The following is a 144179-nucleotide window of genomic DNA, read 5'->3' as shown; positions in this document are numbered from 1 at the left end:
GGACCTTGTGTACTGTGAAGCCCAAAGAAGGTTACGACCTCGGGCTCATGGTAAATGGTGTCCCGGAGGCACTGCAAGCAGTCGTGCAGGCAATCCTCATAGCGTTTGCCACCCATAAACATGACTGCGGGAGGATCACAGGGTTTGAGGTTAAAATAGACGGGGACCCCATGGCCCGACCACAGAAGCAGTACAATTTCCCCAAGGAGGCAGAACCCGACATGGAGGCAGCCATCACCTCCTTAGTTAAACAGGGAGTGTTGAGGCCCATAGCCACGCATGTTAATTCTCCACTTTGGCCGGTTAGGAAACCGGACAATTCATGGAGAGCCACGGTGGATTATCGGGTGCTTAACAGCAATATCCCCGCGTGTGCCCCCACAGTTGAAGCAGTGGCTAATCTTATTAGCAGTATTCCAGCATCCGCGAACACATTCACGGTGCTGGACATTTCAAATGGGTTCTGGTCCATCCCTTTAAAATGGGAGGACCAATATAAGTTTGCCTTCACCTTTAAGGGACAGCAGTATACCTGGACCTGTCTGCTACAGGGTTTCTACAACAGCCCCAGCATCTTCCACCAATGCATGAAGGATAGTTTAAAAGAGTTCAGTCAGCCCACTCAGTTACTGCAGTATGTGGATGACCTGCTCTTATTTACCGACTCGGTCGAGGAGCATGGCCCACTGCTGGCTGAGCTGCTGGAGCTGCTGCAGAGAAAGGGGTTTAAAGTCAACCCCAAGAAGGCGCAGATTTGTCAGCAAGAGGTTAAATTCCTGGGTCTGACTGTCTGCACAGGAGAGAGGGCCATAGATAAGGCAAGGAGGGAAGCGGTCCAGGAGTTATCGATTCCCAATTCAGTAATTTATGGGCAGGCAGCAGACAGCATGGGGAAGCAGCATCGGAATAATCGGCTGCTGCTCGAGCCTAGCAGGAGCCACCAGTGGGAGATAGGAGACCTAGTGATGGTAAGAAACTATGCCCGGGTGGGAAGTTTAGAGCCACTCTACATGGGACCCTATAGTATAGTTGATAGGGCCAGCCCCATGGTCTATGCAGTAAAACTACCCCGGTGCACAAAGTGGTTCCACGCCAACCAATGTAAATTGTACAAATCTGACCATACAAGTTCAAGTTCACAGGCTGTAAAGACAGGCACTGTGGCTTGTTTCAAGGGAAAAGTTGTCTAGCCCACCAATTGGGACACTTCCCCGCCCCAGTGGGACCTAAGTTTTGGCCAAAGTTTAAATTTGAACCAGTTATCTAGTTCAGAAACAGAGAAACAGCCGCCTGAGAGTAGAAATCTGCAGGCTGCTGCGAGTTCATTCACAGGCCCAGAAATTAGGTTCGGGGGCTTGCCACGCGTGCAAGCCCCTGATGTGCAGTTACCCGGCGCGCTGACATTTCAATCCTGGCCCGCATTGCATTTCCTGTCACTGGCCTGCTTCAGGTCCTGCCGTGCTGTGCGTGCGTGACCCAGTGGCGTACTTAGTGCGATGAGCCGGCTGGGTTCACGTGAGCACTGGGCAACCAATGGGAGGTTGCAAAAGTTCATTCATGAGTTTGATAGTAAGAACTGTCAAACTCATGAAAACTCCTGGCCCCAAAACACTACTTAAACTTGAAAGAAATTTTTTTTTAAATCGCACTACTTAAATGAACTATAAATAACTGTAAAAAACGATTTTAAACAATAATTTTAAATTTTGAAAAAAATTATTATGTAAAAAATCAGGGCTAAAAATACACTTACCTTACTGTAAAGTCTTCAAAAATAATGAACCTGTGGAAAAATTTTCTAATTTTACTTAATAGACCACTTACCTGTTAAAAGTAAGTACTTACGGCTGCTTTTTTCACGCGTAAAAACCGGAGTCTTTTCCCCACGGGCAACTCTTCAAAAAAAAAGGAAGTTCAGCGCGCACGCGCTACCTGAAACCTCGCATGCGTTCCGCCTCTTAACCCCTTGGGTCAGAGGAGAGGAAATGCCGGTTTTCCCCGCATGCGCTGTGCATGCTGAAAACCGGCAATTCCTCCGGGCCCACGCGTGAGTACCCCGTCCGTACTCACGCGTTGGGACAGGAATTACTGGCCCACAGAAGAGACTGCCCGCGCATGCGTAGTCGCTGGTCTGGAGACAGGAATTCCCCAGTCTTTTGAACAGGAGGTTCACGCAGGCGCAGTCACGCACCTGAGGGGGGAGGTTTCCCAACACCAGGTTCACGCAGGCGCAGTCACGCGCCTGAGGGGAGAGGTTTCCCAACACCAGGTCCACGCAGGCGCAGTTGCGCGCCTGAGGGGAGAGGTTTCCCAACACTGGGTTCGCGCAGGCGCAGTCCCCCAGCCTGTGACCCCAGCGGCTCCTCCTCAGTTTTCCTGTGCAGGCGCAGACGCCTGGTTGAAGACAGGGGTTTCACAGCCTCTGCCATGGGACTCCGGGAGGAGGTTCACGCAGGCGCAGTTCCACAGCCTGTGACCCCAGCAGCTCCTCCTCAGTTTTCCCGTGCAGGCGCAGTAACCTGGTTGAAGACAGAGGTTTCACAGCCTCTGCCGTGGGACTCCAGGGAGGAGGTTCACGCAGTTGCAGTCCCCCAGCCTGCGACCCCAGCGGCTTCTCTTCAGTTTTCCCGCGCAGGCGCAGATGCCTGGTTAAAGACAGAGGTTTCACAGCCTCTGCCGTGGGACTCCGGGGAGGAGGTTCGCGCAGGCGCAGTTCCCCAGCCTGTGACCCCAGCGGCTCCTCTTCAGTTTTCCTGTGCAGGCGTAGTCGCCTGTTTGAAGACAGAGGTTTCACAGCCTCTGCAGGGGGACTCTGGGGAGGAGGTTCGCGCAGGCGCAGTCGCCTGCTTAAAGGGACAAGCTTCCCAGCCCGCTTCTAGAGCGGTTCCCCCTATGGTGTGGGACTCTGGGGAGGAAGGGATAGCAATTCCTCTTGCAGGGGACAAATGGGAGGAGCTGGTACCAGGTTTTGGACCTGGAGAGGAAGATTTTTAGCTACCAGCAGCGGGTGGTGAGGGGATACCTGCCCCCAGTACAGGAGTGGGTAGGGAAAAGGAGACAAACCCAGAGTACCGGCAGGCTGCCAGGTATATTAAACAGTGTGGGCTGTTTGCATCAGGGGGAGAAGGTTCCCAGCTGGGACCCAGGCTCAGGGTCCGTCAGCCAAAGTTTCCCCCACAAAGAAGCCCCTCAGAAGGTCTCAGTGGGTCCGCAAGCCCAAGATAAGATGGTCACCAGGGTACCTGCCACAAAGAGCAGTCTACCGAGCCTGGGAGGAAACAGATCACAGAGGTCCCCAACTAGCAGCCATAAGCTGCCAGGGATTAGAAGCAGGAGGCAGTCCAGCTTCGCTGCAGGCAGCAGTAATCTGCGACAGTGACACCAGAGATTAGCCTGGCCATCCGGAGATGGGCGGCATTTGTATTATAGCTTTGTGTTAAGTTAACATGTTTATAGCTTGCTTTTAAGGTGTTTAAATTTTAAGTTTAGAATGTAACTAGTAGTTTTGAGTTTAAGTTTAAAGTTTAAGTTTATAAGTGTGCCAAATGCTTGTGTTTTGGTCCGAGGTCGAGGGACCCGACCATGTCTCCGCCTAAGGCAGCAGGTCAGTGAGAGACCTGGCTGCATGTCCTTTTAAGTTCTTTTGCAGGAGAGTGGACAAAGGAGCAGCCCTGTTCGCCCAGCCCAAGCTGGGCATTGAATGAAGATATGGATACAGAATGTTGAGGATCACCTCACCACTGGACAAATCCAGGAGGAGACCCCGCAGCGACCTTCAGGAGAAACCGGACAGAGTCCGGAGGAACCTGCCTACTCATCCTACGCGGAAGAGATGGCCCCAGCTGGGTGGGAACCCAGCACTATCCTGACTGAATTTCACTTGCGGGAGACCTCGCTATTGAGGAGTCATGGTGGGGAAGCACGGGCGCCTTGTCAGATAGGGACGCGTTCCCCGGGAGTGGGTGGTGCTGGCCCTGGAAAGATTGTAAATGGGAGGGGGAGACCCAAGAGTCGCGTGGGTGCGTTCGGGGAAGGGAGGAACTCACCCGAGGCCCATGGGCAAAGTTAGAGTGTAAGTGTGGCTGGGAAGGATGAGTGGGTGGCCGGATCTGGGATCCAAATTTGAGTGTGGGGCCAGTGAGAACCGCCACACAGGCACCCATCATTTTCTCCAGCCAGTCGAGGGAAGACAGGAGGGGGAGGGACTGGGAGTCGCGATCCCATACTCTCCGGTCTCGGTCTGTGAAACATGAGGGGTATCCCACCTCCACAAAGGGACAAGGGAATGGCTCGGGGCTGGCGGAGCAGACTGTTCTGTAAAATCCATTCTGTATGCTTTAAAAGTTTAAGACCATAAAAAGGGGGGGTGGAAGGAACATTTAATGCCCGGGCGGGAGGAGCAATACCCACTCGAATTTCGCAACCCATCATTGGCATGTGATGGTCGGGGTTTATTTCAGCATTTTGTTTCAAATATTTAATGGAGCTTTTTGTATTTTGTTTTACAGTTCCAAGTGGTGCAGAGGCGTAGGACCCTCTCCGTGCTTGGAATCATTTTGATTACATTGTATAACCAAGATTGCAACATTTTGTAATATGTTATAATGTAACAAGTGGTGCAGGGGTATGAGACCCCTTATTGTAACATTTTGTAATTGATGTATCTGTAGAGGCCTACCGTACCATGGTTTTTCTCGGATTTGAGGGGAATAGATGGGTCGGGGAATCAGTGATAGGTAGCTGTAAAGTCTGTGGGTATATGATGAATTAATACACAGACTACAAGAGTAACTTTAACAGGACTTTACTATTCGAAGGTCAGGGCGAATCTGCCCAATAAATCCTTACACAGCACTTATATACCGGTGTGGTCACCACTGGTATTACAGTATACAGTAGCCAAGATAAAGTAGTGCAACCCTTAAAATAGTTCTCTTAAAGGTGGAACGTTACATACACTACAATCCTCCCTTTTTAGGTTAACAATATATACATATTCCCATTAATATAACATCTTAACATATATACAACTTTATGTGAAACAGTTCACAGATTCAGTCTCTCTGGAGGCTTCCGGACTCTGTCCGGATAACGCCTCGGTGGTGTAGTCATTTTCGGTGGTGTAGTAGGTTCTTCTGGCAAGGTCGATTCGGCTTGAAGGACCGTTTCAGGTTCATCGGATTCCAGTATTACCGGATCGGAGGTAGATGCTCTGGGTATCTTTGCTTCAACATTAGACGTATAGAGTTGTGGAGTAGGTTGGGCCTTTGTGGATGATTCTATGATCTGGTCAACATGGCGCCTTATTATGCTTTCACCAATGTCCACGGTATACATCAACGGTCCTAGCCTTTTTCCAATAGTTCCCGGCTGCCATTTCTCGGTACGGTAGTCCCGGGCCAAAACTTGTTGACCTATCTGAAAGGATCTAGTTGGCCTTTCATTCATGCCTTGAAATTGCCGGTTCTCTATGTCCCTTCTGACGTTTGGCTTAATCAAATCCAGCCGGTATCTTAGTCTTCTATTGAAAAACATCATGGCGGGAGTTTGGTTTGTGACCGCATGTGTTGCATTCCTGTACGCCAACAAGAAGTTATCTACCTTATGTTGTAGATTTATGTCTTCATTACCCATGGTCTTTATGGCCTTCTTGAAGGTCTGGACAAACCTTTCAGCTAATCCATTGGTGGCGGGATGGTATGGGGCGGACGTATAGTGCTTAACCCCATTGCTTTTTAAGAACTTCCTGAATTCTTCGGACACAAATTGCGGTCCATTATCAGAACAGATCTGTTCCGGCAGCCCATTCCTGGCAAATATGGTCCTTAATACTGTGATGGTTTTTTCCGTGGTGGTGGAGGACATTTTTATTACCTCCGGCCACTTGGAGTGTGCATCCACCGCGATTAAAAACATTGAGTCCATAAATGGACCAGCAAAGTCGATATGTACCCTTTGCCATGGAGATGAGGGCCACTCCCATGGATGCAGAGGAGCTTGTGGTGGCGCGTTTTGGACCTTCTGGCATCCTAGACAGCTCTTGGTTATTTCTTCGATGTCTCCATCAATACCTGGCCACCACACAAACGCTCTGGCTAGGTTCTTCATTTTCACTCCACCCAGATGCCCCTCGTGAAGCTCCTTTAGTACTTTCTGCTGGAGTTTGGGTGGAATCACCACTCTAGATCCACACATCAAGGTTCCTCGGCACACTGACAGCTGTTCTCTTCTGTGCGAAAATGCTGGCAGCATTGGTTCACCATGTACTGGCCATCCCTCCACCGTTAAATCGTAGACTCGTGAGAGAGTCGGGTCATTTCTTGTTTCCTTTTCGATCATGGAATTTGTTACTGGTAGACATTCCATTATGGTTGAGTGGAACATCTCCACTGGGTCCACTGTAGTCGCCTCTTCTTCCACTGGCAACGGTAGGCGCGATAACCCATCAGCATTTCCATGCTGTTTGGACCTTTTGTATTCGATGTCATATTGGTGTGCCCCTAGTAGAACGGACCACCTCTGTAGCCTTTGTGCTGTCATAGTGGAAACGGCCTTGTTAGGGTTGAATATGGACACCAACGGCTGGTGGTCTGTCAGCAATGTAAACTTCTTGCCCTGCAGGTAATGATTGAGTTTCTTTACTCCCCACACAAGGCTGAGAGCCTCCCTATCTATCTGAGCATAATTTCACTCAGCGGAGGTCAATGATCGGGACGCAAATGCGACTGGCCTTTCCGAGCCATTTGGTAACTTGTGTGAGAGTACAGCTCCAATACCATAAGGGGAAGCATCACAAGCTAGGCGAAGAGGTAGCGTTGGGTTGAAGTGAGCCAACACTTCCTCAGAGGTAATCAACGCCTTGCTTCTGCGAAAGGCGTTCTTACAGTCCTCGCTCCACTTCCATGGTACTTCTTTCCGCAACAGAGCATTCAGCGGATGCAGCACCGTGGATAGATTTGGCAGAAACTTATGGTAATAATTAATCAACCCCAGAAACGACCTCAACTGTGATACATTTTCCGGAGCGGGGGCCTTCACGACCGCTTCGATCTTGTCAGGTGACTTGTGCAGCCCCTCTTGGTCAATGACATGACCGCAGTACGAGATCCGTTTCTGGAAGAACCCACATTTCTGGCGATTAACTCGAAGGCCATATTCCTTCAACCTGGTGAGCACCAGTTTCAAATTTGTGAGGTGTTCCTCCTCGTCTTCTCCCGTAATCAGGATATCATCCAAGTAACACTGAGTGCTTGGAATACCCTGTAAGACCTGCTCCATGGCCCTCTGCCAAATTGCTGGAGCCGAAGCTACTCCAAAAACCAGTCTATTATATCGATACAAGCCTCTGTGCGTGTTGATTGTGAGATACTGGCGTGACTCTTCCTCGACCTCCATCTGTAAATATGCTTGTGCCAGGTCTATCTTGGTGAAGTGTTTCCCACCAGACAATGAAGCAAAGATATCCTCAATCCGCGGAAGCGGGTATTGTACCGTGTGAAGCACCGGATTAACTGTGATCTTGAAGTCTCCGCAGATGCGGACCTTCCCCGGTCCCCCTGACTTGTTACTTGATGAAGACTTCATGACGGGAACAATGGGCGTGGCCCACTCACTCCAGTCCACCTTCGACAGTACCCCTGCACGTTCAAGCTCTTCCAGTTCTGCCTCCACAGCAGGTCGTATCGCGTAAGGTACCGATCTGGCTTTGAAAAATTTTGGGCTTGCATGTTCTGCAATCTTGATTTTTGCCTTAATTCCTCTCAGTGTTCCCAGTCCCTGCTGGAATACCTCTTTAGCCTCGTCCAATATTCTGGACAACCGTTCAGGTTTGACATCTTTCTTTCCGAAATCTACCGTCATTGTGTTTAGTGAGTGCCAGTCTATCTTTATTTTCCTGATCCACTCCCGTCCCAGAAGTGGTGGACCTCCCTTGGGTAGTACATATAAGTCCATTCCTTGGTGATCTTTGCCCTTGTGTCTCACCTTGACTTTTATCTTTCCGATGGGGTATACTTTATGCCCCGTGTATGTCTGCAATACTATCTCCGTATCCCGTAGGGGAATATGTTTGAATAACTTTTTGTAATCTTGTTTATTCATGACCGTCAACGCCGATCCAGTGTCCACTTCCATCTTCACTTGGACTTTTGCAATCTGCAGTGTGACCCAGATAGTTTGTCGGTCAGCTTCTTTACTCACATTGTGAATCCTCAGACTACCCAGTTCCTTGCTGTTGGGGTCTGAATCCGAATTCAGTTCATCTGGACTCTTCACAGTCACCTTATGTACCTTTCTGTATTTCTTCTGCGGTGACTTATTGTTGCTGGTCTTCTTTCCTGACCGGCATACTTTAGCTATGTGACCAAGTTTGCCACATTTTCTATATTCCTGGTTTTTAAACCAGCATTGGTTCTGGTCGTGTGTTGTCTTCCCACAACGGTAACATTTCGTTGTACCCGAAATCATTTGATCCACACTGAGTACCGCTGTCTTCAGCTGCATTTCCGCCGTGCCTCTCGCTGCGGCTTCGTGCGATGCTGCAATAAGGACAGCCTTATCAAGTGTAAGATCATTCTCTTCGAGCAGTCGCTTTTGTGTTCCTTCCTTCGACATCCCGCACACGAACTTGTCTCTCAGTGCCTCTGTCAGATTTACCCCAAACTGACAGTATTTTGCTAGCCTACGCAGTTCAACCAGGTACTCCACGTTGCTTTCCTCCTTTAGTTGCGTTCTCCCGTAAAATGTAGCTCATTCCGCTAACATCAGCGGTGTGGGGTTCACATGATCCTTCAGGACAGCAACAATATTAGCGAAAGACTGATCCGCCGCTTTAGCTGGTGATAGAAGATGCTTCAATAACCCGTATGTCTTCGCACCCATTGAGTTTAGTAAGGTTAGAGCTTTATCATAATTTGCTATCTTATTGACCTTACAATATATCTCGCTGCGTTCTACATACGTGGTCCAATCTTCCACATCAGAATCGAATTCGTTGATGTTGCCATGCTTAGGCATCTTCACAATCTTCCTGAGAAACAACAACGAAATTTTTCTTTAACTTTTTTTTTCCAAAAATGGCGGTTTCCCGCGCTTGTCTTCTTCCCCGCCCACTTTCAAAATGGTGGTTTCCCGCTCCTGTCTTCTTCTCCGCCTACTGGCGGGAGGGGTAAGCTTTTCCCTCGGGCGACGACCGCTGGCTTTCGGGGTTCGCAGCCTGCGCGCCGGCTTCAGTGCGTTCTTTGTTCCCTTTTCTCGGCAGGGCAACCGGCGCTGGGGCCAACCCGTTGATGGCGAACAGTTCCAGCCGCTGGCTGAATCTCCTCGGTCTCCCTCGCTCGGCTCTGTCTCTCCCACTCGCTCGGGCTCTGTCTCTCCCTCAGCGGCTTCCAATTGCGCCTCCCAGCCCTCTCGCAGTCCGGTCCTTTCCTCTCCCGGCTGCGGCTGAGTTCTCCGCGGTTTCTTATTTTTATATCTTCCCGTGCCTTACGATCCCGGTCGCAGCGCCTCGCGGCCTCGGTAGCTGCCCGGCCTTTCGCCGGTCGCGGTCGAGCTGTCTCACGACGCTGTTGCGTCTCCCAGCCCGCTTGTAGCCCGGTCTCTCACATCGGCTGCGTTCCCGCTGGTAGCCCGGTCTCTCACACCGGCTGCGTTCCCGCTTGCACCGCGGCTTCCATGCCCCACGCTGCCCCAGTCTCAGCGCCTCTGGGCCCGACTTCTGTCCGGCTCCTTTCCCCCCGACCGTGGTCGAGTTCACCGCCCTTCCTCCGTTCTTTTTTTTTAAATTTTTCCCCTACTCACAGTCAACGTGGCCGACTTGCTTCTCGTGGCTGATCGGCTCACTCACCACCATGGCAGAAGGGACGATCACTGCCTGTTGCTGATGGAAGGCTTCGTGTCTGAATTCTTCCTTCTTCCTTGCTCTGCAGACTCGAGTCTTCTCTCAGCAGAATGACGAGGGCGGGTGCCTCCTCTCGACGCTCGTTAACTGCTTCGGATGTATCGCTGCCGCAGGGTAAGATCGAACTCGTCGCCACTGTAAAGTCTGTGGGTATATGGTGAATTAATACACAGACTACAAGAGTAACTTTAACAGGACTTTACTATTCGAAGGTCAGGGCGAATCTGCCCAATAAATCCTTACACAGCACTTATATACCAGTGTGGTCACCACCGGTATTACAGTATACAGTAGCCAAGATAAAGTAGTGCAACCCTTAAAATAGTTCTCTTAAAGGTGGAACGTTACATACACTACAGTAGCTATAGGTAAATACAGGGGATGGTTGTTTGTCGGGGGTCAGAAAACTTTGCTCACTTCTTCAAGAGGATACTACAAGCAAGTTGGGAGTATCCAAGGAAGGAATGTAGGGGTTCGCAAAATCCCCTCAGCCCCCGAAGATCGGGAAATATTAATCCACATCATGGACGAAGACTTTGTGTGATTAAATTGTCTCTGGGGTTGGACAATGTTTTAAAACGTGCCCAGAACCGCAAAAGGCTGCATTAAGGAGCCCGTGAGCTAAGCAGCACTTGGACACTGAAATCAAAGGACTTTGTAAAAATTGCACACTTTAAGATAGTACATTTTAATAAAGAAAAGGATGTACACTTGAGTTTTGAACCTCATGGAAACAGAATTTTCAGCAGGAAAAAGGACAGACAGGCCATTAGCATTTGAATGGAGGCTGAGCTGTCAATCACCCTGTGGAATTGGGCAGGTCAGGTAACTGAAAAGCTGTTTGTTTACACTGGGGAGTAGCCCATTTGAATCTGCCAATCTAAGGCAATTCAGGGAGTTTCCCCGCCCTGCAGCAGATGATCGATTTGTTTACTGAAATTGCTACCTTGTTGACACAAAGGATTAAACCACTTAGGCTGCAGTTTCAGTGACCACAGACAATGGGTTTCTGTTTACACTCCTCCCAGGACATAGTAATACAAGTCCATTCAAACCCATCAGGATGAATGAAGACACATTCAAAACTGCAGCTATCACAGAAGAGACATTTGGACTGAGGAAGGGAACAGTTTAAATTTGAATGGGTTTGAATCACCCATTACTGGACAATGGGGACAGTTGGATCCCTTTTGTTTTAGCCCAGAAACTTCCAGATCTGGGCGGGAACATTTGAGCCCCAAAATTGGGGTATAAGAGATAGCTTCTCAGGGGCATCTCTCTCTCTCTGGCTTGCCTCCATGTGCCCTCTACAGCGTGGAGTCTGTCTGAAGAGGCAAAAACACCAGCAGTTTACTTTTAAAACACTGGGGTGTTTCTTTACTTCAGGACAGTGAAGATCTCGTGGGGCACGGAGCTGACACTATAGTGGTGAGCATATATTTTTCTGGCCTTCCACAAGGCAACTTAGGGTAGGCTTAGTGGTGGGGGTAAAGTGGGGATTTTGTTAAAATTTGTTATTTTAGTCGATTTCCCTCGTTGTGTCCGTTTCCCACCCCCCCACATTTAAGCAATTTTACTGTGATTACAAGATCGTGTGGTGTAATTTCTTTAGTTTAATAAAATTTTACTTTCTCGCATCCAGACCATTTGTCCATTTTAATATATCATTAATTATAAGTTCCTCCAGTCAGAACTGGAAGGGGTGGTTTAGCAATTCGAAACCGCTGATTGGGATTGGTCACCGTGCAATGGAAAAAGGCTGCCTGACCAGGTGAATTGCTGTAAACCAGGTAAAGGCAGGTAAATTACCATAAACCAGGTAAAAGATGCCCCCCTACATACCTGTTTCAGTTGTAGCAAGTGTCACTGTCGTGCTTGTTGGGGAAGATGATTTTGATTGTGAAATTGGTGGCGTTGATATAGAATTTTTTGTCACTGTTGTACCAGAAGATGACAATGTTGACAGTGGAGATGATGGAGATGACTCAATGGCAGATGATCGCACTGTTCTTGACCCACTTTTGGAAAGAAAAAAAGCTTTTGTTCTTCTGGGCGATAAATTCCATATTGTACACCATGTTTTGCATAATTGACTTTGTCTTACTTGTTTCAGTTGCGAATAATGTTCCAGTACTGCTTGTTAGTGGAGATGATTGTGTTGGTGGGGAACTTGTTGTCTCTCTTGTACTGCTGGGTGACACTGATGATTGTGGAGTTGTTTCTGGAGATGATGTGATTGGAGTTGATGCTGCTATACTTGACGCATCTTTTGAAAAAACAGTAATATCTATGTTTGTGAACTTTTAAATCCATTTTTCTGAATTTCTAAAAGCCTTGCAGTGACAAATAGTGTTCGACAAAGTGCTGCAATGGTTTCCATCCTACCTGTTTCACTGGTAACTAAGTCACTGTTGTGCTTCCTGATGAAGACGATTGTGTTGGTGATGAATTTGCTGGCTCTGTTGTACTGAGCAATGTAGATGTTGGCCTAGAAATTGGGTTTTGGCTTAGCCAGGGCTTTAGCGCCGGAAATTAGTGCCGGCGCTAAGTCCCCTGCGCGCGCCAAAAATTCAGTGGCGCCGCGCCCAAACAGCTGCCGGCGCTACTGAAGGGTCTTAGCGCCTGGAAAAGGGCGCTAACTGCCGTTTCGCGCCGCAATTCCGGCGCTGCGGCACCCAATGCGGTGCGGCAGGCTGGGGAAGTGCAGGCCTCCTCCTTCCGTTAAGGAGGAGCTGCCTGCACCCGGCCGCGGCCCGCGCAAATCTCCTCAAAAATGAGCCCGGCACCTCGGTCAAGTGCCGGGCTTGCATCTGTTCCGGGGGGGGGGGGGGAGAAGTCCGGGGAGGCAGCTGCGGGCAGGCGGCCGGCGGGAAAGCGGCCGGCCGCCGCGCCTCCTTAAAGCGCCGGCGCAGACTCCGGCAGCACTCGTTTGCCGGAGTCTTAGTTGCGGCTGCCACTGGCGAGGCGGCCGCAACTGAATTTCGGCTTGGGGCCGGGTTACCACGGCAACCGGGACGCTGCGCACACCGATGACGTCATCGGTGCCGGCGCAGCGCTACCGGTCTACCGTGGCGGAAGGGCCCCAGGCAATTTAGGCGCCGGCGCCAATTGCAGCGCTAGGCCCTCTAGCGCCGCAAAATCGGCGCTAAGGGCACTGAATTTCTAGGCCGTTAACTCCATAATCCCTCATGGTTGACAGTGTCGAAGGCCTTTGTGAGATCAAAGAAGGCCATGTACAGTGGTTGGTGCTGTTCCCTGCATTTCTCTTGTAATTGACGTGTGGTGAAGATCATGTCCATTGTGCCTCTTAGTGGGCGGAATCCACATTGTGACTCTGGGAGGAGCTCCTCGGCCACTGGGAGAAGGCGATTGAGGATTCTTGCAATGACTTTCCCTGTGGCAGATAGCAGGGAAACTCCTCTGTAATTACCGCAATCGGACTTGTCACCTTTCTTGAAGATGGTCACAATGTCCTCCTCAAATTCGGCTGCCCTCAAAAGTTTGTCAGCATCCTCCGCTTGCTTCACGACGACATGCAAGCCGTGATCCTGACCAACAGTTCCACCACAGACCCAATTCACGTACTAACCGGGGTCAAGCAAGACTGTGTCATTGCACCAACGCTCTTCTCAATCTTCCTTGCTGCAATGCTCCATCTCACTCTCAGTAAGCTCCCCACTGGAGTGGAGCTAATTTACAGAACAAACGGGAAACTGTTCAACCTGCGCTGCCTCCAGTCCAGATCCAAGGTCATCCCATCCTCTGTCGTCGAATTAAAATATGCAGACGAAGCTTGCGTCTGCGCTCACTCAGAGGTCAAACTCCAAACCATCGTAAACACCTTCACCGAAGCATACGAGAGCATGGGCCTTACACGAAACATCCGTAAGACAAAGGTCTTCTACCAACCTGCCCCCGCCACACAGTGCTGCCCCCCAATTATCAAAATCCACGACAAGGCCTTGGACAACGTGGACCACTTTCCATACCTCGGGAGCCTACTGTCAACAAGGGCAGACGTCGACGACGAAGTCCAACACTGCCTTCAGTGTGCCACTGCAGCCTTCGGTCACCTGAGGAAGAGGGTGTTTGAAGACCAGGACCTCAAACCCGGCACTATGCTAATGGTCTACAGGGCAGCAGTGATACCTGCCCTGCTGTATGCTTCAGAGACATGGGCCATGTACAGCAGGCACCTCAAAGCACTGGAGAGGTAGAACCAACGCTGCCGCCGCAAGATCCTGCAAATCCATTGGCAGGATAGGCGCACCAACGTCAGTGTTCTTGCTCAGGCCAACATCCCCAGCATCGAAGCTCTGACCATGCTCAATCAGCTCCGATGGACGGGTCACATTGTCCGCATGCCCGATAAGAGACTCCCAAAACAAGCGCTCTACTCGGAGCTCCGGCACGGCAAGAGAGCCTCAGGTGGGCAGAGGAAATGCTTCAAGGACACCCTCAAAGCCTCCTTGAAAAAGTGTAACATCCCCACCGACACCTGGGAACCCCTGGCCCAAGACCGCACAAAGTGGAGGAGAAGCATCCGGGAAGGCGCCGAACACCTCGAGTCTCTTCGCCAGGATCAAGCGGAAGCCAAGTGCAGGCAGCGCAAGGAGCGCACGTCAAACCAAGCACCACACCCACCCACCCCTTCAACCACCGTCTACCCCACCTGTGACAGAGACTGTAGGTCCCGCATTGGACTAATCAGTCACCAGCGAGCTCATTTATAATGTGGAAGCAAGGCATCCTCGGTTCCAAGGGACTGCCTAAGAAGAAGAAGATGTTACCTGTGCAATGCTTGCTGTAAATGAAATAGAATATGGTTAATGGAGCTGTCCTCAACTCCTTCTGGAAAGACCAGAATTCTATCCCTTTGCAATCTTTATAGGGCAGATTGTATAGTCCAAAGCTCCCAGTGAGAATCTGTGGTTAAGGTGACTGTGGCATAGACGATCAGGATTACAGCCCTCTCTGTGCGCAGCGCTGCCTTCAAGACATCTAACTGCCTGGAGCATGGAACTGGGGAATTTTGCCTTTTACTCCAAATTTCACAAAATCTTAGCTCAATAACCTTACTTGAAGTGTTTTACAAATTGTGCTGTCATCATTTCACTCGTACCTGTTTCAGTTGTGGCAAGTGTCACTGTCGTGCTTGTCGGGGAAGATGATGCTGATTGTGAAATTGGTGGTGTTGATATAGAATTTGTTGTCACTGCTGTACTGGAAGAAGACAATGTTGACAGTGGAGATGATGGAGATGACTCAATGGCAGATAATCGCACTGTACTTGACCCACCTTTAGAAAAAAGAAGCATTAATTCTTCTGGGCGGTAAATTCCATATTGCACACCATGTATTACATAATTGACTTTGTCTTACTTGTTTCAGTTGTGAATAATGTCCCAGTACTGCTTGTTAGTGGAGACGATTGTGTTGTTGGGGAATTTGTTGTCTCACTTGTACTGACGGGTAACACTGATGATTGTGGTGTTATTTCTGGAGATGATGTGATTGGAGTTGATGCTGCTATACTTGACGCACCTTTTGAAAGAACAGTAATATCTATGGTTGTGAACTTTTCAATCCATTTTTCTGAATTTCTAAAAGCCTTGCAGTGACAAATATTGCTCGACAAAGTGCTGCAATGGTTTCCATCCTACCTGTTTCACTGGTAACTGATGTCACTGTTGTGCTTCCTGGTGAAGACGATTGTGTTGGTGATGATTTTGCTGGCTCTGTTGTACTGAGCAATGTAGATGTTGGCTGTGTAATGCTTGCTGTAAATGAAAAGGAATATGGTTAATGGAGCTGTCCTAGACTCCTTTTTGGAAAGAACAGAATTCTATCCCTTTGCAATCTTTATAGGGCAGATTGTGTATTCCAAAGCCCCCAGTGAGAATCTGTGGTTAAGGTGACTGTGGCCTCGATGATCAGGATTACAGCCCTCTCTGTGAGCAGTGCTGCCTTCAAGACGTCTAACTGCCTGGAGCATGGAACTGGGGAATTTTGCCTTTTACTCCCAATTTCACAAATTCTTAGCTCAATAACCTTACTTGCAGTGTTTTACAAATTGTGGTGTCATCATTTCACTCGTACCTGTTTCAGTTGTAGCAAGTGTCACTGTCGTGCTTGTCGGGGAAGATGATGCTGATTGTGAAATTGATGGTGATGGTATAGAATTTGTTGTCACTGCTGTACTGGAAGAAGACAATGTTGACAGTGGAGATGATGGAGATGACTCAATGGCAGATAATCGTACTGTACTTGACCCACCTTTAGAAAAAAGAAGCATTAATTCTTCTGGGCGGTAAATTCCATATTGCACACCATGTATTACATAATTGACTTCGTCTTACTTGTTTCAGTTGTGAATAATGTCCCAGTACTGCTTGTTAATGGAGACGATTGTGTTGTTGGGGAATTTGTTGTCTCACTTGTACTGACGGGTAACACTGATGATTGTGGTGTTATTTCTGGGGATGATGTGATTGGAGTTGATGCTGCTATACTTGACGCACCTTTTGAAAGAACAGTAATATCTATGGTTGTGAACTTTTAAATCCATTTTTCTGAATTTCTAAAAGCCTTGCAGTGACAAATATTGTTCGACAAAGTGCTGCAATGGTTTCCATCCTACCTGTTTCACTGGTAACTGATGTCACTGTTGTGCTTCCTGGTGAAGACGATTGTGTTGGTAATGATTTTGCTGGCTCTGTTGTACTGAGCAATGTAGATGTTGGCTGTGTAATGCTTGCTGTAAATGAAAAGGAATATGGTTAATGGAGCTGTCCTAGGCTCCTTTTTGGAAAGAACAGAATTCTATCCCTTTGCAATCTTTATAGGGCAGATTGTGTATTCCAAAGCCCCCAGTGAGAATCTGTGGTTAAGGTGACTGTGGCCTCGATGATCAGGATTACAGCTCTCTCTGTGAGCAGTGCTGCCTTCAAGACGTCTTACTGCCTGGAGCATGGAACTGGGGAATTTTGCCTTCGAGTCCAACCTTTCACAAATTCTTAGCTCAATAACCTTACTTGCAGTGTTTCACAAAACTGTGGTGTCATCATATCACTCGTACCTGTTTCAGTTGTAGCAAGTGTCACTGTCGTGCTTGTCGGGGAAGATGCTTCTGATTGTGAAACTGGTGGCGTTGATATAGAATTTGTTGTCACTGCTGTACCAGAAGTTGACAATGTTGACAGTGGAGATGATGGAGATGACACAATGGCAGATGATCGCACTGTACTTGACCCACCTTTAGAAAGAAAAAAATCTTTTATTCTCCTGGGAGTTAAATTCCACATTGTACACCATGTATTACATAATTGACTTTGTCTTACTTGTTTCAGTTGTGAATAATGTCCCAGTACTGCTTGTTAGTGGAGACGTTTGTGTTGTTGGGGAATTTGTTGTCTCTCTTGTACTGACGGGTGACACTGATGATGGTGGTGTTATTTCTGGAGATGATGTGATTGGAGTTGATGCTGCTATACTTGACGCACCTTTTGAAAGAACAGAAATATCTATGCTTGTGAACTTTTCAATCAATGTTTCTGAATTTCTAAAAGCCTTGCCGTGAAAAATAGTGTTCGACAAAGTGCTGCAATGGTTTCCATCCTACCTTTTTCACTGGTAACAGATGTCACTGTTGTGCTTCCTGGTGAAGATGATTGTGTTACTGAGCTTCGTCTTGTTGATATGGAATTTGTTGGCTGCACTGTACTGCCAGATGAAGGTGTTGCCTGTGCAGGTGTTATTTCTGCTGACCCAGAAATAGTTGATGTGGCTGCAGTTGATGCACCTATTGAAAGAATAGAATCAGTTATGCGCGTGAATTCTGCAATCCATGTTGCGCATGGACGTATCAAATACAGTTTCTTGATGCATGACTCAGAATTTCAACTTGCTCTCTTTAATGCAACTCCACATTGTAAAACAAACAATGAATTAAAAGAGAGAACTGCAAACTGTTGTTCCCCAATGTGTTGTACAATTGTTTTGACTTACTTGTTTCCGTTGTGCTTAATGTCACAGTAGTGCTTGCTGTTAAAGACGATTGTGTTGGTGATGAATTTGCTGGCTCTGTTGTACTGAGCAATGTAGGTGTTAACTGTGTAATGCTTGCTGTAAATGAAAAGGAATATGGTTAATGGAGCTGTCCTCAACTCCTTTTGGAAAGAACAGAATTCTATTCCTTTGCAATCTTTATAGGGCAGATTGTATATTCCAAAGCTTCCAGTGAGAATCTGTGCCTAAGGTGACTGTGGCCTCGACGATCAGGGCTACAGCACCCTCTGTGCGCAGCGCTGCCTTCAAGATGTCTAACTGCCTGGAGCTTGGAACTGGGGAATTTTGCCTTTGAATCCAACATTTCACAAATTCTTAGCTAAATAACCTTACTTGCAGTGTTTTACAAATTGTGGTGTTATCATTTCACTCATACCTGTTTCAGTTGTAGCAAGTGTCACTGTCGTGCTTGTCGGGGAAGATGATTCTGATTGTGAAATTTGTGGCGTTGATATAGAATTTGATGTCACTGCTGTACCAGAAGATGACAATGTTGACAGTGGAGATGATGGAGTTGACACAATGGCAGATGATCGCACTGTACTTGACCCACCTTTAGAAAGAAAAAAAGCTTTTATTTTTCTGGGTCGTAAATTCCATATTGTACACCATGTATTGCATAATTGACTTTGTCTTACTTGTTTCAGTTGTGAATAATGTTCCAGTATTGCTTGTTAATGGAGACGATTGTGTTGGCGGGGAATTTGTTGTCTCTCTTATACTGACGGGTAACACTGATGAATGTGGAGTTTTTTCTGGAGATGATGTGATTGGAGTTGATGCTGCTATACTTGACGCACCTTTTGAAAGAACAGTAATATCTATGTTTGTGAACTTTTCAATCAATGTTTCTGAATTTCTAAAAGCCTTGCCGTGAAAAATAGTGTTCGACAAAGTGCTGCAATGGTTTCCATCCTACCTTTTTCACTGGTAACAGATGTCACTGTTGTGCTTCCTGGTGAAGATGATTGTGTTACTGAGCTTCGTCTTGTTGATATGGAATTTGTTGGCTGCACTGTACTGCCAGATGAAGGTGTTGCCTGTGCAGGTGTTATTTCTGCTGACCCAGAAATAGTTGATGTGGCTGCAGTTGATGCACCTATTGAAAGAATAGAATCAGTTATGCGCGTGAATTCTGCAATCCATGTTGCGCATGGACGTATCAAAGACAGTTTCTTGATGCATGACTCAGAATTTCAACTTGTTCTCTAGCATGCAGCTCCACATTGTAAAACAAACAATGAATTAAAAGAGAGAACTGCAAACTGTTGTTCCCCAATGTGTTGTATAATTGTTTTGACTTACTTGTTTCCGTTGTGCTTAATGTCACAGTAGTGCTTGCTGTTGAAGACAATTGTGTTGGTGATGAATTTGCTGGCTCTGTTGTACTGAGCAATGTAGGTGTTAATTGTGTAATGCTTGTTGTAAATGAAAAGGAATATGGTTAATGGAGCTGTCCTCAACTCCTTTTGGAAAGAACAGAATTCTATTCCTTTGCAATCTTTATAGGGCAGATTGTATATTCCAAAGCTTCCAGTGAGAATCTGTGCCTAAGGTGACTGTTGCCTCGACGATCAGGGCTACAGCACCCTCTGTGCGCAGCGCTGGCTGCAAGATGTCTAACTGCCTGGAGCATGGAACTGGGGAATTTTGCCTTCTAATCTAAACTTCACAAATTCTTAGCTCAATAACCTTACTTGCAGTGTTTTACAAATTGTGGTGTCATCATTTCACTCGTACCTGTTTCAGTTGTAGCAATTGTCACTCTCGTGCTTGTCGGTGAAGATGATGCTGATTGTGAAATTGGTGGCGTTGATATAGAATTTGTTGTCACTGCTGTACCAGAAGATGACAATGTTGATAGTGGAGATGATGGAGATGACACAATGGCAGATGATCGCACTGTACTTGACCCATCTTTAGAAAGAACAAAAGATTTTATTCTTCTGGGCTGTAAATTCTAAATTTACAACATGTATTGCATAATTGACTTTTCTTACTTGTTTCAGTTGTGAATAATGTCCCAGTAATGCTTGTTAGTGGAGACGATTGTGTTGGTGGGGAATTTGTTGTTTCTCTTGTACTGATGGGTGGCACTGATGATTGTGGAGTTGTTTCTGGAGATGATGTGATTGGAGTTGATGCTGCTATACTTGACACACCTTTTGAAAGAATAGTAATATCTATGTTTCTGAACTTTTGAATCCATTATTCTGAATTTCTAAAAGCCTTGCAGTGACAAATATTGTTCGACAAAGTGCTGCAATGGATTCCATCCTACCTTTTTCACTGGTAACTGATGTCACTGTTGTGCTTCCTGGTGAAGATGATTGCGTTGGTGATGAATTTGCTGGCTCTGCTGTACTGAGCAGTGTAGATGTTAACACTGTAATGCTTGCTGTGAATGAAAAGGAATATGGTTAATGGAGCTGTCCTCGACTCCTTTTTGAAAAGAACAGAATTCTATCCCTTTGCAATCTTTACAGGGCATGTAAGGTTTGCAAGAATTTTGAAAAATTTCTGCAGCCCCGAAAATTATTTTTGATTAAAGAAAACCTGGGTGGAATATACCTTAAAACCCCAGGTTTTCAAAATGGCTGTCAGACCTCGTGGCAGAAGACAAAAGACAGCCTGACTGTGTACCTTCAATCACGGGCTGACAAAGGATTTGAAAAAAACATCAGCCTGCGCGAATGTAGTAGTACTTGAAACTGTCAATCAACTGCAGTTTAGGAAGTTTCACCCACAGGACAAAGGATGTTTGTTACAGAACTCTTTACAATGTTGACTCAAAGGTTTAAGTACTTAAAGCTGTCAATCAATTGCAGTTGGACTGCAACCGCAGGACAATGGTTTGTTTACAAACCACTTGAGTGCTATTGACTGAACACTTAAGGATGCCTGAGACATTTTGTATTAAGCACAAACCAGTTAAAATTAATGGGTAATACATTCAAACCCATTACAATCAATGGGGACAGATCAATCCCTTTTGTATAGCCCAGATACATCCAGATTTGGGCACTAAGACAACGGCTCCCAATGGGGAATAAAGATAGCCTCTCGGGAAGCCATTCTCTCTCTCTCTCTGCTGCCTCGCCTCCATGCCCTGCCTACAAGAAGAACAGCTCAGCAGCCCGCTCAAAGGAGTGGAATACCAGCAGTTACTTTGAATTACTGGGGTATCCCTACTTCGGGGCGGTGAAGAATCCAAGGCAGACCGCAGGGGCACGGAGCAGGCATTCACTGGTGAGCATAGATTTTCTGGCCCTTTACAAGGCAACCTAGATAGGTATTAGGGGTGGGAATTAAAGGGGGATTTTGTTAAATTGTAATTTTAGTCAATTTTCCCTCGATGTGTCCGTTTCTCCTCCCCTATTAAGTAAAAGTGTGCTGTATTAAGCAAAGGTGTGCTGTACTAAGCAAAGGTGTGCTGTATTAATCCAAAGATTGCTTTACTAAGAAAAGGTGTGCTGTATTAAGTAAAGGTGCGCTTTATTAAGCAAAAGTTTGCTATATTTTCATTATTTTCAATTTATTCTTATTTTCAATCAATACTGGTCTTCTTTGCACCCAACCACGAGTCTCGTTTTTGTCTACATCGCTACTGAAATAAGTCCGGCGGTCAGAACCAGAAAAGGGGAGCGATTCAAAACCGCACGGGGCTCTGGAGCAGCTCAGATACTTCTGACTGGCCAGAGACAATAACCCCAGTAACCACCCCCCCATTTCTACAAAATGGCGACCGTGGCAGGACCGTCGGCAACAGTATGCGATGTAGCAGACGTTGGTTTGGGTCTGGAGAGAACAGCAGTTATTGGGTTTCTTTTTATCCCACTGATCTGTTTGTGGTTAGGTTCCTGCAGGCTTAGGGAAGTTAGAGCAGAGAGTTGGGATAAGGAAAGGGAGATTGAAGATTACCAGGCCAAGATAGAGCACCTGGTGGTCCAGTTTAGTGAGGGCAAAAGCCACATGGGGTATGAATTAGAGTACCTGAAGTGCCTAGTTGCAGAGGCCAAGAGCAATGAGATGAGGGTGCAGGAGGAGAACGCCCGCCTCATACAAGAAGTAAAAGAGCAGGAAGGAAAGGTTAGGGAGGTAAAGGCAGCGTATAAGCTGGCCTGTGACCAAGGGTTTGAGGAAGCAGATCATGGCCCCTGTAGGGAAGAGGTAGAAAGCTTGAATATGGCTTTAAAGATGGCAAAGGGGATGATATGCCTTATCAGCCTGAAGGTAGGCCAGTCGGGCTTTACCGGCAACCCAAATAAAACCGTCCCACAGGCAATACGCAGAACAAGGTTGGTTAGGGAATCAGAGGTCCCATGTCTGACACCCACAGCTCCGAGCTTTCATGAGCTCTGGCAGCAAAGGGGTGTGGAGGATGAGGTGGTAGAGGAAGCACAGCAGGCCCCGCTAGATAGGCCGGGACCAGGACCAGTGTACTCCCTCCGACAACGGAGGTACGGTCCGCCCATTGATGAAGATGACCCAGGGGCCATCCAGAATCAGTTTGTGGTGCCGTATGGCACCCACCAGCTCAGGGACATGGTTAGCCACATCCCCAAGCTCACTAAAAAGGGAGACCCCTCACTGCACTTCAGGGAGATAGAACAGGCAGCTTGTGTTAATGACTGCGATGATGCAGAGCAAGCAAAAATGCTGCTGTCCTCCCTGGGAGGTGATCTCCTCCAGGCCCTATCTGGCGAGTGCAAAAGCAGGCAGAAGGATTATGAGGATCTGAAGAATGAGATATTGGAGGCCATGGGACTCAATGATGGTAGTCCATTTGCACGGGTAGAAAGAACGGTGTAGCTCCCAGGGGAGTCCCCGCAGGCATTCGCAGACAGGCTGTGGCCAGTCTACCAGAGTGCATGCCCGGGAATGCCTGGGCGGGCAGCACTGAACCCAGTCCAATTGGCTCACTGGCTCCATTGTCTTATGACAAACAGCCTACCCCAAATCCAAGCCCAGGTTGCGGCTTGGTTTGACCACCGAAACCCCCAGACCACCGAAGAAGCGGTTATCCGCCGGCTCACAGTAGCCTTTAGAAACCTGAGGTGTATCGAGGTGCCCCAACCCAAGGGAAAAGTCCATGAGGTTAAACCTGGGAGCCAGAGTAAGAAAGAGTGGCACCAGGAGGGGAACCGTCCCTCCCAGGCTAGGTTAAATTTTTATGGGTGCGGGAAAGACGGTCACTGGAGAAAAGACTGTAAGAATCCCTGGAAGGATAACAAGGGAAAGGATCCCACAGCCCCAGCCCAAAAGGCAGGGCCAGATATCCCTCCCACGGCAATCGAGTCATTTTTACAGTCGCTACGGTCTCTTCTGACTGGCCAGGGGAGAGTAGCAGCCACCACTGGTTCTTTGACCCCATCTGCCCCATCTCACTCCCAGCAATGACTAGAGCCAGCACAGCCTGTCGACCTGTGTCCCCGCGAAAATGCTGAGGGGAGCAGGCCCTATGATAAGATGGGGGTGAAGACGGTGCAGGGGAGATATTTGGTGGACACTGGAGCTTCCAGCACGGTGGTCCACTCGGAAGACCTGACCAATTCACCCCGGTCTAACAAGGTCCCATTTAGCTTAATGGGACCCACAGGGAAATGGGCAGCTGTGATTGAACCTAAGGTCAGAAATCCTCAGCCCGCAGTGGGTACAAGCTCACAGACTGCACAGGCAGGCGCTGTGGCTTGTGTTAGGGGAGGAGCCATTCATGACCAGTGTAAGTTGTTTAAGCAGGGGGACAGGGAAGGAGAGTTCTGGGACCCCTGTAGAGCAGGCCCAGTAGCAGCAATCCGGGACAAGGGAGGCACACAGGGGATAGTTTTGGCACCGGACCAAAACCAGGTCCAAGCCCACGATTCCGCCTTTAAGGCCGCCCTGGTAAGGGAAAAGAATTTAGAACAGGGTTACTGGCAGGCTGCCAGTTATATTAAACAATGCAGGTTGTTTAAGCCAGAGGCAGGGAAACGGGCAGCTGGGATTGAACCTGAGAATAGAAATCCTCAGCCTGCAGCGTGTACACTCACACAGACTGCACATGCAGGCGCAGTCGCGTGCGTGAGAGGAGAAGTTCCCCAGCACTTGGCCCGAGCGATTCCCCCTCTCTTATGGGACTCCAGGGAGGAGCCTGAACCAGGTTTTAGACCTGAAGGGGAAGACTCTCAGCCACGGGCAGCCGGTGGCAAGGGATTGCCTGTCCCCAGCCCAGGTTTGGGAAGGGAGGGACCCGAGGGAGAAGGTCCCCAGCCAGCAAAGACTGTGACCCGAGCTAAGGGTCCGCTCACCAGGGTAGCCCAACCAGTGACACGCCCTAGGAGGTCTCTTCAGGTACCCCAGCCCAAGAAAGTATGGTCGCCCACTTTCCAAGGAATAGGGTGGACTCCCGAGTCAGGGAGAAGCCAAAAGACAGAAGTCCCCAACCAGCAGCCATAAGCTGCAAGGGACTAGAAGTTGGGATCAATCAAGCCACGTCACAGGGAGCAACCTATGGCAGCTCAAACAGGGATTAGGCTGGCTGGCCGGAGATGGGCGGCGCTTGCATATAGCTTTGTTCAAGTAATGTGTATAGAGAATGAAGGTAGGATGTGTTAATTTTAATTTTATATTGCAATTCGGTAGTGTTAATTATTAGAGTATGGCCTAGAAATTGAGTTTGCCTCCGCCAGGGCTGTAGCGCCCGAAATTTAGCGCCAGCGTTAATTGCCGCTGCGCCCGCCAAAAATTCAGCTGCGCCGTGCCCAGACGGCTGCGGGCGCTAATGGAGGGTGTCAGCGCCTCGCAATGGGCGCTGAATGCAGGATTGCGGCGCTAATCCCCCGCTGCGGCACCTGATGCGGTGCGGCAGGCTGGGGTACTGCAGGCCTCCTCCTTCTGTTAAGGAGGAGCTGCCTGCAGCCGACCGCTGGCCGGTGGAATCGCACGAAAAATGAGCCCGGCACCTCGGAGAAGTGCCGGGCTCGAGGCCCACACACATCTGTGCCGCGGGGGGGTGGTGGAGGAGTCCGGGGAGGGAGGTGTGGGCAGGCGGCCGCCGGGAAAGCGGCCGGCCGCCGCGCCACCTTAATGCGCCGGCGCTAAGACCAGCAAGGAACTTTTGAAAAATCGATGGTTGCGGCTGCCACGGGCGAGGCAGCCGCAACTGAATTTCGGCGTCCGGCCGCGTTACCACAGCAACCGGGACGCTGTGCACACCGATGACGTCATCGGTGCCGGCGCAGCGCTACCGGCTAACGCCGATGGTAGGGCCCAAATCAATTTCCGAAGCGGCTATAATTCCAGCGCAAGGCCCTCTAGCGCCTCTAATTGGGCGCTAACCCCACTCAATTTCTAGGCCTATAAGTTTTAAGTATGGTACCGTTCCAGAGTGTTGTCTATGTGAGTCGAGGTCGCGGGACCCAATCACATTCCCCCGAGCAAGGGGACCTGGCCAGATGTTTTTTTAAGTCTTTTTCAGAGTTCCGGAAGGTACAGAGGACCATTGTGTCATTGGATGCTCGAGGAAGGGAGCACCCCTAGCCCACGAAGGGAGGGGTCTGCAGAAGGAAGATGCCCACAGCAATTAAACTGTTATTGGAAATCCTGATTAAGATTAAGAGTTTACAAAAAGCTTGTTAATTATTTTATATTTTGTATTATGTACTGGTCCCAACTCCAAAGGAAATAATATGTGAATTTAGTTCCTAACTGTGAGATTGTACTATTTGTTTGGAGTCAATTGAAAATTTGCATATGCCTGTGAATTGTTGTATTTGCAGATTGTGGAAATTTGAAATACATTTATGGCTGTAGAATGGTGCCATTTATTAAAGTGTCAGGCAATTGCATTATAAAAAAAAAAGAAAAGGAAGCTCATTTTCTTCCGTTTGTATTTTTAACAGATATGTTTTGGCTTGGTGGTAATCCCATTAAAGATGTTGTATCGTATTAAAACTATGTCACAAGTGGTGCAGGGGCAGTGGACCCCCTCCATTCTTGAATTATTGTAAGTACTCAGTGGTGCCGGGGCATTGGAACCGCTCCATGTTTGAATTATTGTAACTAATCATGTTATTCTGTCGATAGATGCCTACTGTGTACTGCGATTCTCTCTGGGTAAGGGAGATGGAGGTGTCGGGGGATCAAAGATAGATATAGATAAGTATAAGGGAAGGTTGTTTGTGGTGGGTCAGAAATTATTGCTCACCTTTGAACAGGATACTACAAGCAAGTTTTAGTATCCGATGGGGGACTGTAAGGTTCGCAAGAATTTTGAAAAATTTCTACAGCCCCAAAGATTATTTTTGATTAAAGAAAACCTGGCTGGAATATACCTTAAAATCCCAGGGTATCAAAATGGCTGTCAGACCTCGTGGCAGAAGACAAAAGACAGCCCGGCTGTATACCTTCAATCACGGGCTGACAAAGGATTTGAAAAAAACACCAGCCTGCGCGAATGTTGAAATACTTGAAACTGTCAATCAACTGCAGTTTAGGAAGTTTCACCCACAGGACAAAGGATGTTTGTTTATAGACCTCTTAAGTACTTAAAGCTGTCAATCGATTGTGGTTGGACTACGACTGCAGGACAATGGTTTGTTTACAAACCACTTGAGTGCTATTGACTGAGCACTTAAGCATGCCTGAGACATTTTTTATTAAGCACAAACCAGTTAAAATTAATGGGTAATACATTCAAACCCATTACAGTCAATGGGGACAGATCAATCCCTTTTGTATAGCCCAGATACATCCAGATTTGGGCTCGAAGACAACGGCTCCCAATTGGGTATAAAGATAGCCTCTCGGGAAGCCATTCTCTCTCTCTCTCTGCTGCCTCGCCTCCATGCCCTGCCTACAAGAAGAACAGCTCAGCAGCCCACCCAAAGGAGTGGAATACCAGCAGTTACTTTGAATTACTGGGGCATCTCTACTTCGGGGCGGTGAAGAATCCAAGGCAGACCGCAGGGGCATGGAGCAGGCATTCACTGGTGAGCATAGATTTCTGGCCCTTTACAAGGCAACCTAGATAGGTATTAGGGGTGGGAATTAAAGGGGGATTTTGTTAAATTGTAATTTTAGTCAATTTTCCCTCAATGTGTCCATTTCTCCTCCCCTATTAAGTAAGTGTGCTGTATTAAGCAAAGGTGTGCTATACAAAGCAAAGGTGTGCTGTACTAAGCAAAGGTGTGCTGTATTAAGCAAAAGAGTGCTGTACTAAGAAAAGCTGTGCTGTATTAAGCAAAGGTGTGCTGTATTAAGCAAAAGTGTGCTGTATTTTCATTATTTTCAATTTATTCTTATTTTCAATAAATACTGGTCTTCTTTGCACCCAACCACGAGTCTCGTTACTGTCTACATCGCTACTGAAATAAGTCCGGCGGTCAGAACCAGAAAAGGGGAGCGATTCGAAACCGCACGGGGCTCTGGAGCAGCTTATATACTTCTGACTGGCCAGAGACAATAACCCCAGTAACCCACCCTCCCTATTTCGACAGGCAGATTGTATAGTCCAAAGCTCCCAGTGAGAATCTGTGGTTAAGGTGACTGTGGCATAGACGAACAGGATTACAACCCTCTCTGTGCGCAGCGCTGCCTTCAAGACGTCTAACTGCCTGGAGCATAGAACTGGGGAATTTCGCCTTCTAATCCAAATTTCACAAATTCTTAGCTCAATAACCTTACTTGCAGTGTTTTACAAATTGTGGTGTCATCATTTCACTCGTACCTGTTACGGTTCTCGCAAGTGTCACTCTCGTGCTTGTCGGGGAAGATGATTCTGATTGTGAAATTGGTGGCGTTGATATAGAATTTGTTGTCACTGCTGTACCAGAAGATGACAATGTTGACAGTGGAGATGATGGAGATGACTCAATGGCAGATGATCGCACTGTACTTGACCCACCTTTAGAAAGAAAAAAAGCTTTTATTCTTCTGGGCGGTAAATTCCATATTGTACACCATGTCTTGCATAATTGACTTTGTCTTACTTGTTTTAGTTGTGAATAATTTCCCAGTACTGCTTGTTAGTGGAGATGTTTGTGTTGGTGGGGAATTTGATGTCTCTCTTGTACTGACGGCTAACACTAATGATTGTGGTGTTGTTTCTGGAGATGCTGTGATTGGAGTTGATGCTGCTATACTTGACGCACCTTTTGAAAGATCAATAATATCTATGTGTCTGAAATTTTCAATCCATTTTTCTGAATTTCTAAAAGCCTTGCAGTGACAAAGAGTATTCGACAATGTGCTGCAATGGTTTCCATCCTACCTGTTTCACTGATAACTGATGTCACTGTTGTGCTTCCTGGTGAAGATGATTGTGTTACTGAGCTTGGTCTTGTTGATATGGAATTTGTTGGCTGCACTGTACTGCCAGATGAAGGTGTTGCCTGTGCAGGTGTTATTTCTGCTGACCCAGAAATAGTTGATGTGGCTGCAGTGGATGCACCTATTGAAAGAATAGAATCAGTTATGCGCATGAATTCTGCGATTCATATTGTGCATGGACGTAACCAATACAGTTTCTTGATGCATGACTCAGAATTTCAACTTGCTCTCTTTAATGCAACTCCACATTGTAAAACAAACAATGAATTAAAAGAGACAACTGTAAACTGCTGTTCTCCAATGTGTTGTATAATTTTTTTGACTTACTTGTTTCCGTTGTGCTCAATGTCACAGTAGTGCTTGCTGTTGAAGACGATTGTGTTGGTGATGAATTTGCTGGCTCTGTTGTACTGAGCAATGTAGATGTTAACTGTGTAATGCTTGCTGTAAATGAAGAGGAATATGATTAATGGAGCTGTCCTCAACTCCTTTTGGAAAGAACAGAATTCTATCTCTTTGCAATCTTTATAGGGCAGATTGTATAGTCTAAAGTTTCCAGTGAGAATCTGTGCTTGAGGAGACTGTGGACTCGACGATCAGAATTACAGCGCAACTCTGTGCGCAGCGCTGCCTTCAAGACGTCTAACTGCCTGGAGCATGGAACTGGGGAATTTTGCCTTGTAATCCAAGTTTCACAAATTCTTAGCTCAATAACCTTACTTCCAGTGTTTTACAAATTGTGGTGTCATCATTTCACTCGTACCTGTTTCAGTTGTAGCAAGTGTCACTGTCGTGCTTGTCGGGGAAGATGATTCTGATTGTGAAATTGGTGGCGTTGATATAGAACTTGTTGTCACTGCTATACCAGAAGATGACAATGTTGACAGTGGAGATGATGGAGATGACAAAGTGTCAGATGATCGCACTTTACTTGACCCAAGTTGAGAAAAAAAAAAGCTTTTCTTCTTCTGGGCCATAAATTGCATATTGTACATCATGTATTGCATAATTGACGTTGTTTTACTTGTTTCGGATGTGAATAATGTCCCAGTACTGCTTGTTAGTGGAGACGATTGCGTTGGTGGAGAATTTGCTCTCTCTCTTGTACTGACGTGTAACACTGATGAATGTGGAGGTTTTTCTGGAGATGATGTGATTGGAGTTGATGCTGCTATACTTGATGCACCTTTTGAAAGAACAGTAATATCTATGTTTGTGAACTTTTCAATCCATTGTTCTGAATTTGTAAAAGCCTTGCCGTGACAAACAGTGTTCGACAAAGTGCTGCAATGGTTTCCATCCTACCTGTTTCACTGGTAACTGATGTCACTGTTGTGCTTCCTGGTGAAGATGATTGCGTTGCTGAGCTTGGTCTTGTTGATATGGAATTTGTTGGCTGCACTGTACTACCAGATGAAGGTGCTGCCTGTGCAGATGTTATTTCTGCTGACCCAGAAATAGTTGATGTGGCTGCAGTTGATGCACCTATTGAAAGAATAGAATCAGTTATGCGCATGAATTCTGCAATCCAGATTGTGCATGGACGTAACAAATACAGTTTCTTGTTGCATGACACAGAATTTCAACTTGCTCTCTTTAATGCAACTCCACATTGTAAAACAAACAATGAATTAAAAGCGAGAACTGCAAACTGTTGTTCCCCAATGTGTTGTATAATTGTTTTGTCTTACTTGTTTCCGTTGTGCTTAATGTCACAGTAGTGCTTGCTGTTGAAGACGATTGTGTTGGTGATGAATTTGCTGGCTCTGTTATACTGAGCAATGTAGATGTTAACTCTGTAATGCTTGCTGTAAATGAAAAGGAATATGGTTAATGGAGCTGTCCTCAACTTGTTTTTAGAAAGAACAGAACTCTATCCCTTTGCAATCTTTATAGGGCAGATTGTACAATCCAAAGCTCCCAGTGAGAATCTGTGCTTAAGGTGACTGTGGCATAGACGATCAGGATTGCAGCCCTCTCTGAGCGCAGCACTGCCTTCAAGACGTGTAACTGCCTGGAGCATGGAACTGGGGAATTTTGCCTTCGAATCCAACCTTTCACAAATTCTTATCTCAATAACCTTACTTGCAGTGTTTTACAAATTGTGGTGTCATCATTTCACTCGTACCTGTTTCAGTTGTAGCAAGTGTCACTGTCGTGCTTGTCGGGGAAGATGATGCTGATTGTGAAATTGGTGGCGTTGATATAGAATTTGTTGTCACTGCTGTACCAGAAGATGACAATGTTGACAGTGGAGAGGATGGAGATGACTGAATGGCAGATGATCGCACTGTACTTGACCCACCTTTAGAAAGATAAAAAGCTTTTATTCTTCTGGGCCGTAAATACCATATTGTACACCATGTATTGCATAATTGACTTTGTCTTACTTGTTTCAGTTGTGAATAATGTCCCAGCATTGCTTGTTAGCGGAGACGATTGTGTTGGTGGGGAATTTGTTATCTCTCTTGTACTGCTGGGTGACACTGATGATTGTGGAGTTGTTTCTGGCGATGATGGGGTTGATTTTAACTCAGCTGTCAGGCGGGCTTTGAGGCGTGTGGGGAGTTAAAATCACATAAACTGGGGGTCGGGACCTCCCGCGCCCCCCCCCCCCCGCCTGGTACCCGACCCCGAGCCATTTTAACCCAGGCGTGTCTGATGGTCCCGAATCAGTCCCGCCTCCAACAGGCGGGACTGGTCTTTAAGGCCCTTAATCAGCAATAATTGGCCTTTATAATGCCATTTTAACAGGCCCTTGCATTTTTAACCCTTTTCCCACGTAAAACACGCCTGGTGGGGATCACGCCTGTGAAACCTGGCGTGAGCACTATTGGCTTGCTGACTATCAGCTGCAGGTCAACCATTAAAGAGGACATTTGATCAGTCATCATTTGCAGGTGGCAGGACTTTGTTGTTTCAGGCCTGGGGCAATTTTTACCAGGATTAACCACACCTGTGGAAGGTTGGATCCTCACACACATCTCCAGTGTGAACTCCTGGGAAGCCCCTCTCGCCACCCTCACTCAGCGCTTCCTCAGTGGAGGCATATGCCAGAAGCATGGGAGCCATTTTTCTCCTTCCCTTCTTGGCATTAGAGGAGCTCAAGCACCAGGTGCCGCAGCAGCAGACTCAGGAACAACAGCAGCACCAGCAGGAGCGACAGGCTGCTGCTCGCCCACCTGAGGCAGCAAAAGCCAGAAGGGACCAGCGCATGGAAGCCCGTCGACGCAGGAGTTGGCCCCCAAACAGGGTCCACAGACATAGGGTCAGCTACCTCAACATGACTAAGCAGCAGTGCCAAAGGTGGCTCCGACTTTCGCGACAGGTACCGACTGACATCTGCGCAATGATACAGCAAGACCTGCTGCCCAGAGGATCAGGTGGACACTCCTTACCATTGGCCATCAAAGTCACAACCGCACTCAACTTTTTTGCCTCAGGCTCATTCCAGGGATCATCAGCAGACATCAGCGGCATCTCCCAGGCGTCCGCACACACTTGCATCACACAGGTAACCGATGCCCTCTTTGCCCTCACGCACAATCACATCCGTTTCACCAGGGATCGCGCAAATGTGATGGTGCGAGTGGCTGGATTAGCTCATCTGGCAGACTTTCCAAGGGTGCAGGGCGTCATTGACTGAACACATGTGGCCCTTAGGGCACCCCATCGCAATCCAGGTATTTTTGTCAACCGCTAGGGCTTCCACTCCCTTAACGTTCAGCTAGTGTGTGACCACAAGAAGGAGATTTTGCATGTTTGTGCCAAGTACCCTGGCAGTTGCCATGACTCCTTCATACTGTGCCAGTCTAGTGTGCCTCTGCTATTCAGGCCGCCAGACCAACTTCACGGATGGCTACTTGGAGACAAGGGCTATCCCCTGAGGACTTGGCTAATGATGTCGCTGAGGAGACCAGCCAACGAAGCTGAGGAGCGCTACAACTCCAGCCACATTTCCACCAGATCCATAATCAAGCAAACCATCAGCTTGCTGAAGATGCGCTTCAGATGCCTGGATAGATCAGGTGGAGCCCTACAGTACTCAGCAGCCAGGGTCTCCAGAATCATCGTGGTTTGCTGTGCACTCCACAACATGGCACAGCATCCTGGCTTGCAGATTCCTGAGGACCAAGTGGCTCCTCACATACCCTCCTCAGATGATGATGATGATGAGGAGGAGGAGGAGGAGGGCGAAAACGAGCATCCTGCAGAGGCCCATTAACCAGCGGCAGCATTACGCGAGAACATTGCTGCCCGGGATGCAAGGAATGCACTCATCCTGGCCAGATTTGCTTAGCCTAGTAAATCAAATGCTTTTACCTCGCAGCTTCTTACCTGAGCATCGACAATGGCCAAACCCTGTGGATTCCTAGCTATTTAACCAGCATCCTGACAACTGCAAGTAATCCTAAGCCCTCAATGTGAAAGCCCCATTCGCGAAATGACACACGCCAGGACTACAGCAGTAGCCATCAGACTGTTTATGCACAAGAACCAACTGATGGCATTTTTACAATATACACAACATTCCACCCAAGTGACTACCCTTGTGACTACTTGTGCTTTATTTTCCTCTTACGCATGCTCCAATGTAGTGGTTCCCCTGTGGCTTTAGCAGATGTGGAGGCCCCTTGCTCACTTTTCTGCTGCTCCTGTCTCGACACCTTTGGTGGGCATCCTCTGGGGTGGCGAACCTGTGAGGGCTCGTCAGCAGTCTGCTGCTCCTGCAGCTGTGCAGGGGTTGAGACCTCTATCTCACTTGGGTGTGGACTCCGGCGGGGCTCTGACCAAGGGCTCTGCAGTGGCATGGAAGTGTGAGCACTTGGAGAGGAACCCCCACTTCCTTGAGGCCTGCCACCAACCTCCCTCTCATGGGTCAGCTCCCCCTCCACGCCTGCAAGTGGCTTGAGAGCACCTTGCTGCACCTCACAGGGGCCATGGGGACCCGTATCTGCAATGGCAGTCCTACTCAGAAGGACTTCCATGAAGGTCTGGTTTCTCTGTTCAATAGATGCCCATCGCTCCTCAAGAGATGTCATTCTATTCTGAACACTCACCATGTTTTCCATACCCTGGTGAATAACCTCCTCCATGGCCGTAGCCCTCTTCGCCTCTACTGTAGCCAGCCTTACCACGGAGGCAGCAATCATTTCCACGTAGGTAGCCATCCTTTCCGTGTTGATGCGTTCATGCGCCACTGACTCCACAAAGGCTCTGCTCATGTTCGCTATGGACTGCGCCATTCGCTCCACACTCGCAGCGACCCTGGAGACAAAACCTGCCAGAGACTCCTGCCTCTGTGCATGGAGTTCCATCACCTCTGATCTTATGGATGGACCCAGAGGCAGAGGGTCGACATGCAGCTGAGCTGAGCTGGCAGAGTCCTGCGCCCTCCGACTAGCACTCTCCACTGCTGTCCCTGTCTCCACAATCTGCTGATGCTCACTTGTGAGCTGTGATACGCCAGGTGACAACACTACTCTATGTCCCAAAGGTCCCCCCGAGGTGTGAGTGTCTGCACTGGTGCTGGGAGCGCTTATTTCTGCTGACGCTGCACTCTCAGAGGTTGCAGATTCCTCTGAGGAGTCTGGAATCTCAGGCTCTTCCTCCTGCAGAGTGGGGACGGGGGCTCTCGATGGTCCTGTGGGGGAGTCAAGGAAATAGTTAGAGATGTGATGCCAAGGTTACATGCACATTGCATTTTGCAGATGATCATAAGTCCATATGATGTAGCTTCAGAATCATTATCAGCGACTCATGCAATGTCAATGAGAGAGATGGAAAACTATTCTGTCACCAGCTTGCGGGGATGCACCTGTCTGTCCTTCTCCAACTTCAGCATCTGTATCAGCCCCGACAAGCTCCAGGATGACTTCCTCCCAGGGGGTGAGCTGGGCTAATGAGCGTGGCCCTCCTCCTGTCCTGGCTTACTCTTTCCTGTTGTGAGCTCTCTTCTCCTGCAATGAGGGAGAGAAGTGGAGGTTGAGTGAGAATGAAGGAGTGAGTGTAGAGATTGCATAGCATAGATACTTAGAAGGAGACAAAGATGGAGTGAGGTTGCAAGACCAAGGGCCCTCCCTGTGAGTTGTCAGTTGTATTCAAAGCATCAGAGTGAGAGGGAGTGTGAGGGCTGCATGGTCGAATAGTTAGGTGAATGTAAGCATAGAGAGGGAGGGAATGGCTAAGGGTGCATGGATGTGAGTGTCAAGTGGGATGTGGAGGAAGAGATTGCTAAAGCTGAGTGCTGGTGAGGAAAGGCAATGGGGATCAGATTGAGGGTGATGGAAACTTCATACTTACTTTTCCAGTGCGATGAAGGTCATGCAATCTTTTCCTGCACTGCATCCAGGTGTGAGCCCCAAGGAGTTGACTTCCCCAGCCACCTGTGGCCACACAGCCTTGGTCTGACTGGGAGACCTCTTCCTCCCTGAAGAAGGGAACAGGACCTCCCTGTGGGCCCTAGCCCCATCCAACAACACCTGCAGTGAAGCCTCATCAATTTAGGCGCAGCTCCTGCCCTCCCGCTGGCCATTGTTCCTGCAGGCTCCTGTGCCATCATAAGGGGAAAGCTTGGAAGCCTGCAGAGGAAGCAAGGCTTGCTGTGGACCTTAAAAGCAGCAGCAATGATGATGTCATATTCTGCGACTTTCTGACTGGAAATATTCAATTGCCAAGGGTTCCCACACGTTGGAAATCAATTGGCCAATTGAGTTAAAATTGCATCAATCTCACACACCCATTTAGATTCATGTGGGAAACACAAAATTCGGGGAACCCGACAATTCCCCGCACCTGAGTTAAAATCGACCCCATGGTGATTGGAGTTGATGCTGCTATACTTGACGCACCTTTTGAAAGAACAGTAATATCCAGGTTTGTGAACCTTTCAATCCATTTTTCTGAATTTCTAAAAGCCTTGTCGTGTCAAATAGGGGGAGAAATTGGGTGAGTAGCGCCACCTGTTAGCGCCTAAAGAGGCAGTCAGTGGCTGTAGCGCCACTGGCTGCGTCTGCGGCGATATTCAGTAGGGGCGCTAATGGTGGCGTTAGGCATTTGCGCTGCGCCGCCACTGATGACGTCATCGGTGTGCGCAGCGCCCCATTCGTGCCCTGTTCGCGATATTTGGAAGCGAACGCCGCAGTTGCGCCGCTCGCTACCCGTGCCCGGTTCACGGGGCCTTACTGTGCCGGCAGCGGCGCAAGTTAAGGTGGAGGTGCGGGGCGGCTGCTTTTTCGGCGGCCGCCTGCCAGCACCTCCGTCCCCGGCCTCCTAACGCCCCCCCCCCCCCCCGCGGCATTGCCGGCTGTTTCCCGAGAGCCCGGCACTTCTCCTTGGTGCCGGGCTCATTTGCCGGCACTCGCGATCGGGGCTCGCGCTGTTGCAGGCACCTCCCCCTTAACAGTGGGAGGAAGGCCTGCAGTACCGCAGCGTGCCGTGCCGCAGCATGTGGCGCTGCGGCACGTTGCGCTGCGATAATCAGTTTCAGCGCCCTAAGAGGGACGCAGAGCGCCTCAAGCCTCGCCCCGTGTCCCTCGAGGGGCACTGAAACTGAATTTCTGGCGATCGGTATCACTCCGATCGCTGCGCTAAATCCTGCGCTCCGCCGACTTTTGCGCCACTTTGGCGCCCCAACCCAATTTCTAGGCCATAGTGTTCGACAAAGTGCTGCAATGGATTCCATCCTACCTGTTTCACTGGTAACTGATGTCACTGTTATGCTTCCTGGTGAAGATGATTGTGTTACTGAGCTTGGTCTTGTTGATATGGAATTTGTTGGCTGCACTGTACTGCCAGATGAAGGTGTTGCCTGTGCAGATGTTATTTCTGCTGACCCAGAAATAGTTGATGTGGCTGCAGTGGATGCACCTATTGAAAGAATAGAATCAGTTATGCGCATGAATTCTGCAACCCATTTTGTGTATGGACGTATGAAATACAGTTCCTTGATGCATGACTCAGAATTTCAACTTGCTCTCTTTAATGCAACTCCACATTGTAAAACAAACAATGAATTAAAAGAGAGAACTGCAAACTGTTGTTCCCCAATGTGTTGTATAATTGTTTTGTCTTACTTGTTTCCGTTGTGCTTAATGTCACAGTAGTGCTTGCTGTTGAAGACGATTGTGTTGGTGATGAATTTGCTGGCTCTGTTGTACTGAGCAATGTAGATCTTAACTGTGGAAACGTTGCTGTAAGTGAAAAGAAAAATGGTCAATGCAGTTGTCACATATTCCTTTTTCGAAAGAACAGAATTCTATTCCTTTGCAATCTTTATAGGGCAAATGATTGGGGAATGCAGATGCTCAAAGGGACCTGGGTGTCCTTGTACATGAGTCACTGAAAGTGAATGTGTAGGTGCAGAAAACCATTAGGAAGGCAAATGGTATGCTGGCCTTCAGTACAAGAGGATTTGAGTACAGGAATAAAAAAAGTCTTATCTAATTATATAGGGCATTGGTGAGACCACAAATGAAGTACTGTGTACAATTTTGGTCTCCTTACCTGAGGAAGGATATACTTGCCATAGAGGGAGTGCAACAAAGGTTCACAAGATTGATTCCTGGGATTGCGGGACTGTCGTATGAGATGAGATTGAGTAAACTAGGCCTGTATTCTCTTGATTTCAGAAGAACGCCAGGGGATCTCATTGAAGCATACAAAATTATTACATGGCTTGATAGGTTGGATGCTGGGTGAATGTTTCCCTTGGCTGGGGAGTCTAGAACCAGGGTCCACAGCCTCAAGATAAAGGGTAGGCCATTCAGGATGATATGAGAAGACATTTCTTCACACAGAGGGTGGTGAATCTTTGGAATTCTCTACCCCAGAGGCTGTGGAGGCTCAGTCATTGGGTATATTCAAAGCAGAAGTCGATAGATTTCTCACTAGTAAGGGCATCAAGGGATATGGCGATAGGGCCGGTGAATGGCATTGAGGCAGAAGATCAGCCATAATCTCATTGAATGGCGGAGCAGGCTCAAAGGGCTGAATGGCCTACTCCTGCTCCTATTTCTTATGTTCTTTTTTTCTTAAATTGTATAGTCAAAAGCTCCCAGTGAGAATCTGTGGTTAAGGAGACTGTGGCATAGATGATCAGGTTTACAGGCCTCTCTGTGCGCAGCGCTGCCTTCAAGACGTCTAACTGCCTGGGTCATGGGACTGTGGAATTTTGCCTTCTAATCCAACACTTCACAAATTTTTAGCTCAATAACCTTACTTGCAGTGTTTTACAAATTGTGGTGTCATCATTTCACTTGTACCTGTTTCAGTTGTAGCAAATGTCACTGTCGTGCTTGTCGGGGAAGATGATTCTGATTGTGAAACTGGTGGCGTTGATATAGAATTTGTTGTCACTGCTGTACCAGAAGATGACAGTATTGACAGTGGAGACGATGGAGATGACTCAATGGCAGATGATCGCACTGTACTTGACACACCTTTAGAAAGAAAAAAAGCTTTTATTCTTCCGGGCCATGAGTTCCATATTGTGCACCATGTATTGCATAATTGACTTTGTCTTACTTGTTTCAGTTGTGAATAATGTTCCAGTACTGCTTGTTAGTGGAGACGATTGTGTTGGTGGGGAATTTGTTGTCTCTCTTGTACTGATGGGTGACACTGATGATTGTGGAGTTGTTGTGATTGGAGTTGATGCTGCTATACTTGACGCACCTTTTGAAAGAACAGTAATATCTATGTTTGTGAAACTTTCAATCCATTTTTCTGAATTACTAAAAGCCTTGCAGTGACAAATAGTGTTCGACAAAGTGCTGCAATGGTTTTCATCCTACCTGTTTCACTGGTAACTGATGTCACTGTTGTGCTTCCTGGTGAAGATGATTGTGTTGGTGATGAATTTGCTGGCTCTGTTGTACTGAGTAATGTAGATGTTAACTGTGTAATGCTTGCTGTAAATGAAAATGAATATGGTTAATGGAGCTTTCCTGAACTCCTTTTGGAAAGAACAGAATTCTATCCCTTTGCAACCTTTATAGGGCCAATTGTATGTTCCTGTGCTCCCAGTGAGAATCTGTGCTTGAGGACATTGTGGTCTAGATGATCAGTATTATAGCCCTCTATGTGCCCAGCGCTGACTTCAAGACATCTAACTGCCTGGAGCATGGAACTGGGGAATTTTGCCTTCTAATCCAAATTTCACAAATTCTTAGCTCAATAACCTTACTTCCAGTGTTTTATAAATTGTGGTGTCATCATTTCACTCGTACCTGTTTCAGTTGTAGCAAGTGTCACTGTCGTGCTTGTCGGGGAAGATGATTCTGATCGTGAAGCTGGTGGCGTTGATGTAGAATTTGTTGTCACTGCTGTACCAGAAGATGACAATGTTGACAGTGGAGATGATGGAGATGACTCAATGGCAGATGATCGCCCTGTACTTGACCCACCTTTAGAAAAAAAAAATACAATTCTTCTGGGCCATTAATGCATATTGCACAGGTATGTAACAGTTGAATTTCACAACCATCAAAAATGACAGGAATGTAACACTTGTGCTTTTCAATGACGATGTAGCCATAATATTTCTCCTTTCATTTGCTTCTCTTCCTGGAAGACCTAACTTCATCTGCCTTTCTCAGAAACTTATCTCTTACAAATAAGTGAAAAACTAAGGCCTTTGCTAGACTTCTTGAGCTTTGACATGCGTCAGCTCTGGCTCAGTTGGTAGCACCCTCGCTTCTGGGTCAAAAGGTTGTGGGTTCAAGTCCCACTCCAGGGACTTGGTCACAAAAGATGTAGGCTTACACTCTAGTGCAGTACTGAGGGAGTGCTGTACTGTTGGAGGTGCCGTCCTTTGAATGAGATGTTAAACCGAGGCCCTGTCTGCTCTCTGGTGGACGTAAAAGATCTGATGGCACTATTTAGAAGAGGGTAGTTTAGCAGGGTAGTTATTCCCGGTGTCCTGGCCAATATTTATCCCTCAATCAACATCACTGGACAGAAAACAGATTATTTGGTCATTGTCGCATTGCTGTTTGTGGGAGCTTGCTCTGTGCAAATTGGCTGCTGCGTTTCCTACATTACAGCAGTGACTACTCTTTAAAAAATATTTAATTGGCTGTAAAGTGCTTGGGATGTCCTGAGGTCGCGAAAGGCGCTATATAAATGCAAGTCTTTCTTTCTTTGACGTCTCACTCTTGACACTGTCATGACTTAGACAACTTGCCTCATTTCCGGAGCTGTTCTGAAATCACAGACTTCTCTTGATCTCTTTAGACTTCTAGAGCTTTTTATTCAGTAGTTTACTCCTTTAACTTCTCTCTTCTGGATCTCTCTTTAAAACATTAGTTTACCAATGTGGATGTGAAACACCCAATTTGGACACTTAATTTTACAAGGTAAACATTCTTCACTAATTTATTTTCAGTAATCAACCAATATAATTGATTTGTCACAGGATTTGTTTTTAAAATTTCACTCATTTAGACAGACACCAAAGTTTCAATCTTTCAAGCAATGTCTACCCGACCATATGATGCTTAATACTTTCAGGGAGAAATCTGTGTAATGCCGCAGACCGGCACGAAATTGCCATTGTGCCTGTAACAAGTTTCCAAAGATGAAAGCCTGAAGCTCACTGGAAATTGGGCCTAGGGCCTTATCTCCATAAAACCAACAGGCTGCAGATCAGGTGTCCCATTGCAGCTTGCCAGTTGGGGCCTTGGGAAATTTGGCCAGCTCTGTCCCCAAGCTAAGTGCTGGGGGGAGAGGCCCAGGCCAGCAGCAGCCCGCAGTATGTTTTTGGAGCCAGGAGGGTAACTCCTGCTTCTCCCCACTCCACAGAAACAAAGGAAAAAAGAAGATAACTTACCTTTTTGTGGGCAGCCTCCATCGGCCCATGTAAGGACCACTGGCTGGGCTGCTGCAGACTCATAAAAACTGAGAGAAGCAATGCTTCGCCTAGTTGATGATGGATTTCGAGACGGGTCCAAAAACAGGCATTAAGACCTCAATTTTTGTATTCAAGACACCTGTCACCTGTTTAAAGCTGGCACTCTGGTACTTAGAAGATGCCAGCTTCCAATTTGGCACCTGGAGCACCTCCAGGGGAGATCGGGCGTGAGAAATTGCAGCCCGAAATTGGTCCCAAATTTTTACCCACAGGACAGGCGTGTCTCTTAGACTTAATTAAAAAATAGGACGTATTATACTCATGTCTATGACCATTTGACCATACAACATTAAAAAATTAATTACTCTTCATCTGTCACAGAAGCAATCAGAGAACATTAAAGCCTGAATTCTCCTCCTGTCAGTGGGTTTGTGGTGGTTCAGTGTTAACACCTGCCAATGTTAAACCGCTGCTAGCCCACTGTACTTTTGGTCTCAGGACCGTTATGGGCCATGCAGGGCGGTTTGCAGGCCAGAAAACTGCCCTTCATTGGCTTACTGCTGCGGGGAGGGAGGGAGATACAGTTCTCATGGAGTCTTCAAAAGGCTGCAGCCAGTTAGAGGGCAGCACCACTTCTCAGCAAGATAGCAGAAGGAGCAGCAGCATGCAGTGTCAGCAGATGGACGGCTGTCAGATTTTCTGATGAGTCAGTGGAAGTGCTGCTGGCAAACGTGAGGACCAAGAGGGACCATTTGATGGGCACTGCTGCCAGTGGTCCTCAGAGGAGAGTGGAACAGGCTACCTGGTGGGAGATGGTAGATGCAGTCAGTGCAACCTCCGCCACTTCAATAATTCCCATGCATTGCAGAAGGAGGTTCAGTGACCTCACAAGGGTTGCCAAGATAAGTCAAGGCTCTGATGCCAATGTACATCCTCTACCACTCAATTCAGCTTCACTCACCTCTTTACATAATGTACACTTTCTTTCTCAGTACTTCACTTCTGGTGGCTGGGATGGTTCTCCTGGAGCCTTAGAGACTTGAGGTGACTTTTGTCTTATGGTGGTTGCTATCCCAGTGGGACAAGATTCCAGCAGCCAGGTGCTTGCAGTAGCAAGGGGAGCTCAGCCTATATTGGAAGCTCCATTATGTGAAGACCATGGAAGGCAGTGACATCTGCGTCCACTCCTTGAAACCCTAGTGCCAGCACAGGCTCAGATGTGCTACTGGTCGGTGTCATCACAGACTTAATAGTCCCAATGAGATCTTGCAAGCCCCATGAAAGTGTTTGGTTCAAAGCATCTATTGAAGCATTGTTATCTACCACTCCAAAAGCCACCAATGTCCTCAGAAACTCTTCTTGACTTTTTGATGCTGCAGCAATTTCATGGACTGGCACAGTCTCCAAGGTGATCTGCAGGTTATGAGAACTTCCTACACTGTGTTGCAGATGCAAGTATGGACGCCTATCAATTATCCATCATCTCAACCATATGTATGGAAGCCATGCCCACTGCCTACAGCTGAGATTGATGCTCTGGAATCATTGTTCTATTAAAGTCTGTGGCCCTAAGATCTGGGCCCCTTGGGTCCTCAGTTGAGTGCGACCATTTCACTCCCTTCTATGAAGGAACAGCACCACTCCCAGGCCCCCATTCTCAATAGTGCTCAGTGACTCACCCGGTGACAAACCTTCAGACCATTTAACTAGATCCTTGCAAAAGGTGTCTCCGTGCTGGTTCTTACACATATAAGATGCCAGACAGAGTCAGTGAAAATGTGGCAGAAACGGTGGAAGTGCTCAGGCAGTCATCGGAGTGGCTGGCTTTTTGCTTTAAGGTACCCCAGTGATGTGAAAGATGGAAGAGCGTGTTTAGTTGTGTACAGGGTGACATTTCCCCTTGACGAAATAATGGGTGGGCATAAGGGCAGTTAATACTTTAAGAAAGCACAAGAATCTGAAACTACATGTGATGAGTCTTGCCCAGCCTTTACCAAACTTCTCCAAGCTCATCTTCTCTTTCAGGCTCTCCTGTTGTATCTAATGCCTCCTGTCCTGTGGACTCAGGGGTTTCACTAATAGTGATGGTCCTCCCTCAGTTGCCCTTCTGTGGTGCTGGATCAATGGCCTTTTTTTCCTTTGGAGGGAGAGAAGACCATGTTACAGGCCTGTGAGTGTCATGATGATGAGAGTTGACAGTGCCTTGGCCCTTTAAAAGAAGTATCCTTGAAGACTAGCAGAAGCCCTTACTGCTAGTAAAGTGGGTTGAAAGAGTGATTTTGAGTATAGAAGGTGCTTGAGTGTTTGGAGAGGTTGCCCTTAGCAGAAGTGAGTTTCTCTGACACCCAGGTGCTGAGCAAGAAAGAGAATGATAGGTAAAGAGATGAATGAAGCTGTATAAGTGGTAAAGCAAGTATTTTGGCTCAGAATCTTGACATACCTTGTGAGGTTTTGGAACCTCTTTCTGCATTGTGTGGCAGTTCTTGGGGTGGTGGAGATTGCACTTACAGCCTCTACAACCTCCATCCAGACAGCCCATTTTATTCTTCTAAAGGGCTTCCTACCCTCAGTGCCTATCAGACAGTCCCTCCTGGCATTCACTTATGCTAGCAGCATCTCCATTGATGCACTGGAAAATCTGGAGTCCCTTTGAGCTGGTACCATCTCAAGGCTGTGAAGAGATCGCAAAGTCTCTTTTTGAAGAATGGACTCAGTCGAGAATATTTTTGTGGACTTTATGGGATTTTCTGAGGGCATTTTCCCTGTGGTAGGGTCGCCTTGTGCAGTGGCTGTGACAAAAGAACTGTCAGTCATCCAGAATGTATGGGTTTGCCCGACAGTCCTGGAAAAAGGAAGGGGGCCATTGAACTTGAAGCCACTCTAATATGCAAAGCACTTCTCACCTCCATCTCAGAAGAGAAGCAGAACAATGAACCCACTGGCCTCAGCCAGCCGAAAAGGAGACAGTTTTTTTCCCAACACAAAGACCGAAAGATATGTCGCAGACTTAGGGCCATTAATCCAATACTCATGGGTCCGAGGAAGCCCCATCACTGATTGAGCACCGGAGTGCTAAAACAAATGGATTTTAAAGATTGGCGGGAAAAAATAGGGGCAGCCAGACTCCTATAAAGATAGATTCTTTTCCACCATTCTCTCTCTCTCTCTCTCGCTCCCTGCTCCAACAAGATTGAACTAATAAGAAGTACCAGAGAAACCGACGAGCGGAGCGATCGAAACCGATCGCATGTCGGGGTAAGCATAGTCTCTCAGAAGTGAAGTTTTTGGGCTATTCCAAGGGGGGGAGCTTCGTTTGGTTCAGCCAGGCGAAGGGGTTTATGCGACTGGGTAATTCGTTGGTAGGGGTGGAATTAGAGTCCACCATAGCAACAAGGGAATTACTGCTAGTTATAGTCCCCAGTTATGTACTGTATGTATGTTGATTGTAACCTGGATTTTATTCTCCACAGGGACAGTGATTTTGTTTAGTAGTACATGTTTTAGCCAGTGTATGTTAGACCAAATAAATGAGTTTGATTTTTCACCGAAGCATTCCTGTCCGTGACTTATTTCATTACACTCTGAATAATCATTCCCGGGTATAGAACGTTCGTAAGGCGGGGGCGATTTGAACCATTCGTCTAGCAATTGGGAGAGGATCAAAATCCGCTTACAGCTGCTGTTCTGTCAGCTCAGGGTCAAACCTGACATCAATGTTGCACACCATTTGTTTCAGCCTGAGAGAGCAGCTGGAGAAGGGGTTTGAATGGGAGCTCAGGTGCCAGGTTTTTGATGGGAGGTGAACAGGGTGGCTTTCGCCTTGCTGGTGGTAAATTGGGAAATGTTTTGGCTCATCCTTGACATATTCTTGGCACAGCTTTCTTTTGGACTGGAGAAAATATAGATACTTCACCCAACTCAATTTCTCAGTCAATACCACTAGGCCAGCCCAGCATTATGTTGGCGAGCACTGAATTCGCTGCCCCATGTGCCTGATAATGTAGAAGCGGGTTTTCAGCTGGGGGGTGGGGGCGGGGAGGGCAATAGCGAGTATGAAACCTGGAAGATCGTGGGATGTGTGGGAATGTCTGATATTAACAGGCGATGCTCATTATCATTTTACTGCCGGGTTTTGTATCTCCAATGCGCGTGATACACACCCGCATGACGCGATTTAACCTGGACTATTTAAAGGGCCAATGCCATCATGGAATTTGGAGGAGTTGGGAGGATTTCAGTGGAGAGGAAAAAATTAGAAATGGAGTCAGGAAGGTCAACGGCTGCACCATGTTTCCACAGCGCCTCACTTGATGTACTGCTGGGTGTAGTAAGGAGCAGGAAACAGGTAATATTCCCAAGCAACGGCAAGAAGAAACCTGCTGCTGTCACCAAGTAGGCGCGGTTACAGGTGGCTGAGGAGGTCAGCAGCAGGAGGATTGTGCCCCGTTCCTGGATCTAGTGCAGGAAATGGTTTAATGACCTAACCAGGTAAGAAAATGTGAGCACAGGTGTAGATTCACCTACATCCCATAGTGCACCCCCATGCCCCACTCTGTCCTGTCAAGCGTGCTCCATCACATCGCTCCTTACAGCCATTTAAGTTTCAAGAGTACCCATTGTTCACTGTCTACGCACTTCCTCATGTCCCCATTTATATATCCACCGCTGCCATTCACCCCGATCCTGATGCAATGTGATGCCACCTCAGTCAGCTCACCCAGTTGTAAACACACGCCCTCAAATGCAGGTCCATGGGATTCGTGTTGCATATGGTTGATCATCACCCTCGCCAAATGCACTGCATCCATCAGGTGAAAACATGGCCCTTGTGATACGCTTATCAATTAATCCATAAAAAGCGATGAATTAGGATGGTAATGAAAAGGTTTTTATTAACTAAAGAACAGAGCATGCCTCTCGTGGATGACTGGTTCCAGGAAGGAAGTGGGTTGCCGAGCAGCCACCTTTATACCAGGTCATGTAGGTGGAGCCATGGGTGGAGCCAGCTGAGGCATGCATTGGTACACAGTGAGTAGCAAGAGGTAACAATGTGTGATAACGATAACAGTAGTGAACAACAGTGAACAACAATGAAAACGATAACAGTGGTTTACCACATTCACCCCTTGTTTAAAATTGAGTCCGGCGGGGTGAAGTGTACTAAAAGTTCGTGTAGGTAAGTCTATCAGGAGGCCTTGTATGCCGTCCTGATCGTCGTAGCAGCGGCGGCGGTGGTGCAGTATCCAACGTCGAATCTGGTGTCTGAGTGGTCAACGAAGGGTCCTGGGGCTCCGGCATGCCATCTACAGGAGTTGGGTTGGGAGTAGTGGTGGAGAATAACGGTGGTGATTCAGGGGCGCCCGAGGGTGCGAGGTCTCGTATGGAGACCGTGTCCTCCCGCCCATCTGGGTATGCCACGTAGGCATACTGGGGGTTGGCGTGTAGGAGGTTCACCCTCTCGACCAGGGGGTCCATTTTATGGGTCCTCACGTGCCTCCGCAGTAGGACGGGCCCAGGAGAAGTCAGCCATGTCGGTAGCGAGGTTCCCGGTGTGGACTTCCTGGGGAAAACGAACATTTGCTCATGAGGGGTGGCATTAGTGGCAGTACAAAGCAGTGACTGGATGGAGTGGAGCGCCGCAGGGAGGACCTCCTGCCAGCGAGAGGTCGGAAGGCCCTTAGATTTTAAGGCTAAGAGGACGGCCTTCCAAACCGTCGCGTTCTCTCTTTCCACCTGGCCGTTCCCCCGGGGGTTGTAGCTGGTGGTCCTGCTCGTAGCAATACCTCTCGCGAGCAGGTACTGATGAAGTTCGTCGCTCATGAAAGATGAGCCCCGGTCGCTATGTATATAGCTAGGGAACCCGAACAAGGCGAAGAGGTCATTCAGACATTTGATGACCGTGGTACTGGTCATGTCTGGGCAAGGGATGGCAAAAGGGAAACGGGAGTACTCATCAACTATGTTGAGGAAGTACACGTTGCGGTCAGAGGAAGGGAGAGGCCCCTTAAAGTCGATGCTCAAGCGCTCGAAGGGGCGAGTGGCCTTGATCAGGCGTGCTCTGTCTGGCCTATAAAAATGCGGTTTGCATTCGGCACAGATTTGGCAGTTCCTGGTCATAGTCCTGACCTCCTCCGATGGAGTAGGGCAGGTTGCGGGCCTTAATGAAATGGCAGAATCTGGTGACCCCGGGGTGGCAGAGGTCATTGTGGAGGGTCTGCAGTCTATCAACTTGCGCGTTGGCACATGTACCTCGTGATAGAGCATCTGGGGGCTCATTGAGTTTCCCGGGCCAGTACAAAATATCGTACTTGTAGGTGGAGAGTTCAATTCTCCACCTCAAGATCTTGTCGTTCTTGATTTTGCCCCTCTGCTTATTATTGAACATAAAAGCAACTGAACGCTGGTCAGTGAGAAGGGTAAATCGTTTTCCGGCCAGGTAATGCCTCCAGTGTCGCACCGCTTCCACAATAGCCTGGGCCTCCTTTTCGACAGAGGAGTGTCGAATCTCGGGGCCCTGGAGGGTCCTTGAGAAAAAGGCCACGGGTCTCCCTGCCTGGTTAAGGGTTGCGGCTAGGGCGAAGTCGGATGCATCGCTCTCCACTTGGAAAGGGATGGACTCATCCACTACGTGCATTGTGGCCTTCGCAATATCACTCTTAATAAGAGTGATGGCTGCACACGCCTCAGATGTCAGGGGGAAGGAGGTGGACTTGATGAGGGGTCTGGCTTTGTCCGCATAGTTGGGCACCCACTGAGCATAGTAAGAGAAAAACCCCAGGCATCTCTTCAGTGCTTTTTGGCAGTGGGGGAGGGGGAGCTCCATAAGGGGACGCATTCTGTCGGGGTCGGGGCCGATGACTCCGTTCTCCACTACGCAGCCGAGAATGGCAAGGCGCATGGTGCGAAACATACATTTCTCCTTATTGTATGTTAAATTCAGCCGCTGGGCCGTACAGAGGAATTTCTCTAGATTAACGTCATGGTCCTGCTGGTCGTGGCCGCAGATGGTGACGTTATCCAGATAGGGGAAGGTGGCCTGCAGCGCGTTCTGGTCAACCATCCGGTCCATCTCCCTTTGGAAGACCGAAACCCCATTGGTGACGCCGAAGGGAACCCTAAGGAAGTGGTAGAGGCGGCCGTTTGCCTCGAAGGCAGTATACTGGCGGTCCTCAGGGCGGATAGGGAGTTGGTGGTATGCTGACTTAAGGTCAATGGTGGAGAATACCCTGTATTGCGCAATCTGATTGACCATATCAGATATGCGGGGAAGGGGGTACGCATCCAGCTGAGTGTACCGGTTTATGGTTTGGCTGTAGTCAATGACCAGGCGGTTTTTATTGCCGGTCTTAACGACTACAACCTGGGCTCGCCAGGGGCTGGTGCTCCCTTCGATAATGCCCTCCTTCAGGAGCCGCTCCACCTCAGAGCTAATAAAAGCTCTGTCCCCGGCGCTGTACCGTCTGCTCTTGGTAGCGATGGGTTTACAGTCGCGGGTGAGGTTAGCGAACAAGGGAGGGGGGGAGACTTTGAGTGTGGAAAGACTGCAAATGGTGCGCGGCGGGCGATTTAAAAGCTGTTGGTTGCAGACTGTGAGTGGGGGGAGGGGTCCACCGTATGCCAATGTGACACTTTTAAGGTGGCACTGAAAATCCTACCCTAGCAGAACGGCAGCGCAAAGACGGGGCAGGACAAGAGGTTTAAAATTTTTATATTCCGTGCCCCTGACCGAAAGGGTCACCACACAGTAGCCGCCGACGTCCGTTGAATGGGACTTGGACGCCATAGAAATCCGATGGCGCGTTGGCAGGACCGTGAGGGAGTGGCTACGCACCGTGTCGGGGTGAATAAAACTCTCCGTGCTCCCGCTGTCAAACAGGCAAGTAGTGGCGCGGCCATTTACCGTAATGTCCATCATGGACCTGGACAGATGATGAGGGAGAGCTTGATCCAGCGTAACGGAGGCCAGTGTATGGCTGAGTGAGCCGATGTGGTCGTCAGACGAGATGGTGGTCGAGTCCGGAGACAAAATGGCGGTTGAGTGCGGCGGACAAAATGGCGGCGGCCATGATTCCAATCCCCACGTGGCCGGAGGTGCACAAAATGGCGGATAAGATGGCTGCCCCCACGGTTCACACGCGGCGCTGCTGGCGTTCGCGGGTTTCCCTCTGCAGGCGTTGGCGTAATGGCCTTTCTTCCCGCAGCCAGAGCAGGTAGCGGTCTTCACCGGGCAGCGCGCTCTAGGGTGTTTTAACTGGCCACAGAAATAGCATTTTTGGGCCTGGTTACGGGACATCGCTGCAGTAGTTGGTACCGGGGGCAGCGGTCCCAGTTGATTTCGGGACATCGCTGCAGTAGTTGGTACCGGGGGCGGCGGTCCCATGTCCCAAGGTCGCGATGACCATGGCGCGGCACCGTTACATGAGTATGCTTCGAGGTTTCGGTGGGCCGCATCTAATGAGAATGCGAGGGCTACGGCCGTCTTCAGGTCGAGCTCCTTGCTTTCGAGTAGTCTCTGCCGGGAGTAGTCGGACTGGAGGCCCTTAACGAAGGCATCACAGATAAGTCCCTCCGCGTGCGCCGCAGCCGATACCGCCTTACAGTCGCAGTCCCTGCAGAGTGTCTGTAACGCCCGTAAAAATGCCTCTACCGATTCCCCCGGTTGCTGCCTGCGGGATCCCAGGAGGTGTCTGGCGTAAATCGTATTCACTGGGCACGTGTATTGCCCTTTTAGCAGGTCGAGAGCCGTCGTGTACGTAGTAGCGTCCTGGATGAGTCCCTTGAGGGCTCACCTGGGCGGTCAGAACTTTTAATTTGTTCTCCTCCGATATCACGGCGGAGGCTTCTAGGAAGGATTCAAAACAGCTCAGCCAGTGTTCGAAATTGGTAACTGAACCCGCCGCTTGAGGGTCGAGGTCCAGGCATGCTGGTCTAAGGGCTCGCAGCAACGCCTGCTGTTGTTGCTGTTGCTGCTGCTCAGGTCCTGACATTTTAATTTAGTTAATAAAATTGATACGTTTATCAATTAATCCATAAAAAGCGATGAATTAGGATGGTAATGAAAAGGCTTTTATTAACTAAAGAACAGAGCATGCCTCTCGTGGATGACTGGTTCCAGGAAGGAAGTGGTTGCCGAGCAGCCACCTTTATACCAGGTCATGTAGGTGGAGCCATGGGTGGAGCCAGCTGAGGCATGCATTGGTACACAGTGAGTAGCAAGAGGTAACAATGTGTGATAACGATAACAGTAGTGAACAACAGTGAAAACGATAACAGTGGTTTACCACACCTTGCAAGAGAAGTGGGCACAAAATACAAGGGAGAAGGAGAGGGAAATTGAATGTGCAGGTGCAGCAAGCCATTAGGAAGGCAAATGGTATGCTGGCCTTCATTACAAGAGGATTTAAGTACAGGAGTAAAGAAGCCTTACTCCAATTATATAGGGCCTTGGTGAGACCACACCTGGCGTACTGTATACAATTTTGGTCTCCTTACCTAAGGAAGGATATACTTGCCATAGAGGGAGTGCAATGAAGGTTCACGAGATTGATTCCTGGGATGGCGGGACTGTCGCATGAGAAGAGATTGAGTAAACTAGGCCTGTATTCTCTTGAATTCAGAAGAATGAGAGGGGATCTCATTGAAGCATGCAAAATTATTACAGGGCGTGATAGGATGGATGCTGGGAGAATGTTTCCCTTGGCTGGGGAGTATAGAACCAGGGGCCACAGCCTCAAGCTAAAGGGTAGGCCATTCAGGACATGATATGAGAAGAAATTTCTTCACACAGAGGGTGGTGAATCTTTGGAATTCTCTACCCCAGAGGGCTGTGGAGGCTCAGTCATTGGGTATATTCAAAACAGAAGTCGATAGATTTCTGACTAGTAAGGGCATCAAGGGATATGGCAATAGGGCTTGATGACACATCCTGAGATCCTGGGTTTATAAATAGAGGCATAAAGTACAAAAGCCAGGAAGTTATGCTAAACCTATATAATACACTGGTTCGGCCCCAGCTGCAGTATTGTGTCCAATTCTGGGCACCACACTTTAGGAAGGACGTGAAGGCTTTGGAGAGGGTACAGAAAAGTTTTACTAGACTAGTTCCAGGGATGAGGGATTACAGTTACGTGGATAGGCTGAAGAAGCTGGGGTTGTTCTCCTTAGAGCAGAGAAGGCTAAGAGGAGATTTGATGAAGGTGTTTAAAATCATGAAGGGTTTAGATAGAGTAAATAAAGAGAAACAGTTTCCAATGGCTTGAGGGTCAATAACCAGAGAGCACAGATTTAAGGTGATTGGCAGAAGAACTAAAGGTGACATAAGGAAAAAAAATGTTATGCACCGAGTGGTTAGGATTTGCAATGCATGATGGTGGTGCAAACAGATTCAATAGCAACTTTAGGAACATAGGAACAGGAGTAGGCCATTCAGCCCCTCGAGCCTGCTCCGCTATTCAATGAGATCATGGCTGATCTGTGACCTAACTTCATATACCCGCCTTGGCCCATATCCCTTAATATCTTTGGTTAACAAAAAGCTATTAATCTCAGGATTAAAATTTAAAATTGATCTAGCATCAATTGCCATTTCCAGAAGAGAGTTGCAAACTTCTACCACCCTTTGTGTGTAGACGTGTTTCCTAATTTCACTCCTGAAAGGCCTGGCTCTAATTTTTAGACTATGCCCCCAGTCCTAGAATCCCCAGCCAGCGGAAATACTTTCTCTCTATCTACCCTATCTGTTTCCTGTAATATCTTGAAAACTTCGATCAGATCACCCCTTAACCTTCTAAATTCCAGGGGATACAATCCTAATTTGTGTAATCTCTCCTCGTAACTTAATCCTTGAAGTCCAGGTATCATATTGGTAAACCTACGCTTCACTCCCTCCAAGGCCAATATATCCTTCCTAAGGTGTGGTGCCCAGAACTGCTCCCAGTACTCCAGGTGTGGTCTAACCAGGGTTTTGTATAGCTGCAGCATAACTTCTACCCCCTGGTATTCTAGTTCTCTGGATATAAAGGCCAACATTCCATTAGCCTTTTTGATTATTTTCTGTCCCTGTTTTAATGATCTATATACCTGAACCCCCAAGTCTCTTTGGACATCCACTGTTTTTAGCTTTTCACCATTTAGAAAGTACCCTGTTCTATCCTTTTTAAGTCCAAAGTGGATGACCTCACATTTGCTTACATTGAAATCCATTTGCCACAGTTTTGCCCATTCACTTAATCTATCAATATCCCTTTGTAATTTTATGCTTTCATCTACATTGCCTACCATGCCGCCTAGCTTTGTGTCTTTGGCAAATTTGAATATATGACTTCCTATGCCATCATCTAAGTCATTAATAAATATTGTGAATAGTTGAGGCCCCAACACAGATCCATGTGGACACCACTAGTCACATCCTGGCAATTTGAGTACCTACCCATTATCCCTACTCTCTGTCTCCTGCCGCTCAGCCAATTTCCTAACCAGGTCAATAATTTGCCCTCAATTCTGTGGAATTTTTTTTAAGTCTCTTATATGGGACTTTATCAAGTGCCTTTTGGAAGTCCATATAAATAACATTCATAGACATTCTCCTGTCCACTACTTTAGTCACCTCCTCAAAAAATTCAATCAGGTTTGTCAGACATGACCTACCTTTCACAAATCCATGCCGGATCTCTCTGATCAACCGAAAATTTTTGAGATGTTCATTCACCCTATCCTTAATTATAGACTCGAGCAATTTCCCAACAACAGATATTAGGCTAACTGGTTTATAATCCCCTGGTTTCCCTCTCTTGCCATTCTTAAATAGCGGAGTGACATACAAAATTTTCCAATCTAAAGAAACGGTTCCTGAATCTAGAGAACTTTGGAAGATTATAGTTAGGGCATCAGCTTTCAAAAGGGGATTGGATAAATACTTGAAAGAGAAAAATACAGGGATATGGGGAAAGAGCAGGAGAGTGGGACTAACTGGATTATCTTTGAAAGAGGCAGCACAGACTCGGTAGGCTGAATGGCCTCTTTCTGTGCTATGCTGTTCTTTGATTCAATGAACCTATGATCTGGTTGTCATATGACTGTCATGGTAGCACTCTTGTGGTTCATTAATGGGGTTCCGCAGAGGAGCCATCAGCCAGGTTTGAAGGGGGTATCCTTTGTGGCCTAGCAGCCACCCATTAAGATGCTTCCAGGTACGAATAGGCTGGGGTGTTGGACTGACGCAGCATGAAAGCATCATGGCAGCTCCAAGGGAATCTAGCGCAGACTTGCTTAAAACTTTTCTTGTGGTTGCACACCAGCTGAACATTGAAGGAATGGAACCCCTTGCGGTTGACAAATCCATCCATTACCTGCCTTATGCATTTATGTGCAGATGACTGGGAGACCTTTGATATGTCTCCAGTAGCACCCTGGAAGGAACTAGAGGCAAAAAAGTTGAGGGTGCTGGTGACTTTCACAGCCAATGGTAATGCATGGCCAGCAGGTTCAGCAGGGAGCAGGTTTTCCTCTGGGAGGCTTCGGATGTCTTCCACCACCTCGCACGACAACCTCAGCCTCCAGAAGCACTGCTCTTCTGTGAGTTCATGGAAGCTGAGCCTCTGTCTGTACACCCTGTTAGGTGGTTAGTGCTTCCTGCGAACGTAACCCCTCTGTTGCTCCCTTCTCTGTTGTCCACCTCTCTGTTGTTCACCTGCAGCTCCCTCCACAGCCACGCCCTTGCTGCTGCTGAAACTGATTCTCTTCCTCGTCCTAAGTCCAATCTAAAGCAGCTGTGGCATCACTCATCCTGATGTTCTCTGTGTGAAGACCTTCAAACTGTACAAATAATCTCTCACAACAAGTACTCTCAATAAACCGTTTCCCAGAGGGAACTGTGAAAGCAGCTATGAGCACTGAGCTATATTATTCTCGGGACTCCTGCCCTTTAACGAGCCCCGTGAAGTGTCGCGCAATCTCGCCTCCATTTTAATGCCAGAAGGAAACCCTTGCAGGAGGCAGTAAGTTCAAATCACGGCGTAAAAATGTCATTAAATATTAAAATCACTAACCCGACTCTCCAGAGAGAGTTACTTGCACGCACCCAAACCCGTCGCTGTTAAACAGGAAGTAGACACATTTGCGACCGTTGGCTTCAGGATTCTTGCAAATTTAACATCCCCCTCCCGCCGGCCCTCTCCCGCCTGTCATGGGGGCTAAAATTCCCCTCATGGTCTCTCCATTTTAAAAATCATGGGCCAGATATTCCTATTCCTACGGGTGTGTACGAGCTGTGTACCCACCTGTAGGGACATCGGAAATGCCGGTTTCAGGCATGCCAAGCGCATTCGCTGAAAACCAGCATTTCCGATCTGTTAAGAATGCTCTTGACAGATCGGACGCCTACCCTGGAGAAGGGCCTCTGCGGGTGGAGAGTTCCGCTTTCTGCAGAACCTCCGGCTGCTGAAAACCCTTCGAAACCTTACGCCTGGTAAAAGCAGCGTAAGGCCTGCTTTTACCAGCATAAGAGTTGGAAAAAAAAGTTAAACATTTTAAAAAAAAATTCACTCATTTATCATTTAAAAATACTTTAAAAAAGGTAAGTTTATTTTTAGCCCCGTAAAAAACTTAAATTTTTTTCAAAAGATTAAATTTTTTAAATATTTATTGTAATTTTAATAATGTGATTTTTGTTGTTGAAATTTATTTAATGTTTTGAAGTGTTTTTGGGGTGACCTCGATTCATATATTTGACAGGTCTATCTGTCAAGTGTATGAAGGGAGATTCCCTTCTCCTATTGGCTCCCTATGGCCCACGTGATCTCAGGGACGCTTGTGAACCACATGCCCCTCTGGGATACGTGGGCCCTGCGCATTTCGAGTTCGGAGAGGCCCAGGAGTGGAAGTGTCCGCACCTCGGGAGCCCTCAGGTAAGTCCGTAGATTTTTTTCAGATCGGAGGCCTCCGCACGCAGGAAGCCTCCGATCGGAAAATACGGCCCCATGTTAGTAAAGTTAACCCAAAGTACTTCAAAGCTGTATATTGTATATTTACCAGTAGATGGTGCTCCATTGCAGCACTTTTGATTTAAATGTCTACGAGTTCCAGAACCGTACGACAGCAATCTGAGGCTCACCGGAATTAGGTGTCTCCTTGACATCAGAAATGGAGGGTGAAAAACAGCTGTTTCCGTACAGTATAGCAAATTATGTATCCCTATTTTCTGTACAAGATGTTAAAAGTAGCACAAATTGATGGAGCTTTAAAACACAAAATATAAGTAGTAAAGAATAATTGGCAACCTAATTACTATGGCATCAGAAACAGCAGTCAGCCCCGAAAATGCTGGGGTATGACTTGCTGCCCCATTTTCACTGACGGCGTGGTCAGTGCTGTGATCACATATGCTGGGGTATGACTTGCTGCCCCATTTTCACTGACGGTGTGGTCAGTGCTGTGATCACATATGCTGGGGTATGACTTGCTGCCCCATTTTCACTGACGGTGTGGTCAGTGCTGTGATCACATATGCTGGGGTATGACTTGCTGCCCCATTTTCACTGACGGTGTGGTCAGTGCTGTGATCACATATGCTGGGGTATGACTTGCTGCCCCATTTTCACTGACGGTGTGGTCAGTGCTGTGATCACATATGCTGGGGTATGACTTGCTGCCCCATTTTCACTGACGGTGTGGTCAGTGCTGTGATCACATATGCTGGGGTATGACCTGCTGCCCCATTTTCACTGACGGTGTGGTCAGTGCTGTGATCACATATGCTGGGGTATGACTTGCTGCCCCATTTTCACTGACGGTGTGGTCAGTGCTGTGATCACATATGCTGGGGTATGACTTGCTGCCCCATTTTCACTGACGGTGTGGTCAGTGCTGTGATCACATATGCTGGGGTATGACTTGCTGCCCCATTTTCACTGACGGTGTGGTCAGTGCTGTGATCACATATGCTGGGGTATGACTTGCTGCCCCATTTTCATTGACGGTGTGGTCAGTGCTGTGATCACATATGCTGGGCAGCCGGAGCACCTGCCTAAGTCAGGCATTAGGCCCTATTAATATGCAAATCAAGGGCCATGGGACCCTGATTGCCATTTAGGATTCAGCTGGGCGGGACGTGCGCCGTGCACACTCCGCACAATTTCAGCTCATAGCCCAGCCGGAGAGGAGCCCAGACGATAAGTTTTAATTTATTATTGTGGGGCCAGGAGGAGCGGAATACAACCGACACTGCTGCCGCACCCTCCCAAGAATGGATCCCCCACCCTGACCTACCCCAGGCACTCATTTTCCACCCACATCCAACCCAGCTGGCCGTATGTTAACAAGGTCCAGCTCTCAACCTGGACCGTGCCTCCTGTTGGGACTATTGGGCAGCCAGCTGGCCCATTCCACACTGAATTTCTAACTCCAAGACCAGATTCTGAATAATAATATTTACACCAAAATTACTCGAAAAATGAGTTTCATCAGTGGAAGCGTGAAAAAACTCTCCATTCCTTGACTCAGCCTCTTGTGCATCTCCTCTTCTCTTTGCCTCACCATTGGCAGCCATGCCTTCAGCCGCCGAGAGCCCAGGCTCTGGAATTCCTTTCCTAAATCCTTCTGCCTCTGCACCCCCTTCTGCTTTAAGTCCACCTCTTTGACAAAGGTTTTGGTCACCCCTCCTAATATCTCTTTTCTCGGTGTCTATTTTTCCCTTACTCCTTGCGCCATTTTGCTATAATGAAGGCAATATATAAATGCAAGCTGTTGTTTCTCTTTATGCACTCTCCATATATCATTTTACGATTTACGATTTGGACAGGTTGGGTGATTGGGCAGAAACATGGCAAATGCACTATAATGTGGATAAATGTGAGGTTATCCACTTTGGTGGCAAAAATAGGAAGGCAGATTATTATTTGAATGGCAATAGATTGGGAGAAGGGGAAGTGCAAAGAGACCTGGGTGTTCTTGTGCACCAGTCGCTGAAGGTAAGCATGCAGGTGCAGCAGGTGGTTAAGAAGGCAAATAGTATGTTGGCCTTCGTTGCAAGAGGGTTCGAGTACAGGAACAAGGATGTCTTGCTGCAGTTGTACAGGGCCTTGGTGAGGCCGCACCTTGAGTATTGTGTGCAGTTTTGGTCGCCTTACCTGAGGAAGGATGTTCTTGCCATGGAGGGAGTGCAGCGAAGATTCACCAGGCTGATACCTGGGACGGCAGGAATGACGTATGAGGAGAGATTGTGTCAATTGGGCTTATACTCACTGGAGTTTAGAAGATTGAGAGGGGATCTCATCGAAACCTATAAAATTCTGTCAGGCCTGGACAGACTAGATGCAGGAAGGATGTTTCTGATGGCCGGGGAGTCCAGAACCAAGGGTCATGGTCTAAGGATAAGGGGTAAGCCATTTAGGACTGAAATGAGGAGGAATTTCTTCACCCAGAGAGTGGTGAACCTGTGGAATTCTCTACCACAGAGGGCGGTGGAGGCCAGTTCATCAAATATATTCAAGAAAGAGTTGGATATATTACTTGAGGCTAAAGGGATCAAGGGATATGGGGAGAAGGCAGGGACAGGGTACTGAATTTGGATGATCAGCCATGATCTCATGGAATGGCGGAGCAGGCTCGAGGGGCCGAATGGCCTACTCCTGCTCCTATCTTCCATGTTTCTATGTTTCTATCATTCTTGATATTTTTTGACTGAGTGGCTCTGTATATATTTCCCTCTAAACCATGGATGTGGAGTGAATTACTTGGGAGAGGAAGATCAGAGCTAAAAGGGCAGAGTGATTAACTGGTGACGTATCTTTGTAAGTTGCATTGGAGCCTCCATTATCTCCAATTATCCACCTTCCCAATTATCTGTCAGAAATATTATGCGATGATGCCTTGCACAGCTTGCTAATACCAGTCTCCGTCTGCCTGACAAAAATCAGCCTCACGTCCCTAGAAAGATGAAATTCAACTGATGCTGTTTCTGTTCATTCCCATGCTTCGGGTATTTCTGCATCACCCACGTGAAACCAAAATTTAAGGACTCTCAGTTATTCCCATTATTCACCAGAGGTTCTCTCCATTGTGACAGTTAGTGAAAGTTTCACGATGTCCCGATTGAAGATGTACTTGTACATTAGAACTTATTTCCAACATTCTCGTTTCTACCCAAAATGTAGGAAGGGAAAAATCCTGCAACACAGTTATGCCACTGGAAATATGGTGGGGGGTGGAACTTCACCCTGCCATTTTCCTCTATCCCTGGCCCGCCCCCAAGCCAAATCCTGGGAACAGATTTGTGGTGTATGTAACCTGTTCCACCTTAAGAGAACTTAAGCCTGTTCCACCTTAAGAGATGTACTACTTTCTCTGGCTGCTGTATACGTAATACCGGTGGTGACCACACCGGTATATAAGCACTGTGTAGTAATATTGTATTCAGAATAGTCCCGACCTCCAACCAGTAAAGACCTGTTGAATTTACTCTTGTAGTCTGTGTAGTAATTATCACTATAACACACAGACTTAACAGTGGCGACGAGTCCGATTCTTACCCTGCGGCAGTTATTTCCACGGCGGCTTCGTCCACAGACAGGACGTCGAAGAGAGGTTTCCACCCTCATCACCCTACTGGAAGACACGTCGAGCGGCAGGCATCGAGAAACCGGAGTGCAGAAGACATCCTGACCTCGAAGCCTCCATCAGCGACTGTCAGCTTTCTTCTTTCTACCTCGGTGGTGGGTAAGCCGGGCAGCGACGCGACAGAAAGTCAACCGCGTTGGCTGTACAGACGGGGCTGGGAAGACGGAGGAATAAGGGCGGTGAGATCGATCGCGACCGGAGATAAGGGCCGGGCCGCTTTCGAGCGAGAGGCGCAGCGCGGGGACATTGATCGCGACCGGAGATAAGGGCCGCATTCAGGCTAAAAGGCGCAGCGTCTGGGGAAACTGAAGGCGCGAGAGCCGCGGTGAAGCGGAGACAGCGTCGGGGGACGGTTGAAGACCGCCAAGCGCGGGAAAACCGCCATTTTGTGGGCGGAGGACGACGACAAGAGCAGGAAGCCGCCATCTTGGATAACATAAAAATACAATAAATTGCAACGATGCCTAAACATGGGAACATTAATACCTTTGATAGTGACATCGAAGATTGGGCCATGTATGTAGAATGCATACAAAATTATTGTAAGACAAATAAAATTCCTGATGCAGATAAAGCACTAACATTATTAAATTTAATGGGTGCGAAGACATACGGGCAATTGAAACATCTGTTATCACCAGATGAACCGGCGGATAAGACGTTCGATGAGATTGTTACTGTCCTGAAAAATCATCTAAACCCCACGCCGCTGATGCTAGCGGAATGATTTAAATTTTACGACAGAAGGCAGCTGCAGAATGAAAGCAATGCTGAATATTTGATGGAATTATGTAAGCTAGCAAAATATTGTCAGTTTGGAACGGGACTGACAGAGGCACTACGAGATAAATTTGTGTGTGGTTTATTTAAACAGGATACACAAAAGCGACTGCTCGAGGAGAATGAGCTGACGCTTGAGAAGGCGGTCACTATGGCAGCAGCACACGAAGCCGCAGCGAGAGGCACGGTAGTAATGCAGCTACGGTCACTGGAACTCGGTACAAACAAATTGGGTTTGAGTTCTGTCAAATGTTATCGTTGTGGAAAGACAACGCACGATCAGAACCAGTGTTGGTTTAAAAACCAAGAATGCAGAACGTGTGGCAGGCTTGGCCACATAGCTAAAGTATGCCGGTCAGGAAAGAAGACCAGCAACAAAAAGTCACCGCAAGGAAAATACGCAAAGGTACACAAGGTGACAAAGAACAGTTTGACCGAACAGAAGTCAGATTCAGACGCTAGCAGTAATGAACTGGATAGCTTAAGAATACACAACGTTGGTAAGGATGCAGATCTCCAGACAATTTGGGTCACTCTTCAGATAGCAGGAGTCCAAGTAAAAATGGAATTGGACACTGGATCGGCATTGACGGTCATGAATAAGAAAGATTACAGAAGGTTATTCCAACATATTCCCCTACAGGATACGGAGATTATATTGAAAACATACACGGGGCAAAGAGTGTACCCCATCGGAAAAATAGAGGTAGAAGTGGTCCACAAGGGCGAAGAAAGCCAAGTAATGGACTTATATGTGCTACCTGAAGGAGGTCCACCACTACTAGGATGGGAGTGGATTAGGAAAATGAATATGGACTGGCACTCCTTGAAGGCACTAACGGTAGATTCCGGGGAAACAGATGTCAAACCTAAATGATTGTCCAGAATATTGGATGATGCTAAAGAGGTGTTCCAGCAGGGACTGGGAACACTGAGAGGAATTACGGCAAACATCAAGATTGATGAACATGCACAACCAAAATTTTTTAAAGCCAGACCGGTACCCTATGCAATACGACCTACTGTTGAAGCGGAACTGGAAGCACTAGAACGTTCAGGTGTACTGTCTAAGGTAGATTGGAGTGAGTGGGCTACGCCCATTGTTCCCGTTATGAAACGTCCTGCAAGCAACAAGCCAGGAGATCCAGGGAAGGTTCGCATCTGTGGAGATTTCAAAATCACCGTTAATCCGGTGCTTCACACGGTGCAGTATCCGCTTCCACGGATTGAGGATATTTTCGCTTCATTGTCTGGCGGGAAACACTTCACCAAGATAGACCTGGCGCAGGCGTACTTGCAGATGGAGGTTGAGGAAGAGTCACGCCAATACCTCACGATCAACATGCATCGAGGGTTGTACCAGTACAATAGGCTGGTTTTTGGAGTGGCATCGGCTCCAGCAATTTGGCAGAGGGCCATGGAGCAGGTATTACAGGGAATTCCAGGCACACAATGTTACCTGGACGATATTCTGATCACAGGTGATGGTAATGAACAACATCTCGCAAACTTGGAACTGGTGCTCAACAGACTGAAAGAGTATGGACTTAGAGTAAATCGGCAGAAATGTGAGTTCTTCCAGAAGCGGATCTCGTACTGTGGCCATGTCATTGACCGGGAGGGGCTTCATAAGTCTCCTGACAAGATTGAGGCAGTTGTAAAGGCTCCCGCTCCGGAGAATGTCTCTCAGTTGAGGTCGTTTCTAGGATTAATTAACTATTACCATAAATTTCTGCCAAATCTATCCACGGTACTGCACCCGTTAAACGCTCTTTTACAGAAAGGGGTACCATGGGAATGGGGCGAAAACTGTAAGAAGGCATTTCACAAAAGCAAAGAATTGATCACCTCAGAGGAAGTGTTGGCTCACTTCAACCCGACACTGCCTATTCGGTTGGCTTGTGATGCTTCTCCATATGGTATTGGGGCAGTACTCTCACACAAGTTGCCAAATGGCACGGAAAGGCCAGTCGCGTTTGCATCCAGATCATTGACCTCCGCTGAGCGCAACTATGCGCAGATCGATAGGGAGGCTCTTAGCCTTGTATGGGGAGTGAAGAAGTTTAATCATTACCTGCAGGGCCAAAAATTCACACTTCTGACAGACCATCAACCGTTGGTATCCATTTTTAACCCTAAGAAGGGTGTTTCGGTGATGACAGCGCAGCGTCTCCAGAGATGGTCTCTTTTCCTAGGGGCACATCAATATCAAATAGAATTCAAAGGTACGAAGCAGCATGGCAATGCTGATGGGCTGTCGCGCCTGCCACTACCTGAAGAAGAAGACACGACGAAAGTTGACCCTGTTGAGTTATTTCATTCGACCATCATCGAGTGTTTACCAGTCACCAATGCAAGTATTGAAAGGGAAACCAGGAACGACCCGACACTGTCCAGAGTCTACGAGGTGACAGTGAAAGGATGGCCAACACGGGGTGATCCTCTGTTACCGGCATTTTCGGCAAGGCAAGACCAGCTGTCCATCTGCCATGGTACCTTGATGTACGGGACAAGAGTGATTATTCCTCCCAAGTTAAGGGAAAGAGTTTTAAACGAACTGCATGAAGGTCATCTGGGGGGAGTTAAAATGAAAAGTCTTGCTCGGGCTTATGTATGGTGGCCGGGTATTGACCAACAGATTGAGGAGTTAACGAAAAGCTGCGCTGGGTGCCAAAAAGTGCAAAATGCACCTCCGATAGCACCGCTACACCCATGGGAATAGCCTTCAGCCCCATGGCAACGCGTACACATTGACTTTGCTGGCCCATTCATGGACTCCATGTTCCTAATCGCGGTGGACGCACATTCCAAATGGCCAGAAGTCATCAAGATGAATTCCACTACTTCAGAAAAGACAATTGCGGTGTTAAGAACAATATTCGCAAGGAACGGATTGCCAGAACAGATCTGTTCGGACAACGGACCACAGTTTGTATCGGAAGAATTCCGACAATTCTTAAAGAAGAATGGAGTAAAACATTATACCTCTGCCCCATATCATCCGGCGACAAACGGGTTGGCTGAAAGATTTGTCCAGACATTCAAAAAGGCAATTAAGGCCATGAACGATGATCAGATTCCGCTGCAACACAAGGTCGACAAGTTCCTGATGTCATATCGAAACGCCGATCATGCAGTGACTAACCAAAGTCCTGCCATGATGTTTTATAACAGGAGGTTGCGGTCCAAGTTGGACTTGTTAAAACCAAATGTGCGGAGGGAAGTGGAAAATAAACAGTTTCGGCATATTAACAACAAGACCACTCGAACTTTCGACGTAGGACAACCAGTGTTGGCAAGGGGCTATGGAAACAAAAAATGGCAGTCCGGAACAATTCGGGCCAGACAAGGACCTCTGATGTACACAGTAGATATTGGTCATAATGTGATAAGGCATCATGCGGATCAACTGGTAGAGTCGAGAGCAAGGGTCGAACCCATGGTTGTGACAGAGACAACTGTGGAAGACGTTAATGAACCTGAAGCATCTACCTCGGCAGGGAATGTACTTGATGATGATGACACCCAATACATTGGAACCCAAATAGAGGAGGCACCTCAACAACAAGAATCAGAGACTACTGAGAGGCGTTATCCAAGCCGCATCAGAAAGCCTCCTGAGAGACTGAACCTTTGAACTGTTATACCTGAAGTTATATATGTATATATGTTATTATGTTATGTTAAATGGGGATATGACTGTTAAGCTAAAAAGGGAGGATTGTGGTGTATGTAACCTGTTCCACCTTAAGAGATGTACTACTTTCTCTGGCTGCTGTATACGTAATACCGGTGGTGACCACACCGGTATATAAGCACTGTGTAGTAATATTGTATTCAGAATAGTCCCGACCTCCAACCAGTAAAGACCTGTTGAATTTACTCTTGTAGTCTGTGTAGTAATTATCACTATAACACACAGACTTAACAAGATTCACTTAAATAATAGGGGCGGGTTCCCATTTGGCTGATCCATCGCAATCTCAGGACAGCACCTTCACTAGGCTCAGAACAGGACATACGCCTGCTTTCAGGAGGCCTGGTCTCGCTGAGTCTATCAAGGGAGCATCTGACAGGATTCTCGGGTTAGCCCAAGAATGCACCCAGATACAGCCCAAAATTGCTGCCGCCATCCCTTGGATTGGGATGTCTTGTGCACATTAAACGGATGGAAACCAGGAAGAGCTGGGTTTTGCCACAAATTTATCAGAATTTCACCCCCAGGGGGCAGAATTTGGGTTGTGAATGTTTATGATCCACTTTCACTAATAATTTGTTTAGGAAAACGGGGTCATTTTCAGCCATTTGAATCACATATTATTTCACTGACCAAAAAATGTCTCTGAAACGCATTGCATCAGTCTTGTGAAACCGCAGACCTATATTTCCTAAGTTATTATCCAGTTCAGGGGAGGTTCGGTCTAAGTAATTTTACATTTTAAATTCCCTGCATTTGTTTCACAATTCCAAAAGTAACATCCGAGTCAAAGCTGAAGCACGCAGCAGTGGCTTGGTTACCATCCAGTAAAGTTGTTATTAATCCAGCTGTAAACAATAGCTCTTTGTCTGATTATTGCAATTGCAAACTGAACACAGGTCAAAATGATACCCGGATTGTATTAGAATTTTTGTGCCAATTTTTGTGCCTGTCGTAGCAAAAATTTGCCACGAAAACTGTAACATAAAATGCCCAAAATTCTCCTCCTATTCAGCTGCTATTCCTCGAGGTGATTCACAAGTCCACTAGAATCAGGCCAGCTCCATGAGGTGACTCTCCCAATGCATAAGTGGTTTTACACAGTTGGCAAAAGCAGCATGCAGGCCTAAAGGCTCTAGATTTGATTCCTAGCCTGTGTTGAGTTGGCTGATCAAGCTAGTTTGCCTAGGGTCTCCGTGCAGGAGGAGAAAGCCTACCAAAGTTCCCATTGCTGGTTGCTATCTAGTGACTTCCTCCTGATAGGGTTCCCAACCTTCCCTGAATGACCGGGAATGCCGGAATCGGTGGGGGTACCTCTCCCAAGCTGTGCATCCAGCAGCCTGGGACATCAGCTATTTAAAACTCCCGCCATGGTGCGGCCCCGCTCTGTGATGTCACCGGCTGCTGTTAATGCCTCAGCCTTGGTGACGTCACTCGATCAACGCAGAGAGTCGCGACCGTGGGGAGCGCAGGCAGCAGGGGGCTGGAGAGTCGGCAGTCGGGAAGCTCGGAAATCGCGGGTGTCCATTCGGGGAGTCTGTGAACTCGTGAGGGCTCTGAAATCGTTTGAGGACTGAAACCTTACCGTCCTTGGCCTCTTGTATTGTTCCACGGAAGCTCAACGTAAACTCGAGGAACAGCACCTCATCTTCCGATTAGGCACTTTGCAGCCTTCCGGACTCAATATCGAGTTCAACAATTTCAGATCATAACCTCAGCCCCTATTACATTTTTACTTGTAATTTTTCCACTCCTTTTCCCGCCCCCGCCCCCCTTTCCTTTTGTTTCTCTCTCACTGCTGGCAGCTATCTCTTGCCCTGCCAGTACATTTCACACCTAATCTCAGCCTATTACCATCTCGTCTAGCTTCGAATACCTTTTATTGTCTCTTTTAATACTTTTGTTTCTTTTACTTCTTTTGTCCGATCGCAGCCCTGCCTTCGATCTATTTTCTTTTCTTTCCAGTTTTGAAGAAGGGTTCGACCCGAAACGTCAACTCAAAGTTCTCTCCACGGATGTTGCCTGACCTGCTGAGTTTTTCCAGCATTTTCTGTTGTTATTTCAGAGGAAGGTGCTTGATATCGAGGGGGGGGGCTCTGAAATTGGGGGGCTTGAAATCGGGAGGGCTCTGTAATCTGGGGGAGGGCGCTCGGAAATTGGGGGGGTGGGTTTGAAATTGTGGGGGCTTCGAAATCAATAGGACTCTGAAATCGGTAGGGGGGCTCAAGAGTGGTGGAGCAGAAAGAAACTGGGAGATTGAGGGGAGACTGGGGAATGGGGATCGGGGAAAGATGAGGTATGGAGGCTCGGGGGGAGAGATGGAAACTGGGGAATGGGGGCTCGGGGGGAGAGATGGAGACTGGGGAATGGGGGCTCAGGGAGAGATGGAGTCTGGGGAATGGGGGCTTGGGGGGAGATGGAGACTGGGGAATGGGGGCTTGGGGGGAGAAATGGGGAATGGGGGCCCGGGGAGAGAGATGGAGACTGGGGAATGGGGGCTCGGGGGGTAGAGATGGAGACTGGGGGAATGGGGGCTCGCGGGGGAAATGGAGACTGGGGAATGGGGGCTCAGAGGGAGATGGAGACTGGGGATGGGGGCTCAGGGGGAGATGGAGACTGGGGAATGGGGGCTCGGGGAGAGAGATGGAGACTGGGGAATGGGGGCTCGGGAGAGAGATGGAGACTGGGGAATGGGGGCTCGGGGAGAGATGGAGACTGGGGAATGGGGGCTCGGGGGGAGAGATGGAGACTGAGGAATGGGGGCTCGGGGGGAGAGATGGAGACTGAGGAATGGGGGCTCGGGGGGAGATGGAGACTGAGGAATGGGGGCTCGGGGGGAGATGGAGACTGGGGAATGGGGGATCGGGGAAGAGATTGAGACTGGGGAATGGGGGCGCGGGTGAGATGGAGACTGGGGAATGGGGGCTCGGGGGGGGGAAGATGGAGACTGGGTAATGGGGGCTCAGGGGGAGAGATGGAGACTGGGGAATGGGGGCTCGGGGGAGAGATTGAGACTGGGGAATGGAGGCTCGGGGGGAGAGATGGAGACTGGGGAGTGGGGGCTCGGGGGGAGAGATGGAGACTGGGGAATGGGGGCTTGGGGAGAGAGATGGAGACTGAGGAATGGGGGCTCGGGGGGAGATGGAGACTGGGGAATGGGAGCTCGGGGAGAGATGGAGACTGAGGAATGGGGGCTCGGGGGAGAGATGGAGACTGGGGAATGGGGGCTCGGGGGGAGAGATGGAGACTGAGGAATGGGGACTCGGGGAGAGATGGAGACTGGGGAATGGGGGCTCAGGGGGAGAGATGGAGCCTGGGGCATGGGGGCTCGGGGAGAGATGGAGACTGAGGAATCAGGGATCGGGGGGAGAGATTGAGACTGGGGAATGGGGGCTCGGGGGGGAGATAGAGACTGGGGAATGGGGGCTCGGGGGGAGATGGAGACTGAGGAATGGGGGCTCGGGGGGAGAGATTGAGACTGGGGAATGGGGGCTCACAGGGAGAGATGGAGACTGGGGTGTGGGGGCTCGGGGGGAGAGATGGGGAATGGGGCCTCGGGGAGAGAGATGGAGACTGGGGAATGGGGGCTCGGGGGGGAGAGATGGAGACTGGGGAATGGGGGCTCAGGGGGAGATGGAGACTGGGGATGGGGGCTCAGGGGGAGATGGAGACTGGGGAATGGGGGCTCGGGGAGAGAGATGGAGACTGGGGAATGGGGGCTCGGGAGAGAGATGGAGACTGGGGAATGGGGGCTCGGGGAGAGATGGAGACTGGGGAATGGGGGCTCGGGGGGAGAGATGGAGACTGAGGAATGGGGGCTCGGGGGGAGAGATGGAGACTGAGGAATGGGGGCTCGGGGGGAGATGGAGACTGAGGAATGGGGGCTCGGGGGGAGATGGAGACTGGGGAATGGGGGATCGGGGAAGAGATTGAGACTGGGGAATGGGGGCGCGGGTGAGATGGAGACTGGGGAATGGGGGCTCGGGGGGGGAGGATGGAGACTGGGTAATGGGGGCTCAGGGGGAGAGATGGAGACTGGGGAATGGGGGCTCGGGGGAGAGATTGAGACTGGGGAATGGAGGCTCGGGGGGAGAGATGGAGACTGAGGAATGGGGGCTCGGGGGAGAGATGGAGACTGAGGAATGGGGACTCGGGGAGAGATGGAGACTGGGGAATGGGGGCTCAGGGGGAGAGATGGAGCCTGGGGCATGGGGACTCGGGGAGAGATGGAGACTGAGGAATCAGGGATCGGGGGGAGAGATTGAGACTGGGGAATGGGGGCTCGGGGGGGAGATAGAGACTGGGGAATGGGGGCTCGGGGGGAGATGGAGACTGAGGAATGGGGGCTCGGGGGGAGAGATTGAGACTGGGGAATGGGGGCTCAGAGGGAGAGATGGAGACTGGGGTGTGGGGGCTCGGGGGGAGAGATGGGGAATGGGGCCTCGGGGAGAGAGATGGAGACTGGGGAATGGGGGCTCGGGGGGAAGAGATGGAGACTGGGGAATGGGGGCTTGGGGAGAGAGATGGAGACTGGGGAATGGGGGCTCAGGGTGAGATGGAGACTGGGGAATGGGGGCTCGGGGGGAGATGGAGACTGGGGAATGGGGGCTCGGGGAGAGAGATGGAGACTGGGGAATGGGGGCTCGGGGGAGAGATTGAGACTGGGGAATGGAGGCTCGGGGGGAGAGATGGAGACTGGGGAGTGGCGGCTCGGGGGGAGAGATGGAGACTGGGGAATGGGGGCTCGGGGAGAGAGATGGAGACTGAGGAATGGGGGCTCAGGGGGAGAGATTGAGACTGGGGAATGGGGGCTCGGGGAGAGATGGAGACTGAGGAATGGGGAATGGGGGGGAGAGATTGAGACTGGGGAATGGGGTCTCGTGGGGGAGATGGAGACTGGGGAATGGGGGCTTGGGGAGAGATGGAGACTGAGGAATGGGGGCTCGGGGAGAGATTGAGACTGGGGAATGAGGGCTCGGGGGAGAGATGGAGACTGGGGAGTGTGGGCTCGGGTCTAGAGATGGAGACTGGGAAATGGAGGCTCGGGGGGAAAGATGGAGACTGGGGAATGGGGCTTGGGGGGGAAATAGAGACTGGGGAATGGGGGCTCGGGGGAGATGGAGACTGAGGAATGGGGGCTCGGGGGTTGAGATTGAGACTGGGGAATGGGGGCTCGGGGGGAGAGATGGAGACTGGGGAGTGGGGGCTCGGGGGGAGAGATGGAGACTGGGGAATGGAGGCTCAGGGGGAAAGATGGAGACTGGGGAATGGGGGCTCGGGGGGAGAGATGGAGACTGGGGAATGGGGGCTCAGGGAGAGAGATGGAGATTGGGGAATGGGGGCTCGGGGGAGAGATGGAGACTGGGAAATGGGGACTTGGGGGGAGATGGAGACTGGGGAATGGGGGCTCGGGTGGAGATGGAGACTGAGGAATGGGGGCTCGGGGGGAGAGATTGAGACTGGCGAATGGGGGCTCAGGGGGAGAGATGGAGACTGGGGTGTGGGGGCTCGGGGGGAGAGATGGGGAATGGGGGCTCGGGGAGAGAGATGGAGACTGGGGAATGGGGGCTCGGGGGGGAGAGATGGAGACTGGGGAATGGGGGCTTGGGGAGAGAGATGGAGACTGGGGAATGGGGGCTCAGGGGGAGATGGAGACTGGGGAATGGGGGCTCGGGGGGAGATGGAGACTGGGGAATGGGGGCTCGGGGAGAGAGATGGAGGCTGGGGAATGGGGGCTTGGGGAGAGATGGAGACTGGGGAATGGGGGCTCGGGGGGAGAGATGGAGACTGGGGAATGGGGGCTTGGGGAGAGATGGAGACTGAGGAATGGGGCTCGGGGGGAGAGATGGAGACTGGGGAATGGAGGCTCGGGGGGAGAGATTGAGACTGGGGAATGGAGGCTTGGGGGGAGAGATGGAGACTGGGGAATGGGGGCTCGGGGAGAGAGATGGAGACTGAGGAATGGGGGCTCGGGGAGAGAGATGGAGACTGGGGAATGGGGGTTCGGGGGGAGAGATGGAGACTGGGGAATGGGGGCTCAGGGAGAGAGATGGAGACTGAGCAATGGGGGATCGGGGGGAGAGATGGAGACTGGGGAATGGGGGCTTGGGGGGAGAGATGGAGACTGAGGAATGGGGGCTCGGGGGGGAGATGGAGACTGGGGAATGGGGGCTCGGGGGGAGATGGAGACTGAGGAATGGGAGCTCGGGGGGAGATGGAGACTGGGGAATGGGGGATCGAGGGAGAGATTGAGACTGGGGAATGGGGGCGTGGGTGAGATGGAAACTTGGGAATGGCGGCTCGGGGGGGGAGATGGAGACTGGGTAATGGAGGCTCAGGGGGAGAGATGGATACTGGGGAATGGGGGCTCGGGGGAGAGATTGAGACTGGGGAACGGAGGCTCGGGGGGAGAGATGGAGACTGGGGTGTGGCGGCTCGGGGGGAGAGATGGAGACTGGGGAATGGGGGCTCGGGGAGAGAGATGGAGACTGAGGAATGGGGGCTCGGGGGGAGAGATTGAGACTGGGGAATGGGGTCTCGTGGGGAGATGGAGACTGGGGAATGGGGGCTTGGGGAGAGATGGAGACTGAGGAATGGGGCTCGGGGAGAGATTGAGACTGGGGAATGAGGGCTCGGGGGAGAGATGGAGACTGGGGAGTGGGGGCTCGGGGGGAGAGATGGAGACTGGGAATTGGAGGCTCGGGGGGAAAGATGGAGACTGGGGAATGGAGCTTGGGGGGAAATAGAGACTTGGGAATGGGGGCTCGGGGGAGATGGAGACTGAGGAATGGGGGCTCGGGGGTTGAGATTGAGCCTGGGGAATGGGGGCTCGGGGGGAGAGATGGAGACTGGGGAGTGGGGGCTCGGGGGGAGAGATGGAGACTGGGGAATGGAGGCTCAGGGGGAAAGATGGAGACTGGGGAATGGGGGCTCGGGGGGAGAGATGGAGACTGGGGAATGGGGCTCAGGGAGAGAGATGGAGATTGGGGAATGGGGGCTCGGGGGGAGAGATTGCGACTGGGAAATGGGGACTTGGGGGGCGATGGAGACTGGGGAATGGGGACTCGGGGGGAGATGGAGACTGGGGAATGGAGGCTCGGGGGGAAAGATGGAGACTGGGGAATGGGGCTTGGGGGGGAAATAGAGACTGGGGAATGGGGGCTCGGGGGGAGAGATGGAGACTGAGGAATGGGGGCTCAGGTGGAATGATGGAGACTGGGGAATGGGGGCTCGGGGGGAGATGGAGACTGGGGAATGGGGGCTCGGGGAGAGAGAGGGAGACTGGGGAATGGGGGCTTGGGGAGAGGTGGAGACTGGGGAATGGGGGCTCGGGGGGAGAGATGGAGACTGGGGAATGGGGGCTTAGGGAGAGATGGAGACTGAGGAATGGGGCTCGGGGGGAGAGATGGAGACTGGGGAATGGAGGCTCGGGGGGAGAGATTGAGACTGGGGAATGGAGGCTTGGGGGGAGAGATGGAGACTGGGGAATGGGGGCTCGGGGAGAGAGATGGAGACTGAGGAATGGGGGCTCGGGGAGAGAGATGGAGACTGTGGAATGGGGGTTCAGGGGGAGAGATGGAGACTGGGGAATGGGGGCTCAGGGAGAGAGATGGAGACTGAGCAATGGGGGATCGGGGGGAGAGATGGAGACTGGGGAATGGGGGCTCGGGGGGGGAGATGGAGACTGGGTAATGGAGGCTCAGGGGGAGAGATGGAGACTGGGGAATGGGGGCTCGGGGGAGAGATTGAGACTGGGGAATGGAGGCTCGGGGGGAGAGATGGAGACTGGGGAGTGGCGGCTCGGGGGGAGAGATGGAGACTGCGGAATGGGGGCTCGGGGAGAGATGGAGACTGGGGAATGGGGGCTCGGGGGGAGAGATGGAGACTGAGGAATGGGGGCTCGGGGGGAGAGATGGAGACTGAGGAATGGGGGCTCGGGGGGAGATGGAGACTGAGGAATGGGGGCTCGGGGGGAGATGGAGACTGGGGAATGGGGGATCGGGGAAGAGATTGAGACTGGGGAATGGGGGCGCGGGTGAGATGGAGACTGGGGAATGGGGGCTCGGGGGGGGAAGATGGAGACTGGGTAATGGGGGCTCAGGGGGAGAGATGGAGACTGGGGAATGGGGGCTCGGGGGAGAGATTGAGACTGGGGAATGGAGGCTCGGGGGGAGAGATGGAGACTGAGGAATGGGGGCTCGGGGGAGAGATGGAGACTGAGGAATGGGGACTCGGGGAGAGATGGAGACTGGGGAATGGGGGCTCAGGGGGAGAGATGGAGCCTGGGGCATGGGGACTCGGGGAGAGATGGAGACTGAGGAAACAGGGATCGGGGGGAGAGATTGAGACTGGGGAATGGGGGCTCGGGGGAGAGATAGAGACTGGGGAATGGGGGCTCGGGGGTAGATGGCGACTGAGGAATGGGGGCTCGGGGGGAGAGATTGAGACTGGGGAATGGGGGCTCAGAGGGAGAGATGGAGACTGGGGTGTGGGGGCTCGGGGGGAGAGATGGGGAATGGGGCCTCGGGGAGAGAGATGGAGACTGGGGAATGGGGGCTTGGGGAGAGAGATGGAGACTGGGGAATGGGGGCTCAGGGTGAGATGGAGACTGGGGAATGGGGGCTCGGGGGGAGATGGAGACTGGGGAATGGGGGCTCGGGGAGAGAGATGGTGACTGGGGAATGGGGGCTCGGGGGAGAGATTGAGACTGGGGAATGGAGGCTCGGGGGGAGAGATGGAGACTGGGGAGTGGCGGCTCGGGGGAGAGATGGAGACTGGGGAATGGGGGCTCGGGGAGAGAGATGGAGACTGAGGAATGGGGGCTCGGGGGGAGAGATTGAGACTGGGGAATGGGGGCTCGGGGAGAGATGGAGACTGAGGAATGGGGAATGGGGGGGAGAGATTGAGACTGGGGAATGGGGTCTCGTGGGGGAGATGGAGACTGGGGAATGGGGGCTTGGGGAGAGATGGAGACTGAGGAATGGGGGCTCAGGGGGAGAGATTGAGACTGGGGAATGAGGGCTCGGCGGAGAGATGGAGACTGGGGAGTGGGGGCTCGGGGGGAGAGATGGAGACTGGGAAATGGAGGCTCGGGGGGAAAGATGGAGACTGGGGAATGGGGCTTGGGGGGGAAATAGAGACTGGGGAATGGGGGCTCGGAGATGGAGACTGAGGAATGGGGGCTCGGGGGTTGAGATTGAGACTGGGGAATGGGGGCTCGGGGGGAGAGATGGAGACTGGGGAGTGGGGGCTCGGGGGGAGAGATGGAGACTGGGGAATGGAGGCTCGGGGAAAGATGGAGACTGGGGAATGGGGGCTCGGGGGGAGAGATGGAGACTGGGGAATGGGGGCTCAGGGAGAGAGATGGAGATTGGGGAATGGGGGCTCGGGGGAGAGATGGAGACTGTGAAATGGGGACTTGGGGGGAGATGGAGACTGGGGAATGGGGGCTCGGGTGGAGATGGAGACTGAGGAATGGGGGCTCGGGGGGAGAGATTGAGACTGGCGAATGGGGGATCAGGGGGAGAGATGGAGACTGGGGTGTGGGGGCTCGGGGGGAGAGATGGGGAATGGGGGCTCGGGGAGAGAGATGGAGACTGGGGAATGGGGGCTCGGCGGGGAGAGATGGAGACTGGGGAATGGGGGCTTGGGGAGAGAGATGGAGACTGGGGAATGGGGGCTCAGGGGGAGATGGAGACTGGGGAATGGGGGCTCGGGGGGAGATGGAGACTGGGGAATGGGGGCTCGGGGAGAGAGATGGAGACTGGGGAATGGGGGCTTGGGGAGAGATGGAGACTGGGGAATGGGGGCTCGGGGGGAGAGATGGAGACTGGGGAATGGGGGCTTGGGGAGAGATGGAGACTGAGGAATGGGGCTCGGGGGGAGAGATGGAGACTGGGGAATGGAGGCTCGGGGGGAGAGATTGAGACTGGGGAATGGAGGCTTGGGGGGAGAGATGGAGACTGGGGAATGGGGGCTCGGGGAGAGAGATGGAGACTGAGGAATGGGGGCTCGGGGAGAGAGATGGAGACTGGGGAATGGGGGTTCGGGGGGAGAGATGGAGACTGGGGAATGGGGGCTCAGGGAGAGAGATGGAGACTGAGCAATGGGGGATCAGGGGGAGAGATGGAGACTGGGGAATGGGGGCTTGGGGGGAGAGATGGAGACTGAGGAATGGGGGCTCGGGGGGGAGATGGAGACTGGGGAATGGGGGCTCGGGGGGAGATGGAGACTGAGGAATGGGAGCTCGGGGGGAGATGGAGACTGGGGAATGGGGGATCGGGGGAGAGATTGAGACTGGGGAATGGGGGCGTGGGTGAGATGGAAACTTGGGAATGGGGGATCGGGGGGAGAGATTGAGACTGGGGAATGGGGGCTCGGGGAGAGATGGAGACTGAGGAATGGGGGATCGGGGGGAGAGATTGAGACTCGGGAATGGGGTCTCGTGGGGGAGATGGAGACTGGGGAATGGGGGCTTGGGGAGAGATGGAGACTGAGGAATGGGGGCTCAGGGGGAGAGATTGAGACTGGGGAATGAGGGCTCGGGGGAGAGATGGAGACTGGGGAGTGGGGGCTCGGGGGGAGAGATGGAGACTGGGAAATGGAGGCTCGGGGGGAAAGATGGAGACTGGGGAATGGAGCTTGGGGGGGAAATAGAGACTTGGGAATGGGGGCTCGGGGGAGATGGAGACTGAGGAATGGGGGCTCGGTGGTTGAGATTGAGCCTGGGGAATGGGGGCTCGGGGGGAGAGATGGAGACTGGGGAGTGGGGGCTCGGGGGGAGAGATGGAGACTGGGGAATGGAGGCTCAGGGGGAAAGATGGAGACTGGGGAATGGGGGCTCGGGGGGAGAGATGGAGACTGGGGAATGGGGGCTCAGGGAGAGAGATGGAGATTGGGGAATGGGGGCTCGGGGGGAGAGATTGCGACTGGGAAATGGGGACTTGGGGGGCGATGGAGACTGGGGAATGGGGACTCGGGGGGAGATGGAGACTGGGGAATGGAGGCTCGGGGGGAAAGATGGAGACTGGGGAATGGGGCTTGGGGGGGAAACAGAGACTGGGGAATGGGGGCTCGGGGGGAGAGATGGAGACTGAGGAATGGGGGCTCAGGGGGAATGATGGAGACTGGGGAATGGGGGCTCGGGGGGAGATGGAGACTGGGGAATGGGGGCTCGGGGAGAGAGATGGAGACGGGGAATGGGGGCTTGGGGAGAGGTGGAGACTGGGGAATGGGGGCTCGGGGGGAGAGATGGAGACTGGGGAATGGGGGCTTAGGGAGAGATGGAGACTGAGGAATGGGGCTCGGGGGGAGAGATGGAGACTGGGGAATGGAGGCTCGGGGGGAGAGATTGAGACTGGGGAATGGAGGCTTGGGGGGAGAGATGGAGACTGGGGAATGGGGGCTCGGGGAGAGAGATGGAGACTGAGGAATGGGGGCTCGGGGAGAGAGATGGAGACTGGGGAATGGGGGTTCGGGGGGAGAGATGGAGACTGGGGAATGGGGGCTCAGGGAGAGAGATGGAGACTGAGCAATGGGGGCTCGGGGGGAGAGATTGAGACTGGGGAATGGGGGCTCAGAGGGAGAGATGGAGACTGGGGTGTGGGGGCTCGGGGGGAGAGATGGGGAATGGGGCCTCGGGGAGAGAGATGGAGACTGGGGAATGGGGGCTTGGGGAGAGAGATGGAGACTGGGGAATGGGGGCTCAGGGTGAGATGGAGACTGGGGAATGGGGGCTCGGGGGGAGATGGAGACTGGGGAATGGGGGCTCGGGGGAGAGATTGAGACTGGGGAATGGAGGCTCGGGGGGAGAGATGGAGACTGGGGAGTGGCGGCTCGGGGGAGAGATGGAGACTGGGGAATGGGGGCTCGGGGAGAGAGATGGAGACTGAGGAATGGGGGCTCGGGGGGAGAGATTGAGACTGGGGAATGGGGGCTCGGGGAGAGATGGAGACTGAGGAATGGGGAATGGGGGGGAGAGATTGAGACTGGGGAATGGGGTCTCGTGGGGGAGATGGAGACTGGGGAATGGGGGCTTGGGGAGAGATGGAGACTGAGGAATGGGGGCTCAGGGGGAGAGATTGAGACTGGGGAATGAGGGCTCGGCGGAGAGATGGAGACTGGGGAGTGGGGGCTCGGGGGGAGAGATGGAGACTGGGAAATGGAGGCTCGGGGGGAAAGATGGAGACTGGGGAATGGGGCTTGGGGGGGAAATAGAGACTGGGGAATGGGGGCTCGGAGATGGAGACTGAGGAATGGGGGCTCGGGGGTTGAGATTGAGACTGGGGAATGGGGGCTCGGGGGGAGAGATGGAGACTAGGGAGTGGGGGCTCGGGGGGAGTGATGGAGACTGGGGAATGGAGGCTCAGGGGGAAAGATGGAGACTGGGGAATGGGGGCTCGGGGGGAGAGATGGAGACTGGGGAATGGGGGCTCAGGGAGAGAGATGGAGATTGGGGAATGGGGGCTCGGGGGGAGAGATTGCGACTGGGAAATGGGGACTTGGGGGGCGATGGAGACTGGGGAATGGGGACTCGGGGGGAGATGGAGACTGGGGAATGGAGGCTCGGGGGGAAAGATGGAGACTGGGGAATGGGGCTTGGGGGGGAAATAGAGACTGGGGAATGGGGGCTCGGGGGGAGAGATGGAGACTGAGGAATGGGGGCTCAGGGGGAATGATGGAGACTGGGGAATGGGGGCTCGGGGGGAGATGGAGACTGGGGAATGGGGGCTCGGGGAGAGAGATGGAGACGGGGAATGGGGGCTTGGGGAGAGGTGGAGACTGGGGAATGGGGGCTCGGGGGGAGAGATGGAGACTGGGGAATGGGGGCTTAGGGAGAGATGGAGACTGAGGAATGGGGCTCGGGGGGAGAGATGGAGACTGGGGAATGGAGGCTCGGGGGGAGAGATTGAGACTGGGGAATGGAGGCTTGGGGGGAGAGATGGAGACTGGGGAATGGGGGCTCGGGGAGAGAGATGGAGACTGAGGAATGGGGGCTCGGGGAGAGAGATGGAGACTGGGGAATGGGGGTTCGGGGGGAGAGATGGAGACTGGGGAATGGGGGCTCAGGGAGAGAGATGGAGACTGAGCAATGGGGGATCGGGGGGAGAGATGGAGACTGGGGAATGGGAGCTCGGAGGGAGATGGAGACTGGGGAATGGGGGATCGGGGGAGAGATTGAGACTGGGGAATGGGGGCGTGGGTGAGATGGAAACTTGGGAATGGGGGCTCGGGGGGGGAGTTGGAGACTGGGTAATGGAGGCTCAGGGGGAGAGATGGAGACTGGGGAATGGGGGCTCGGGGGAGAGATTGAGACTGGGGAATGGAGGCTCGGGGGGAGAGATGGAGACTGGGGAGTGGCGGCTCGGGGGGAGAGATGGAGACTGCGGAATGGGGGCTCGGGGAGAGAGATGGAGACTGAGGAATGGGGGCTCGGGGGGAGAGATTGAGACTGGGGAATGGGGGCTCGGGGAGAGATGGAGACTGAGGAATGGGGGATCGGAGGTGAGATTGAGACTGGGGAATGGGGTCTCGTGGGGGAGATGGAGACTGGGGAATGGGGGCTTGGGGAGAGATGGAGACTGAGGAATGGGGGCTCAGGGGGAGAGATTGAGACTGGGGAATGAGGGCTCGGGGGAGAGATGGAGACTGGGGAGTGGGGGCTCGGGGGGAGAGATGGAGACTGGGAAATGGAGGCTCGGGGGGAAAGATGGAGACTGGGGAATGGGGCTTGGGGGGGAAATAGAGACTGGGGAATGGGGGCTCGGGGGAGATGGAGACTGAGGAATGGGGGCTCGGGGGTTGAGATTGAGCCTGGGGAATGGGGGCTCGGGGGGTGAGATGGAGACTGGGGAGTGGGGGCTCGGGGGGAGAGATGGAGACTGGGGAATGGAGGCTCAGGGGGAAAGATGGAGACTGGGGAATGGGGGCTCGGGGGGAGAGATGGAGACTGGGGAATGGGGGCTCAGGGAGTGAGATGGAGATTGGGGAATGGGGGCTCGGGGGAGAGATGGAGACTGGGAAATGGGGACTTGGGGGGCGATGGAGACTGGGGAATGGGGACTCGGGGGGAGATGGAGACTGGGGAATGGAGGCTCGGGGGGAAAGATGGAGACTGGGGAATGGGGCTTGGGGGGGAAATAGAGACTGGGGAGTGGGAGCTCGGGGGGAGAGATGGAGACTGGGGAATGGAGGCTCAGGGGGAATGATGGAGACTGGGGAATGGGGGCTCGGGGGGAGAGATGGAGACTGGGGAATGGGGGCTTGGGGAGAGATGGAGACTGAGGAATGGGGGCTCGGGGAGAGATTGAGACTGGGGAATGAGGGCTCGGGGGAGAGATGGAGACTGGGGAGTGGGGGCTCGGGGGGAGAGATGGAGACTGGGAAATGGAGGCTCGGGGGGAAAGATGGAGACTGGGGAATGGGGCTTGGGGGGAAATAGAGACTGGGGAATGGGGGCTCGGGGGAGATGGAGACTGAGGAATGGGGGCTCGGGGGTTGAGATTGAGACTGGGGAATGGGGGCTCGGGGGGAGAGATGGAGACTGGGGAGTGGGGGCTCGGGGGGAGAGATGGAGTCTGGGGAATGGAGGCTCAGGGGGAAAGATGGAGACTGGGGAATGGGGGCTCGGGGGGAGAGGTGGAGACTGGGGAATGGGGGCTCAGGGAGAGAGATGGAGATTGGGGAATGGGGGCTCGGGGGAGAGATGGAGACTGGGAAATGGGGACTTGGGGGGCGATGGAGACTGGGGAATGGGGACTCGGGGGGAGATGGAGACTGGGGAATGGAGGCTCGGGGGAAAGATGGAGCCTGCAGAGTTGGAGATCAGGGGGAAAGATGGAGACTAAGAAATGGGGGCTTGGTGGGGCGATACAAACTAGTGAATGGGGGCTTGAGGAGAGAGAGAATGGGGACTCGGTGAGCGATGGGGAACAAGGGGATGGGAGTTCATGGGACAGAAGTGGTTGAGGGATTGGGGCTCAAGCGAGCGACCTTACTGTGGGTAAATAGTTATAGATTATTTTCATTGGCGGGCGAATGGGGAACTAGGGAACGAAAAACAAGGTTGTCACTGGAAGAAACAAGAGGGAGGAAGTTCTTGATCTGAGGACTATTAGACAGTGGAATATTTCACCACATGTGGCGATTATGGTATTGACTAAAACTTCATTTCAAAGAGAATGGGATATACATTTGAAAAATCGGAATATAAAAAGATCTTTGGGGGGAATGGGGTCACAGGGGAGAGATCTGGGACCAGAGGATGAATGGCCTCCTCCTGTGCTGTAACTTCTATAATTCTATGAAAACTTTCATTTATTGAGTCTGTGCTCAGGGAGTGGTTTAGAAATGTTGGTGCTGAACTGAGTTTAGGAGGAGGTGCCCTGTGAGAAGTACGTCAAACACTGAACCTGCTGCCCTTTCTGCGATCTCTCGGTTTGGATCAAGCCGGTCTGTGCCACTCGGTTTTGACACGTGAAGTCCAAGTAAAGGTCAGTTCTGACTGAGGTTCTTGGTTCAGAGTTGTCACCTTCACTCAGAACCGCAGTCCAAACCAGAGTTCAAGGAGATAGGGGGAGAGATTAGGCCTGTTAAATGTGACCGAATGGGGAGCCTGACCACATCGTGTGCAGTGCAGGAGGATTCTGGCTATGGTTTCAAGGTAATTATCAGCGGGTTATAGATTTACTGCTAGTTATAGGATACCTTGGCATTACCCCTATTACTACCTGTTGCATATAGATTATCAGTGAGTTATTGTATTACTGTTGGTTATGAGGTGAATCTGAGTGTTATCACTTTACTATTAGTTATCAAAGTAATTTCAGCGAGTTACCATTAGTTACTGGTAGAATCAAAGTTCCTGCAACCTCTGGTTTCCCCTCTGCAAATCGCTCCCCTACCTTCAGATTCCCCACCCCTGGTTTCCCCTCTTCTTCGCCCCGTTTCCCACATCCCCACTCCCCAGTTTTACCTCCTCCCCGCCCTCGGTTCCCCCCTCTTCCCCGTCCTCGGTTCCCCCTCTTCCCGGCCCTCAGTTCCCACTCTTCCCTGCCCTCGGTCCCCCCTCTTCCCCCGCCCTCGGTCCCCCCTCTTCCCGGCCCTCGGTCCCCCCTCTTCCCGGCCCTCGGTCCCCCCTCTTCCCCACCCTCAGTTCCCCCTCTTCCCTGCCCTCGGTTCCCCCTCTTCCCCGCCCTCGGTTCCCCCTCTTCCCACTCCGTGGTTTTCCTTCTTCACAGCCCTCGGTTTCCCCTCTTCGCCTGCTCATGGGTGCCCTCCTGGTTATAAGATCAAAAGAACATAAGAAATAGGAGCAGGAGTAGGCCATTCGGCCCTTCGAGCCTGCTCCATCATTCAATGAGATCATGGCTGATCTTCTGCCTTAACTCCATTCACCGGCCCTATCGCCATATCCCTTGATGCCCTTACCAGTCAGAAATCTATCGACTTCTGTTTTGAATATACCCAATGACTGAGGCTCCACAGCCCTCTGGGGTAGAGAATTCCAAAGATTCACCACCCTCTGTGTGAAGAAATTTCTTCTCATCTCAGTCCTGAATGACCTACCCTTTATCTTGAGGCTGTGGCCCCTGGTTCTAGACTCCCCAGCTAAGGGAAACATTCTCCCTGTATCCATCCTATCAAGCTCTGTAATAATTTTGTATGCTTCAATGAGATCCCCTCACCTGACAGACTGCATTGCAGCGCTGAAGCTGCGATTGGATATATACTGGAGCATTCGCGATGCTGAGCACATCGTGGATAACACGTTTAGGGAGTTGGTCACACCGCAGGTAAAGGCTGCACAGACAGGAAGGGAGTGGGTGACCACCAGGCAGAGTAGTAGGTGCAGGCAGGTAGTGCGGGGTCCCCTGTGGCCATCCCCCTTTCAAACAGATATACCACTTTGGATATTGTTGAGGGGGATGGCTTATCGGGGGAAGGCAGCAGCAGCCAACTTCCTGGCACCATGGGTGGTCCTGCTGCACAGGATGGGAGGAAAAAAAGCAGGAGAGCTATGGTGATAGGGGATTCTATTGTAAGGGGAATAGATAGGCATTTCTGCGGCCACAAACAAGACTCCAGGTTGGTATGTTGCCTCCTTGGTGCAAGGGTTAAGGATGTCTCGGAGCAGCTGCAGGGCATTCTGGAGGGGGAGGGTGAACAGCCAGTTGTCATGGTGCATGTAGGTACCAATGATATAGGTAAAAAACGGGATGAGGTCCTAAAAGCTGAATATAGGGAGTTAGGAGGTAAATTAAAAAATAGGAACCTAAAGGCAGTAATCTCAAGATTGCTACCAGTGCCACGTGCTAGTCAGAGTAGAAATAGAAGGATATTTCAGATGAATACGTGGCTAGAGGAATGGTGCAAGGGGGAGGGATTCAAATTCCTGGGACATTGGAACCGGTCCTGGGGGAGGTGGATCCAGTACAAACTGGATGATTTGCACCTGGGCGGGACCAGAACTGATGTCCTAGGGGGAGTGTTTGCTAGTGCTGTTGGGGAAGGTTTAAACTAAAATGGCAGGGGGTTGGGAACCTGTGCAGGGAGACAGAGGAAAGGGAAGCAAGGATAGAAACAAAAGACAGGAAGGAGAAAAGCAAAACTGGAAGGCAGAGAAATCAAGGGTTTAAATCAAACAGGGCCACAGTAAATAATAATTCTAAAAGGACTAAGAGTGTTAAAAAATCAAGCCTGAAGGCATGTTTTAATGCGAGGAGCATTCGTAATAAGGTGGATGAATTAGCTGCACAAATAGATGTAAACGGATATGATATAATTGGGATTACGGAGACATGGCTCCAGGATGACCAAGTCTGGGAATTCAACATCCAGGGGTATTCAATATTCAGGAAGGACAGGAAAAAAGGAAAAGGAGGTGGGGTAGCATTGCTAGTTAATGAGGAGATTAACACAATAGTAAGGAAGGATATTAGCTCTGATGATATGGAATCTGTATGGGCAGAGCTGAGAAATACCAAGGGGCAGAAAACGTTAGTGAGAGTTGTATACAGACCCCCAAACAGTAATGCTGAGTTTGGGGATGGCATTAAACGGGAAATTAGAGACACATGCAATAAGGGCACATGGGTGACTTTAATTTACATATAGATTGGGCTAACTAAATTAGTAACAATACCGTGGAGGAGGAATCCCTAGAGTGTATACGGGATGGTTTCCTGGACCAATATGTCGAGGAACCAACTAGAGATCAGGCCATCTTAGACTGGGTATTATGTAATGAGAAAGGATTAATTAGCAATCTTGTGCGAGGCCGCTTGAGGAGGAGTGATCATAATATGATAGAATTCTTCATTAAAATGGAGAGTGAAGTAGTTGACTCAGAGACTAGGGTCCTGAATTTAAATAAAGGAAACTACGATGGTATGAGGCACGAGTTGGCTAGGATGGATTGGGGAATGTTACTCAAAGGGTTGACGGTGGATAGGCAATGGCAAACATTTAAAGATCGCATGGATGAACTATAGAATTTGTTCATCCTTGTTCAGCATAAAAATAAAATGAAAAAGGTGATCCAACCTGGCTAATGAGGGAAATTAGGGATAGCATAAGATCCAAGGAGAGGACATAGAAATTGGCCAGAAGAAGCAGCAAAACTATGTATTGGGAGCAGTTTAGGATTCAGCAAAGGAGGACAAAGGGATTAATTAAGAGGGGGAAAATAGATTATGAGAGTAAGCTTTCAGGGAACATAAAAACTGACTGTAAAAGCTTCTATAGATATGTGAAGAGAAAAAGATTGGTGAAGTCAAGCGTAGATCCCTTGCAGTTAGAATCAGGGGAATTTATAATGGGGAACAAAGAAATGGCGGACCAATTAAATACATACTTTGGTTCTGTCTTCACAAAGAAGGACACAAATAACCTCCCAGAGATGTCAGGGAGCATAGGGTCTAATGAGAGTGAGGAATTGAATCAAATCAGTATTTGTAGGGAAATGGTGTTTGGGAAATTGATGTGATTGAAGGCTGCTAAATTCCCAGGGCCTGATAATCTACATCCTAGGGTACTTAAGGAAGTGGCCCTACAAATAATAGATGCATTGCTGGTCATCTTCCAAAATTCTAGAGACTCTGGAACAGTTCCCATGGATTGGAGGATAGCTAATGTAACCCCACTATTTAAAATAGGTGGTAGAGAGAAAATGGGGAATTATAGACCGGTAAGTCTGACATCGGTAGCGGGGAAAATGCTAGAGTCCATTATAAAAGATGTAATAGCAGAGCGCTTGGAAAACAGCGACAGGATCAGACAAAGTAAAGATGGATTTACAAAAGGTAAATCATGCTTGACTAATCTACTGGAATTTTTTGAGGATGTAACTGGTAGAATAGATAAGGGAGAACCAGTGGATGTGTTGTATTTGGACTTTCAGAAGGCTTTCGATAAGGTCCCGCATAAGAGATTAGCATGTAAAGTTAAAGCACACGGATTGGGGGTAAGGTACTGTCTTGGATAGAGAACTGGTTGGCAGACAGGAAGCAAAGTGTTGGGTCTTTTTCCAAGTGGCAGGCAGTGACTAGTGGGGTACCACAGGGATCGGTGCTAGGGCCCCAGCTACTCACAATATATATAAATGATCTAGACGAGGGAACTAGATGTAATATCTCCAAGTTTGCAGACTACACAAAGCTGAGTGGGTGTGTGTGTTGTGAGGAGGATGCAGAGAAACTCCAGTATGATTTGGACAGGTTGGGTGATTGGGCAGATGCATGGCAAATGCAGTATAATGTGGATAAATGCAAGGTTATCTACTTCGGTGACAAAAACAGGAAGACAGATTATTATCTGAACAGCAATAGATTGGGAAAAGGGGAAGTGCAACGAGACCTGGGTGTCCTTGTGCACCAGTCGCTGAAGGTAAGCATGCAGGTGCAGCAGGCGGTTAAGAAGGGAAATGGTATGTTGGCCTTCATAGCGAGAGGATTCGAGTACAGGGGTGTAAGTTGCAGGGCTCTCAAAATTCCCGCACTCCCCAAGTTATGGATCAAGGGACCCGGTTATGGACAAGTCATTTAAAAGCAGGGTACCCAAAATGGCTTCTGTAAACCTCGTGACCAACATTGACAGGATTTTTAAAAAGCAAGGCTCTGCCAGCAAGCAGGCCTGGAGACGGGACATTAAAATGCAGGAATTTGTGATCAGAGACTCTTTGGAGCCCAGCCAGACAAAGTAAACACAGAATATGCATTTATTTGACTCGAATCGAATCAAGCTAATTGGGCCCGTGATTGTGGCCATTAGCTTCCTGCATGTTTAATCGATAACAGCTCACAGTAGCCATCAAGGTAGGATGAGGACAATCAAGTCTCATCCATGACAAAGCAACCAGGACATCGGGGCCATTAGACCTGGAGACAACCACTCCTAAAGTAGTTAAAGTAAATGGTTGTAACCAAAAGTTAAACAATGGACTGACCTGATTTGGCGCACAGATAAGGAGTGGAAGAATGGGTATAACTGTAGGCCCATCAGTAGCAATTGCTTTCTTGACTCTGACCTCTTGTTTGGTCTTGGGCTGCTGCCGCTCGTACTCGTGCCCTGGCCTCGTGGCGGGTTCTCTACTCGCTCCCCGCATTGGGTAAACAACCAAGGACATCCATACCAACCGCGGGAGGGGAACGAGGCCCGAGTTCAAAGTCATACAGGACACATGGGCCATGAAAAGGGCAGACGAAACGAGACGAAACGAGACGAGACGAAGAGGAAGGAAAAGACCTGACAAGAGCAGAGAAGGGCAGCAGAAGACACATTGGTAAAGACCGAGCGCCTAGTTATAAGCTGGCGCTTAGGGAAGAAAGTATATGTATGGACTGTTAAGTCCGTGAATGATTGAGACACGGACCAGCAGGAGTGAAAACAAACAAGTCTTTACTGGTGGAAGTCAGTAGTGAAACTAAACAACAGGGGCTCTCTAGCACCTTTTATACAGGGGTGGTCACTGCTGGTACTGCAGTCTGAGACCAGTTATTCTCTTAAAGGTACATACATAACAATTCCTCCCCTTTTAGATAAACAGTACATAACATTCATTTAACAACTAAATGATAATGAATTACAATCACAATTACTGTTGCTAGATACATTGGTTAAGTTTAAGCAATTATAAGTTCAGTCTTTGAGGAGACTTCCTGATTCTGTCTGGATAACATCTCTTTGGGGTATCAGGTTCTTCTGGCAATGTTGCGTTGGGCTCAATGTCTTTGTTTGGTTCATCTGCTTCCAATATTACCGGTTCTGCGGTAGCTGCAATTGGAACGACAATTTCATTACCAGGTGTATCAGATCGTGGTGTGGAGTTGACGTTTTCCAGTGACTCTAGAATCTGGTCAGCATAGCGTCTTACAATGCTCTCCCCAACGTCCACGGTATACATGAGAGGTCCTTGTCGTGTACAAATCGTTCCTGGCTGCCATTTCTCAGTGCGGTAGTCCCGGGCCAAAACTGGTTGACCTATCTTAAAACTCCTGGTCGGCCTTTCATTCATATTCTGAAACTGCCTGTTCTCCACATCTCTTCGGACGTTTGGCTTAACCAAATCCAAGCGGCATCGTAGTCTTCGATTGAAGAACATCATGGCTGGAGTTTGGTTGGTAACCGCATGTGTCGCATTCCGGTAGGCAAACAAGAAGTTGTCCACCTTGTGTTGTAGGGGTATATCATCATTACACATTGCCTTGATAGCCTTCACAGAATCACAGAATCACAGAAACCCCACAGTGCAGACAGAGGCCATTTCGGCCCATCGAGCCTGCACCGACACATATCCCACCCGATCCCCGTAACCCCACGTATTTAATCCCCCTAACACTAAGGGTCAATTTATCATAGCCAATCAACCTAACCCGCACATCTTTGGACTGTGGGAGGAAACCGGAGCACCCGGAGAAAACCCACGCAAACACGGGGAGAATGTGCAAACTCCACACAGACAGTCGCCCAAGGCCGGATTTGAACCCGGGTCTCTGGCGCTGTGAGGCAACAGTGCTAACCACTATGCCACCGTGCTGCCTTCTTGAATGTTTGGACAAACCTCTCGGCCAATCCATTAGTGGCTGGATGATATGGGGCAGATGTGTAATGCTTAACGCCATTGTTCTTTAAGAACCTCCGGAACTCTTCAGACAGAAACTGTGGTCCATTGTCAGAGCAAATCTGTTCAGGCAGCCCATTCCTGGCGAATATGGTTCGCAAAACTGTGATAGTTTTTTCCGTGGTGGTTGAGGACATTTTTATTACCTCTGGCCACTTTGAATGTGCATCCACCGTAATTAAAAACATCGAGTCCATGAAGGGACCAGCAAAATCAATGTGCACCCGTTGCCATGGAGATGAGGGCCACTCCCATGGATGCAGAGGAGCTTGTGGTGGGGCGTTTTGGACCTTCTGGCATCCTGCACAGCTCTTGGTCATCTCTTCGATTTCTCTATCGATTCCCGGCCACCACACAAACGCTCTGGCTAAGTTCTTCATTTTTACCCCACCCAGATGACCCTCATGAAGCTCATTGAGTACTCTATCCGTCAACTTAGGTGGAATTACTACTCTGGATCCACACATCAAGGTTCCTCTGCACACTGACAGCTGTTCTCTTCTCGGCGAGAATGCTGGCAGTAGTGGCTCACCATGTGCTGGCCATCCCTTCACCGTTAAATCATAGTGATAGTGTCGGGTCATTCCGTGTTTCCTTTTCTATGTTTGCATTTGTCACAGGGAGACATTCGACTATGGTCGAGTGGAATAACTCCATTGGATCCACTGCAAGGTCGTCTTCTTCCACCGTCGGCAACGGTAGGCGTGACAATCCATCAGCATTTCCATGCTGTTTAGTTCCTTTGTACTCGATGTCATATTGGTGTGCCCCTAGGAAAAGGGACCATCTCTGCAGCCATTGTGCCGTCATTATCGGTATGCCCTTCTGAGGGTTGAAAATGGAGACAAGAGGTTGATGATCGGTTAGTAGAGTAAATTTTTGACCGTGCAGATAGTGATTGAACTTCTTCACCCCCCACACTAGGCTGAGGGCCTCTCTGTCAATCTGGGCGTAGTTACGCTCGGCAGAAGTTAACGAGCGTGACGCAAAAGCTATCGGCCTCTCTAAACCATCAAGGAATTTATGTGACAGTACCGCCCCAATGCCGTAGGGAGACGCATCACACGCCAGCCTGATTGGCAGTGCTGGGTTGTACTGAGCCAATACTTCCCTTGAAGTGATTAAGTCCTTACTCTTCTGAAAAGCACGCTTACAATCATCGTTCCATTTCCATGCTACCCCCGTTCATAGCAGGGCGTTCAGTAGGTGCAGAATTGTCGACAATATCGGCACAAACTTATGATAGTAATTCACCAACCCGAGGAATGACCTCAGTTGCGACATATTTTCAGGCGCTGGGGCCTTAACAACCGCTTCAATTTTGTCAGGAGACTTATGTAACCCCTCTTCATCAATCACGTGGCCACAATACGATATCTGTTTGTTAAAAAATTCGCACTTGGGGCGGTTGGCTCGCAGCCCATGTTCCCGTAGTCTAGTGAGCACCTGTTCTAGGTTGTTAAGGTGTTCACTGTCATCTTCACCTGTTACAAGGATGTCGTCCAAGTAACACTGAGTCCCCGGAATCCCTTGCAGGAATTGTTCCATCGCTCTTTGCCATATCGCCGGAGCCGATGCTACTCCGAATACCAATCGATGATACTGGTAAAGACCTTTGTGAGTGTTTATCGTGAGATACTTCCTAGAGGACTCTTCAACCTCCATCTGCAAATATGCTTGTGCTAGGTCAATTTTTGTAAAACGCTTCCCTCCAGACAGTGAGGCGAAGATGTCTTCTATCCTTGGAAGAGGATATTGTACTGTGTGAAGGACAGGGTTCACCGTCACCTTGAAATCCCCACAGATGCGAATCTTCCTTGGCTCTCCGGACTTATTGCTTAACGTTTTCTTCATGACAGGAACGATGGGTGTCACCCACTCGCTCCAGTCGACCTTAGACAACATGCCCACCTTCTCCAGATTCTCCAGCTCTGCCTCGACGGCTGGGCGAATTGCATATGGTACCGGTCTTGCTTTGAAAAACTTGGGAACTGCATTCTCTTCTATTTTTATCGAGGCGGTTACGCCTTTAAGCGTGCCCAGTTCTTGTTGAAATACCTCTTTGGCGTTAGCTAAGATTGTTGACAATCATCCAGGAGTGACGTCTTCATCTTTTTTACCGTCCACCGTCATTGCATGAATGGAATGCCAATCTAAGTTTATCTTCCTGATCCATTCCCGTCCCAATAACGGTGGTCCACCATTTGGCAGTAGGTAGAGATACAATTTCCGTATTTTCTTGCCATTGTATTCGACAGGCACCCTTATTTTTCCTCTGGGGTATACTTTTTGCCCCGTATACGTCGTCAAGACGATGGATGTCTCTCTCAAGGGTATGTGTGAAAATAGCCGCTCGTAGTCTCGTCGATTCATGACGGTTAGCGCTGATCCTGTATCCAATTCCATTTTAACTTGGGACCCTGCTATCGTGAGAGTGACCCAAATGGTTCGGTGATCCTCTTTTGCGATTACATTGTGAAGTTTGAGACAGCTTAGTCTCCTGTTTCCGGATTCACTATCGCTCATCTGGTCTTCGGAACTACTGTCCGTCATCTTTTGTACTTTCTTGTACGGTTCCTTAGTAGCCTTTTTGTTGTCGCTGGTCTTCTTCCCAGACCTGCAAACTCGTGCAATGTGTCCAATCTTCCCGCATTGTCTGCATATTTTGTCTTTGGACCAGCAATCCTTCTGGTCATGGTTAGTTCTGCCGCAGCGATAACATTTTGCAAATCCCTGTGTCATTTCGTGGGTGCCGTATTCCTGTGGTTTTTGTTGAATTTCTGCAGTTCCCCTGGCTGCTGCTTCATACGATACTGCCACGCTTAAAGCCTTATCTAGCGTCAGCTCTTTTTCTGAGAGTAACTTCTTCTGTGTTCCTTCACTCAGGAGTCCACAGACAAATTTGTCCCGTAGGGTATCTGCCAGTCCTGCTTCGAACTGGCAGTGCTTTGATAGCTTGCGTAGTTCCGTAAGATACTCAGCATTGCTCTCATCTTTGTGCTGAGTTCTCCTGTGGAATTTAAATCTTTCTACTATCAACAGCGGTGCAGGGTTTAAGTGTTCCTGTAGGACAGCAACAATTTCGTTAAAACTCTTCGCCTTCGGTTTGGCTGGAGTAATCAGGTCCCGCAATAGGCCGTACGTTCTAGCGCCCATTAAGTTTAGCAATATCGATGCCTTTTTCCCCTCCGCTATTTCGTTTGCCTCGAAATATACCTCGACTCTTTCCACATACGTGGTCCAGTCCTCTAATGTATTATCAAAAGCAGTGATATAGCCAGTCTTCGGCATCTTGCAAATCTAAAATGGCGCCTCCCGCGCTTTGCCTTCTTCCCCGATTTAATAAAATGGCGCCTCCCGCGCTTTGTCTTCTTCCCCGCTGTTGTTAGCGCTGCTTTCCACGGTTTCTTGCGCGTTAAATATTGATTCTTTTTCTTTTATTATTTTCCCGTCGTGGAGCGGACCCTCTGGGACACTTCCCTCCCTCTTCTTAGGTCCGAACGCTGCCCGGCTTCGAAGCACTGGCCGCGCCCTGTTTGCTCCACCCTCTCTCTCTCTCTTTGCTTCCCGACTCGCTGCCCGGCCCCGTTGAAAAGCCACCCAATCTAGCTTCAGCCCGCCGCAGCCCAGGAAGGATCAGAGCACTACCTGCCACCAGCCCGATTAGCTGGGAAACCACAGACCGAGGAACCCAGCCTGGCTCTGGACAGTCTCTCCTGCAAGTTTTTAAACCGATGATTGACGGTCGACGCCCGTTTCTCGAGTTTCAATGGACTCTATTTTTTTTTCTCTTTCTTCTGGCTCCGACCTTCAACAACGTCATCTGAGGTGCTGCCGAGTTGCAGGTAAGTTCGTTTTTTACTCGTCGCCAGTGTTAAGTCCGTGAATGATTGAGACACAGACCAGCAGGAGTGAAAACAAACAAGTCTTTACTGGTGGAAGTCAGTAGTGAAACTAAACAACAGAGGCTCTCTAGCGCCTTTATACAGGGGTGGTCACTGCCGGTACTGCAGTCTGAGACCAGTTATTCTCTTAAAGGTACATACACAACATGGACAGTGAGAATTAGTTGGCATTTGAACACTGCGAATAAGCTGGCGTTAGACGTGGGTGTCCACGCCACAACGAATATGCTGGCATTTGAAACTTGGGTAGTAAAATCAAACTAGCAGTAAAAACCGCCAACCGCCCCACGACCACAACGTAACCACCGACGACCGCCCAAGGGAGAAGAAGAAGAGAACCCATTGCGATGAGATGACGACAGTAACTGAGGAGAGGGAAGGTGTGTCGCAGCAACAACTCCAGCACCGCGCCCTGAGACCACGTGGCGACGGAGTACCCCAAAGGACAGAAGACCATACCTCAAAAACTCACAACGTTAAAGCAACAGGTTTTGGATTGGTGAGCATGAATTCCTGGCCCCTCATAGCTTAATCTAGTTAGGTATAGGGGGCGGGATAAGGATAGGGGATTGTTAATGTAATTGTTTTTCCCTCGATGTGCCGTGTGTTCCCCATTCCCTGTATAAGTGTAATTGTTTCATGCTTGCATTTTATATCAGTAACTTCTCATAAGACTGTGTTTTATTCTGTTTTAATAAAATCTTGGTTTTCTTACACCAAACCACTTGTCTACTCGACTTTCTGTATCGCCGCCTGTACCTAAGTCCGGTGTCTAGAACCCAGGGGTGCGGGAGCGATTCGAACCGTTCAAGGGACAGTCAGAGGCGAAGCTGACTGGGCGCATGCGCCACACGCCGCACCCTACAGGAGCAAGGATGTCTTGCTGCAGTTGTACAGGGCCTTGGTGAGACCACACCTTGAGTATTGTGTGCAGTTTTGGTCGCCTTATCTGAGGAAGGATGTTCTTGCCATGGAGGGAGTGCAGCGAAGATTCACCAGTCTGATAACTGGGATGGCAGGAATGACGTATGAGGAGAGATTGGGTCGATTGGGCTTATATTCGCCGGAGTTTAGAAGAATGAGAGGGAATCCCATTGAAACATATAAAATTCTAACAGGACTAGACAGACTAGATGCAGGAAGGATGTTCCCGATGGTGGGGGAGTCCAGAACCAGGGATCACAGTCTAAGGATAAGGGGTAAGCCATTTAGGACTGAGATGAGGAGGAATTTCTTCACCCAGAGAGTGGTGAACCTGTGGAATTCTCTGCCACAGAAGACAGTTGAGGCCAATTCATTAAATATATTCAAGAAGGAGTTAGATATATTTCTTAAGGCTAAAGGGATCATGGGATATGGGGAGAAAGCAGAGACAGGGTACTGAATTTGGATGATCAGCCATGATCTCATTAAATGGCGGAACAGGCTCAAGGAGCCGAATGGCCTACTCCTGCTCCTATCTTCTATGTTTCTATTCTTCTGAATTCAAGAGAATACAGGCCTAGTTTACTCAATCTCTTCTCATACGACAGTCCCTCCACCCCAGGAATCAGTCTCGTGAACCTTCGTTGCACTCCCTCTATGGCAAGTATATCCTTCCTTAGGTAAGGAGACCAAAATTGCACACAGTACTCCAGGTGTGGTCTCACTAAGACCCTATATAATTGGAGTAAGACTTCTTTAATCCTGTACTCAAATCCTCTTGTAATGAAGGCCAGCATACCATATGCCTTCCTAATGGCTTGCTGCACCTGCACATTCACTTTCAGTGACTCATGTACAAGGACACCCAGGTCCCTTTGAGCATCTGCATTCCCCAATCTTTCACCATTTAGGAAATACTCTGCCTTTCTGTTTTTTTCTACCAAAGTTGATAACTTCACATTTATCCACGTTATATTCCATCTGCCATGTTCCCTCCCACTCACTGAGCCTGTCGAGATACCCTTGAAGCCTCTTCACATCCTCTTCACAACTGACACTGCCACCTAGCTTTGTATCATCAGCAAATTTGGAAATGTTACATTTAGTCCCCTCATCCAAATCATTGATATAGATTTTGAATAGCTGGGGCCCAAGCACTGATCCTTGTGATACCCCATTAGTTACAGCCAGCCATCCTGAAAAAGACCCGTTTATCCCTACTCTTTGTTTTCTGTCTGTTCTGATCACGCTCCCGGCTGCAGCCACTCTAAAAAGGATTTTCCATTAATAGGGCTTGTTAAGCCCATCCTGCGGGGTTCCCGGCCAATTGAAAGGAAGCGGGTCTGATGACGTCATTTGATGATGGGTCACCAGCCGGTTTCCTTAAAGGGACCATGCGCAAATTGATTTTGACATTTGTGCTGTCAGTGTTCTGCAGCATTGAGGTGCTGCAAACACTGACAATGACTGCACAAAGGTGCACGGCTGCACCCAGGCTCTCGCATGATTCCCCCATATGCTTATGGAGGGAGTCACAGCACGCAGGGAGGTACTATTGTTTTATGACCTGGAATGCGCTGCCTGAAAGGGTGGTGGAAGCAGATTCAATTGTAACTTTCAAAAGAGGATAAATACTTGAAAAGGAATAATTTGCAGGGCTGTGGGAAAGGACAGGCGAGTAGGACTAATTGGATAGCTCTTTCAAAAGAGCCAGCACAGGTCCCCCTTTTGTGTTGCATGATTCTAGGAGAATATACCCCAGCCATCACTGGACTGCAATGAAGAGCATGATCTCTGGCTCATTCTGCAGTCTGTAGTGCTGGCTGAATGGCTGCTCCAGCTCATATTAACAAACTCAGTATCGACTGAGGAGGCAACCCTCCTGGTTTGTACACCTCAGTGCTACAACAATGGACACCAATGTAGCCTGGTTACACATTGCACAGGAGGGCACAAGCAGGGATGTCATTAGGAGGACCTGGCTGCAGTGGCGCAAACCTTTCATTGATCTCAGTAGATCACGAAACATTACTGCAAAGCCACACTCAACCTCATCCTGCTGTGTCACTCATCACATCCCCATAACTCACTTCCCTACCCTAATCCTGCACATCCTTACTCACACCAACTCATCTTGCACCTCCACCCATCCCTCTCTATCTACATTATCACTTCCCCATCTCACTAGCCACCCCTTCCACTCACCCTCATCCTACTGCAATCATACCAACTAACAACACACAAGGGTAGGCACTTGGGTGTTTTATGCAATGTTCATGTAAATTTTCTGTTAATGTGTTGTCAAACATTGAAATCTTTATTTTCAACACTTTGCCTTATTGTACAGATCTGTGCTCACCTTTGGAAGTGTCTTAGTGAGTTGCAATGAATGGTGAGACATAACGGTATCCGCCACAATGGTGATGAGTGTGAAAGGAATGGCTTGGTCATTGTAGGAATGCTTTAAGGTGTGGGGTGGTGTTAACCTGGTGCATCATGTGGCAGCCAGGGTGTACAGCATCAAGTGAAGTAAATCTGGCCATGGTGATGCCATCGCTGGCCTCCCGGGCAGCAATGTTGTCGGGTGCTGATGCAGAGGTGATTGCGGAGAAGGCTGGTAATGTTGTTGATACTGGTGGTGTGCCTGGTGATGTTGGTGTTGGGGCTGATCGTGGCGGGATTCAGAGGACCAAGGTGAGATTTCCGATGTTGCTGGAATAGATGGTAGCTGAAGTTGAGATGACAGAAGCGATCTGTCAATGGTGAGAGAGCTTGCTCCAAGGAGGTGGCAGTTGATAGAGAGATTACTCCAAACACTTCCAAACTACATGCAGCTCAAAAGTGTCTTCCAAGTCCTGAAGATTCAAGCTTCTGACATTGGAAAGTGACCAGCTGTGAAATGGTAGCTTTCAGACCACCTTAGCAGCTTTCACCTATTCACAGCAATGGGGAGACATAGAGAACCCGAGCTACTTGCCTGACGTGATCTCCGAACGACATGAACCCCATTAAAAATGTGGTAAAATAGAAAAAGGCTGGCAAAATAGTAGTAAACAAGCACTTAACAAGCAGTTAACTATCTTAACTGTCTCCCCCGCCGCTTGGTGTCGGGTCTGTTCTGAAATCGCGGACCCGACACTTTGGAAACTTACATGGAGGCGGGCTCGAAGCAGGTTCCCAACCCACTGTCAATCATTTTGATTTTGGCAGCGGACCCGCCTCCAAACCCTCACCCTGAGCGCCGGCAAAATTCCGCCCTTAGAACACTATCAATTGTAAAACACATTTGTTGAAAACACATTTGTTATTCCTGCGTTATAATTGATCACCTTCTCTTAAAATGTGGACATCAATACAAATCATGCTAATACTACTTGTAAAACAGGTTCTTATTCGCCAGACTAATAACAAGCCTTTTATTAAAAGTCTGCACCAAGTATATACAATTATCTGGAAATCTGAGATCTCTGAATTATGTACATTCTTTTAAGTAGGAAAAATGTCATGGTTGCATATGTTAAAATAAAGTGCTAATTTATAACAGATCGCATAAAATTAAAGATCAATTTGCACTTCATTTTTTTTAAGTTTCACTGTTAATTTAATTTCTATCGTACTTAAGCAAACAAAAACTAGTGGAAGCAGTACTGACTTGATTGATTGTGAAAGCAATGTATCCATACATGTAAAATCTCACAAATACTACTGTGATATTGTTTACATTTTTTTCACAAAAGGTGTATATCATGCATAACTAAAAGAAAAAACTGTCATTACCAATAAAGCAAATTCTTACCTACAACAGTTGACCCAATCGCCAAGCATAGAAATATGCTCCATAACACACACCTCGCCAAAAAAGTATTCCAATCCATGATTATTTAGCAAATAGTTCCTCCTGGAGGTACTAACTCTTTATTAATATTTTAACCAAAGAGTTTAAGCAAAACAATGAAAGTTTCACCGTTCTGTTTCTCTAGGGTTGCCTTAACTACTTTCCAACTGACACACCTCACTTAGTCATAGGAGATTTGAATACTTTATTGGACAGCAGGTGTAGCTATCGCTTTCACACCCAGTTTAGGACTGCAATAATAATAAGGCACAAAATTCTTCATTACTACAACTTGATCAGATACATTTAAAATATATTTCCAAGACAATAACTTCACTTAGTGGGGGGAGGTCACTGATGACTGTAGTGGATAAAGTAAATGTTTACAACATTTTCTTTCAAAAATCAGTTCAAAAACTCCTAATTCAGAAACATTTTACGATTCTACATATTTCTGTAGTTCTGTGTTACAAATATAATACCAATTTGCATTTTATAGCTACAATTTTGTGAGGCATGGCGGCGGCATAGAGTCTTGTTGGCAGTGGGTGCTGGTCAGAAATTCAGACTCCAGAGCTCATACAAGCAACTTGCCAAATTTTCTGCCCGGCTATTTCAGTGCTTGAACATGGGTAGCCTCACGTTAATATTAAAATAACCTGATTAAAGACTCCTCACCAAATTTCATAACTTTAGGCAAGGCTCCACCCTCACACAGTGTGAGCCTTGCCAATAAACTCTAGGCATAGGGAGTCCTGGCACCGAGCCTGCTCTAGTTCTTTTCAGAATGAAAATCAGGCCAGTTCTATAACTGCATGTTCTTTCTTTCATTCTTGCTGCCCCCCCCCCCTTCACAAATACTGTAACAGCAGTGCAGCACCTCAGCCCAGTCACATCAGCATCTGTTTGCTGTTCATCGGTTGCCAAGCCCATCTTCAAGTAACGTGTGCCATACAGCTTGTGCGCAATTAAAGAGTGTATGCAAAAAGGCAATAGTTGTGCACAGTGCTTTAAATGGCACCTCAATGAGGGTGTGATAGTTCCAAATGTAGGGTTGTACCATGCTTGATAGACCTCACAAAATATGTGCAAAAATGAGGAACATATTCACTTTTGCCTTGCTCCTGCTTCCAACATGCTTCTTCCTCACTTGCAGCCTGATACGAGCGCCCTGGGTGATTGCAGGTGACTCAACTGGTAACCTGCTTCCATGCTACTTTTTTTGGAGGTTGAGCTTCAGCCCCAAAATGGCCCCTTTTTTTGGGTGTACCTCCTTCCACATATTCACCAGCTCTTCAGCATTAGTTTTGTCCAAATGCCTCCTCTGTGCTATTGTGAACAAAGTGTCCACTTTCCTGCCTCCACTGTGACTTTTCCTTTCCTGGGCAGCAGCAGCTTCCTAGAAACTGGAGGTTTTAGCGCTGGCTATTAAGGCCCGTTTTGGTGAAAAAAATGGCAGCCACCTCACTTCCACCTACTTCCGGCTGAGGTTAGCCCTGGAAAGAGCGCATTGCACAAGAGATTCTCCACTTCGCTCATGTAAATCAGCAGGCAGCACCAAAATACCAGTGCTGCCTGCGCTCTCTTTGCAGGCGTCTGTTAACATTGGCCCGAGGTGTCACTGGCCATTTTCTGACCTAGTCGAATTTCTAGGCCTGTATTTCCTTGCCAAGTATACTACAGACAAAGCTCTTTGGGCAAGGTTTTCCTGTGCCAGTAACCTATTCAAATTAGGGGGAAGGACATGCATTGCAAAATTTTGCACTACTGGCAGAGGTCAATCTGTGCCATGTACCAGCATAGCCCCATTATTACTAAAATCAGGCTTAATATGCTTTAAAAATTATACGATGGAAAGCATATGCATTTTGAAAACTGTAGAGACCACCCAGCAGCCAAAGAACGAGGGCCAGGCGTTCCATTCCTGTACTTGCTAAATACAACTTTCTACCTATTAAGTAAATGTGAAGATAATTGTGGGCGGCTGAACACAGAAGCTGAAAACCCCGGCCTAACAACCATAGCACTACACTTACATAACGCCATCATTTTCTTAAAAAAATCAGTCAAAGTATTTCCCACTTAACTCTCCTATGTAATTTTTGTACTGTATTTTCTTGCTCATGGAGACTCACTAAGTGCTCCCTGCTTCTCTTCTTGGTTGCTTTGCAATTATTCCTATTATCATCCCCCCCATACCCACATCTACTGAAGGTGGTGACTCATGTTGGGGTACAGTTCTACAAGTGTCAGCATCCTGCCAGTACTTACCCAAGTGGCAATACATTAAATTTAAGGCATACCACACAGAACTGACGTTGACGGACGCCTTGATTTTAACTCCAGCCAGGGATCAAACAGACGGGGGCCGAGGCAAGCGCCTAACTCTGCCCCCCACCCCTCCCGACCTCCCCCCACCTCAGCATCGTGTGGCCCAGTTGATTTTATCCCCTGGGCCTCATTTCCATGCCCCTCCTGCCAGTTGCCCATCTGAAACAGGCAGCTGGCTGGCAGGCGGGAGCGGAATGTCAGAATATTCCTGCCCAATATTGTGGGTGGGTAATTATATAACCACCTCCACTACCACCAACATTGTTAATGGGCAGAAAAAGTTGCAAGGACACAATGTAGCTGGCTCACACTCCACATTCTGCCCTCATCTTCCCACATCATTTTACTTTTTGCAGACGCAAAGAAGCAGAATTTCTGGCTCATAATATCCCAAATTTGTAAACAAATTAGGAATTTACTACAGGGGCACAATCAGGAAGTTACCCCTGGTTTATGCCCGTTCATAAGCTGATTTTGCCAATATCATTTTACCCCTAAATTTCCTGTGGATCTAATAGACTGCATACGAGCTTAATGAATAAATGCCTTCTAGCTTTATCCCAACTTGTCACATCTCTACAGCTCATAGGCGTTTACAGGAAATAAATCAAATTAGATTAAAAGGCCTTTGTTGCAAATGGTGTTTTAAAAGTGAATATTACTTTCATAATTAATTTGCTAACAACCAAAAAATGTGTTTGGATGAGTTTTAAAATATCCCAGAATCATCATGGCTTCCTTCAGAAGGAACCAAACTCTTAAAAAAAAGTCCAATTTTCTTTGCTGAATTACCTAAGCTGCAATTCAAAAATAACCAAAATTGTAACAGGTCAAAAATTCAACATTCTTAAAAAGAAGTTATCTGCATTATTTATGAGCTCGCACAACCGTCAGCGGGAACTGTCAACTGTGATCCCGTTAGCATTTAAAGGGCTGCCGCATTGACCGTTTTGTTTGAGTCGTGTCAGTTTCCCCACAATCGAACGTGTCCCTGGATAGGTTGATTCTGGCTTTTACAAATTTCATCTAAGCTGGCTGGGTAGATCGTTGGAAATGGATGCACACACTGCACTCTTACTCACTTCCTCCTCATTGGGCTACTTATATAAAGATCACTTGCCGACCCTTATACTACATTTGTTGCTTTTTAGCACCCCGTAAAAATGAGCGCCCCCCCGCGCCGGAAATTCAGTGGTTGCACCCCAAGAGGGAAGCAGGGTGTACTGGAAGCACCCCGCATCCCTCTTGGGGTGCTGCGAGTCAATATCGCAGTGCTACGTGCTGCGGTATTGCAGGCCTTCCTCCCCTTCTTAAAGGGGAGGGGCCTTGCTCAGCACGACCTGGGGCCCAGCTGGGCCCCCGGGATCTGGTGTGCCGACAAAAGAGCCCGGCACTCAAGGGAAGTGCCGGGCTCTTGGAGTGCAGCCAGCACTCCGTGGGGGGAGGGGGGTGCCTTCAGGAGGCTGGGGACAGGAGCGCAGGCAGGTGCTGGCAGGCGGCCAGCAACAAAAATGGCCACCCCGCACCTTGCCTTTAAATAGCGCCTCCCCAGCCGCATGTAGGCCCCCCTGACCCCGTCGGGCGGCAAATCAGGGGGCACTCCCGAAGATCGCGGCCGGGGTGCTGCGCATGGTGATGACATCATCGCCGGCGGCGCAGCGCCGCGGGGCGCTAATGGTTAGCACTGCCGCTAACCTCCCGATAGTTGCTTTGCGCCCTCTTAGGGCGCTAATGAGGCGCAAAGCAACCCAATTTTTACCCAAGTCTCAGTCTGATACAGCATATATTCATTCCGTCTTTCAAAGAGCGGAGAATCACATGACTATCACATGATACATGCAATAGCTGGTGAACAGAGTAAGGGTTTTATATTGCAATCCCTGATTATTGTTATAATGTTCTAAGATGTTGGCAGGTTAAGGCATGTTCTGGATTATAGGGCACATGAGGTTTGCTTACAGGAGTGGCCTGTGATGCCGTACCCGAGCAAATACTGAACATAAAACCAAAAAAATGTAACACTCATTAGTTGAAATTTATATCCACTGGTTCTGTAGACCAGTTGTGGTGCAAATCTTAGGGCTGGATTTTCTGCCCGGAGGCGGGATGGTGGCAGGTTCGCTCTTCAGCAGGTTCTGCTCCTGGTTATAGCCGCCCTCCATTAAGGATTTTCCTGAGATTGGCCTCATTAAGGCCGACGTGCGAACTAGCCAGCCCAATCGGTGTGTGTGGTTCGGCTGCTCGCACTTGATGACACACTAAGAGCCTGGATATTTAAGGGGGCCATGTCCCCTTTGCTTTTCACTTGCTTTCTGCTGCTTCCGAATGCTGGTTGCTGCAGGAATAGCCACACAATAGTCCAAGGCTGCTCCCCGGTTTGATGATGACTCCCTCCATGCTCTTGTGGAGGGAGTAAGAGGACGAAAGGAGGTCCTCTTCCCTTCCGATGGACGGAGGAAGCCTCAGCACACAAAGGCAGCCTGCCTGCAAATTGCTGAGGAGGTCAGTGCAAGGTCGGTATGTAGACATACCTGGGTGCAGTGTAGGAAGAGGTTCAATGATCTGATGCGCTCAGCAAAAGTGAGTGTAACATCACACTTACCTTCAATCTGCTTCCTATCTCTTCTCATCCCCATCATTCTGCACTGGCAACCTACTCCTGAACATCCTAACTGACCCTAACATCCCTTGCACCCTCACCCATCCCTCTCTCTCTATGTACAGAATCACTTCACCATCCTACTATGCACCCCTCACACTCGCTCTCACTGTTATGCAATGACAATAACTAACAACGCACAGGGAGGGACCTTGGTATTGGCACCTCACTCCATATTTGTCTCCCTCTAAACATCTATGTTATCCATTCTTTACACTGGCTCCATCAATCTCGCTGAAACTCCACGTGTGTCCGTCATTGCAGGAAAGGAGAGCGCAGGAGGAGGCCCACCATCCCTGGCGCACCTAACGAACGCTGAGGAGGCAGCTCCGGAGATCGCCGGAGGTGCAGAGGAGCTGGAAGTCGGGGACGGAGAGACGGGCACAGTACAGCAAGCTGGTGAAAGAATTGATTTGCAATCCTATCATTTTGCTTTCATGAGTGACTGATATTTATTTTTTTTAAATATTTAATTCGTTTTTATGGGATGTGGGTGTCGCTGGCAAGGCCAGCATTTATTGCCCACCCCTAATTGCCGTTGAGAAGGTAGTGGTGAGCCGCCTTCTTGAACTGCTGCAATGTGTGTGGTGGAGGTACTCCCACAATGCTGTTAGGGAGGGAGTTCCAGGATTTTGACCCAGCGACGATGAAGGATCAGCGATATACTTTGAAGTCAGGGTGGTGTGTGACTTGGAGGGGAACTTGGAGGTGGTGGTGTACCCACACACCTGCTGCCCTTGTCCTTCTAGGTGGAAGAGGTTGTGGGTTTGAGAGGTGCTGCCAAAGAAGCCTTTAGATGGTACACACTGCAGCCACGGTACACCGGTGGTGGAGGGACTGTGGCCTAGAAATTCAGTTGGTTGCGCCAGCCGTTAGCGCCTTAGGAGGAGTAGATGTCGGGCGCTAGGCGGGTAGCGCCCGGGTGCAGCGTGAACTGCGCCTTGCCCCAACTTCACTAGAGATTTAGCGGCGGCGCAAAGTCTTTGCGCGCGCTCAGCTGCGCGCGCAGATCATGACGTCATTTCCTCGTGCAACGCCCTTTGTGCGCCCCCAGCCAGAACTTCAGTGGCAACGCCCCATTGTGCGCCTGGTGCCCCTAGCGACTGTTAGAGTGGAACGGTGCTCAGCTGATGCGGGGCGCGGGGGGCGCAAATTAAAGGGCACTCCTCCTGCACTATAAAAGGCTGCCACTTCGCAGCACTCCCTCTTGAGAAACGGATCTTTGGAGAGAGACCAAGGTAGATAGCTTTCTGCTTTGGCCCAACACTCGGACAGGTACTTCTGGCTTCAGGCCACAGCTTTCCACTAGTCTTTGCCTTCATTGACATCTCATTGTTTGCCAGCATATTATGGGGGCTGCAATGGGTGTCAACGCTGGCTTTCTCAATTACATCCAAAGGGCTCACAGACGCCGTGAGAGAGTGGCAGCCCTGGCTAGACGGAGAGGGGGCAACAGGCGTCGGCAAAGGAGGCCTTACCCACCCAGGGTATACCGCCAGCAGTTCTCCTATCTCAACATGTCTGACGAGCAGTGTGTTCGGAGGCTGCGATTCAGAAGGGACGTGGTCACAGAGATCTGCCAGCTGCTTGGCGGTGATCTGCAGCCACAGCTGAGGAGCAGGACGTCTCTGTCGGTGGCAGTGAAGGTGACAGTGGCTCTCAACTTCTATGCCACCGGCTCCCTTCAATCCACTACTGGGGACATTGCCAACATCTCCCAGTTCGCCGTGCATTGCTGCATCCGCCAGGTGACCAATGCCCTTTTCAAAAGGAGACGTCAGTTCATCTCCTTCTCCATGGCCCTTGCCAAGCAGCAACAGCGTGCAATGGGCTTTGCAGCATTCGCGGGCTTCCCCATGGTGCAGGGCGCCATTGACTGCACGCATGTGGCTTTGCGGGCACCTCTGGAGAATGCCGAGGATTACCGCAACCGGAAGGGCTACCATTCGCTGAACGTCCAGCTGGTGTGTGACCACAGGCAGCTCATCCTAGCTGTCAATGCCCGCTTTCCAGGCAGCAGCCACGATGCCTTCATCCTGCGACAGACTTCTGTGGCAGACATGTTCCAGGCCCAGCCTCACCCACGAGGATGGCTTATCGGGGACAAAGGCTATCCTTTGTGTACCTGGCTGATGACCCCGCTCCGTGCGCCCAGCACCCCTGCTGAAGAGGGATACAAAGAGAGAGCCATCAAGCGACCAGGAACATCATCGAACAAACAATCGGCGTCCTGAAGCAACGGTTCCGCTGTCTGGATCGTTCCGGTGGAGCCCTACAGTATTCGCCGGAGCGAGTCTCCCATTTCGTGGTCATTTGCTGCATGCTGCACAACCTGGCTATCCGCAGGACTCAGCCACTGCCACCACAGATTGGATGACCACCTGAGGAGGAGGAGGAGGAGGAGGAGGACCAGCACAGGAGGGAGGCAGAAAGTGCAAGGGCCGCCCGTCGCCGGCTTATTGAACTTCGGTTCTAGGCCCCCTCTCAGGGACTGGCTTGTGCCAATGTCAGCAGATGAATGTAGCCGCTCCACAAGCCCTCAGCCGAGCAGGGCAACCAGGACTTAACCAAAAAACCATGCACACTGCAATTTAACAGCAATAATTTATTGAAAACCTCTGCCCTTCCCACATTACATGCTCATGTGGAGAAGCCCCCTCCAAAAACACAAAACTACCAGTCTCGGCCTTACAAAAAGAAAGAAAGACACCAGTCTCGGCCTTACAAAAAGAAAGAAAGACACCAGTCTCGGCCTTACAAAAAGAAAGAAAGACACCAGTCTCGGCCTTACACAAAAACAACTGCACCAGTGTCAGCCTTACAACAAGCACCAGGCATTTGTGCATACCTCTACTTTTTGCCCTGCGAGGGCGATGCCTTGCGCATCCTTGCCTGGCCCCTGCCCACCCTGCTGCTCCTCCTCAATGGGAGCCCAGTGGCTGCAGCAAGGCTGGGGGAAGGCTGCTGAGGGGCAGATGGCGAGACGGCAGATGCCCTTGGGGGTCGTCCTGCACAAGCTCTGGCCTTGGAGTGTCCGGCTGCTGACTGCTCCAACTCTGGCTGGGCGGCAGCAGTCTGTCCAGCAGCTTGTGGCAGCTGCAATGGCGGAGTGGCAGTGTCGGCTGCAGGAATGGTGGCAACCTGGCAGATCACAGGTGCTCGCTGGTCGCCTGAGACACTGGCACTCGCACGGGCCAGCACTGCAGCATGCGCAGCAAACAGCTGAAGAACAGACTGCTGGGCTGCTGCTGCGCGGCGAGTGCCCTGGTGATGCCTGGCTGATCCAGCGAGGGTGGCAGCAGTTAGTGCCCGTGTGGCCCTGGTCTGTGTCCGCATGACACCAGCTAGTGAATGGACGGCACGACTGAGCACTTGGCTAGAAGCCGACTGTGCTGCCACGAAGTCCTGCAGACTCCTGGCCTGTGCTGCACTGAATAGTTCCAGACTCCTGGCCTGTGCTGCACTGAATTGTTGCAGACTCCTGGCCTGTGCTGCTCCGAATTGCTGCACACTCCTTGACAGACACTCTATGGAGTCAGGCTTCCTTGCCACTGCAGCCATGAGCTCAGTGTGCCTGCGCTCAGCCTGGACGGCCATTTCCTCTAGGAGGCGCACCTCTTCTGCGCTGACCGTCGCAGGACTGGAGGCCGCACTCACCCTCTGGGGAGAAGTCCGCCGAGCTTCCCCACCCCTCCCGCGTTGCTGCAGGCCGCTGGGCCCCGGAGCTTCACTCTCCTCCGACCCTTCCCCCCGGCTCCCCTCCAGGGAAGACGTGTCCCCTACATCGCCATGGGCTGGCGCGGCTGAGGGTGGCACTGATGGGCCGGCTTCCTCTTCCTCCTCCTCGTCTTCCGAAGGGCTGACAGTGGCAGCTTGAGGGCCCGCCTCCTCACCTGGCGATTCACCATCTGAAAGCAGGAAGGCACAAGAGTAGCATTAGAGTGAGGACAGGGCGGCAGCAAGGGAGGCATGAGTGGTGCCATTCACCGCATTGGTCGGACAGTGGCAAAGGATGCTGATCTGATGCGCAAGTGGAACGAGAGAGGTCCAAAAGGTGATGCCCTTACCATTGGTGCCCAGAATAGGGTCGGCATCTCCACTGGCGACGGGGCCAATCAGCCGGCCTACCATAATGCACTCCACATGCTGGTCGAGGTCGGAGAGCTCTTTGAGGTCAGGACGGCCTCCCCCGGTCTCAGTTCGGTTGCGCCGGTTGTGCGCAACCTTGGCCTGCAAGAGAAAGGACGGCCTCTAAGTACAGTGTGTAGCCCTGATCTTGTCTGCACTGCCTCCCATGGTCGAATAGCTTGGACAGTGTGTAGCCCTGATCTTGTCTGCACTGCCTCCCATGGTCGAATAGCTTGGACAGTGTGTAGCCCTGATCTTGTCTGCAATGCCTCCCATGTTCGAATAGCTTGGACAGTGTGTAAAGTGCTGAATGTGCAATTGATTTTCATGCCAGTCCCATAGCTGCTGGATGAGGGCTGGCCATTAGGGCTTTCAGGTCCCTTTGCCCATAATGTGAGGTGCACATGCAAGGATGAGGAGGACACTGGAAAGGGTACTCACCCTGACAACCCGAGTGAGGTCGTTGAACTTCTTCCGGCATTGCACAGGAGTCCTGGCAACCACGCTGTTGGAAGATACCCTGTTGGACACCTCCCTCCAGGCTTTCCGGTAGGCGCTGGGCAGCGGCCTCTTGCCACCTTCTGGGAACAAAACATGGCGCCTGCGCTCCACTCCGCCAACCAGCAGCCTCAGGTCACCGTCGCTGACGCGCTGCGCTCTCTCCCTGGCCTTCTCCATAGTCCTGGGTGTTGTACAGGTGAAGCTGAAGTGGCCAGGCCTAGGTTGAGGGCTGCAGTGTGCAGGGCATGGCAGGCAAACAAATCCACCCTCCCCCTTTAAGAGATGACCAGCGCCAGAGTGTCTGCCGTCAATCAAGAACTCGCCGCACCTGCGCTGCGCCCGGCCTCGGGGGCATCGCTCAGCACCGCCGGCTTAGCGCCTAAAGATAGTCGTGCATCGCCTGTTTTAGCGCAGCAGCAACCTCTTGGGGTGATGCGACTGAATATCGGCGAAGGGGGCGCAACTTTGCGCCGGGCGCAAACTTTAGCGGCCGCCCGACTTTACCGCCCCAAAAGTGGCTATACTGAATTTCTAGGCCTGTATGTTTAAGGTAGTAGATGGGGTGCCTATCAAGCGGGTTGCTTTGTCCTGTATGGTGTCCAGCATCTTGAGTGTTGTTAGAGCTGCACTCATCCAGGCAAGTGGAGAGTGTTCCATCACACTCCTTACTTGTGCCTGATATGACTTGATATGGCATCTGATGCTCATAGAAATTTAGTTCTGATCATCTGCACAATGGGATGTGTCTGCTACCTAAATATCACATGTCTAACTCATGCCTTTGCTCCCCCAAAGGACCATCGAGAGCCCCCCTCCCCACTGTCCATGAGGAAGAGCCGAGGACTCATCAGAGGAACCTGCAGCCTCTGAGGGAGCAGCGTCAGCAGAAATGAGCGCACCCAGCACCAGCGCAGAGACGCACACCTCGGTGGGTCCTTTGCGAGATAGAGTAGTGTTGTCACCTAATATATCACAGCTCATAAGTGAGCATCAGCAGATGGTGGAGAGAGGGATAGCAGTGGAGATTCCTCAGTGGAGGCCGTAGGGCACGCCAAGCTCTGCTCAGCTGCATATGGACCCTGTGCCTCTGGGGCCATCCAGAAAGAGAGCGGTGCTGGAACTTCAGGAACAAGTGCAGGAGTCTCTGACTGAGTTTGCAACCACGGTAAGTGCGAGTGTGCAGAGAATGGAGGAGTCCATGGAAAGAATGGCAACCTCCATGGAGGACATAAACCGCCAGACTCAGGATAACATGGTAACACTTCCAAATAGATGGTCAACTATGGAGGATAGATGGGCATCTATTGAGGAGAGAAACCAGAGGTTCATGGACGTCCTTGTTATAAGGAATGTCAGCACAGAAATGGGTCCTCATGGCCCCACTGATGTGCTGCAAGGTGCTCTCCAGATATTTGCTAGCAAAGAAGTGCAGGTGACCCATGAGAGGGCTGTTGCTGGTTGACAACAAGGGAGTGGGGCTCCTCTCCAAGCGCTCACACTCCCACGCCACTGCGGAGCCCTCGGTCATAGCCCCAGTTGCCTCACCCAACTGAGATGGCCATCTCTGCCCCTGCACAGCCACAGGAGGAGCAGACTGTTGCAGTCCCTCTAAGGCTTCCAAACCCAGAGGACGACCACCAAAGGCATCCAAGCAGGCGCAGCATGGAAGTGAGCACGCTGCCTTTGCATCTGCTGAAGCCACAGGGGAAGCACCATGTAGAAGCATGCATAAGAGAAAGCTAAAACACAAATAGTCATAAGGGTAGTCACTTGGGTGATTTCATAGCATACCAATTTACATTTGTGATCTTTATTTCTAGTGTATTAAAGTAATGCAATGTCAATGATTCAATGCATTGCCCTATGTATGCTCAGAATTGGAAGTGGCACGGTGAGGGGTGAGGGGGCCTTTCATCTGCAGTGATGATGGGGAGAGTGATAGGATTGCACAGTTCATTGTTCAGATGCTGTATGGTGTGGAATGGAGGTCCTGCCAACCCTCATGTGCATGTGCCAGCCACATGTATGTGCAACGTAAAGTTACGCGAATCTGGCATGGATTAGTCCATCCCTTGCCTCACGGCCAGTAATGAGGTCGTGTGCTGGTAGCACTGGGACAACCGTCTCCACCTGGTGTTCTTCATCTGCAGCCGCATTCAGCTCTTCCTGGAGGAGGAGGAAGCTGTGCGCTGTGCCACTTGTTCCTCAGGCAGTGGTAAGCCACGCTGCAGTGCGATGTTGTGCAGGGCACAGCAGACCACGATGATTCTGGACATCCTGGCTGGTGCGTACTGTAGGGCTCCACCAGATCTGTCCAGGCATCTGAAGTACATTTTTAGCAAGCCTGTGGTTTGCTATATGATGCTTCTGGTGGAAATGTGGCTCTCATTGTAACACTCCTCAACTTCTTTTGATGGCCTCCTCATTAGCCACATCTTCAGGGGATAGCCCTTGTCTCCAAGTAGCCATCTGGAAAGTTGGGTTGGTGGATTGAAGAGCTGAGGCACAGTGGACTGACGCAGGATGTACGAGTCATGGCAGCTGCCGGGGAAACATAGAAACATAGAAGATAGGAGCAGGAGTAGGCCATTCGGCCCTTCGAGCCTGTTCCGCCATTCAATGAGATCATGGCTGATCATCCAAATTCAGCACCCTGTCCCTGCCTTCTCCCCATATCCCTTGATCCCTTTAGCCTTAAGAAATATATCCAACTCTTTCTTGAATATATTTAATGAACTGGCCTCCACCACCCTCTGTGGCAGAGAATTCCACAGGTTCACCACTCACTGGGTGAAGAAATTCCTCCTCATTTCAGTCCTAAATGGCTTACCCCTTATCCTTAGACTATGACCCCTGGTTCTGGACTCCCCGGCCATCAGAAACATCCTTCCTACATCTAGTCTGTCCAGGCCTGACAGAATTTTATAGGTTTCGATGAGATCCCCTCTCAATCTTCTAAACTCCAGTGAGCATAAGCCGAATCGACACAATCTCTCCTCATACGTCATTCCTGCCATCCCAGGTATCAGCCTGGTGAATCTTCATGCATACATGCATAGTGTTCTTCCTGTGGTTACACACCAGCTGGATTGTGATGGGGTACCCTGATGGCCACATGTGTGCAGTCGATGAAGCCCTGCACCCTTGGGAAGCCTGCCATATTGGAAACTCAACCGCCCTCGTGGTTACACTTGCTTCATCTATTGAGAAGTGGATGTAATTGGCAGTACTTGCTAAACAGGTCAACGGTAACCTGCGTTATGCATCTGTGTGTGGCCAACTGGGAGATGCCGCTGGTGTCTGCAGATGATCCTTGGAAGGACCCTGATGCAAAGAAATTGAGGGCAGTGACTTTGACAGCCACTGATAAGGAGTGTCCACCAGCTCCTTTGGGCTGCAGGTCTTGGTGCAGCATTGTGCAGGTGTCTGCGACTACCTCTCGCGAAAGTCTGAGCCTCCTTTGGCACTGCTGCTCAGTCATGTTGAGGAAGCTCATCCTCTGCCTGTAAACCCTGTGTTGGGGGTATCTCCTGCGGCGCGGTGCAGCCCTGCGCGGACGGCCTCTGCCCTGTGCAGCAACAAGTGGCTCAGGAGAAGGTGGGCGCTCTTGTTGTCAGTGCTGCTCATGTGCCTGGTTCTGCTGCTGCCGCAGCTACTCGTCCTCCAAATCAGGACCATGATGGGAGAGTATAAATGGTTCCCATTCTGCTGGTGAAAATGTCACTTGAGGATGAAATGTTATAAGCGCTCCGTCAAAGTGGAGAGAGGTTATTCCAAGAAGGTCACAGTGTATATAGATCTCACAACACACACTTACAACCTCAATACACCTGAAAAATGTCTTCCAACTCCTGCAATCAGAAAGTTCTGGCTTTTGAAATTGAACTGATATGGCAGGTTAGCTTTAATGCTACACTTGCAGCTGTGAACTATTCAGCTTGTTGGAACACCCAACACAATCAGCTGGCGTGTTTCTGGAACGCCGTGGAACACGCTGAAAATGTTGCAAAATTGAAAAGCCCTCTCAAAATAGTATTAAACATGTAGTTGATAAGCTACCTCTCCCACCGCTTGGTGTCGGGTCTGATCAGGAGTCGCAGACCCGACACTTTGAAAAGTTGTGTGGAGGCGGGTTCACAGCGGGTTCACAACCCGCCGTCAATCATCTTGAATTTACCTCCTGACCCGCCTCCAAACCTGCCCTCTGAGCACCGGCAAAATCGCGGCCTTAGAATCCATAATTTGAGCTAAAATTAGTGAGCATTTCAAATGCATGGCTTTCATCAAAGACAGCCGATATCGTTTTGTTAAAGGCATGTCTGACAAATTAATTCATTTTTTCAGAAAGATGATTGATTGGCTAGATAAATGGATTGCAGTAAATGTAGCGTATATGAGTTTTCAGATGGCTTTTGATAAGATGCCTCACAAGAGGCTTATTAGAAAAATTAAGGTGCATGTGATGAGGAAATATAGCAGCACAAATGGGAAGCTGGTTGATGGACAAGAAACAAAGAGCTAGGATAAATGGGTGCACTTTGAACTGGACAAGGGTTGGAAGTGGTGTTCAGTTTGTCAGTATGATTTAGCCTTGGGTATGGGGGACACAATCTCAAATTCTGCTGATGAAGTAGGGGGATTGGAGAACAGTGATGAGGACAGGTTAGTGAAATGAGCAGACAAGTGGCAGATGGTGAGATAATACACTTGAGAGGATAAACAAGGAATGGGAGTATTTCCTCAATGGAAAGACACTTAAAGGAAGTGGATGTGCAGAGACTTGGTGGCTCAAACGCATATGCCAAGAAATTCAACTTGTACCAAAAAAAAAGTGTAAAATCGGCGGAGCGATGGCTCAGCATATAGGTTCATGCTGCTCTGAGGCCCGAGCCAAATTCAGCTTCGGACCTCACTTAAGTGCAGCCAGCAAGCTGCGGGCACCAGACAGGTAATCCGCTGCAGCTCGACGGTCGGGGATGACAGAAAATCAGCCAGCTCGTCCGCTGAGGTGGTCGGCAGGTAAAGTCTGGGATGGGGGTTAGGTGATCCCAAGGGGCTGTCAAACGCACGGGTCGTGGGCTGGAGTTTTCCGTGAGTCCAAGAAGAGAACCCCTGCTTCTCCTGTGCCCATAAAATAAAAAATGAAAGACCCAAAAATTGCAGTCGCTGGCGTAGCTACGGAGTACGCTGCCGACCTACAGAAAGAATACGAGCTTACCTGGTGCAAGGCCCCACACGTAGACTTGCTCTTTGGCGCTGCAGAGCTCTGCGCAGCGTATGACATCAGGGATGTCAGGAGCGCAGCGTACAGCCTATGCATAAGGGAAGACACGCCCACAAAAGCTGTCAAAACTAAGCCACGCCCACAGAAAGCTCTTGCCGTCACTTCCATTGAAATTACATTTTAAAAACTTACAAAAACTTTTAAAAACATCTGAAAGCTTTTAAAAACTTTTAATTAAACTGGTACTTGGACGTATTTCATATATCAGCATTTTGTTTTATTTTTTTCATCCAAACTCACAATTTATTAGTCCTTATGTATACAACTTCCTGTTTTGATACTCAGCAAAGGTCAAACAATGTTTTATATCTCCTATAAGGAATGTTGTTGAACTTCAGAAAGAGATTCCCAGCCATACATTCAATGTTAATTTTCAGGATTAAAATATATTATTCAGACCTCATCTAGACTGGTAATAGATAGATCTATTTTCCTTGTTTTTCGTGTCGGGGGCTTCCCGCGGGTGTAAGCCCCCGACCTGCACTTACCTTGCGCGCCAGCCATTGTGCTGTGGGCCCCCGTGGATTTCCGATCCTGGGCCTCCTCCAGCTGCCGGCGCGCAGTGCTTGCGTATCCCAGGGGCGCAGTTAGTTTGATGCGTCCCCTGGGATCACGTGGGTCATAGAGAGCCAATCAGAGCAGGGAATTCTTCATTCATAAGTTTGACAGGGAGGGCTGTCAAACTTATAAATACTATAAGCCCCAAAACATCACTAAATCATCAAATAAATTTAAAAAAACATCACATTTTTAAAATAAACTATAAATTACATGAAATAACTATTTTAAACAATAATTTAAATTTTTGAAAAAAATAATTTTATTTTCTAACAGGGCTAAAAATAAACTTACCTTTCTTTAAAGTATTTAAAAATAATAAACCTGTGGAAAAAATGTTTTAATTTTAATTAATTCACCACTTACCTTGTGAAAAGCAGGCCTTGTGACTGCTTTTTACATGTCTAACTTCTGGAGACTTACCCTCCCGGGAAAACCTGCAAAAAAAACGTAAGTTCGATGCGCACGCGCAGCCTCTCCTGCGCACGCGTTCGACCTCTGAACCCCTTCTTTCAGGGGAACGGAAGTGTCGGTTTCCCGCGCATGCGCAGTGCATGCAGGAAACCGGCACTTCCATTGGGCTTACGGGTGAGTACCCCATGCGTACTCGCCCATGGAGACCCGAATTTCTGGGCCAAACTGCGCTGAGCTTTCTCGAGGGTAATTAGGGATGGGCAATAAATGCTGGCCTTTCCACATCCTATAAAAACGAATTTAAAGAAACATTATGGAAATACTGGCTAGAACGGAACTCTTTCAAATCTGTGCGAGTTGACTTTTGTGTTGTCTGTTGTGTGATTTTAAGCGCACAGCCCTAAATCGTCAGTGATCCTGGCGATGGAACTGCCTTATTAATTACATTAGAGTAACATCTTGAAAGTTTTATTGTCAAGTATATGTTTATAATTAGGCTAACATTTATATGAAAAAATCAGAGAAAATCAGAGCTGGCACGAATTTCTGTGATTATCTTGTTTTTCACTTTTTCTGACAGTAAACTATTTGGTGACAGTCATACTTTTGAACAGACCAGTGGCAACGCGAATGAGAGATTGAGAAATAACTCTGTAATGAAAGAAAGTCTGCAATGTTAAAGCAGATCACCATGGCCGGAAGTTCTTCAGGTAAAATTATGTTACCCAGTGATTTTTTTTTCCACTGGTAAATCAACTGCAAAATAATCAAAACTCAATTATAAAGAGATGCCGTGCTCCCTCTGACCCGATCTCCATTAAACATTGAACTAAACGTCCACAAAGGTTTGCCACATTCCCAGATTTCTGTTTTATTATCGAATCTGGTTTAACTTTATTTTGGGAGGTGGGGCTATTTGACTTGTTTAATATTCCCAGAGAAATAAACAGTACAAGTTCCGTTCCATACCGGATGGAGATACCTTCCTGTCGTCAGTAAATGTTTTCACGTGCATGGTTATTTGGGAAGGTGTTTGTGTAAGTCGCGAGTTGCATTTGCATCTTGGGAGAGACAGAGAACAGCCCAGCCGGGTATGCATGTAGTATGAAGCTGTAGAAGTGCTCAACGATCTGTAAATTAGGATCTGCAGCAGTACAAGGCAAGGTTATTAAAGCGAATCACATACCTTGTTTATGTTCATTTTTGAGTTGAAAGGACAGAATTGGTCACTGAAATCTGATAGATGTTCACTTTATTTAATTTTCTTATCCATCTTCGCAAGTAATTAAAATTAGCTCAGGCAACTTAGTCGTCCAAGGCGCCCGACCGACAAAAAAATCTCCTCCACCAAAACATACACAAAATACACACATAGATCTTCTTTTAAGATGCAAAACAGGCTCCTGCGCCTGCTTTCACTGACTGTAAAATTTTCAGACGTAATTGCTGGTCAGTTGATGGGCAACTAGCCCAACTCTGCGCCAGCAATTAGTATTTCCTCCTTGGTGTGGATCATCTGTCAAGGCAGACCTTGACAGACCTTGAGTTCGGAACTTGCGGTATATTTCTAAGGCGGTATGACTGAGTACACTGTCATACCCACCGCAAAATCGGACCCAAAATTTCTAGCACTGCTTTCTGAGCAGCCTCCAGCAGTCCCTTTAAGGATCATGGGATAGGCCACTCAATGCCTGGTACAACTCGACGCAGCAGGCTCAGCGCAAGCTCTGCAAATTTGTATCTTAGTTTCGCATTCAGGGTCCGACAACTGGCCCAGGATCCTAATTTGCATATTTAAGCAGCCTAACGCATGTTTCAGGCAGGCGCCTTGGACGACTAAAAGTTGCCTGAGCCAACTTAGGCACAATTTATGCGCACCAGATTGTGACGCAAAATTTTGAGACTTTATGCTGTAAAAATAGATGTCTGAGAGTTTTCTCCCCCTAATTCTCTGGAAGTGCGAGTACAGGTCGATAAAGCCATAAAAAAATGGCCAATGGTAATTTGTGTTTTATAAATAGGGGAATAGAGTACAAGAGTAAAGAAGTAATGCTGTATTTGGACTGGTTAGGCCATAGTTAAGAGTACTGTGTGCAGTTTTGGACACTCTATAATAGAAAGAACATTAAGGCCATCGGGCGTTCAGAGTAGATTCACCAGGGTGGTACTAGGGGTGAGAAACTATAATTAGGAGGAATGACTTGAGAAACTGGGTCTATTTTCACAGGAGCCGAAAGGTTAAGAGAATGAATAGAGGTTTTTAAAATTATGAAGGGTTTTGATAGAGAGATTAAGGAAAGCCTGTTGCCTCTGATTGTGGCGTCAGTGATGAGGGGCCATCGATTTAAAATTGTCACCAACACAGTGAGAAGAGAGATTTATAGAAAGGTCTTTATGCAGAGTTCTGATGACATTGACCCGAAACGTTAACTCTGTTTCTCTCCCCACAGATGCTGCCTGACCTGCTGAGTGTTTCCAGTATTTTCTGTTTTTATTTCCGATTTCCAGCATCTGCAGTATTCTGCTTTTGTCTATACAGAGGGTTGCTGGAGCAGGGAATGTTTTGCCACAGGGAATGGTTGACCATTGCATCTTTTAATGGAAAACAGGACAAATGTTTAAAACAGCAAGATACAGAGCTAAGGGGATTGGGTGGGCAGTGGCATTCATTTTGGATTACACTGGCCATGAGGTGGCATGGATACAATTGACCAAATGGCTTGTCCTGTACTGTAAACTTCTATGGTTCCACTTTCCAGCTTAATTTGAAGTAATCTTCTGGGTTAATCATATTTATAGCATTTAATATTTTGTATACCTCAATGAGGATGTCTTAACCACCATTTCTCTAAACTACTGAGTTTGAAGTTATCCAATCTTTCCTCATTTTCACACTTGAAATAACCTTTGTTGCTCTTGTCTCCTCCCTCTCCAATAATTGTACATTTACTTTGTCACAACATTGCACTGGTCTGACAAGTGTAATAGTATCTTTGGTAAAGATCAGAGAACAGGCACTAATTCAGTTTAATAGTCAAATTCCTCCAAGCAGACACAACTTTAAAGTTCAATCGGATTAATACTCAAACTTTAAAAGACACACACTGCTTCAAGCAAAACTGCGCTGAAAAAAGTCCTGCAACAAATATGCATACTTGTATATGCTTTGATGTTTAGAATCAATAAAGATAGTGGCCTGGAAATTGGACCCCATTTTGCCTGTTTTTTGGGTGTAAAATGGGGGCAAAAATGCCAACGGAGGCCCAAACAGTTCCAGAAGTACACCAGACACCATATTGGTTCAAGCTTTTTTAAGGTGACCCTGGTGGTCACCTGAAACAAGCGCTGGCCTAATTCAAATATGATATTAATGATCCTGCGCTTGAGTCAGTAATCTTTTGTGAAATTGGTACCTAGGAGCATCTGATCTGTCAGTTCCTAATCCCATGCAGCAAAACATGCTGCTTACAGTCAGGGAGATGGCTCTGGCAGCGATATTTAAAAGGATCCTAACATCCAATAGGCCCTGTCTGCTCTCTCGGGTGGATGTAAAAGATTCCATGGCACTATTTCAAAGATGAACAGGGGAGTTAACCCGGTGTCCTGGCCAATATTTATCCCTCAATTTGTTTTTTTTTGAGTGATGTTAATTATCTGGTCATTATCACATTTCTGTTTGTGGGAGCTTGCTGTGTACAAATTGGCTGCCGCATTACCTACATTACAACAGTGACTCCACTTCATTGGCTGTAAAGCGCTTTGGGATGTCTGGTGGTCGTGAAAGGCGCCATAGAAATGCAAGTCTTTCTTTTTCATTCTAAAAGAAACTGATGATTTCCCTTCCTTGTCCAGCCTCCTGTTATGCATACGTTCATCTTCATTGGTTAGAGCTCTGTCATATCTCCCACTTCATTGGTAGACAACCCTGACAATGTAATACATCATACCAATGAGATGGGAGTAGGTACAATCTGCTGTCACACAAATTCCTTGACGGTTCAGAGAGGCCAATAGCCTTTGCGTCGCGCTCGTTAACCTCAGCTGAGCGTAACTACGCCCAGATTGACAGGGAGGCCCTCAGCCTGGTGTGGGGGGTGAAGAAGTTCAATCACTATCTGCACGGGCAGAAATTCACCCTAATGACTGATCATCAGCCTCTGGTCTCCATTTTTAACCCAAAGAAGGGCGTTCCGGTGATGACGGCGCAACGGCTGCAAAGATGGTCACTTTTTCTAGGGGCACATCAGTACGACATAGAGTACAAGGGTACGAAACAGCATGGAAATGCTGATGGGCTGTCGCGCCTACCGTTGCCTACGGTGGAGGAAGCACCTGCAGTGGACCCTGTTGAGATATTCCATTCGACCATAGTCGAATGTCTACCTGTTACAAACTCAAGTATAGAGAAGGAAACCCGAAATGACCCGACACTCTCTTGGGTCTATGATTTGACGGTGAAGGGATGGCCAGCACATGGCGACTCACTGTTGCCAGCATTCTCGCCAAGGAGAGAACAGCTGTCAGTGTGCCGGGGGACCTTGATGTGTGGATCCCGAGTGGTAATTCCACCCAAGTTGAGAGATAGAGTGCTCAATGAGCTTCATGAGGGTCATCTGGGAGGGGTAAAAATGAAGAGCCTAGCCAGGGCGTTTGTGTGGTGGCCGGGAATCGATAAAGAAATCGAGGATATGACCAAGAGAGGCACAGGATGCCAGAAGGTCCAAAACGCTCCACCACAGGCCCCGCTACACCCATGGGAGTGGCCCTCATCTCCATGGCAATGGGTACACATTGATTTTGCTGGTCCATTTATGGACTCAATGTTTTTAATCGCCGTGGATGCACATTCGAAATGGCCAGAGGTCATCAAAATGTCCTCCACCACCACGGAGAAAACTATTGCAGTCCTACGGACCATCTTCGCCAGGAATGGCTTGCCAGAACAGATTTGCTCCGACAATGGACCACAGTTTGTGTCCGAGGATTTCCGGAGGTTCCTGGGGAATAATGGGGTGAAACATTACACATCTGCCCCATATCATCCAGCCACAAATGGATTGGCTGAGAGGTTTGTTCAGACCTTTAAAAAGGCAATAAAGGCGATGTATAATGACGACATACCACTACAACACAAGGTGGATAATTTCTTGTTTGCTTACCGGAATGCGACACATGCAGTCACCACCAAGCTCCAGCCATAATGTTCTTCAACCGAAGACTAAGATGTCGCCTGGATTTGCTCAAACCAAACATAAGACAAGATGTTGAGGATAAGCAATTCCAGCACATCAATGAGAAGCCAACCAGGAGCTTCAAGATAGGGCAACCAGTCTTGGCCCGCGACTACCGAACAGAAAAATGACAGCCAGGAACGATATGCACACAGCAGGGACCACTAATGTACACAGTGGACGTTGGAGAGAGTATCGTGTGACACCATGCTGACCAGATTCTAGAGTCACAGGAACAAGCCAAACCCATACCACGAGCATGTGCACTTGGTAATGAACCCGAAGTACAGATTGCGTCTACCTCAGAATCAGTGGTGTTGGAAGCTGACAAACTAACCAATGACAATGAGCCGGAATCGACTCTGCCGCAAGAACAGGATACTCGAGAAAGGCGCTATCCAGTCAGGATCAGGAAGCCTCCTCAAAGACTGAACTTATAAATGATTATTTCAGTTGATGTATATAGTACAGAGAAAATTGTAATTGTAATTAGTTATTATTTAATTGTTAAATGAATGTTATGTACTGTTTATCTAAAAGGGAAGGAATTGTTGTGTATGTACCTTTAAGAGAGAACTGATTTTATACTGTAGTACCGGCAGTGATCACACCTGTATATAAAGCCATAGAAGGCTTCTGTACTTTCAGTTTTAAGCTTACCCTCTGTTCAGTAAATACCTGTTATTATTGTTCTCCTGCAGTCTGTGTATTATTGATACTCGGACACTACAATAAGGTCAGAAGTGTTGATGGTTGCACAGTGTTCAGTTCCATTTGCAACTCCTCAGAGAATGAAGCAGTCCGTGCCCGCATGCAGCAAGACCTGGACAACATTCAGGCTTGGGCTGATAAGTGGAAAGTTAACATTTGCGTCACACAAGTGCCAGGCACTGACTATCTCCAACAAGAGAGAGACTAACCACCTCCCTTTGACATTCAATGGGATTACAAGCCCCCACCATCAACATCCTGGAAGGTCACCATTGATCAGAAACTTAACTGGAGCAATCACATACTTACATAGAGGCTGGGTATTCTGCGATGAGTGACTCACCTCCTGACTCCCCAAAACCTTTCCACCACCTACAAGGTACAAGTCAAGAGTTGGCATACTCTCCACTAGCCTGGATGAGTACAGCTCCAAAAACATTCAAGAAGCTCGACACCATCCAGAACAAAGCAGCCCACATGATTGGCACCCCATCCACCACCTTAAATATTCACTCCCTCAACCACCAGTGCACCGTAGCTGCAGTGTGTACCATCTACAAGATGCACTGCAGCAACGCGCCCAGGCATCTTCGACAGTACCTCCCAAACACGCGATCTCTACCACCTAGACTACTCCATCCTCCTCCAATGCCTCTCCACCGTTATCCAGCTGGGTGAGACTGTGGTGGGGTATTTTGGACCTTCTGGCATCCTGTACAGCTCTTGGTCATCTCTTCGATTTCTCTATCGATTCCCGGCCACCACACAAACGCTCTGGCTAAGTTCTTCATTTTTACCCCTCCCAGATGACCCTCATGAAGCTCATTGAGCACTCTATCCTTCAATTTGGGTGGAATTACTACTCTGGATCCACACATCAAGGTTCCTCGGCACACTGACAGTTGTTCTCTTCTCGGCGAGAATGCTGGCAACAGTGGTTCGCCATGTGCTGGCCATCCCTTCACCGTTAAATCATAGACCCTGGAGAGTGTCGGGTCATTTCGTGTTTCCTTTTCTATGTTTGCATTCGTCACAGGTAGATATTCGACTATGGTCGAGTGGAATATCTCCACAGGATCCACTGCAGGTGCTTCTTCCACCATCGGCAACGGTATGCGCGACAATCCATCAGCATTCCCATGCTGTTTAGTTCCTTTCTACTCGATGTCATATTGGTGTGCCCCTAGGAAAAGGGACCACCTCTGTAGCCGTTGTGCTGTCATTATCGGGACGCCCTTCTGAGGGTTGAAAATGGGGACAAGAGGTTGATGATCAGTTAGTAGTGTAAATTTCTGACCGTGCAGGTAGTGATTGAACTTCTTCACCCCCCACACCAGGCTGAGGGCCTCTCTGTCAATCTGGGTGTAGTTACACTCGGCTGAAGTTAACGAGCGTGACGCAAAAGCTATCGGCCTCTCTGAACCATCAAGGAATTTATGTGACAGTACCGCTCCAATGCCGTAGGGAGACGCATCACATGCCAGTCTTATCGGTAGTGATGGGTTGTAGTGAGCCAATACTTCTCTTGAAGTGATTAGGTCTTTACACTTCTGAAAGGCCCGCTTACATTCATCGCTCCATTTCCATGCTACTCCAGTTTGTAGTAGGGCATTCAGTGGATGCAGAATTGTGGACAAATTCGACAAAAATTTATGGTAGTAATTCACCAATCCGAGGAATGACCTCAGTTGCGACACATTTTCAGGCGCTGGAGCCTTAACTACCGCTTCAATTTTGTCAGGGGACTTATGTAACCCCTCTTCATCAATCACGTGGCCACAATACGATATCTGTTTCTTAAAAAACTCGCACTTGGGGCGATTGGCTCGTAGCCCATGTTCTCTTAGTCTATTGAGCACCTGCTCCAGGTTGGCAAGGTGTTCACTGTCATTTTCACCTGTCACTAGGATGTCGTCCAAGTAACACTGAGTCCCCGGAATCCCTTGCAGGACTTGTTCCATCGCTCTTTGCCATATCGCCGGAGCTGATGCTACTCCGAATACCAGTTGATTATACTGGTAAAGACCTTTGTGAGTGTTTATCGTGAGATACTTCCTAGAGGATCCTTCAACTTCCATCTGCAAATATGCTTGTGCTAGGTCAATTTTTGTAAAATGCTTCCCTCCAGATAGTGAGGCGAAGATATTTTCTATCCGCGGGAGAGGATACTGTGCTGTGTGAAGGACTGGGTTCACCGTCACCTTGAAGTCCCCACAGATGCGAACCTTCCTTGGCTCCTCAGACTTATTGTTTAACGTTTTCTTCATGACAGGAACGATGGGTGTCGCCCACTCGCTCCAGTCTACCTTAGATAACACGCCTGCATTCTCCAGATTCTCCAGCTCTGCCTCGACGGCTGGGCGAATTGCATACGATACCGGTCTTGCTTTGAAAAACTTGGGAATTGCATTCTCTTCTATTTTTATCGAGGCGGTTACGCCTTTAAGTGTTCCCAGTTCTTGTTGAAATACCTCTTTAGCGTTAGCTAAGATTTTTGACAATGGTCCAGGTGTGACATCGTCATCCTTTTTACCAGCCACAGTCAGTGCCTGAATGGAGTGCCAGTCTAAACTTATCTTTCTGATCCATTCACGTCCCAATAACGGTGGTCCACCATCTTGCAGTATGTACAGATACAATTTCTGTATTTCCTTGTCGTTGTATTCGACAGGCACCCTTATTTTCCCTCTGGGGTATACTTTCTGCCCCGTATACGTCTTCAAGACAATGGATGTGTCTTTCAAGGGTATGTGTGAGAATAACCGCTCGTAGTCTCGTCGATTCATGACGGTCAGGGCTGATCCTGTATCCAATTCCATTTTGACTTGGGACCCTGCTATCGTGAGGGTGACCCAAATGGTTCGGTGATCCTCTTTTGCGATTACGTTGTGAAGTTTGAGACAGCTTAGTCTCTTGTTCCCGGATTCACTATCGCTCTTCTGGTCTTCGGAACTACTGTCTGTCATCTTTTGTACTTTCCTGTACTGTTCCTTAGTAGCCTTTTTGTTGTTGTTAGTCTTCTTCCTGGGCCTGCAAACTCGTGCAATGTGTCCCATCTTTCCGCATTGCCTGCATATTTTGTCCTTGGACCAGCAGTCCTTCTGGTCATGAGTTGTTCTGCCGCAGCGATAACATTTTTCAAATCCCCGTGTCATTTCATGGGTGCCGTATTCCTGTGGCTTTTGCTGTATTTCCGCAGCTCCCCTTGCTGCTGCTTCGTACGATGCTGCCATGCTGAAAGCCTTATCTAGCGTCAGCTCTTTCTCTGAGAGTAACCTCTTCTGGGTTCCTTCACTCAGGAGTCCACAGACAAATTTGTCCCGTAGGGTATCTGCCAGTCCTGCTCCAAACTGGCAGTGCTTTGATAGCTTGCGTAGTTCTGTAAGGTAATCAGCATTGCTCTCATCTTTATGCTGATTTCTCTTGTGGAATTTAAATCTTTCTGCTATCAGCAGCGGTGTAGGATTTAGGTGTTCCTGTAGGATATCAACAATTTCGTTAAAACTCTTCACCATCGGTTTGGCTGGAGTGATCAGGTTCCGCAATAGGCCGTACGTTCTTGCGCCCATTAAGTTTAGTAGTACCGATGCCTTTTTCTCATCGGCTACTTCATTTGCCTTGCAATATACTTCGACTCTTTCCACATACGTGGTCCAGTCTTCTATTGCATTATCGAAGGCAGTGATATTGCCAGTCTTCGGCATCTTGGAGATCTAAGATGGCGCCTCCCGCGCTTTGCCTTCTTCCCCGATTGAACAAAATGGCGCCTCCCGCGCTTTGCCTTCTTCCCCGCTGGATTAAGATGGCGCCTCCCGCGCTTTCTGTCTTCTCCGCTGCTACTAGCGCTGTTGCTGGCATTTTTATGCCTTGATGGCGACGCCCTATGGTCTTCGCGCACTTCCCCCCCGCGCTGCTGCTAACGTCGCTCTCCGCGGTCCCCGTGGCAAACTGCAGCTCCTTGCGGCTTTCTACGCTTCTAATTCCTTTTATTTTAATTACTGTTCCCGCCGTCAGAGCAAACCCTACGGGACACTTTCCTCCCTCTTCTCGGGTCTGTACGCTACCCGGCTTCGTAGCACCGGCCGCGCCCTGTGTGCTCCACCCTCTCTCTCGCTCTCCTCTTCCCGACAACGCTGCTCGGCCCTGTTGAAAAGCCACCCGATCGAGCTCTAGCCCGCCGCAGCCCAGGAAGGATCAGTGTACTTCCTGCCACCAGCCCGATTAGCTGGAACACCATAGACTGGATAACCAAGCCCAGCTCTCGACAGCCTCTCCTGCAAATCTTCGAATTCGATGAATCAGAGGCGGTTGCCCACGGTCGACGCCCGTTTCTTCTGTTTGTTTTTTTTTTCTTCCTTCTGGCCTCGACCTCTAACAACTTTGCTTCAGGGATGGATCCCCATGAGGTGGTGCAGAACTGTAGGTAAGTTCGGATCTGTTCGTCGCCAGTGTTACGTCCGTGTGTAATTGAGACACGGACTGCAGGAGTTGGTTATAACAGGTCTTTACTGAGTGGAGACAAAACTGGAACTACTATATAAAGTTACTATACAGGCTTATATACAGGGGTGGTCACTACTGGTACTGCAATACACAGGGGCTGCAGAATATAGTTCCTTCTTCAAAGTACATATACTACACTGTGCTTGCTGACCTACAGTGGCTCCCAGTTAAGCAATGCCACAATTTCAAAATTCTCATCCTTTTTTTCAAATCCCTCCATGGCCTCGGCCCTCTGTTATCTCCTCCAGCCCTACAACGCCCCGAGATATCTGCGCTCCTCTAATTCTGGCCTCTTGAGCATCCCTGATTATAATCGCTCCATTATTTGTGGCTGTGCCTTCAGCTGTCTAGGCCCTAAGCTCTGGAATTCCCTCCCTAAACCTCTCCGCCTCTCTACCTCTCTCTCCTCCTTTCAGATGCTCCTTAAAACCTACCACTTTGACCAAGGCCGTGAATTTAATAGAGGAGGCGGGTTGGAGTTGGGTTGCCTGGTGGGCGGGTTCCGATCCCGCTGCCAGTTTCAGCCACTCCCGATTTCCGATTTTAGTTTAAGTGCCATAATTAGTCCCATCATGCGCGCTGCCCAGCCCAATGAATGGGAGTGGGTCTGTTACTGTCCACTGATGACACCATTGCTGCAGTTGTTTTTAAGGGGCCCATGTAGCCTCAGTCTCTCATTTCTCCTTTCTGCTGCTATTTGAATGTGCCTTGGCTATAATGACTGCTGCCAAAGCCAAGGTTCAATGAGTCCAAAGATGTGCGGGTTAGATTGTTTGGCTATGATAAATTGACCCTTAGTGTTAGGGGGATTAAATACATGGGGTTACGGGGATAGGGTGGGATATGTGTTGGTGTAGGGGTTACGGGGATCGGGTGGGATATGTGTCGGTGCAGGCTCGATGGGCCGAAATGGCCTCTATCTGCACTGTGGGGTTTCTGTGATTTCTGTGATTTCTGTGACTCCCTCCAAGCTCTTGTGGAGGGAATAAGAGGGTGCAGGGAGATTCTGTTCCCTCCTGATGGCCGGAGGAAGCCTCCTCAGCAAACAAAGGCAGCCAGGCTGCACATTGCTGAGGAGTTCAGCGCAAGGTCGCTATATACACGCACCTGGGTCCAGTGCCGAATACAGTTTAATGATCTTCTGCGATCTTCAAAAGTGAGTATCACATTACACTTACCTTCAATCTGCTTCCCTTCTCTTCTCATCACCAGCACTCTGCTTTGTAAAACTGCTCTTCCACATCCCACCTTACCCTTACTTTCCTTGCTCCCTTACCTATCCATCTCTCTCTCTGTACTGAATCACTTCACCATCCTACTATGCACCCCTCACACTCGCTCTCACTGTTATGCAGTGACAACATCTAACAACGCACAGGGAGGCAGCTTCCTCTTGGCACCTCACTCCATCTTGGTTTCCCTCTAAGCTTCTATGTTATGGAATCTTCACAGTCACTCCATCACTCTCGCTGAAACTCCACTTGTGTCCCTCCTTGCAACAAAAAATAACCCACAATAAGAGGGAGAGAGCGTCAACAGGAGGAGGCCCACCATACCTGGTGACATTGACAAGTGCTGCGGAGGCTGCTCACAAGATCGTGGGAGGTGGCGAGGAGCTAGAAGAGGGGGATGGAGAGATGGGCGCACTAGACGAAGCTGGTGACAGAATGGATTTTCAACCCTCACAATTAGATTTCATGATTGACTGCAATGGCATATGATGTTCATAGAGATTGACTTTTGATCATCTGCACAATAGGATGTGTCTGCTACCTAAAAAACAGATGTCTAACTCATGCTTTTACTCTCCCACAGGACGATCAAGAGCCCCGCTCCCCACTGTCCATGAGGAAGAACTGGATGACTCCTCAGAGGAACCTGCAGCCTCTGAGGGAGCAGAGTCACCAGGACTCAGCGCACCCAGCACCAGTGCAGATACATACACCTCGGCGGGGCCTTCGCGACATAGAGTAATGTTGTCACCTGGTGTATCACAGCTCACAAGTGAGCATCAGCAGATGGTGGAGACAGCGATAGCAGTGGGGAGTCCTCATTGGAGGTCGCAGGACGCTCCTAGCTCTGCTCAGCTGCATGTAGACACTGTGCCTCTGGGGCCATCCAGAAAGAGAGCGGTGCTGGAACTCCAGGAACAAGTGCAGGAGCCTCTGACGGGGTTTGCATCCAAGGTAACTGTGAGTGTACAGAGAATGGAAGAGTCCATCTCAAACATGAGCATTGCCTTTGTGGAGGCAATGGCGCATGAACATGCCGCCATGGAGAGGGTGGCAACCTCCATGGAGAAGGTGGCAACCTCCATGGAGGACATAAGTCGCCAGACTCAGGAGAACAGGGTGACTCTTCTAAATAGACGGTCTGCTATGGAGGATGGATGGGCATCTATTGAGGAGAGACACCAGAGGTACATGGTGTGGTAAACCACGTTCACTATCGTTAGCACTGTTCACCACTGTTCGTTATAACTGTATCACTGACCACTATTGTATCACGGTACGAGGTCGCCTCTTGCCACACTGCTATACCTGGGATGACCACTGCCGACTCCGCCTTGGCTCCACCCACCAGGCCAGGTATAAAGGTGAGCGACTGGCTGGTATTCCTCCTGCTTGGATCGGATCACCCACGAGAGTGGGCTGTTATTTAGTCAATAAAAACCTTTAGTCACCTTCGTAACTCTTCGCCTTTTATTGGAGGAATTGATAGGTATATCAATTTTATTGACTAAATTTAATGATGTCCGACAACGAGTCACAACCGGCGGAGGAGCCACCAGCGCAGCTCCCAGGAGCACAGCCACACCAGCCAGCTTGGCTGCGAGCCCTCAGACCGCCGTACCTGGACCTGAACCCACGAGCAGCAAACTCAGCCGCAGACTTTAAACACTGGCTGGTCTGCTTCGAATCATACCTGAGAGAATCCAGCGTCCCTCAGGCATCCAAACTAAGTGTCCTGCAGGCACAACTGAGCCCGAGAGTATACACTCTCATCGAGGACATGACTACCTACGAGACCGCCATCAACCTGCTGAAACAGAAGTACCGGACCCCGGTAAACTACATGTACGCTAGGCACCTCCTAAGATCACGGCCGCAACAGCCAGGAGAATCAGTAGCCGAATTCTCACAGGCGCTATATGCACTCGCCAGGAACTGTGACTTTAAATCGGTGTCGGCAGCCGAAAATACTGAAGATAATATCCGCGACGCATTCCTGAAAGGCCTACGGTCCGAGTACTCACGGCAAAGACTGCTGGAAGCTAAAGACCTCAGCATGGAAAAAGCTGAAGCCCTCGCTATCTCCCTGGAAGTGGCCCACCAAGATCAGGAAGCATTCACCAGGTACTGCTCGCGACCCTGGGACTCGGGCCCGACCCCTACCACAGCACCCTTCCCAGCGCCGCCCCCGGGACCTACCTCTGCGTCGGCGTCCCGGACCCGACCGGCCCCGCCACCCCCGGCACCGGCCCCGACATCGGGCATCCGCGATCGGGCCGCCGGCTGTTTTTTTTGTGGCCAGGAGAAGCACCCGAGGTCGCGCTGCCCAGCCAAGAACTCCATATGTAGAACCTGCCTGAAGAAAGGCCACTTCTCCAAGGCCTGCAGGAGCGGATCCTCAGAGGCCAGCAGTGCCGCATGCGAACTATGGGGGCGGCCATCTTCGTTTAGGGCAACTGAGGCCAGCATCCCCACACATGAGTCATGGGGGCGGCCATCTTTGTTTAGGGCAACTGAGGCCAGCATCCCCACACATGAGTCATGGGGGCGGCCATCTTTGATTAAGGCAACCGACCCCAATAGTGCCTCATGGGGCCCTACCTCGTGGGAGACGCCATTTTACTCACCACGCCCGACCGCCTCGCCCGCAGATGACAACGACTCGCTCAGCTACACACTAGCTTCCGTCACCCTGGACCAAGCCCGCCCGCACCATCTGTCCAAGTCAATGATGGACATCAAAGTGAACGGCCACGCCACGACCTGCCTGTTCGACAGCGGAAGCACGGAGAGCTTCATCCACCCAGACACGGTGAGCCACTACTCCCTCTCTGTCCTACCAACGCGCAGCCGAATCTCGATGGCATCGAGGTCCCACGCCACGGACATCAGCGGCTACTGTGTCGTGACCCTGTCGGTTAAGGGCACGGAGTATAAAAACTTTAAACTCCTCGTCCTCCCCCATCTCTGCGCTGCCGTCCTACTAGGGCTGGACTTCCAATCCCACCTCCAAAGCGTAACCCTAGCATACGGTGGACCCCTCCCCCCACTCACAGTCAACAACCAGCAAACGTTAAACCGCCCACCGCGTAACACCTGCAGCCTCTCCACCCTCAAGGTCCCGCCACCCTCTCTGTTTGCTAACCTTACCCCTGACTGCAAACCCGTCGCTACCAAAAGCAGGCGGTATAGCGCCGGGGACAGAGCCTTCATTAGCTCTGAGGTGCGGCGCCTCCTGAAAGAGGGCATTATCGAGGGGAGCAGCAGCCCCTGGCGTGCCCAGGTCGTAGTCGTAAAGACCGGCGATAAAAACCGCCTGGTCATCGACTACAGCCAGACCATAAACAGATATACCCAGCTGGACGCATACCCCCTCCCCCGCATATCTGACATGGTCAATCAGATTGCACAGTATAAAGTATTCTCGACCATCGACCTGAAGTCGGCCTACCACCAACTCCCTATCCACCCTGAGGACCGCCAGTATACCGCCTTCGAGGCGAATGGGCGCCTATACCACTTCCTTAGGGTCCCCTTCGGTGTCACTAATGGGGTCTCGGTCTTCCAAAGGGAGATGGACCAGATGGTTGACCAGAACGAACTGCAGGCTACATTCCCCTACCTAGATAACGTCACTATCTGCGGCCGCGACCAGCAGGAACATGACGCGAATCTGGAGAAATTCCTCCGTACGGCCCAACGGCTGAACCTCACCTACAATAAGGAGAAATGCGTGTTTAACACCACGCGCCTTGCCATCCTCGGCTGCGTAGTGGAGAACGGAATCATCGGCCCCGACCCAGAAAGAATGCGCCCCCTCATGGAGCTACCCCTCCCCCACTGCCCTAAAGCACTTAGGAGAACCCTGGGGCTTTTCGCCTACTATGCCCAATGGGTACCCAATTACGCGGACAAAGCCAGACCCCTCCTGAAAGCCACTTCCTTCCCCCTCACGGAGGAGGCGTGCGCGGCCTTCTCCCTCATTAAGGGAGACATAGCCAAGGCCACGATGCACGCAGTGGACGAGTCCATCCCCTTTCAGGTGGAGAGCGACGCCTCCGACTTCGCCTTAGCCGCCACCCTAAACCAGGAGGGGAGGCCAGTGGCCTTCTTCTCAAGGACCCTACAGGGCCCCGAGATCCGACATTCGTCGGTCGAGAAAGAGGCCCAGGCGATCGTGGAGGCAGTACGGCGCTGGAGGCACTACCTGGCAGGCAAACGATTTACCCTCCTCACCGACCAGCGTTCGGTGGCTTTCATGTTTAATAACAAGCTGAAGGGCAAAATCAAGAATGACAAGATTTTGAGATGGAGAATCGAGCTCTCCACCTACGATTATGAGATCTTGTACCGGCCAGGCAAGCTGAACGAATCCCCTGATGCCCTTTCACGAATGACATGCGCCAGCGCGCATATCGATAGGCTTCAGACCCTCCACGACCAGCTCTGCCACCCCGGAGTCACCAGACTCTACCATTTCATTAAGGCCCGCAACCTGACCTACTCCATCGAGGAGGTCAGGACCATGACCAGGAACTGCCAGACCTGTGCGGAGTGCAAACCGCACTTCTATAGGCCGGACCGAGCAAGCCTGATCAAGGCCACCCGCCCCTTCGAGCGCCTGAGCATCGACTTTAAGGGGCCCCTCCCGTCCTCTGACCGTAATGTGTACTTCCTCAACATCGTTGATGAGTACTCCCGTTTCCCCTTTGCCTTCCCCTGCCCCGACATGACCAGTAGCACGGTCATTAAGTGCCTGAATGCCCTCTTCGCCTTGTTCGGGTTCCCGAACTATATACACAGCGACCGGGGCTCCTCCTTCATGAGCGAGGAACTCCGGCAATTCCTCCTAGAGAGAGGTATTGCAGCAAGCAGGACCACCAGCTACAACCCCAGAGGTAACGGTCAGGTGGAAAGAGAGAACGCGACGGTATGGAAGGCCGTCCTCTTAGCCTTAAAGTCTAAGGGCCTCCCAACCTCCCGCTGGCAAGAAGTCCTCCCGACAGCGCTGCACTCCATCCGGTCATTACTTTGCACGGCCACTAACACCACCCCCCATGAACGAATGTTCGTTTTCCCCAGGAAGTCGACTACGGGAACCACTCTACCAACCTGGCTGACCGCCCCGGGGCCGGTCTGGCTGCGGAAACACGTGAGGACCCATAAAACGGACCCCCTGGTCGAGAGGGTGAACCTCCTGCACGCCAACCCCCAGTACGCCTACGTGGCGTACCCAGACGGGCGGGAGGACACTGTCTCCCTACGAGACCTCGCACCCTCAGCCGATCCGGAAACACCGCCACCACCCCCCCCAACCTCAGTCCAGGTAGACGGCATGCCGGAACCCCACGAGCCCTCGCCGACCACGCAAACACCAGCATCAACACCGGATAAGGCACCAGCACCGGATAAGGCAACACCACCGCTGCGGCGATCGGAGAGGCTTACGAAGCCTCCGGACAGACTGACCTACCAGAATTGGTAGTACACTTCACCCCGCCGGACTTAATTCTAAACAAGGGGTGAATGTGGTAAACCACGTTCACTATCGTTAGCACTGTTCACCACTGTTCGTTATAACTGTATCACTGACCACTATTGTATCACGGTACGAGGTCGCCTCTTGCCACACTGCTATACCTGGGATGACCACTGCCGACTCCGCCTTGGCTCCACCCACCAGGCCAGGTATAAAGGTGAGCGACTGGCTGGTATTCCTCCTGCTTGGATCGGATCACCCACGAGAGTGGGCTGTTATTTAGTCAATAAAAACCTTTAGTCACCTTCGTAACTCTTCGCCTTTTATTGGAGGAATTGATAGGTATATCACATGGACATCCCCGTTATGAGGATTGTCAGTACAGAGACAGGTCCTCATGGCCCCACTGATGTGTAGCAAGGTGCTCTCCAGCCACTTGCTAGCACTGAAGTGCGGGTAACCCATGAGAGGGATGTTGGTGGCAGACAACAAGGAAGCGTGGGCTCCTCTCCAAGCTCTCACACGACCATGCCACTGCGGAGCCCTCGGTCAGACCCCCAGATTCCTCACCCAACTGAGATGGCCATCTCAGCCCCTGCACAGCCGCAGGAAGAGCAGACTGTGGAGGAGCCCTCCCTGGGTCCCAAACCCAGAGGACGCCCACCAAAGACATCTAAGCAGGTGCAGCATCAAAGTGAGCAAGGTGTCTCTACCTCTGCTGAAGCCACAGGGGAAGCACTACATAGAAGCACGCATAAGAGGAAGTTAACACACAAATAGTCATTTTGAGCAAGCCGATGGTTTGCTCGATGATGCTTCTGGTGGAAATGTGGCTCAGATTGTACTGCTCCTCAGCCTCGTTTGATGGCCTCCTCATCGGTGTCATGAGCCACTTTTTCAGGGGATAGCCCTTGTCACCAAGTAACCATCCGGAAAGTTGCACTGGCAGATTGAAGAGCTGAGGCACAGTAGACTGCCGTAGGATAAAGGAGTCATGGCAACTGCCAGGGAAGTTGGCGCAAACATGCAAAATGTCCTTCCTGTGGTTACACATCAGCTGAACGCTAAGGGAGTGGAATCCCTTGCAGTTGCTAAATGCAGCTGGGTTGTGATGGGCTGCCCTAATGGCCACATGTGTGCAGTCTACGATGCCCTGCACCCTTGGGAAGCCTACCATATTTGCAAAGCCAACCGCATGCACGGTCACACTTGCTTCATCCATGGAGAAGTGGATGTAATTGTACGACTTTGCAAGGAGGGCATCGGTAACCTGCATGATGCAGGCATGTGCAGCCAACTGGGAGATGCCGCTGATGTCTGCTGATTATCCCTGGAAGGAGCCCGAAGCAAAGAAGTTGAGTGCGGTGGTGACTTTGACAGCCACTGCTAAGGAGTGTCCACCCGCTCCTCTGGGCTCCAGGTGTTGGTGCAGCATTGCGTAGATGTCAGCGACTACCTCTCACAAAAGTCTCAACTTCCTTTGGCACTGCTGCTCACTCATGTTGAGGAAGCTCATCCTCTGCCTGTAAACCCGGTGTTGGGGGTATCTCGTGCGGCCAGGTGCAGCCCTGTGCTGATGCCCTCTGCCCTGTGCATCATCAGGTGGGTGAGGAGAAGCTTGGCACTCCTGCTGTTGGTGCTGCTGCTGTGCCTTGTTGCGTTGCTGCCACGGCTGCTCTTCCTCCGAATCTGACGACCAGGATGAGAGGATATAAATGGTTCCCATACCGCTGGTATATATCTCAGTCGAGGAATGGAGGTTGTTTGTGCTCAGACAAAGTGGCCAGAGGGTATTCCAAGGAGCTCACACTGCACATGGATTTCAGCGTGAAGAAACACACAAGATTAGTAGCGCTGCAAAAAGTGTTGCAAACCTCAAACCACTAAGTTGTGGCATCTGAAAGTATGAGATATTGCAGGACCACTTTTAAGCTGATCGAGCAGCTGCCAACAATTCAGGTCCTCGCTAAACCTGGCTCAATGCCGCTGGCGTGTTTCTCTGAAGGCGTGCAGCACGCAGAAAAAGCTGCAAAATCCAAACAGGCAGTTAAAATAAGATTATCCAGGCAGTTAACAAGCTGTTAACTGCCTTAAGTGCCTCTCCCACCGTTTGGTGTCGGGTCCAGTTGGGAGCCGCTGGCCCGACACTTGCCAAAGTAGTGTGGAGGCGGGATGGTAGCGGGTTTGCAGCCCGTTGTCCATTTTTCCGATTTTTGCTACTGACCCGCCTCCAAACCCGCCCTCTGAGCTCTATTAAATTCGTGGCCCAAGCTTTTGGTCACCTCCCCCCAGGGGGTAGAATTGTGGTGAAGTTGTGAAGAGGGCTGGGTTTCCATTGATTGCCATTTCTCAATGGCCCCTCTGTTCCCTTAAGGGAAAACAAGGAAAACTTACACCTCCTTTCTCAGCCCGACCCGGGCCTTTGGGAGTGGCAGTATATAATCACTAAATTATAGTATAGACCAACACTTTCATTTATTTTACCATTGAATAGTCCTCAAAATACTAAGTTATTTTAAATGTCAGTCTTGGGACAATTGAAAAACTTGTTAACCTAATAATTGAAGCTCAGTGAGAGGGTTTTACATTTATTTCATTTACTCTGTAACCTTCCTTAGTAGTTGGATGCTCAATTGCAGCTGGACAGCGAAATACATTTTTGTTATCCTTGCCAAAAAAGGCAAATCAGAACATTGTAGAATAAATGCTACTTGAAATCTAATGCAAACATCAAAGCTTGTTTCTTTCTGAATTGACCTTGTTTTTGAAACATCTAGTGCAATTTTAATAAAGAGGTCACTAAACTGCATGCTCCTAAACAAAATAAATGTAACAGAAGTTAAAAGCAATATTATATAGTTCTGTTCTTTTTTCACTAATACAGAGATGCCAACAGGTCTGAAAATCATGAGTCATAGCATCATTTTACTATCAAACACCATATTACAATTGGTGCTCTCCAAATACTTTTTCTCATGCCCAGCACAAAAGACAGCTTCCAATGGCAAGCCCATGCTTCTGATAAACTGAAATGCGATCTTATGTGAAAAGTAATCTAGCAGGTAGCATGTCCCAGATAAACAATAAACTTGTCTACTCTTGACGTGCACACTAGCGACAGACCTCTGCAACTGACAGACAAATCATACCTTGACACACCACAAGCACCAACTACATATCAGGTTTACTGGGAAAAAAGACAAGCAGAAGCAAACATCAAAAACAACAAAAGATGGTCAAGTTGCAGTGTTTCCCACTTAGTTTACAAAATCTGTAACAAAACCGTAAAACATCTCCCTCTTGCCATTCTCTGTCGTCGTACACTTTTACTTTTAACTAACATCCGCGATGCAATATTGTAAGTAAAATCAGTTACTCATGGACTGTCCCACAAGCCCCAACTCATTAGCTGCCTGCCAAAGCAGAGATTCGCTGAAGAAACCTTGATACAGGACCCCGAGTTATGCCTCCTCCATGCTTTGAAGTCTGAACTGGGACAGAGGAAGATAACAACTAAAGTGATCCTTCTCAATTAAACAATACAGCCAACACAGTAGTGTTCAGAAGCACAAAAACTACCTGACTGCTCATCCTGATATAACATTTACACTTGTGAAACAAAGCAACTCCCTGACAGAGTGATCATCTTTTTCCTCCACCCAGAGAGGGCTGGCCAGGACCAGGACCAGGACCAGGACCAGGACCAGGACCAGGAAAGGTGGTTCACCACCATACTTGTTAGTTAATCAACCTTGTCTGCGTCAGACAACTGTCTTTGCAGTGACATTAACACATTAGTCAAGATGTGCATTCCCTCCAATACAGAAAAACAGGTCCATAAAGTATAGTTTTTTTTTTATTGTTACAATCCTGCCAAACTACAAATTCCCATTAAAAAGTCTAAAAACACATACTGGGGTAGGTTTTCTACTTGTAGCCTGGGCGTAAAACAACATTGAGGATCTGTCACCCGTTAGGGAAACCGCCTGATTTACATTTTCATTGATTTCAATGGGCGGCAGATTCGCAATTTTACGCCCGGATGGCAAGCTGAAAATCTAACCCAGGGTCTCCTAACAAATGAAATGGTATAGATCTGGATCTGCCGCACCCAATATCTAGTACTCAGCCCTTCCTGTTCAATTCTATTACAATTTATATTTAATGAACCATTAATTTCAAAGGGTTGCATTTGTGATTTCATATTTGGCACCTTTTAGTAAAGTTATCTCAAGAAAAACAGCTTGTTGAAGTAATCGTTCAGTACAAGAATTAAAAAATATCCTTCAGCAAAATGTCAGCACCTGGCTGAGCATATTGGACACAAATTCACCAAAACCATATCCTGACCTGAGAATATCACATACATAAAATAACATTCTGGGTTTATAACTTTAAAAAAAATATTTATTCAATATTGAGCCATCGAAGTTCTTTTACCAATCACAGTTACCTAAATTATATTCACGCATATCACACAATGAAAGATATCCCATTCCTCACCAATTGGTGTCAAAAAACAGATGAATCTCGTTAGATACTTATGCCTCGCATCAACATTGAGAATTCAATAGAAAAGCAAAACATTTTCAAGAATGATTCTTACCTGAAACATAAGATACTGCTATCAGTAAAATAACGATGAAATAGTTCATTAATTCCAATAATTGTCCTTTTTTCTTCATGATATTAAATAGTACATTTCATCTTTAACATAGCTATATTGTATAGTTAGATATCAGTTGTAGCTCTGTAAAACTGGAAAATTAAATAGGTTTGTCCTTCCTTGTAATATAATGAAGGTCCCTTACTAGCCCCACCTTTTACTGAACAAACAGTGGGAAACTTAGTGGTCTTTTCAATACAGCCTTGTAAAAGATATTCAAGGATTAAGAAATATGATCTCAGACATCAAGTGTTCAACTGCACAAAACTATATGCTGTTGCGCCATTAAAAACCTTGGACAAAATTTTTGTTTCAAATTATTTATTAATGATAACTGATGTAAACAATACAAGAACTGAAATGATCCAGTTCAGCATCTGAATAAGATTAAAAGCACAATTATAACTTTAAAATTTATTTGGGCAAATGAACAAAGGAGTAACTTTGCCAAATTAGAAGCAGTTTTGTACTGTTGCCTGTGCGCCTGGTAGGCTATGGGTTGAGACTGCCCGAATGCATTTCACTTGGGACCCTTGCAGAGAACACATTCATACCATCTGCCTGAGCCGGATTCAAATGTGGATGTGCTGGATTCGATACTTTGAGAAAAGTTTAAAACATGTAAAGGGATTCAAAAGGAGAACTGTGTGCTTCTAAGTATCGTGTTGTAGGAATGTCTAGTTCCTATCAAGAGACTGAGGTCAACACAGGCGATCAACAAACGATGTTTAATAGAAAACAAACTGAGTTTAATAAACCAATGCACGAGAATTACGAAAACAGGTCTAGTCAGTTCGGAGGCTCCACGAGGACAGCTTGGGCGGTCCCGTGACTGGCGTCATGATGTCATCATGTTTTTCCCGCCGATGGGGATCACGTGATGAACGGCGTGACGTCATCGTGTTTGCCCGCGCTCTTAAAGGGACCGCGCTCTGTACATGCAAACAGTATATACAAAGATACAGACTCAGGCTGTAGTTAACATATTGTTAAAGGGAATTATATACATTTGATCAGAGTCCCTTAGTGGCTCCGCCACAGTGTGAGGAATGTGAGATTATTTGAAAAACAGGGAGCAGCTCTATTACCATTGTATTAGGTGGCCTTGGGTGGTACAACAGGCTGTTGTAATGTGGAAGCCTGGGTGATGTAAAGTCTGTGGGTTGTTTAGTTAATTAATACACAGACTCCAAGAGTAACTTAAAACAGGACTTTACTATTCGAAGGTCAGGGCGAATCTGCCCAATAAATCCTGACACAACACTTATATACTGGTGTGGTCACCGTCGGCATTACAGTATACAGAAGCCAAACAAAGTAGTGCCACACCTAAAATAGTTCTCTTAAAGGTGAACGGTTACATACAATAGTTCTCTTAAAGGTAGACGGGTACATACACTACAATCCTCCCTTTTTAGCTTACAACATACTTATTCCCCATTAAACATAACATATAATCAACTTCATGTAAAACAATTCACAGATATAGTCTCTGCGGGAAACAGTTCACAGATTCAGTCTCTGCGGGAACAGTTCACAGATTCAGTCTCTGGTCTTGACTCGGTCCGAACAACATCTCTGTGGTGTAGCCGGTTCACATTTCTAGCGTGACTCATCCAATAGTCTTTCCCTTGGCTTAACAGCTTGAACTTCCGTCCTGCTGAACCAGCAGTGCTGACTTTTACAAACAGCTGGACTGCCTTGGTAATTTTTCCTACTTTCCAACTGATTTGGCCCCCTTCGTAGGGCCCACGTGCATGATCTGATAGAAGTGATAATGATTTAGATGGTTATCGTCTTCTGCTTCGTCTTTTTCTTTTCTGCTTCTTGGAGACTCTCGGGGCTCCCTTATCCGCTGCCAGCTGTAGCGCCACCATCTCCCTATGTTCCTTAGACTTTAAGTGCTTCATCCTGATTTCTGCACTTTGGGAGTTTTCATCACAAGCTGGGCAGACCAAGTCATCGTAATATTCCGTGTCACTCAACAGGTCATGGTAATATTCGGTGTCGTCCTGAGCTAGTCTAGCGAGAGGGCCTGCTACTTCTTCCTTACCCAACTGGACGTTAGCCGGCTGTTGTTCCCTCCCTAGACATCTTTCCTGAAGAGACTTCTTCATGCGTTCATATTCATCCCGCTCTTCCTGGGTTTCCTGCCAATCCTTCACTAATGACCTCATTTGTGATTCCAATACTTCCCCTTCCATCGGGGATTGATTGATCGGGCTATTCAATCCTTCTACTGGAGCAGCTGTTTCAACATTCTGTAGTTCACATTGACGTGATTCAGCGTACTTTCGGCAGCCCCGTAAAATCTGTGTTGCAACCTCAACTATTCCCCAAACTTTTGAGAGCTCCGAACCCCTTCCCTTTGAAGATTGAAGCTCGTGTTCAAATGGTTCCCATTGCAGAGTCTTGTCTCTCAGCACATGAAGGAGTTGGCTGACCGTTAACTCTTCCACGGGGACCCTGTGGATCAGAGTCTTCCCCATTTCATCCACCTTTTCCTCCAATGCTTTCACCTTTTTTTCCTCTTGTACTTTGGCTTTAAGCGCTCGGAGAAGTTGCGCCTTGATGCTCTCTAGCTCATGTTCAGGGGCCATTCTTACAGTCTCTGTGTTTCTTACAGTTGCCTTTTCTTTCACTGAAAGAATTCCCAGTTGAATCTGTTCTTCAAGTTGTTGAACCTCGGTCATTGCCGCCTCATATTTGTCTTGGGTTTCCTTCAATATTTTTATGAGTTCTTGGACATCTTGACTTTCATGTTCTGCCATGTCTTTCACCTCTAATTTCTCATCTATGGATGGAACTTCTACCGATGAGTCTGTCTTGGCCTTGAGCTCATCAAGAATTTCCTGCAACCTTTGGACTTCTTGCTCATGTTCAACCTTTAGTTGCTCATATGCTTCCACTGAAACTAGCTTTTCGGAGGTTGCCGAGTTAACCCCCTCCAGGATTGTAGCCTGGGCCTGTTCATACTGTTCCTTCAACTTCTCAAACTCTGCTTGTAAGGAGTCGTAGAGAAGAACTGGAATAAAATCCTGGCTTCCTGAAGATTCCTCTTCATTTGCTTCTTTCTGCAAATATTCTAACTCCTGAACATCATAAGGGAGATGTGATCGGTGATTGGTCACGATGGCTCTATGGTCGCTCTCTGCTTGAGCTAGCTGCTTCTGTTGTCTTTCCAGATTCTCCCATTCGGTGTCATAGAACTTTTTCATTGTTTTCATCTCTTGTACGAGACGGTAACTCAATTGTTCTAATTGTTGTCGTAATTTGAAATAAAGTTGAGTCCGAGCTCGGTGTTCTTCCGTCATGGATATGTCCTTAAACTGAACAGACTCAGAATTCTCTGTCAAACTATGTTGTCGTTGTTCGGTGGAGATCTGTTCTGAAACTTTGTTCTTCTCTGGAGCATAAGCCTTTCTGCATGCCTTCGTTTTTCCAACCTTAGTCGGCAAGTCCATTTTAGCCTTGTCTTTCACATTTGGGTTGGTCTTATCGTCATCCGATTCAGAATCTGAGCTGATTGTCTGCACCGAGTCCTCACTCATTATGGCTTTTAGATAGTGCCATTCCATGTCTATTTTCTTGATCCACTCCCGTCCTAGAAGTGGTGGTCCTCCCTCAGGTAGTACGTATAAGTTCATTCTTGGGTGTTCTTTACCCCTATCTCTCACCTTGACTCTTATCTTTCCCATGGGGTATACTTTATGCCCCGTGTATGTCTGCAATACAAACTTGGTATCTCTTAAGGGTATATGTGAGAATAGCTGGTGGTAATCCCTTCGATTTATGACTGATAGAGCTGATCCAGTGTCCAACTCCATTTTCACTTGGACTCCAGCTATTTTTAGCATGACCCAGATAGTTTGTAGGTCAGCTTCCTTACTCACATTGTGAATTCTCAGACTACCCAGCTCCTGGCCATTTGGGTCTGAGTCCGAATTCTGTTCGTCTGAACTCTTCTCAGCCACCTTGTGTACCTTGTTGTACTTTTCCTGTGATGGCTTCCTTTGGTTGTTGGTCCTTTGGTTGTTGGTCTTCTTCCCTGACCGGCATACCTTAGCTATGTGACCCAGTTTGCCACATTTCCTACATTCCTGGTTCTTAAACCTTAAATCTGGTCATGTGTTGTCTTCCCACAACGATAGCATTTTGTTGTTGTCGAGGTAATTTGATCCACACTGAGTGCCGCTGTCTTTAGCTGCATTTCCGCAGTTCCCTTCGCTGCGGCTTCGTGCGATGCTGCAATAAGGACAGCCCTGTCAAGTGTAAGGTCGTTCTCTTCGAGTAGTCGTTTTTGCGTTCCTTCCTTTGCCAATCCGCACACGAACTTGTCTCGCAATGCCTCTGTCAGATTCCCTCCAAACTGGCAGTATTTCGCTAGTCTACGCAGTTCGACCAAGTATTCTGCATTGCTTTCGTCTTTCCGTTGCGTTCTCGCATAGAATTTGAATCGTTCCGCCAACATCAACGATGTGGGGTTCAAGTGATCCTTCAGAACAGCCACAATATCATCGAAAGTCTGATCCGCCGGTTTAGCTGGTGATAGTAGATGCTTCAAGAGCCCGTATGTCTTCGCGCCCATCGAGTTTAGCAAGGTTATAGCTTTGTCATCTTCTTCTATTTTATTGGCCTCACAATAGATCTCAATGCGTTCCACATACGTGGCCCAGTCTTCTACCTCGGAATTAAAATCGTTGATGTTACCACGCTTAGGCATCTTCCTCTCCTCCTGATAAACACCACGAATTATTTCTTTAAAATTTTTTTTTTTTTTTCAAGATGGCGGTTCCCGCGAAAATGGCGGTTTCCCGCGCTTATCTTCTCTCCCCGCCCACTTCAATGGCGGTTTCCCGCTTCTGTCTTCTTCCCCGCCTAATGGCGGCTTCCCGCGTTTCTTCCCTGGGGGAAGGGGTACACTTTCCCCACGGGCGACGGCCGCTGGCTTTCAGGTTCACAGCCTGCGCGTCGGCTTCAGTGCTTTCCCTTTTCTCGGCAGGGCAACCGGCGCTGGGTACACCCCGTTGATGGCGAACAGTTTCAGCCGCTGGGCTGGCTCTCGCTCAGTTCCCCTTGCTCGGGCTCTGTCTCTCTCCCGCTCACTCGGCTCTACCGGCGCTGGGTACACCCCGTTGACGGAGAATAGTTTCAGCCGCTGGACTGGCTCTCGCTCAGTCTCCCTTGCTCGGGCTCTGTCTCTCTCCCGCTCGCTCGGCTCTACCGGCGCTGGGTACACCCCGTTGACGGAGAACAGTTTCAGCCGCTGGACTGGCTCTCGCTCAGTCTCCCTTGGTCGGCTCTGCCTCTCCCGCTCGCTCGGCTCCCAATCGCTCCTCCCAGCCCTCTCGCAGTCCGGTGCTTCCCTCCCCGGCTGCGGCTGAGTTTATCTCTTCCCGCGCCTACGTTCCCGGTCGCAGCGCTTCGTGGCTTCGGTCGCTGCCCGGCCTTTTTCGCCGGTCGCGGTCTAGCTGTCTCACGACGCTGTTGCGTCCCCCAGCCTGTCTGTACCGCGGCTTCCTTGCTCCACGCTGCCCCAGTCTCAGCGCCTCTGGACCCGACTTCTGTCCGGCTCCTTTCCCCCTCGACCGTGGTCGAGTGCACCGCCCTTATCCTCCGGTTATTCTTTTTACTTTCCCTTACTCACAGTCACCGTGGCCGCCTTGCTTCTCGTGCTGATCGGCTCACTCCTCACCGTGGCAGAAGGGACAGTCAGTGCCTGTTGCTGATGGAAGTCTTTGTCTCTAAATTCTTCCTCCTTTCTAGTTCTGCAGCCTCGAGTTTTCTCCCAGCAGAACGACGAGGGCGGTTGCCTCTTCTCGACGCTCATTAACTGCTTCGGAAGTATTGTTGCCGTAGGGTACGATCGGACTCGTCGCCACTGTAAAGTCTGTGGGTTGTTTAGTTAATTAATACACAGACTCCAAGAGTAACTTAAAACAGGACTTTACTATTCGAAGGTCAGGGCGAATCTGCCCAATAAATCCTGACACAACACTTATATACTGGTGTGGTCACCGTCGGTATTACAGTATACAGAAGCCAAACAAAGTAGTGCCACACCTAAAATAGTTCTCTTAAAGGTGAACGGTTACATACAATAGTTCTCTTAAAGGTAGACGGGTACATACACTACGGGTAAGACATTCCAGCAGACAAAATCCATCAGGACACACCATACCCTCTTGCAAACAGAGGAAAGGGGCTTGAGATACTGGCGATTTGGGATCTGCATCAGGGGCTGTTGATTTCCACAATTCCCCCTACTCATATTTTGAAACACACCAGAGTCACTCTATTGGAAAGCAAAAAACTGCATATGCTGTAACTCTGAAGGAAAAATAAAAAATGCTGGAAACTCTCAGCCAGGCAGGCAATGGGGACTAAATTGGATAAGGTCCGAAAACGGGGATGCGCGATTGAAAATAGCGCAGGCAGCACGCAAAATTCATGCTGTCTGATTATTAACATGATTGCAGCGCTGAGCCCAGCGCTAAACGCACTGCTGGCTGGCTCAGTGCTCAACAAGGGGACCAATATCGTGGGGAGTCTCCTCTCTATTTAAAGGTTGCCTGCAGAGTGAAAGGCTACCTGCACTTCTTAAAGAGGAGGTGCTTTGTAAGAGAAGTGCCTCAAATTTGAGTGGAGCTGTAATTTAGCAATATTTTAACAGAGCAGAGAAAAGGCAGAACAGTTCTCCGATGCAGCACTGGAGGCCTTGGTGCAGGGGATCTCTAGGAGGAGACAGGTCCTCTACCCGCAGGGAGCCAGGAGGCCTTCCAGACACACTGTACGAAGGCAGTGGGAAGAGATCACTGAAGCCGTCAGTGCCACCAGTCTTTCCCCCAAGACATGGATGCAGTGCTGGATGAAGTTTAATGACCTCACATGAGTGGTCAAGGTGAATGAATGCACCTTCAAATGCCATATCCCACCATCTGCACCACTAGCCTCACACTGCTCAATACACCACATCCCCATCACTCATCTACCAACAATCTCTAGCCATCATGACTCATACCTCACAATCATAGCTTCACCTCACCCTCACACACTTACCACTGCTGCAAGCTTCACACCCACATCACACAATGCCAGCTATTCAACCATGATAGGCACACCACCCAAACACATTACAGCACACTCACTGACACACTTCCTTTTCTCTTGCAGGCCAAGGTGGCTCACAACCAGTGTGAGCAGGAGCAAACAGGCGAGGGGCAAGCACAGCTGCAGAACCTGATCCTGCTGGAGGAGACAGTGCTGGAGATAATTGGAGGAGCCGTCACTGAGGCCATAGCGATCAGTGAGGCTGAAAGCATTGATGATGATGGTATGCTCATACCTAATCCTTCTTCTCACATCCCACTTCCCCCTCATCCCACAATCTCTTCTCACTTACAAGCTGTTGATGGTGTAAGCATGCACATCTTGCTTTCCCCCTGCCCCCTCACCACAACCAGACCCTTGTGCCTTTCTCTATTCAGATACCCAAGAACTGCCACTAGCCCAGTCTGTGCAGGAAGAAGTAGAGGGGAGAAGAAGAGACACCATCACTCGATCTGTCACTCCAGGAACCAGCTCAGAAAATGGCACTGGTCTTTAGAGGGTAGTATAGAGGTGAAGTCTGCGCATGGTGAGTCACCAGGCACAAGTGGGCTGCAGCCAGGGCAGGAGGAAAGGGTAGCAGAGGTGTCAGCTCCTCAGAGGGCGAGGTCACACACGAATTCTGCTGCAGAGCACTCCGATGCAGACTTTGATGAGGCGGCTTTCAGAAGAAGGGTGATGGGCATGCACACAGAACTGCTTGGTGCAATGGCAGGCCTGCCAGAGAGCCTCTTGTCACTCTCAAGGAGCATAGAGGAGTCCGGCTCCAACATTGCACAGGGCTTTGTGAGGAGCTTGGAGCCCATGATTCCCAGGATGGAAGTGATGGGCACCTCCATTAGAGTATTTATGGACCTAACCATGACGCTGGGTGTGACGGGCGCTATGACTATGCAGAATAGGCAGATCGTGAGTCAGTGCAACGTTGTTTTGATGCCATGTACAGCAGGCACCTCAAAGCACTGGAGAGGTATCACCAACGCTGCCTCCGCAAGATCCTGCAAATCCATTGGCAGGATAGGCACACCAACGTCAGTGTTCTTGCTCAGGCCAACATCCCCAGTATCGATGCTTTGACCACGCTCAATCAGCTCCGATGGACGGGTCACATTGTTCGCATGCCCAATACGAGACGCCCAAAACAAGCGCTCTACTCAGAGCTCCGGGATAGCAAGAGAGCCCCAGGTGGGCAGAGGAAAATCTTCAAGGACACCCTCAAAGCCTCCTTGAAAAAGTGTAACATCCCCACCGACACCTGGGAATCCCCGGCCCAAGACCGCACAAAGTGGAGGAGAAGCATCCGGGAAGGCACCGAACACCTCGAGTCTCTTCGCCAGGAGCAAGCGAAGTCAAGCAAACATCAACCCAAGCACCCCACCCACCCGCCTCTTCATCCACCATCTGCCCCACCTGTGACAGAGACTGTAGGACCCACATTGGACTTATCAGTCACCTGCAAACTCATTTTTAATGTGGAAGCAAGTCATCCTCGGTTCCGAGGGACTGCCTAAGAGAAGAGAGAGATTTGATGCACAACGTAGGAACCAAATCTGTCCAAGCACCCAATTTTTTGTTTCATGCTGCCTATTGCGTGCTCGATGATGTCTTTTATAGCTACACCTCATTATGCCCATGCACAACAGCTGTACAAAGTGTTACAAGCCAAGGCTGTAGGGAATGTCTTTGGTTTCTCAGAGCCAACCTTGCACTTTTCTTTCTCAATCAAGAAATGGAGCATAGCAAGAACAAGTTGCATTTATATAGCACCTTTTTTATGCAACAAGTGGTTAGGACTTGGAATGCACTGTCTGATATGGTGGTGGATACAGATTCAATAATAGCAATCCAAAGGGAATTGGATAAATACTTCAAGGAGAAAACATTTCAGGGATATGGAGAAACAGTGGGGGTGTGGGACTAACTAGATTGCTCATCGAAAGAGCCGGCGCAGACTTGATGGGCCGACTGGCCTCCTTCTGTGCTGTACTATTCTATGATTCTAAGAGGAGAGAGTTGTCCCAGTTTCCTCATCACACAACAAACACCTGCCAAACAGATTAACTTGTCATTCATCTCATTGCTGTTTATGAGACCTTGCTGTACAAATTGGTTACATAGCAACAGTGGCATTTCAAAAGTAATTTAGGACGTCCTGAGGATGCGAAAAATGCTATCTACCTGTCAGTTCTTTCTTTTTGCCAAATGTTCTATAACTGCAGTACAACAAGGAATGAGCATTGACCACCCAGTGCAGGAGGACACTGAGCCTGCTCACCGCGATGAGATACTGGAAGTTGATAATACTGCTGGTGAAACACCCTTTCTAGTTAGAAGAGCTGTTCAGCAGGATGTTATTGAAGAGATTTCGCAAATTACCCGCTCTGTTTCTTGTACGAGCAGTCAGATTTTCACTATACCCTCCACAAATGCATCTTCATTTAATTTTTTTGCAAGAGCCAACCATATCATACCTATTACATTATGATATAGTATTGAATACCATAATAATAAACACTCTCTGGATACAGTATAACTGAAGGTCAGATCAGCTCCACCACCTACCTAGTGCTTCTTCTAAATGTCTATAAACATCAGCTGAAATGTTCCAGAGAGAACTTACACCTAACCTTAGAATGTCTATTAAGGGGTAGGGGCAGCAACTGTAAATGGCCTGGAGGTGCCATGGCCTTCTCTTGCCTTAGCAGCTCTGGTGAGATCATTGAATTTCTTTTGTTACTGATTTGCAGTGCAAAGGTAACGGAGATAATGTAACCTCACTGGTCACCTCCTTTCATTGTCCTTTAACACTCCCTTTGAATGGTAAACTGCAGGTGCAGCAGGCGGTTAAGAAGGCAAATGGTATGTTGGCCTTCATAGCAAGAGGATTCGAGTACAGGAGCAAGGATGTCTTGCTGCAGTTGTACAGGGCCTTGGTGAGACCACACCTTGAGTATTGTGTGCAGTTTTGGTCGCCTTATCTGAGGAAGGATGTTCTTGCCATGGAGGGAGTGCAGTGAATATTCACCAGACTGATACCTGGGATGGCAGGAATGACATTTGAGGAGAGATTGGATCGATTGAGCTTATATTCGCTGCAGTTTAGAAGAATGAGAGGGGATCTCATTGAAATTTATAAAATTCTAAAAGGACTAGACAGACTAGATGCAGGAAGGATGTTCCCGATGGCGGGGGAGTCCAGAACCAGGGGTCACAGTCTAAGGATAAGGAGTAAGCCATTTAGGACAGAGATGAGGAGGAATTTCTTCACCCAGAGAGTGGTGAATCTGTGGAATTCTCTACCACAGAAGGCAGTTGAGGCCAATTCATTAAATATATTCAAGAAGGAGTGAGATATATTTCTTAAGGCTAAAGGGATCAAGGGATATGGGGAGAAAGCAGGGACAGGGTACTGAATTTGGATGATCTCATTAAATGGCGGAGCAGGCTCGAGGGGCCGAATGGCCTGCTCCTGCTCCTATCTTCTAGTTTCTATGTTAAAGTGTGGATTCCTCTGCTGATGAATTTGTGCCTGCAATTCCTTCACTGACAAAACAAATAATTTTGACGTTCAAGTTACTGGGGCTCCACTTCCTGACATGTTTAGTTAAAATGTTCATCTAGCAAGCATGAAGTATGATTTCTGAGGCCTTCCCCTTTAAGCTTTTGCTGCATTTTAAATTCCTTGCCAGCGTTAGATTTTCAGACATCCTCCTTCCCATCCAGTGGTGAGCTCCTGATTGCAAACAGTTTCACTGCTGAGCACCAGCACAACACTATTATAATGAGCTGCCTCTGGAAAATAGGCCCCTGTTGCACTTCTGGGAGATAAAACGCCCCCTTGGAAAATCCAGGCCTCAGTCCACAGAGGTTGTCTCTTAAACTAGAACCAAAATCCTGCAAGATATAAAATTGCCTTTACAGGCACAAGGCTAAGGAGGTAAAGGAAGATTTGCCAATATATGGTGCCTTATATCACTCAGAAACATGTCAAAGCATTTCAAATATAAATGAATTACTTTCAAACGTAGTGACTGTTGTTATGTAGTCAGCCATTTTGCACACAGCAAGATCCCACAAAGAGCAATGTGGTGAATGGCTGGTTAATCTGTTTCTGGTTGTGTTGGTTGAGAGGAGAATGTTGTCCAAAACATCGGGAGATCTCCCGGCTCTTCGTTGAATAGTGTCATGGGATCTTTAATGTCCAGTTTAACCTTTGGAACAGACGTCTCTTTCAAAGAACAGAAAGTGTGTTCACACATCTTTTTCATACTATATTGAAGTAGCTCCAGCTTCAGTTCCATTCATAAAATTTAGTTGCAGAAGTAAATAAAATTATCACATAAAATCGCTGGAAAGTTGTAAATATATTTAACAACAAGCTGTAACTGGGACACATCCAGTGTACAAAATCAAAATACCGTGGCTGCTGGAAATCTGAAATAAAAACAGAAAATGCTGGAAACACTCAGCAAGTCAGGCAGCATCTGTAGAGAGAGAAACAGAGTTAACGTTTCAGGTCGATGACCCTTCATCAAAACTGGAAAAAGTTGGAGATGTAACAGATTTTTAAGCAAGCGTAGGAGCAGGGAAAGGGAGGAAAGAATCAAAGGGAAGGTCTGTGATAGGATGGAAGGCAGGAGAGATTAAAAGATAAAAGGGATGATGGTGCAAGGCAAAAGGAGATGGTAATGGGACAAGTTAAGAAAAAAAAGATGACTCTAGATGAGGTGTAAATGGCAATGGCAGAATGATCAAGAGCTGCCATGTGAGAGAGAGAAAAAAAGGGGGAAAAAATGAAAGGTTATAGTTATAGAGGTTATAGTCTGAAATTGTTGAACTCGATGTTGAGCCCAGAAGGCTGTAAAGTGCCTAATTGAAAGATGAGGTGCTGTTCCTCAAGCTTACGTTGAGCTTTGTTGGAACAGTGTAAAAGGCCGAGGATGGAGAGATCAGAGTGGGATTGGAGCGGAGAATTAAAGTGACAGGCTACCAGAAGCTCAGGGTCATGCTTACGGACTGAACGGAGGTGTTCCGCAAAGCAGTCACCCAATCTGCGTTTGGTCTCCCCAATGTAGAGGGGACCGCATTGTGAGCAGCAAATACAGTATACTAAATTGCAAGAAGTACAAGTAAATCGCTGTTTCACCTGGAAGGAGTGTTTGGGGCCCTGGACAGTGGGAAGGGAGGAGGTAAAAGGGCATGTGTTCCATCTCCTGTGCTTGCACGGGAAGATGCCATAGGAATGGGTGTTGGGGATGATAGAGGAGTGGACCAGGGTGTTGTGGAGGGAGCAGTCTCTTTGGAATGCTGAAAGGGGAGGGAATCACACTGGTGGTGGGATCACGCTGGAGGTGCCGGAAATGGCGGAGGATGATCCATTGATTGTGGAGGCTGGTGGGATGAAAGTTGAGGACAAGGGGAACCCTATCATGATTCAGGGAGGATGGGGAAGGGGTGAGAGCAGAAGTGCGGGAAATAGAACAGACATGGTCAAGGGACATGTCAACTACGGTAGAGGGGAATCCTTGGTTGAGGAAAAAGGAAGACATATTGAAAGCATTAATATGGAAGGTGGCATCGTCAGAGCAGATGCAGTGGAGACGGAGAAACTGGGAGAATGGACTAGAATCCTTACAGGAAGCGGGGTGGGAGGAAGTGTAGTCCAGGTAACTGTGGGAGTCAGTGGGCTTATAGTGAATGTTTGTCAATAGCCTGTCCCCAGAAATGGAGACAGAGAAGTCGAGGAATGGAAGGGAAGAGTCAAAGATGGACCATGTGAGGGAAGGGTGGAAATTGGAAGCCAAGTGAATGACATTTTCTAGTTCAGGACGAGAGCAGGAAACGGCACCGATACAGTCATCAAAGTACCAGAAAAAGAGGTGAGGGAGGGGACCTGAGTAGGACTGGAACAAAGAATGTTCCACATATCCCACAAAAAGGCAGGCATAGCAGGACCTATGCGGGTTTCCATAGCAACACCCTAAATTTGGAGAAAGTGAATGGATTCAGGGGAGAAGTTGTTCAATGTGAGAACAAGTTCAGCCAGGCGGAGGAGGGTGGTGGTGGAAGGGGATTGGGTGGGCCTCTGTTCAAGGAAGAAGCAGAGCGCCCTCAGGCCATCCTGGTGGGGGATGGAGGTGTAGAGGGATTGGATGTCCATAGTGAAAAGGAGATGGTTGGGGCCAGGAAACTGGAAACTGTTAAAGTGGCGGAGGGTGTCGGAAGAGTCGCAAATGTTGGTGGGAAGAGACTGGACAAGGGGAGAAAAAATAGAGTCGAGCTAGGAAGAGGTAAGTCCCGTGGGGCAAGAACAGACTGAAACGATGGGTCTATCAAGGCAGTCCTGTTTGTGGATCTTGGGAAGGAGGTAGAAGCGGGCT

This window comes from Somniosus microcephalus, chromosome 13 (assembly GCF_052327205.1).
Source record: "Somniosus microcephalus isolate GS21.2 chromosome 13, FLI_Smic_1.0, whole genome shotgun sequence".
NCBI lineage: Eukaryota > Metazoa > Chordata > Chondrichthyes > Squaliformes > Somniosidae > Somniosus > Somniosus microcephalus.
Note: the sequence above shows the minus strand (reverse complement) of the source record.